The sequence below is a fragment of the Lygodium microphyllum genome, chromosome 3 (assembly GCF_053477565.2).
Source record: "Lygodium microphyllum isolate KBCC chromosome 3, Lygodium_microphyllum_v1.1.10, whole genome shotgun sequence".
In the NCBI taxonomy this organism is placed as follows: Eukaryota; Viridiplantae; Streptophyta; class Polypodiopsida; order Schizaeales; family Lygodiaceae; genus Lygodium; species Lygodium microphyllum.
Genome location: NC_141137.1, coordinates 78621417 through 78765595, shown reverse-complemented (window position 1 = coordinate 78765595; position 144179 = coordinate 78621417).

Below are 144179 nucleotides of genomic sequence, written 5' to 3'. Positions count from 1 at the left end.
TATATCCTAGCAGCTTCTTCTAGTGCTTCATTGATGGGACCTAAAATGGGCCGGCACAGGCTATAGCACTAGCCGGACCTCATGCTCATAACACACAAACACCCTTACGGCCTCGCGGACTAGGAGCGTCTATCAAAGGTGTACTAAATGTGTTTGTAGTTTATAGTCCAATGGTTTCCTACCCTTCTCCTCAGAGGGAGATCCCAAAGTACATAGGCATAACGCCTCGTCACACGTACATAAGAGGCACTCCACCGACTAATAGTCGGAGCCCCACTGTATCTCTCCTACATCGTAGGGATTGGCCCCTTGATGCACTGCTAGACATATAGAACATTTCCTCACATACTCCTCTCAAGGTACCAATATTTTACGTTCCAAGATGCACCATTCCTCACTACACTTTCCCCTTAGGACCCAACAACTAACCTGCAGCTTAGGACATCCTCTCATGCTCATCGTTGGTCACAACCTAAGGAAAACAGGTGCCATGCATTCAGGAGGTTTTTCTTCGATACCCTTTAATTATTATGCTTAATGCGAATCGTGTATGACTATGTGCTCACACAAAAGAAAGATCAGCATCATGAATGGTGCATAAAGCATTCTTTCCATGAATTTTACTAGTGCGTGCTGCATTGAAAGGAGGCACCGAGCCATATGCTCATGCTACCATCCTCTTTATTCAAACCATTTCCTATATGCCAAGTGCAATGCATAAATCAAATATTTTCTTTATCTTTCAATGCTTCAGCCCCTCTTCATCCAACTCTTAGCATTTTACATCATTGATCGGTTAGATAGGGTTTCTATGCATTTTTTCCCCTTTTAAAAGAACGATAAATACACACAAAACATAGAAACGGGGGACAAACCGAGGCCAAAATCGTGCTTTGCCATCGTTATACATTGCACAAACATAGATATAATTTTCTCATTTATATAGCAAAACCCCAATTTTACCCTTAAAACACGTGTTTTTAATGTATTTTGACACTAATTTCGGCCATGTAACCTTATATTTTCTAATTTTCAGGTTGCAAACAGTTGAAACTCATGGAAAACAATATCATAATGAACTTTCATCCCATATGAACAAGGTTTCATAAAGCAAATAACATTAAAAAACATTTTTCTTTATAAAAATAGCATTATCGCTTATTTTCGGGTTTTGATTTTTTGTTCTTGGTTATGGGACTGATTTTCAACAAGCAATTTGTGCTCACGACAACCCACAATCAGCAATCTTCATCCCTCCTTAACCACGGAGCAATCCAATCTTCGTCAGACAAGCATCTGCCATCAGTTCTTCTTCTTCTTTCTTCACGCGTGTATCCACCCTTAGAGAAGAGAGAGGGAGGAGAGAGAAATACTGATTTTCTCTCTGTATCTGTTACATATACACATCGCACCACTTTATCACAGCCGACAGTTGTTCCCCTATCACAGCCGACATTTATTCCCCTTTTGTAGCCATTATCTGGAGTACCAGAGCTACATACGCACATACACATACACGACACTTATCACACTCACATCACCGTATTTTCAGTTTCCAGTTTTTATCTTTTCATTCAGCACTTTTATTTTGGATAGCTGGACCTCATCAGTTGTATCACAGTTTGTCTCATAGGCCAGTTTTGACCTTTAGAAGACGTTAATATAACTTTCTTTCTTTTTTTTCTCTCTCTCTCTCTCTACAGTCAACCATTTGAGGAGTGAAGGACAGCGATACAGAGCGAAAAGATTGTGGATCAGCCCTGTATTATCATTGCCATGGCTTGTTTTCAAGCTGAAATCCTCATCGTGGGGAGGGGGGATCGTTTTGATCAGCACCGCCTGATAAAAAACAGCCCACGGGTTGTTTTTGTCAAAAAATGGGGGTGGGGGGTCCTAAGAGGCACCCCTCTTGGCCCCCTTCATATCCACCTTTTCATTTCTGGCCTTTTTTTCAGCCATTCCCGCGTCTCGTGTCCGAATTGCATTCCGAAAAATTTTGGGTGTCCGTCTCGGCATCCCGAACTGGCCGGCAGCTTTCTTGACTCGCACAGGTGCACGAAAAAATTAATGAAAATCCGAAAGTGTCGCGCGGGCACCTTCCCAACACTTGACACTTAAAATCGTCCTAGGTCGAGCTGCCGCCTTCGTCATTGAATATTTTTCCGCTAAAGTCCACATTTTTCCCCAATTTTTAGGCCCATTTTCTGCCCTAAAATCTAGCTTTCATTGGCGACCACGGGATAGGGTGACTCAACCCGTCGAATCCCACAACAGATCTGCACAAAACAACCAAAGGAAGCATCAAGCTGATACAAAATAGATACATACTTAAAACACAACATAGTGCTCACCCTACCCCCTGACAAAACCAAGGCATGATATCCACAAGGAGTAGGCCTAGCATAATCTAATAGAAGGTCGGAAGCTAGTCACTAACCAACTGCTCCAACACGGCCAAATGAAAAAGAACTATTAAAGAGGTTGCCCTAAGTGGTGGTCTTAACTACCTACCTAACTAAGGACAACACAACCAGGAGCTCCTACTAGGTGAGGACTCCTATAGCCTGATCAATAAGTATTTTCTTTCAGCACATTTCTTCTTTTAGGATTTTATGTTTCATACTTGGGCATGTAAAAAGGAGGGAGCTGAGCATAGTGACCCAAGGAGAACAGGGCATCGGCCTCAGGTCCTGTCTCGGTACCCAAGAACCTACCAAGCCCTCACAAGGTGACACTTAATCCTTTTCTAACACTCACTTTTATTTTTGCTCCAACATTCCTTAGCTTCTTCTTTTCCAGCGAGATGCCACCCCTAGGAAGACAAGGCATCGGCCCCGGGTCTGACTCGTCCCCAGAAACCTACTAGGCCCTCGCAAGGTGACGAACAACTGCTTGTAAATCTTTCCTTTCTTTTCTTTTCTATTTCTATAGGGGTCAGAACCCCTTTTTACACATCTTTGTATATATATTTTCTTTGAGATATTTAGGGTTTCTCTTTCTTTATCATCATTATTTTTCTTCTGGCAGGTTTCTCTATCTACCTCACAACTAACAAGAACTCCTAGAACGGTTGTCTAGCAGGCTAGCAGAACAGGGTCACTAGGATTCCCTTCTAAAATAGGTCTTTTAATGCTTGACAATGTCTTTACAGGAGGCAACAACTACTCAAACCCCCCTCAAACATACTGAACCTAAACCTGGGACTTCAGGCCTTGGTTGCCGGTCCCCAACAAGAAAAGAAAAATCCCCCAACAAGTACATAAACACATATAGCATAAAAACACCAGTACTCATAAAGGAGAGATATCACCTGGATAGGGCCACAAGAAGCTCCCACGTGACAAAGGCTCCTTCCAAGCTCTTCTTTCGAACCTCTCTAGCACAAGACTAAAACAAGAAACCATTAACCCTACTTGCACTAAACAGACAACTGGCCCTCTTGGCCTAATGAAATAAAGCATTTCACCAAAAAAATTGATCGGCCCTCTTGGCCTAACGAGACCAAACAAAATAGCACCTACACATCCCTCCCTGAAATAATACGGATATACAATAATAGACTCCTTTCCAAGGAGGAAAAACTAGGGCTCCCAGCCCTAAACTAAATACATAAGGTTATGACCCCATCCCTCTTGCATATATAGCAAGAGGCGTACGTATAACATGTCTAATCAGCCTATGGGTCCAAGATAATAATGGTAGATTAGTCTCGGCTACCTTTTGCATCACCCATATTAACCATCATCTACCATATATAGCATGCTTTGATAACATTTCCCACAAGCGACCGGGTCCTGTTTCATTTAACAATATCCAAACTAGGACCACAGTTAAAGAAAATGTCTTCTTCATAAGCAAGATTTGCCAGTGAATCCGCAAACTGATTCGAGTAATGTGGAATCAGCTGAAAAGACACTCTCTCAAACTCCTCAAGTAGGGTCATTATAGTTCGATGATACATACAAAGGATGGGATTCCGCTTTGTGTATGTCCCATCTACCTGATTCAGGATCAACTAGGAACCCCCTTTTACTAACAACCAACGAATACCACCTTGTTTGGCAATATGCAGTCCCATAATCAAGGCTTTATACTCTGCCATATTGTTAGTGAATCCTACCCCAAGATAAGCAGCTAGCTTCATCGTAACTCTACGTCGAGGATCTCAAATTACCACTCCAACACTCCCTTTTTTATTAGGGCCCCTGGACGCTCCATCAAAATATAATGTGTACGTCCACAATGGGTTTACACAGCCTGCCATCACGAACTCCTCTATTCATAATTATGATAATTAAAGTTCAACATGTTTAGAGAATGAACTGACGGCTCCATCCCACCTTCTTCATTGAATTCAACAGGGATACTTGTCAACAGTCGTAAGTAGTGGTGGTAGAAGAATTTGATCTCCCACACAAAGGTTCCGTCTTCTTGCTCAATCACTTTGTATCCTTTGCTCCACCAGATGAGTTTCCCCTGATGGTATCTCTACTCTAGATATGGGTGCTCCAAATAAGGGATTAACCGACCCATCCACTAGCTTCCAGCTCTTTTGCAAGTCTCAAATCATCCCCAGCATGGACCTGCAATGCATTGTCCATATTAGCATACTTAGAAATAATAAGATTTAATATTATTAAGATTAACCTTATTTTTAAACTCTACTCCTTGTAGATCAGCTAATAGAGCCGTAGACCTATTTTTCCCTAGCGTCACAATCTTGTAGGGGCCATCCTATTTAGGTTCCATCTTTCCTGGAAACAGCTCCCTACACGCATCGTAATATAGGACTAATTGCCCTTTTTTAAAGGTATACTTCTTCGCTCTAAGGTCATGCAACTGCTTCATCCGATGTTTGGCTACCTCCTGGTGTAATAAGCTCTGCAACTTCAGTTCATCCAAGTGGGCTATGGTCGTGAAACGTTCAAAGAGAGAATCCTCGTCTCCCAAAGAGTGGTTAATTGCGAACCGTATTCAGTTCATCCAAGTGGGCTATGGTCGTGAAACGTTCAAAGAGAGAATCCTCGTCTCCCAAAGAGTGGTTAATTGCAAACCGTATGGTTGGCAACTCAATCTCAAGGGGTAACACACACTCTTCCCCATAAACTAATTTAAATGAAGTATGGCCGATAGCTTGAACGTTATATTGTACGCCCATACTGCCACATACAACTTCCTGTCCCAGTCTTGTTTCTTCTCAGAGACTATTTTAGACAAGATCCCCACAAGCTGCTTATTAGTACTTTCAACTTGCCCATTTGCTTGCGGATTATAAGGGGTCTTTTTATTGTGCTTGATTTTCCAAGCTTCAGTCAAGCTCTTGATCACTTTGTTCAAAAAATGGGTTCCACGGTTCGACACTAATTCCTTCGGTGGACCGAAACGGCAGATAATCTGCTCTAAAAGGAAACTTGTAGTCTCTTTCACATTGTCATGTCTCGTTGCCCGCGCTTCTCAGCATTTTGTAAAATAATCAGTGGCTACTATAATATACCTCTTCTGAGTAGTAGATGATGACGTAATAGGACCCATTGAGCAAGCCTTCATAGAACATAGAAGTGGCATAGAGTGCTTGGCTGAGTTGGATGCTAAACTCAAAATATTCACACATGTCTATGTCCTTGCAAACATGGGCACATTCCCTAGGGAGTAGCTCGAGGGATACTTGCCTTGTCCTCTATCTTGGAAAGAGCAAGAATATCTAGATGAGCACTATGACAAGCTCGTACATAAGTGCATGCAACTCATCTTTGACAAGGAAGCTGATGACTTATGCTTAACTGCAACATTCAACGATGTGCTTTGCTAACCAAATCTCTTAGAGATAGAGCAACTAAAGTGACAATTAGAAGGTTGAAGTCAGTTTGAAAAGTGTTGGTTTGAAAACCATGCTACAATGGCCGAATTTGGAGCCCAAATGATGACAGCAGTCTTAGAGGAGCGATTGGCCAAATGGCGGTCTCAAAGAGACCCAACCTATGTGGCACCATGTGCAAACTTTTCGTATCTACTTTTAATATATTTCATGCCTTTAACAAAAATCAACCACATGTGATATGCATCTAAGTAAACACCATAGGATTCAGATAAGTGATGTCTCTTTGCATTGCACCTGTTCATTATGATTGAAACGTATGACTTGCATGCACCCTCACAAGTTGTCAAGTGGATACAGGAAAACAGAGGTCTCCATACGGAAGCGTTCAATGTCGAAGGTACCACAAGACCACCAACACCACAAAGAGCCATGTCGGAAGCCTCACTACCAAAAGTGAAAATCACCCTTACAGCCCGCCCGCATCGCATGGCCTGAAGCATAGTCATTGACTACTCTCTCTTTTTGGGTCAAACTCTACATTTGACTCACGACAATTGTTACCTCAATTGTACCAGCATCGCATGTTACAAAAAGGTTTTGCAAAATCTCAAGTGTATCTCCCATTCTCAACAACGGTTCCCCTAGCAATGAGGCCAGTAACACAATCATCGTTGTAATATCCATTTTTGCAGCCTTTGAATCTTGATATTTTCTAGTCCAAATGAAAGATTGATGATCTTGACGTATTGCAATGGTTGTATTCAAAAAAAAAGAAAAAAAAAGAAAGAAAAATAGAAAAAAGAAAAGAAAAGATAATAAAATAAAAGAAATAAATAAAAAATGAAAGAAAAACAAAAAAGCAGTCACAATCACAACACAACACCTAGGGGTCTTCAACTTAGTTGCATCTAGTGACCTTGGTCGACTGGCTCCGTCCCTAGTCCCCTAGTCCTTTTCACATCCCCCATAATTGTTCAGGGCACATCAAGGGCAAGACATACCTAGGGAGCTTGTCTCACCTATGGTTAGACCTGTCACCTTGACCCATTTGCATGATTCCTTTTTTGCACTCCACTTCAGTACCATTGCAATTGATTGTGGCAAGCAACGCATGAATGACCATGAAAAGTACACCGTACTCGTTAAGCAATCCAAGTAGCTACCAACTACCAAAAGTTAAGGTGTTGATGAGTTCAATTATGCTACATTATGTTGTCATAGCGCAAATGATGTCCCATCCACCTTCATGAGTACTTCTCCTCAACATTGACAACTTTTTCCACCCCACTGAACCTTTGTTTCATCCACATCTTGCTACGGGGCACCAGACCAATAGTCTTCTAACTACGTAATAAATAAATATGCACAGGCACTTACATATTATCTCAACCACACTCTATGTACAGTTTGGATCCTCAAGTGCAAGACATTACTCTCAGCTCACTTAGAGTCACTTAGAGTTTGACCTAGCTCCCAAACTAATCAAACTATGTCTTGTGCACGATAAGAAGACTAGCACTATCCCCAGGGAGAGACCACATTTACAAGGTTTCCATTTGTAGGTATTTAAGACTTCAATGAAAGTGTCGTCAACTCTTCATCAACACTAAAATCTGAACTCTTGTCCATTTTCATCACGTCCTGTGCAGAATCCCCACACACCACCACCTGTGCCAGACACCACTAGTGCAATTCCCAATATTGAATAGCCATATTCCCAACTCCAACAACCCTATCACCATCCATCCACACTAACAACGTGCCCCCACCGACCTTCATCCACACCAAGGTAACCACAATTGTCCCTTCCACCCACGTCTTCAGTGCATGCCAAAGCCTGCTACCTACAATGGTGAGTGCCATGGGACTGGCGCTCACGTCTCGGAGGGGGGTAATGTTAACTCTCAAACGAACAAGGTGGAAAATTGAGAAAATCTAAAGCAGAAGACAAGGTCAATTCAAAAATGAAACGGAAGATGAAGGCGTGCCAAGAAGAATCTGGAAACGCAAGAAGTGCAAAAAAGTCATAAATCAAGGAGAGAGGTGCACATGAAAAAGTGCATGTTAACACTTTTGTAAAAGAGTGTAAGGCACACCATGATTTCTTTTAAGAGTGCATGCAAATTGTAAAAGTAGAATATTTTTAATATTTATGGAAAAAATATTTTATGTTCTAAATATAACTAGTGTTATTTACTTATGTCGTGTCCTATATCAATGTGCGCTCTAATACGAATTGTAATGTACTTGCCCAAGCTTTCCTTGTTGGCGGTACATTCTTAGTAGTTCATCAAGAGATGTCCTAAGAAGTGCCATCCGAGATTTTTATGAAAATCCTGAGAGTTTGCTAACTAGGCTCTCTTGAGTCTTCCCCATAGTGGAAGTTTCATCCGTTCCCACGACGATTGACTTGAGTCTTTCTGGTCAAATCTATTATTAAATGTTGATTAGTATTAGCTATTCAAGATTTCATTCCTATAGGAATTGCTGCGACTGAAACGGACTTACGTTGTGCTAGGTTCAAAGAGAATGGGAGAAGTATGACACTTTAATTCCTTTTGCCCAGGGTTCTAAAGTGATGTGAGTGAGGCTCTTTGATCTCTAATGGTCCATCAAAAATGCAAATTTTATTCCTTCTTAGGAAAGCTCTCGGCTTACCAAGACCACCCAACCATAGGTCTGGATTAGTACCTAACCTACAATCACAAACATCTTATTTTGAATGCATTACTTTTAACAAATTTATTTCCAAGACAAATCTTTTCTTTCCAAAATTAATAACATCAAGGTAAAATTAGTGTAAGTGGAAAAATTAGCGTAAGAGGCAATACCTTCCAATTGTCTTCCCAGATTTTTCCTTCCTTAGAATCTATTTGAACTAAATATAAACAAGAATTTTATTATTAAGAATAACCCCTTTGGAGTTTTGTGGGTCCTTTCCCACAATAAAAGAAAATCTTGGTTAGCTTATTATGAACAATATTCTTTGGTGATTTCATCTCAAGGTCTCTTATATACCGAGGATTAGCATCCGCGATTACCCATCACAAATAAAAAATATTAAATCTTTTAGGGACACAATACCTTCCTTGTACTCGCTTAGGTTCCTCTTGTACAGACCCAAGTTACCTCTTGGAATTCGGAGTTAAGAATTCTTTTAAAAAGATTATATGCAAGTATTGAATAAAATCTGATTTTATGAATGTATCTTTTGTTACCTCTGTGGTGACAAATGGCTACAGTCCTTATCAATTCCTTAGCATCCCATCAGGAAGAGAGTCTAGAAAGCGCCGCCCGGCACTCCCAAAGAATGACACAAGGTTTGCAATCTTGGTCTTCCCGAGTCTGCCATGAAGCGGAAGCATTCTGGCCGTTCCCACTTAGGACCGACCTGAATCACGGTTTCCCTAATGGTCAAGTTCCTAGGAGGTAGCTAGCGTCAAGCCCCAGACAAACCACTTTGAGTGGAAACATCAGGGTCGAAGCAGATTTATGCTGCACTTGCCTCAAGGAGAATGGGAAACGAGAGGGATGTGAAGATCAACCTCTCTACCCGTAAGGCATAGTCCCATTCCATTCCCCTAAAACAACATAAATCGAGACTCTAGGTCTATAGATTCTAGGTCATTGTTACCTCGCTATCAAATCATTTGAGAAAAGTTCCCGACCAACTGGGACCACCCTTTCGTAGGATTGACCTAGAGTCATGTCCACTGCACTTTCCTTGGGTTGCTTTAGTTATCTAATTACCTACCACATTTAATTTGACAAGCAAAAAAAGCTTCCTTAATTAACCAAATTAATCACTGGTTCCTTCACGTAACTTAAGCACTGACATAGAAAAACAATGTCAAGAAAGTTCATTTTCAACATTTGATCTTTATTTATCAATCTTTGGAATACATCAAATAAGCCTACCCGAAGGCTATTCCAGCAATCCACAGGGATCGCTATTCCAAGTTCTATCTGTTGACTAGTATGCAGGCCTTGAGATTCCATCTCGAGTCACATTGGCCTCTTGTGCAGGATCCCGAGACATGGGATTTATGGCCAGAGCCTCCCCTGGCACCCAAGAGTCCTCCTGCTCTAAGTAGCACCTATGGAGAGACCTCTCATCGCAGGTTCGGTCCACGTACCCGGCGCGGCTAACAACCCCCTTGGATAGGGTCAGGCAGATAGTCGAAGGTAACTGATACTGCCTCTCCCTCTAGGCTTTTAACCTAAAGCATTAGATGTTTCTCCTGAATTAGTTCTTTGAGCAAATAAGTACAAACAGTGCACCTAAGTGTACAATCAAGAACATTCCAACGGTTGTTTGTATAGCCAATTGCTAAGGTGTGATTCCTTCTTCTTGAATGCTTCCAGTATTCGATCTTGGATCAATTGTGACTTGCCAAGATCCCAAGGGTTTCGTAAGCTAAGTTGCTTGATTACCCTTCTTTCCTTGGGTTAGGGTTTATACCCTATTGACTCAAATTGTCAATACCTTAGGTTTCCTTATATTAAGGTCAACAAATCCTGGGCAACCTCGTTGCCCTAACTTGGTTGGTCAACTACTTTCTTGGCAAATTCGTAACTCCCCTAGCTTGGTAGATAAGTCCAAGGAAGAGTGATGTAGCAGGATGACTACTCATCCTCTAAAAAAGTTTGACTTGTACTTAGAACTCACCAAACTTGGTCTAAGGAGTTGCAATACTATTTTGTGATTTAGACACAAGACCATACGACATTGCACGATATAGGTGTCAATACCAACTTGTGGGATTATTTTTCTCATCACACTGTATTCCTTGGTCAAGAATACCTTTGATCAAGTTGTAGGGTTTGGGAATCCTATTGACCCAATCCAAAACCTGACCCTCCTAGGCCGATAAACGTTTTGGCCCTAGGGTTCCTAGATTCGTGGAAGTCTAGCATTTGTTCAATTGATCCTTAGGGTGAGAACCCTAGACCGTTCTTACATGGGCCATAGACAATCCTAACATTTCGAGAATGTGGGTAGGACCTTTAAGATTGGAAGTATTAAACCGACATCCCAAGTGCGATACTAGGTAGAATTTTATCATAGCTTAACCCTACCTAGCACATTGAGGTGATCGTCATATGGTAACTAATCATGAATTTCATGTAGGCTACTCATTTACGCAAATTACTTAATTGATCTAACCAACCCACGACTAAAGATGATAATCTCTTTTAAAGATACAAATACTTTCTTCTAAATTTGCAAGTACTTTCCCTAAAAGATGTATGTAACTGCAAGATAGGTGAGATGCATCATTCCATGCAATTTCGAGACCATAGACCATTTTGCTTTTATGCAACTTCAGGGATCTATAGAGATCTTTCTTTCCCCTGCCCTATGATTCACATTCAGAGCTGACTCTTATGAATGCCACGTTGATGCAACGAAATCAAAGCTTTAATATTTTTAATAAAGATGCATTCAAACTTTGATAAAGAACTCCATGCATGAGCGAATGCCATGAGTCCATCATTGATTCCTTCCTTTAGCACTTAACCCGATCTAAAATGTAACTATCATTGCATGCAATTTGCAAAGTTCATAATTCTTTTCCATGCATTGCAACTATTCGGTCATCATTTAATGGGCATCTATGATTATCTTGTACACGAGTCACAACTAGGAAGTTATTACATAAGTGCATTATGTGTTATATGCCCTGTCCTTTTCGTGATGCAACAAAGATGTCTTTGCACAATTCCGTCTTTTTACTTATGCATCATACGTTCAGAATTTCAACTATCCTTAACCATGGAAGTGCAAGCAATTGCAAATACTTGACATGCAAGTAAATTTTTTAGATCGAATGAGTATATAAATTTTCCAATGCATTTAAATTTTCCTATGCGTATTAAAAACATGCTTAATGCATCCTTTCCATGCGGAATTAATTTTTGAAACCTGGGTATTCAAAGTCGGCCCATTCTTGTACTCAGGGTGGAAGCTCCCGCGCGTGCTCCTCTCAAATTTTTCTTAGGAGCCATTGACGCAGCAGATTTCAACTCAGCGAACTTCGCCTTGGCACCTCTTACAAGTTTCGGAGTTGCTAATTCTGAGACATCCTTGTCCGCGTAGGACATGGCCTTGCAAGACATCGTTTAAAAAAAAACCGAAGGCACGGGGTGAACAAGGTCTAGGGAAGCTTCAATAGAAGCTTCCAAGCTTTTGTACATAAGCAGATGATGTGGAAGGTGGGGATAATGATGGAGAAGATGACGACGACGCTGATGGTGAAGATGATAATGATGGTAATGATGATGATAATGACGATGATGGGGGCGGGTATAGCGTGGCGGCGTGGCTAGAACAGCGGGGGCAGTAGCAGGTCGTCGAGGGTAGCGGGTAGCTCCATAGGGGGCGACAGCAACACACGATCCTCCTCCTCCCCTCAAGCTTGGAGAGGGGGGTTCATATAGGCATGAAGGTGGGGGGGGGGGGGGGGCAGCCACACAAGTGGCAAGTTGCATGCCTCCTCCCCATGTCCCTCTACCACTTACTCATACTCCCTCTCCCCGCCATGCAACAATTGAAGGGGAGGGAGTTATTACATTAAAAAATTTGCAAAAATTATCCATTATCTCTTTTTCCCCTTGAAGGGGTGTTCCCGTGTGGGCTATAGTTTTTTAGCCACGGCTTCCTATACACGACGTGGGGCTGGTGTTTGTTGATGCACGCAGAGGGAGCACTTAGCCCAAAGTTTTTTTGTTGTAGGAGATCACTTGAAATTGGTCTTGTGCAGGATGTGCGGGGTCTAGGTTCGTTAATATTTCATAGCGGAAATATTACATTCTCTCTCCCTTAGAGGAATCGAGATGTCCTCATCTCGAAAAGATCTGGGGGTATTGTTGGTTGAGAGTACTTTCATCCATCCAAGTGGCATCCTCTTCGGGGTAATCTTTCCACTGGATGAGGTATTCTCTCAAGGTCCTAGATCTCAAAAGCCTCTCTCTAACATCTAAGATCCTGTGTCGTAGCTCAAGGACTCCTTGGCTAGGCATTACAACTTGTTGATCATCAAGCACGTGACTAGAGTTAGGCACATACTTTTTCAATAGACTGATATGGAATACATTATGAACTTTTAGGTTTTCAGGGAGTTGCAGTCTGTAAGCATTAGACCGTAGGCACTTGAGAATCTTGTAGGGTCCACAATACCTTGGACTTAGCTTTTTGCATTTTCCCAAGGATAGGGAACTCTTCTTTGGACGTTCGAATGAAGACCATATCACCTTCAACGAAGGATCTGTCTTGCTGTTTTAGCTCCGCGTAAGCCTTCTATCTATCCTTGGCAGCTTGGATGTCTTGTCTTATTGACTTGATTTGGTTATCCATGTCTTCCAGCATCTGCTTTGAAGCTTCAACCCTCAAGGTTGGATCTGAAAATCTCAAAGGACTACGACAATCGTGCCCATAAAATGCTTGAAAAGGGGTCATTTGAATGCTTTGTTGGTAAGAAGCATTGTAGAAAAACTCAACCAGTGGTAAATATTGAATCCAATTTTTGGGTTCACGAGAGCAGTGTGCCCTAAGCATGTCTTCAATGACTTGGTTGACTCGTTCTGTTTGACCATCCGTTTGGGGATGATAAGCTGTACTGAAACAGAGTTGAGTCCCGATGGCCTCAAAGATAGCCCTCCAGAAGTGTGAGGTGAAGAGAGAGTCACGATCACTAATGATTCTTCTGGGTAACTCATGCAGTTTGAATATTTCCTTGATGAAGAACCTTGCAATGTCTGAGGCTTTATAGTTTGTCTTAACAGGGATAAGATGTGCAAAAATTGGTGAGTATATCTACCACGACCATTCTCCCTGAACTTGGGGCAGGCCAACAGCAAAGTCCATACTAATGAATTCCCATTTCATTTGGGAAATATCAAGTGGTTGCAATTTCCCTGGCATTTTGACATGTTTGGCCTTAATGTGTTGACAAGACAAACATTTTGTGACATACTTGAGAATGTCACCTTTGAGTCTCTCCCAATAATAGCTCTTCCTAACTGCATTAAGGGTCTTGGCATAGCCAGGATGTCCTAAGAAAGGGGAGTCATGGGCTTCCCAAAGTATCTTCTGCTTGAGTGATTGGTTTGCTGGGATACATAATCTCGTCCTATAGTAGTCAAGTCCACTATTGATAGAGAATTCTTGATACTTCGTTTCTAGCTTCGGGTCTTGATCTTTGATGGGGATCTCCCTTAGCAATTTCTGATAGGTTGAGTCATGGCATGCCTCTTCTCTAGCTAGCTCAAGAATTGGGTTATTTGGCATGGATACCTTTATGGATAGAGAACTTGCTGTTGATGGATCTTGCAAAATTAGAGAATTCAAAAATGCCTTGCGAGACCGAGTGCCTGAGCAACTACATTCTCCTTTCCGGGCCGATATTTGATTTCAAAGTCATACTCTTCCAGTACTTCAATCCATCGGCGTTGCCTCATATTGAGCTCATTCTAGGTGAAAATCCATTTAAGACTCTTGTGGTCCATCACTAAGGTAAATTTGTTACCCAGTAAGTAGTGTCTCCAAAGTTTGAGAGCATGGATTATAGCCAATAGCTCCAAATCGTGGGTAGCATAGTTCCTTTCATGGCTCTTCAGTTTCCTTGAAGAGTATGCTACGGGATGACCTTCTTGCATGAGCACACATCCTAAGGTAAGTGCGCTAGCATCAATTATCACTTCAAACTTCTTACTAAGATCTGGAAGTTTCAGCATGGGTGCTGATACCAAGCTTTGCTTTAGTTTGTCAAAGCTAGTCTGTTCAGCAGGTGACCATACAATTGATACTTACTTCTTCAGTAGATCAATCAGAGGCGCTGCAATCAAAGCATAGTTTTTTATAAAGACCTTGTACCATCCTGTCAATCCAAGAAAACTACGTATTTCTTTGACAGAAGTTGGTGTTGGCCACTCCAGAACGTCTCTGACCTTGGCCGGATCTACTGAAATTCCTTCCGCTGATACAATGAATCCTAGATATTCAATCTGTTGCTTGAAAAATGCACAGTTCTTCTTCTTGGCATAAAGCTTGTGTTCCCTCATTGTTTCAAGGACAATGCAAAGCTGGGATTCATGATCTTTTTCCTATTTGGAGTAGACTAGGGTATCGTCAAAGAAGACAAGTACGAAGTAATCAAGATAGGGCCTAAAGATATCCTACATTAACCTATTGAAGGTAGCATGAGCATTTTCAGCCCGAATGACATGACTAGGAATTCAAAGTGTCCATAGCTTGTGCTGAATGTGGTCTTCAGGATATCTTCTTCCTTGATCCTTATCTGATAATATCCAAACCCGAGATCTATCTTAGAGAAGATCTTCGCACCTTGAAGATGGTCAAGAAGTTCGTCTACTCTTGGAATGCGATATTTGTTTTTAATGGTGGATTGATTCAATCCTCTGTAGTCAATGCATAGCCGAAGCGTTCCATCTTTCTTCTTCTGGAAAAGTGCTAGAGCTCCCCATGGTGAACTACTACTTGAGTTGCTCCCTCAGCTCAATCACTTCCGAGATGGACATCCTATTTGGTCTCTTTGCAATTGGTGCAGCTCCTGGCGCTAGCTTGATTTCGTGATCGACTTCCCTTTGGGGAGGAAATTCTGTCAGCTCTTCAGGAAATACGTCCGCTATAATATTTCCGCAACTGCGTACCGTAAATATTGACGTCCCGCACACGACGTAAACCTTGTGCAAAGGATATCTCTTGCATTGAAATTATTGGCAGTGTAATGTGTGACCCGCACGCGTGAAATGGGATCCTCCGCATTGGTAAATCAAATCCGGGAGTTCAAAACCGCAAGTCTCACAAAAACACCCTCTTGGGAGGGGCAATTTTAAATATTCAAGGCAAGTTTTTTTTAATTATTATCCCTTCCCCCAGCCGATGCATGGCTGGAGGAGAGGGAGTGTGGGGGAGGAATGGCCAATGAGGAGAAGGTCAGTTTGCATGAGGAGGTCCTCCACGTGTGTGGAGGCCCCCTTTCCCCACCCCTCCCAAGGCCTATATAAACACCCCCCTAGCTAGAGGGGGGGAGGCTAGAGGGTGTGCAGGACGGGCCGTAAGGTGAGGGAGCTCGCGGTGCCGCAGAGAGAGCTCGCGGTGCTGCAGAGGGAGCCCGCGGTGCTGCAGAAGAAGCTCGCCGTGCTGCCGCAGGAGGTAGCCGTGCTGACGAAACGCCGCCCCGCCTGATCACGACCCCCTCCCCCCTCCTCGACGTTGCCACAGTCAACCAGAAGCTTCTTAGAAGCTTCTTCAAGAAGCTTCTAAGGGGGGGGCTTCTTAAGCCCCCCTTCCCACGAGTCCATTCATACCCCCCCCCCCCCCCCCCCCCCCGAGACTTTGAAGGGAAAAAAAAAAAACTACGTGCCTTCTCACCGATCACCCAAGAAGTCCATCCGAGACTTTGAAGAAGAGGAGGCTACAAAGACCCCTTCCCACCAGTCATCTCTGGGCCGGGATTTTGAAGAATAAGAGAGGAGGCCGTAAAGGCCCCTCCCACTAATCACTTACAAGGCCGGTCCTTGGATTTTAGGGAAGGAGAAGAAGAACTCTAAAGTCTCCATTCTTGCAAGGCCCATTCGCAAGAGCCCTTTTCCGCGAACATCATCGACCTCATAAGAACCCTAAGGCCTTCCCAAGTCAAATTCCGCAAGTCGGAACTTCGGTCAAGGAAGCCATATCTCAAAGGAAATTGCGCATACAAGGGAGACGGACCAAGGTCATAAAAACTGCAAGCCAAGGCAAAAGTTGAAACCCACAAAGGCTAACTGGAGATCGAATTCGCGATGGCCTCTAAAAAGATCACAAGGTGCGATGCGGAAGGTTCACCCCGAGCATACGTGGACATTTCCCGGAATTCACAAGTCCAGGTTTGATCTATTTGGATTCCACACAAAGGTATTGAAATTATTTATGATAACTTCACGAATTAGGAAGCACTCATGCATGTTCGAATTCAACTAGTCAAGTTAAATGCAATTGGAAAATGAATTGGCTATTTGAACATTTATTAGAGATAGCATAAGATATGGAAATTGATCATTGGTACGTTCAATGGAGTTAATGAAAAGAGCATAAGGTGTCTATGCATTTGCAGGACCTTATTAGTAAGTTTCCTTTTGTGCATTCAAAAGTGACGGGCCTAGGACGACTGATACCTCATTACAAGGTTGAAATTATTGAGGTACACCTTTTTACTAGGCATGGAAAGATTAATGGCATGTCCCATTTTTAGATAGATCTTCCTTGTAATGATTCAGGAGGAAAAGTTAACACCCATAAGATGTTATTCGAAAAGGATTAGAAGGGCACGAAAATGATCTATGGACTTGCAAGTGGCATGATTATTTGATGTAAGTCCTAGTAGGACCTAGGAAAGTTAGTGTCCAGATTATCAGGCATTTTTACCTTACCAAGGAAGGATAGGGTTATTGTGAACCATGTGATGCGTAGAAGCAGTGAATCGCATGTTTACGCGTATTGGTGTAGTTGTAATTGTTGTTCTCCATTAAATCTAGTTTATTACCTTTGGGAAAGGTTCATCCTTGTCGCAAGACAAGTATATTGTGTTGTCTAAATCACATAAACCACAAGGGATTCATTTGGGCATGGTTCAGTCGATATGATAAGTATCCCAAGTGCTAACTAGGGTTTGGTGCGGCAAGAATTGACCTAGTTTGACATTTGTTGCCAAGTTAGAACTGCAAACCCTAAGATCTTACACACATTCGGAATGTCGAGTCAATTGGGTGCTTATGCATAAAATGATCTAAGGTTTTATCCTAAGGATCATTCGTTCAAAATGATGGAACCTTGACGGAGTTGCCTATCTTTAGTACCAGGGGCCACATAACTAGGAATGGTTTGGAGAATACCCTAAAACCCTGAAGGTAAATTCCGTGACCGGAAAACGCTAAGCAATGGGTGGAATGATCCCGTGAAATTAGATGCAATACATGTGCAAAAAGCTGCAACATTGTATAGACTTGAGATTTGTCCACAAGAGAGTTTTTGTCATCTCTCGAAATGAGGTTGGCAAGTTATTGAAGGAATTTAACTTACAAGAGGATGAGTAATCATCCTGTTACTCACTTTCCTTGGGAAATAATTGCCAGAGGAAAGGAAAGTTAGGTATTTGCAAATGACCAGACAATAAACTAAAGCGACATGGTCGCTGGAACCTACCACAACAAACCTAAAGTATGGGTAGGGTATGACCCTAACCCAAGAATGATAGGAATCTTGCCAAGTTGCAATTGATTCCAGATCGAATGCGGGTTGCATTCGGAGGAAAGGAAGTCACTCCTTAACAGTTTGCCAGCTAAACGACCATTGAAATTGATTGTGCTTGTAACAGTTTAGAAAGGACTGTTTGCATTGTTTGCTCAATGAACTAAAGGATGAAAAGATAACTAAATACTTCAGGTTGAAGCCTGAAGGGAGAGGCAGCTTCAGTTACCCCCGACTGCCTGCCTAACCCTAACCAAGGGGGTTGTTAGCCGCATCGGGAACGTGGACCGAACCCGCCGTGAGAGGTCTCTCCGTTGAGTTCTACTTGGAGCAGGACGACGCTTGGGTGCCAGGGGGGGCTCTGGCTGTAAATCCCTCGCCTTCCCGGCCCTGCACAAGAGACTAACGTGACTCGGGATTGGATCTCGAGGCCCGCATACTAGTCTACGGGCGGAAACTTGGATTAGTGATCCCTGGTGGATTACTGGATAGCCTTCGGGCGGATTATGAATACGCCTACAGGCGGGAACTCCTTGTATTTCAAAGATAAAAGGATAAAATGATAACAAAGAAGTTGTTTGACATTGTTTTCTTTATGTCCTGTGATAAGATTACGTGAAGGAACCAGTGTATAACAGGGTTAATCAAAGAAGCTGTTTGTATATGTCAAACTAATGTGGTAGGTAATTACATAACTAAAACAAACCGAGGAAAGTGCGGAGGATGGACCATGGGTCTGTCCTATGGAAGGGTGGTCCCGGTTGGCTGGGAACTTTTCTCAAGGTCTTCGACGAACAGCAGGTTGATCTTCAGCATCAAAGTGAATAACGAGGACGATGACCTAGTATTACATCCTACCCGATTTACGCTGTTTTAGGGGAACGGAATGGGACTATGCCTTATGGCAGAGAGGTCGAACCTTGCATCCCTCTCGTTTCCCATTCTCCTTGAACCAAGTGCAGCGTGAATCCGCTTCAGACCGGGCGCTTCTGCGTAAAGTAGTTCGCTCGGGTCTGACGCTAGTTGTTGCTAGCTAATGACCAAACAGGGAAACCCAAATTCAGGTCGATCCTAAGTGGGAACGGCCAGGATACTTCCGCTACGTGGCAGACTCGAGAAGACCTAGATTGCAAAACCCGTAACATTCCATGGGAGTGCCGGGCGGAGTTTTCTAGACATCCTTTCCGATGGACTGCTAAGACGTGTCCTGAATGGTTCTAGTGGACACGTTACATCCGCGTATTCCTTTAACCATGAAGGTTCTTCCCTAGATTCCTGATTTTGATCTAGCTTATTTAGTTTAATCAAATAAACAGGTAGCCCCTTTCTGACTCCTTTTATAATCCGTGTTGCTTTGGCTAGTTGAATTTTTGGCTTCCCAGCTTCTCCTTGAGTTGTGACTAGTTCCCCTTTAGAATTTCGAAAGGAAACTTGGCCCTTTAAACAATGAATGTGGGCATCATTAGGTATTAGCCAATCCATACCGAGCAAACATTCGTAGACACCTAGGTTCATTATCCTGAATCTAATAGAAGTCGACTTTCCACCCAGTAGGAATTTCACCTTAGCACTTTGCCTGGTACAAGAGACCTCACGACCATTTGCTAATTCCATAAGTAAGGTAGATGCATCTTTTGTGGCTATTCCTAATCTTCTTGCACAGACTGATGAAATGAAGGAATGTGTAGTGCCATAATCAATCAAGGTTTTGAAGCTTTTACCTTGGTAATCCGAAGGAGTTTGAATCACCGAGAATTGGCGATTTTGGGCCTTTCTTGTGAAGAGCGGCATGAACCGTTGCCCTCTCAATGTTAGCTTCCATGGATGGATCTTCTTCATCACCCAACTCCTTGTTAGCAACACTGGAGGTTCTCCCTCTAGCCATGACGGTGGTTCCTTGGCCATGGGCGACTCCTCAGGATGGCCCTTGACGTTGTCCTCTGCTAAGCTTGGGACATTGCCTTTTAAAGTGATCAGGCTCGTTGCAATGGAAGAAACGGAGATTGCAGCCATTACCTTGGGTAGGAACGATGTTATTGACAGTGTTGGCTCTAGCTTTCTTCCTTTGTCCATGATTTTGGCCCTTGCGCTCTCTTGGCTTGAGTCTTAAACATTCCCTTGTTCTGATCCCTATAAGACCAAGTCTTGTTATTCCTTGGCTTGGTTTGCACCTCCTGTATTATCGGTGCAGCTCGAATGAGAGCGTCTTGCAGATCCGTTGGACGCATTGACTCCAAGCGGGTGTTTATGGGTGGATTTAACCCAGCACAAAACTTTGACACCTGTTGTGTCATGTCTATTTGTGGCGTGTACTTTAAGAGAGAGATGAACTTTGAATAGTATGCATCTAGGGATAGTCCAAGCTACTTTAATTCATAGAATTCATTCATCTCCTGTGTGAGGTAGGCAGGTGGTAGATATCTCCCTTGCACAGCTCTTTTAAGCTTCTCCCAAGTAACTGACCCTTCCGAGATCCCTTGGTCTCTGCACCATTGCTTCCACCAAAGTCTTGCTTCGCCAATAAGCTTCAGTTTGGCGAGCATCGCTTGGTTAGCGGGTGCAGTCCTTGTTGCTTCAAAGTAATCCTCCATGGATTCGATCCAGACCTTGGGGTCAGTTTGGATGGTCCTTCCCTTACCATCGAATTCAGGTGGCTTGATTTGTTTGAGAAGGAACTTCTTCTCTTGAATTATAGCCGTATTTAGTGCAAGGATCGGACTAGGAATCTGCACTTGAGGTTGTGCCTGGGAAATAAGATTCTTTATGTTAAAAACTTGCTAAACGTTTCTCGCATTACATTAATATACCTAGTTCAGCTTTTAGACAGGTGACCTAATCTCTTAATTCCTTTACCAACACTTATAGCCAAGACAGATAGTGATAAAAATCTTAGCTCATTCATATGGGCATAGCCCTTTTGAGTACATTTATTTCAAGAAGGTAGAACAAGCTGATTGGCACATCAGTTTGGGGAGAATAAGATTGTGTTACATTTGGCTACGGGAATTGAGTAATAATATGGAGAGGGGTCATGGATTTTCAGGAATCGATAGGTCATAGGAAGCTTGGGGTATCCTGTCCTTTGATACCTGTTCTTCTCATAACGTCCTAGCACCTTGATTCTGTCGGCAGGGATTATTTGAGTCACTTCCTTGTACACGTACTTGTTCTACTTGACTTTTTGACAGCCAATATGTAGGGTTGCATTTGTGTGAGCTTCGACAAAGATGTACAGCTTCACAATCTTTAAATCCTCCATCCACTTGATTCTCTTCAAGTTGGTCCGAAGGTACACAAGTCGGTGGACCGCTATGTAATATATTCTTGATTCACCTGTCCATCTCCATTCCATATACAAGGGTGAAGGATTGTAGATACAATCTAGAATATTCATCATGCCTAGCCTCCATCGGTAATCCGAAGCACGCATTGCAGTCATAAACATAACTTGGAACACCAAGAATTGTTCTATGCTTCGCGACTCTACAGGCTCTCATCCATAAGTAAGTAAGGAAATGTTCTTAATGGCAACTATGCTTTACTTCCCCTCATTAAGTTTCCTTGTAAATATTAGATTCCGTTGGTTCGCTTTGATACTAATTGTAACGTGTCCCCCTGTCGACTTGTAGGACACGCCTTAGCAGCCGATTGGGAAGAGAGTCTAGAAAGCGCCGCCTGGCACTCCCAAAGAATGACACGGGGTTTGCGATCTAGGTCTTCCCGAGTCTGCCACGAAAAGCGGAAGCATTATGGCCGTTCCCACTTAGGACCGACCTGAATCAGGGTTTCCCTAATGGTCAAGTTCGTAGGAGGTAGCTAGCGTCGAACCATTTTGCGTGGAAACATGAGGGTTGAAGTAGATTTATGCTACACTTGGTTCAAGGAGAATGGAAAATGAGAGGGATGCGAAGCTTGACCTCTCTGCCTGTAAGGCATAGTCCCATTCTGTTCCCCTAAAATAACATAAATTGGGACTCTAGCTCTGTAGATTCTAGGTCATTTTTACCTCGATGTTAAATCATTTGAGAAAAGTTCCCAGCCAAGCGCGACCACCCTTCCGTAGGATGGACCCAGAGGTACATCCACCGCACTTTCCTCGGGCTACTTTAGTTATCTAATTACCTACCACATTTAGTTTGACAAGCAAAAATAGCTTCCTTAATTAACCAAATTAATCACTGGTTTCTTCACATAACTTAAGCACTGACATAGAAAAACAATGTTAAGCAAGTTCCTTTTCAACATTTGATCTTTATTTATCAATCTTTGGAATACATCAAATAAGCCTGCCCGAAGGCTATTCCAGCAATCCACAGGGATCGCTATTCCAAGTTCCGTCCGTTGACTAGTATGATGCGGGCCTCGAGATTCCATCTCGAGTCACATCAGCCTCTTGTACAGGATCTGGAGCCATAGGATTTACGACCAGAGCCCCCCTAGCACCCAAGCGTCCTCCTGCTCCAAGTAGCGTCCACAGAGAGACCTCTCGCTGAGCAGGTTCGGTCCACGTACCTGGCACGGCTAACAATCCCCTTGGATAGGATTAGGTAGACACTCAGAGGTAACTGATACTGCATCTCCCTCCAGGCTTTTAACATGAAGCATTAGATTTTTTTCTTGAATTAGTTCTTTGAGAAAAAAGTACAAACAGTGCACCTAAGTGTACAATCAAGAACATTTTAGTGGTCGTTTGTACGGCCAACTGCTAAGGTGTGATTCCTTCTCCTCGAATGCTTCCAGCATTCGATCGTGGATCAATTACGACTTGGCAAGATCCCAAGGGTTTTGTAAGATAAGTTGCTTGATTACCCTTCTTTCCTTGGGTTAGGGTTTATACCATATTGACCCAAATTGTCAATACCTTAGGTTTCCTTATATTAAGGTCAACAAATCCTAGGCAACCTTGTCGCCCTAACTTGGTTGGTCAACTGCTTTCTTGGCAAATTCGTAACCCCCCTAGCTTGACAGATAAGTTCAAGAAAGTTAGACTTGTACTTAGAACTCGCCAAACTTGGTCTAAGGAGTGGCAATACTATTTTGTGATTTAGACACAAGACCATACAATGTTGCACGATGCAAGTGTCAATACCAACTTGTGGGATTATTTTTCTCATCACACTGTATTCCTTGGTCAAGAATACCTTTGATCAAGTTTTAGGATTTGGGAATCCTATTGACCCAAACCAAAACCTAACCCTGCTAGGCCGATAAATGTTTTGGCCCTAGGGTTCCTAGATTCCTTGTGAAAGTCTAGCATTTGGTCAACTAATCCTTAGGGTAAGAACCCTAGATCCTTCTTGCACGGGCGATAGACAATCCTAACATTTTGAGAATGTGGGTAGGACCTTTAAGATTGGAAGTATTAAGTTCGCATCCCAAGTCTGATACTAGGTAGAATTTTATCATAGCTTAACCCTACCTAGCACATTGAGGTGATCGTCATATGCTAATTAATCATGAATTTCATGTAGGCTACTCATTTACGCAAATTACTTAATTGATCTAACCAACCCACGACTAAAGATGATCTTCTCTTTTAAAGATGCAAATACTTTCTTCTAAATTTGCAAGTACTTTCCCCTAAAAGATGTATGTAACTGCAAGATAGGTGAGATGCATCATTCCATGCAATTTTGAGACCATAGACCTTTTTGCCGTTATACAACTTAAGGGATCTACATAGATCTTTCCTTCCCCTACCCTATGATTGACATTTAGAGCTGAATCTTATGAACCTTATGTTGATGCAACGAAATCAAAGCTTTAATATTTTTAATAAAGATGCATTCAAACTTTGATAAAGAACTCCATGCATGAGCGAATGCCATGAGTCCATCATTGATTTAATCCTTCCTTTAGCACTTAACCCAATCTAAAATGTAACTATCATCGCATGCAATTTGCAAAGTTCATAATTCCTTTCCATGCATTGCATCTATTCGCTCATCATTTAATGGGCGTCTACAATTATCTTGTACATGAGTCACAGCTAGGAAGTTATTACATAAGCGCATTATGTATTATATGCCATGTCCTTTGCACGATGCAACAAAGATGCCTTTGTACAATTTCGTCTTTTTACTTATGCATCATACGTTCAGAATTTCAACTACCCTTAACCATGGAAGTGCAAGCAATTGCAAATACTTGACATGCAACTACATTTTTTAGATCGAATGAGTATATAAATTTTCCAATGCATTTAAATTTCCCTACGCGAATTAAAAACATGCTTAATGCATCCTTTCCATGCAAAATTAGTTTTCGAAACTTGGGTATTCAAAGTCAGGGCGTTGTCCACTCTTGTACTCGGGGTGGAAGCTCCCACATGTTCTCCTCTCGGACTTTTGCCTAGGAGCCATTGATGTAGAAGATTTCAACTCAACGAACTTCCCCTTGGCACCTCTTATGAGTTCCGGAGATGCTACTGTCGAGATCTCCTTCTGTGCGTAGGACATGGCCTTGCAAGATACAGTTTTAAAAAAAACCAGAGACACGGGGTGAACAAGGTCTAGGGAAGCTTCAATAGAAGCTTCCAAGCTTCTGTACATAGGCAGCTACCGTGGAAGGTGGGGATAATGATGGAGAAGATGACGACGACGCTGATGGTGAAGATGATGATGATGATGATGACGATGATGGGGGTAGGTACAGCTTGGCGGTGTGGCCAGAATGGTCGGGGCAACAGCAAGTCATCGACGACAGTGGGTAGCTCCATAGGGGGCGGCAGCAACACACGATCCTCCTCTTCCCCTCAAGCTTGAGAGGGGGGTTCATATAGGCATGAAGGTGGGGGGACAGCCACACAAGTGGCAAGTTGCATGCCTCCTCCCCATGCCCCTCTACCACTTACTCATACTCCCTCTCCCCACCATGCAATGGCTAAAGGGGAGGAAGCTATTAGATAAAAAAATTTGCAAAAATTATCCATTATCTCTTTTCCCCCTTGAAGGGGTGTTCCCACGTGGGCTAAGGTTTTTTAGCCATGGCTTCCTATACACGATGCGGGGCTGGTGTTTGTTGATGCACGCGAAGGGAGCACTTAGCCCAAAGTTTTTTTGTTGCAGGAGATCACTCATGTAACATGTCCACTTGTATCTTTAGGACACGTCGTAGCAGTCCATCGGAAAGGATGTCTAGAAGCTCCGCCCGGCACTCCCATGGAATGTTACGGGGTTTGCGATCTAGGACTTTCCGTGTGTGCCACGTAGTGGAAGTATTTCGGTCGTTCCCACTTAGGACCGCCCGACCTAAATTAGGGTTTTCCCTATTGGTCATTTCCTAACAACAACTAGCGTCGAACCCAAGCGAACTACTTTACGTAAAAACACCAGGTCCGAAGTGGATTCACGCTGCACTTGGTTCAAGGAGAATGGGAAACGAGAGGGATGTGAAGCTCAACCTCTCTGCCATAAGGCATAGTCCCATTCTATTCCCCTAAAACAGCATAAATCGGGATCAGTTATAACTCTAGGTCAACTATCTTGTTGTTCATGTTCCTTGAACAATCTTTCTGCTATCCATCTTGATTGAGAAAAGTTCCCAGCCAATAGGGACCACCCATCCGTAGGATGGACCTATGGCCACATCCACCGCACTTTCCTCAGGTTGTTTTAGTTATTTAATTGCCTAACACATTTAGTTGGACATGTATCAATTAGCTTCCTTAATTAACGTGTTAGGCACTGGTTCCTTCACGTAATCATATCACTTGACATAGAAAAGCAATGTCAAACAAGCTCCTTCTTAACACGTTATCATACTTATATTTGAAATACGTAAATTCCAGCCCGTAGGCTTATGCACAATCTGCCCAAAGGCTATCTAGCAATCCACAGGGATCACTAATCCAAGTTTTCGCCCATAGACTAGTATGCGGGCCTCGAGATCCAATCCAGAGTCACGTTAGCCTCTTGTGCAGGGCCCAGAATGTGAGGGATTTACGGCCAGAGCCACCCCTAGCACCCAAGCATCCTCATGCTCCAAGTAGCACTTAACGAAGAGACCTCTCGCGGCGGGTTCGGTCCACCTTCCCGGTGCAGTTAACAACCCCCTTGGTTAGGGTCAGGCAGGCAGTCGGGGGTAACTGAAGTTGCCTCTCCCTTCAAGCCTTCAACTTGAAGCATTAGAAATCCATTTATCCTTTAATTCATTGATCAAACAAAGAAAAACAGTGCTCTTAAATCTGTAACAAGCATAATCATTTCCATTGGTTATTATTGTTGGTTAACTGCTAAAGAGTGAATCCTTCTTTCTGAATGCATCCAACACTCGATCTGGGATTACTTGCGACTTGGAAAGATCCCCTATATCCTGGGTTAGGGTCGTACCCTATTAACCCGACTTGGTCAATACCTTAGGTTCATATGTTATTCCAATTTATTGGTTGGTATCTTGCTTTCAAGAAATTATATTTACCCAAGGAAAATACTATATTAGGACGATTATTCATCCTCTTACAAGATAACTTGCGTAAGAATCTGCCAACCTCATTCCAAGGAATTTGGCCATTTCCTTGTGATCAATTCACAAGATTTGTGCGACTCTACTACTTATCGCACAAGTGTTGCATCAAGCTCTGGGACTATTTACCCTTCGAGTGGAGTCACGAAACAATCTATTCATGATTACATTAGGCTGATGTTGTCAGTCCTAGGGTTCCAAGTTCCATCTTTTTTTTAGCGAGAGATACCTAGGAAAAAATCCTAGATCACTTCTCAAGTATGTTCCGCTATCCCTACATTCTGTGAATGTGGGCAAGTATTTAGGGTATAGGAGATTTAGTTTTAGCAATACGTGCAACTAGGTCACATATTAAATCTTAGTTAGTTCTTTGGAATTGAATTAACTCTTTCTAAAACGAGTACTTCGTGGGTTTAGGTGTTTAGTTTTATGCCAATTTAACCTATCTACTTTTGAAGATAATTATGCTATCATTTCCATAACCACGTGACTTATTATCTATGCGTAAGTTGATTTTCAAATCCTAACTTTCCAATTTAAGATCAAGCATAGGTTAGGTTATAGCCTAATTCCAATTAATCATCCTATAACTTACGAACAAGATTCATGCTAAAAAATGCATCATTTTCTAATAATTATGCAGTTAGAAAATGATATTTATACCAATTGACTAGAGTTGTTCAACTTAAGAATCATTTCATGCCTTGCACTTTCCTATGGATTCTTAGCACTTTCCATAATGACTTATTGCGAAGAAGATATGTCCTAATAATGCGACATGCAATTTATACTTCCATGCCTAAATGGAGTGCACTATCTTGATTCCGTTTTGTAAATATGGACATTAATCTAAGTTCAGTTCATTGAAATGCACAAAAAACTACTTGCTAGAAATGCATATCAATTTTTTGCTCACTTTATTTTTGTTCGTTTTATTGAAAAATACTAATGACCGAACTTGTCCGTCGTAAGCTAATTCTTTTAAATCAACCAAAATTTTTAAGACAAAAAATGCATCCTATCTCCAAAAATCATCCACGCATGTAAAATTATAACAACATAAAAATAAAAATTAGGAAGGAAAACCTTGACTTGGGGTGAGATGTCCACGTGGATGTTAGGAGACAATCCTCTTGGACTTTCTTAGGAGCCATTGCGAATGTAGCCTTTTTGTCTTGGACGCAGCTTTGCAAACTCCTTTTTGAAATTCCACTGTTCTTTATGAGTTTTCTTTTCCTTCCTTTAGTAGAAGCTCTTTGAAGGGATACTTCTGTGGAGGAGGGGAGAAACCCACGGGAAGGGTTTAAATCCCGGGAAGGGGTGTTTTAAAATCCTCCGCGACAAGTAAGGCCCATTAAAGCCACAGGAAAGGGCTTAATGGCCTTTTAAAGACTCACAAGAAAAGAAGAAAATAAAAGGTGTAAAAGACCCCTTAACAGTGGATTTTTTTTGTGTGTGGGGGGAAAAGGGGCTAAAAGAGCCCTTAGGAGGGGATCTCGCTTTGGGGGGGGAGAAAGTATGGAAGAGGCACATGAAGGGGCTTTGGATTCCCGGGGTAGGGAGGGGTGTTTTTAGCGAGCCCACATGAATAGGGCTAGGAGGGAATTTTTCATGGGGGGGGGGGGGGAGGGCCTAAGAACCACTTGAAGGCCCTTCAATGGCAAATCAAGGGGGAAAGGGGACTTATAGAGCCCCCCCTTAGAAGCTTTAGAAGCTTCTAGAAAGAGACACGTGGGGGTGGAGGCAGTCGACAGAAGCTGTTCGGTGGCAATTGGCGGATGGATGGTGGTAGGGCGGACTACACCGCCGACTTCGTCAATCCCTCCTCTCTCTCACCGCATAGCGTAGCGGCTCTTCCTCCAGCTCTCGACAGCAGCACAATGTCCTCTCTCTCTCACAGTGGCACCCACCTCGCTTCACGACAGCAACAGTGTATCTGTCTCTTGTTCTATGGCGGCCACCCTCTCTCCTGGCTATGCCCCATAGCCTTTAAATAAGTGAGGGGAGGGGGATCCTCCCTCCCCCATGCATCAATGCGCATGAGCCTCCCCTCTTCAAGCTCCAGCAACAAGCAGCTTGGTGGCGTTGCTAAACCCTTCTCCTCCAGCACGACAGTCGGTTGGAGGAGAAAGGGATTATTTTTTTAAAAATTGCTATTATCCAACCTAAGAGGGAATTCATATGCAAAATGCGTATTTTTATTTCGGAGTTGTTACATTCTCTCCCCCTTGGAGGAATCGAGATATTCTCATCTCCAGATAAACTGGGAATATTGATGGTTGAGAGTGCCTGTCAAGATTGTGGGAGAGAAGGAAGGAGTCTCACTTGTAGATTTCTTGCTTGCACAATGGGGGAATACACACATAGGTGGAGGCTGAAAATAGTTTTTCTCTTCTTAGTTGTGTAAGCCAAAAGAACTCTAGTACAGAGAAATAGAAGAACCCTATATATGGGTCTCAATCCAAACTCAACTAACTAAGGTAGCATACTAACTGAGCCACGAACTAGAGTAGATAAGGATAGCTATCATCTAGCTATTATTCATGGGTGGTGTATCAACCGCATATGTAGCTAACAAGTCAGTGACATAAATGCACAACGGTCACCCTGGCATATCACGAGTGGAGCTCGATATCTCAACACTCCCCCTTGAGCTCAACCCCAATTCCTGCACACCAAGTAGGTCTCTGAACTTGCGCAGCTTCTCTGCGCCCAATGCTTTCGTGAATATGTCAGCTACTTGATCCTCTGTGCTGACATAAACTAGATCAATAAGACCTAGTAAAACCCTCTCCCGCACATAGTGATAATGCACCTCAATGTGCTTTGTTCTAGCATGATAGACTGGGTTATTTGCCAAGTGTATACTGCTCATATTGTCACAATAAATGACAACTAGCCCATCTATAGGCTGATGCATATCATAAAGTAGCTTATGCAACCAAGCTACCTTACATGCAGCCATTGCTACATCCCTGTACTCAACCTCTGTGCTTGACAAGGCAACTATAGGCTATTTCTTGCTGCTCCAAGTGACTACAACACTCCCAAAAGAGAACACATATCCAATGGTAGATCGTCTATCAGAAATACTACCAGCCCAATCAGCATCAGTGTATCCATGCAACTGTATCTGAACCCCAGTCTCATAAAATAGTCCATACTGCAATGTGGACTTTACATACCTAAGTATGCGTCTAGCCACATCCAAATGCGGTTTCCTTAGAGCCTGCATAAACTGACTTACCAATCCAACAGCATAGCTCAAATCTAGCCTGGTAATAGTCATATAAATCAAACTTCCTACTATGTGTTTGTACATAGTAGGGTCTTCTAGAAGCTCACCTGCATCTACACTCAGCTTCACATTCTGCTCCAAAGGAGCTGAAATAGGCTTACAGCCTGTCATCCCATATTTGGATAGCATGTCCAATCCATACTACCTCTGCAAGAGCCATATCCCACTTGGTGATCTAATCACCTCAATGCCCAAGAAATAACGTAGCTCTCCCAAATCCTTCATCTCAAACTTCTGCTTAAATAGCATTTTCACATGAAGGATATCTTCATGAAGGATATCAAATCAACATAAATAACAAGTAGCATAATACCCTTCTCTGTTTTTCTCACATAAAGTGAGAAATCTGCCTTGGAAATCTGAAAGCCAATAGTGACAAGATACTATCCTATCTCGTCAGACCATGCTTTAGGTGCTTGCTTCAAGCCATACAAGGCTTTCTTCAACCTACAAACAAACTTAGGATGAACAGCATGCACATAACCTGGTGGCTGCTCTGTGTAGACCTCTTCTTGCAAATCACCATGCAAGAAGGCATTCTTTACATCCATCGAATGTAAAGACCATCCCTTTGATGCAGACATAGCAATGACTGCTCTTACGGTTGCCATCCTTACAACCGGACTGAATGTTTCTTCATAATCAATGCCATATGTTTGTGCATACCCCTTGACTACTAATCTTGCCTTGTATCTGTTCACAGAACCATTTGCATTGTGCTTCACCTTATAAACCCACTTACAACCAATTGCATTCTTATCTTTAGGCAAAGGTACCAATTCCCATGTAGAATTTGCTTCCAAGGCATCCATTTCTTCATCCATGGCTTTCTCCCATTTTTATTTTCCCATGGCTTGCTCAAAAGAAGTGGGCTTTGGTTCCTGTATCACTTTGACCATATAGGCATAGTGAATGGCTATAAATCCATCATATTTCAGCCTATCCACAGGATACCTAGCTCTGGTGGACCTGCGCAAAGTAGGTTTACTCCCAGGTGCTCTCCCAAGTGCTCTCAAAACATCCCTGGTCTTCCTTACTCCAGGTGTAACAATAGAAGGAATACCCAACTCATCATCAATGCTCTGTTCTGAGCCACTGGATTCACCATCCACTGCATTCACATCAAACATGGGCTGATCTACCTTCTCTTTTCCTTTTTGTGAAAGCTGCATACCACTATCTGCATTGCTTTGAGGAGATTCTCCTGATCTCAATCTACCTGTCCATGGCAAAGAATGTGAACCATTGCTAGAGGATACTCCAGGTCCACTAATATTTTGTGACTGCTGCTGTGAATTCTGTGCAGCATTACCATTTTGTGCATCTACATCATCAATCACATTTACAGGTTTATACCAGATACTCATCTCATAAAAAATAACATCTCTGCTCACTGTAAACTTACGAGTAGAAGGGTTATAGCATCTATACCCTTTCTGCTGTAGAGAGTAACCAATAAAGATGCACCTCTCAACTTTTGGATCCAACTTGGATCTCAACTCATCTGGCACATGGACATAGGCAATGCAACCAAAAATTTTCAAATGAGAAATATCTAGTTTCCTACCAGTATACCTCTCCTCTGGAGTCATCCCATGTATTGCTACAGTGGGAGTCCTGTTCATTATGTAGACTGTTGTAGCAACTATTTTAGCCCAGTAAAAATCTGGCAAGTCTTTTTCGTTGAGCACGGCACGAGATGCATCTCCAATATGCCTATTTTTCATTTCTGCAATTCCATTTTGTTGCGGGGTATGACTGCATGAATATTGCTGCTTTATGCCATGCTCCTGCAGGAACCTTGCAAATTCATTTGAGAGGTACTCTTCCCCTCCATTTGACCTTAGGCATTTTATTTACAGGCCAGTTTCTTTTTCAACCATAGCTTTAAGAGTCGTGAAATGCCCAAAAACTTCACTTTTCTTTTTCATAAAATACATCCAAAATTTTCTGCTATAGTCATCAATAAAAGTGACAAAATAATGACAGCTTCCAATAGATGCAACTTTAATAGTCCAGACATTAGAGTGGATTAATTCCAATGGCTTCTTACTCTCTTGAACATGTCTAGGAAATGGTTTCCTTGCCTGTTTTCTAAATTGACAGGCTTCACATACCTTATGCATTTCTCCAACCTTGAATTTAGGCAATCCTGCAACAATATTTTGGGCTTGCATTGATTTAAGTCACTGTACATTAACATGACCAATTCGTTTATGCCAGATATCAATATCTGCAACTACACCAGTCCCATGTGCAAACATTGCTGCACTCAATTCAGGCATGTCTACATCCAACGTAAACATTCTGCCTTTCTTCTTTCCTTTTGCTATCAAGCGACCTTTATTTTTCATATCCTCAACAAAGCATCCATGAGAATTAAATCTGACCTGCAAGCCCTGCTCAACCATTTGACCAACAGAAACCAGGTTCTTGGTGATATTCGGGACATGAAATACATCCGACAAGCATTTATTTTTCCCATCCTACATAGACAAAGGAATTTTTCCAATCTGCACAATAGGATGTGCAGTATCATCACCAGTCTCCACAAATCTTGGTTTTTCCATTTTCCTTGCATCCTGCATCCATTCTGCATGACCTGTCATGTGGTTTGATGCACCTGAGTCAACATACCACACATTGTTGCTTTCTTCTGCACTTGTCATGTGCTGCACCATAAACAAATGCTCATTTCTGTCATCACCCTATCTACTGAAAGATGCATAATTCCCTTATTGCAATTTTCCATTCATGATGTCATTCTGTTTTTTATAGCATTCTTTAGCCATATGACCCATTTTACCACAGTAGTAGCATTCAACATCGTTGTTTTCATTTTGGCCTCTTTGCCATCCACCACAACCTCTTTGGCTCCCCCTACCTCTAGAGTTACCACGTCCTCCTCCATAGGATTGGTTTTCTTGAGTTTGCTGCATATTTTGATTTCTACCACGGCCTCCAGATCGGCCTCCTCTACCTCTGCCTCTACCTCTTCCAGCATTTGAGTAGAAGACAACTTCTTTTGAAGTTCCTCCTGAAGAAGATGCACCACCATTTCTCTGCTCCTCAGAAATTAGAAGAGCAATCAACTCCTCAAAATTAGAAAATCTTTCACGGATAGAAATGGATGTTCCAAACTGTGCATAATCCTTTCCTAGACCATTCAAGGTCACAGAAACTAAATCATCATCTTCCACTGGCGACCCAATAAAAGCAAGTGCATCTGCAATCTTCTTCACCTTCATGTGGTAGTCATTGATGCTCATACTTTCTCTTTGCACATTGTGCAACTCTTTCTTGAGCTACATTTTCTTGGCTTGCATATTTGTGCTATATATTTTTGACAGAGTATCCCATGCCTCCTTTGGCATACTTGCATCCTAAATATGCACAATCATAGAGTCTTAAATACTGATAGATAGCCCCAGTACATAGCTTTTCTGGCTCTCTCATGCCATCCTTTAAATGCTTGCATTTGCTGTTGATTGGGAACATCAGGAAGAACTGGTTCTTCTTCATTTCCTGCAACGAATTTCCAATATCATTTTTCCATAAGGAAATTCGTCATTCTAAACTTCCATGCTTGGAAGTTGTTATTGTCAAGCTTTTCAGTGACAATCTATGAAAGAGAATCAGACGCCATTACAGAACACTGCAAAAAATTTTGTCACTGCAAAAAACACAGCTTCAGCCTCACAAGGGAAAATCTGCAAAAGTGACGAAAGTGGTATTTGACCACATAGTCACTTCCTAGTGACGATTTTGCATATTCAACAGGCAACAAGATGATTCTATAACTCCCAATGTCTCTGCGCACACGCATACGATGCAATTTCTACGGTAACTTTTCATCGACCTGTAGAACAGTGGTCGCATAGCAAAAATAGGGCCTTTTATTGAGTGCGTGCGAAAAACTTCCGCCTCCAAAACAGGCCCCGAAATGGCCTCGAATCAAAAAAACAGGGCAACTAAGGCCTAAAGCCCTCTCCCACAATATTTACTACCCTCTTTCTACACCGTGAAGGGCGTCTCAATCTGAGACACTGCACTCTTGCACTTTTTGGCTATGCTACCTACAGAGACTTGCTCCCAAACTCAAAAAATGAAAGAAACACTGGTCCTCTTACCAGAACACCGCGAACTTGTTTTGCTTTCTTGAGCTCCTTACCACGAACTAGGCTCTCATACCATGTCAAGATTGTGGGAGAGAAGGAAGGAGTCTCACTTGTAGATTTCTTGCTTGCACAATGGGGGAATACACACATAGATGGAGGCTGAAAACAGTTTTCCTCTTCTTAGTTGTGTAAGCCAAAAGAACTCTAGTACAGAGAAATAGAAGAACCCTATATATAGGTCTCAAACCAAACTCAACTAACTAAGGTGGCATACTAACTGAGCCACGAACTAGAGTAGATAAGGATAGATGTCATCTAGCTATTATTCACGGGTGGTGTACCAACCGCATTTGCAACTAACAAATCGGTGACATAAATGCACAACGGTCACCCTGGCATATCACGAGTGGAGCTTGATATCTCAACAGTGCCTTCATCTATCCAACTGGCATCCTCTTTGGGATAATCTTTCCACTGGACGAGGCATTCTTTCAAGGTTCTCGATCTCAGTTGTCTCTCCCTAACATCTAAGATCCTGTCAGGCCTTAGTTCAAGGACTCCTTGACTAGGCATTACAACTTGTTGGTCATCAAGTACATGATTAGGATTAGATACATACTTCTTCAATAGGCTGATATGGAATACATTATAAACCTTTAGGTTCTCAAGGAGTTGCAGTTTATAAGCATTAGGTCCTAGGCACTTGAGGATTTTGTATGGTCCACAATACCTTGGACTTAGCTTTGTGCAATTTCCTAAGGATAGAGAACTCTTCTTTGGACGTACACGAATAAAGACCATATCCCCTTCCTTGAAGATTCTATCTTGATGCTTCAAGTTCGCATATGCCTTTTGTCTATCCTTGGTGGCTTGGATGTCCTGTCTTATTGACTTCATTTGGTCATCCATCACTTCCAACATCTGCCTTGAAGCTTCAACCCTCAAGATTGGATTTGAGAAGTTTAGGGGACTTCAACAGTCATGGCCATACAATGCTTGGAAAGGGGTCATCTGAATGCTTTGTTGGTAAGAAGCATTGTAGGCAAATTCAACCAAAGATAAGTATTGAATCCACCTTTTTAGTTCACGACAGTAGTATGCCCTAAGCATATCCTCAATGAGTTGATTGACTCACTCCGTTTGGCCATCCGTTTGGGGATGGTAGGTGGTGCTAAAACAGAGTTGAGTCCTAATGGCTTCAAAGATAGCTCTCCATAACTATGATGTGAAGAGAGAATCACGATCACTAATGATTCTTATGGGTAGCCCATGTAGCTTGAATATCTCCTTGATAAACAATCTTGCAATGTCTGAGGCTTTATAGTCTGTCTTCACTAGAAATAGGTGTGCAACCTTAGTAAGCTTGTCAACCACAACCATGATGGAGTTGTATCCCCCCTGAACTTGGGGTAGGCCAACAACAAAATCCATACTGATGAATTCCCATTTCATTTGGGAAATGTCAAGTGGTTGTAACTTCCCTCGCATTTTGACATGTTCGGCTTTGATACGTTGACAAGACAAACCCTCAGTGACATATTTGAGAACGTCACCTTTAAGCCTCTCCCAATAGTAGCTCTTCCTAACTGCATTGAGGGTCTTGGCATAGCCAGGATGTCCTGAGAAAGGGGAATCATGAGCTTCCCACAATATCTTCTGCTTAAGTGACTGGCTTGCCGGTATGCATAGCCTCGTTCTATAGTAGACAATTCCACTATTGACAGAGAATTCATGATACTTAGCCTACAGCTTTTGATCCTAATCCTTGATAAAGATCTCCCTTAGCATCGTTTGGTAGACTAGATCATGGCATGCTTCCTCTCTATCTAACTCAAGTATTGGATTGTTTGGCATAGATACCTTTGTGGCTAGAGATCTAGCTGTTGATGGATTTTGCAAGATTAGAGAATTAAGGAATGCCTTGTGACTAAGTGCATCGGCAACTACATTCTCTTTTCCTAGTCGGTACTTGATTTCAAAGTCATACTCTTTTAGCACTTCAATCCACCGACGTTGCCTCATGTTGAGCTCGTTCTAGGTAAAGATCCACTTAAGACTCTTATGATCAGTCACTAGAGTAAACTTGTTACCCAGTAGGTAGTGTCTCCAAAGCTTTAGAGCATGGATGATGGCTAACAATTCTAGATCATGGGTAGCATAATTCTTCTCATGACTCTTCAGTTTCCTTGAAGAGTATGCTATAGGATGGCCTTCCTGCATGAGCACACAACCTAAGGCAAGCGTGCTAGCATTGGTTACTACCTCAAACTCCTTACTGAGGTCTGAAAGCTTTAGGATAGGTGCTGATACCAAACTTTGCTTCAATCTGTCGAAGCTAGTTTGTTCGGGAGTTGACCATGCAATGGATGTTTTCTTCTTCAATAAGTCCGTCAGAGGTGCTGCAATCAAAGCATAGTTTTTAATGAAAACCCTATACCATCCTGTCAATCCAAGAAAGCTGCGTATTTCTTTGAAAGATGTTGGTATTGGCCATTCTAGCACATCCCTGACCTTGGCTGGGTCCACTAATATTTCTTTCACTGATACGATAAATCCCAAATATTCAATCTGACATTTGAAGAATGCACACTTCATCTTAGCATACAGCTTATGTGACCTCATTATCTCAAGGACAATCCGAAGTTGGGGTTCATGATCTTCTTCCTGTTTAGAATAGACTAGAGTGTCGTCGAAGAAGACGAGCACAAAGTCATCAAGATATGGCCTAAAAATATCCTGCATTAACTTGTTGAAGGTGGCAGGTGCATTCATAAGCCTGAATGACATAACTAGGAACTCAAAGTGCCCATATCTTATGTTGAAGGCCATCTTTGGGATATCTTCTTCCTTGATCCTTATCTGATAGTAACCCGCCAACCTGAGATCAATCTTGGAGAAGATCTTTGCACCTTGAAGATGATCAAGAAGCTCATCTATTCTAGGAATAGGGTACTTGTTCTTGACAGTTGATTGATTCAACCCTCTGTAATCAATACATAGTCGAAGTATTCCATCTTTCTTTTTCTAGAACAGTACTGGAGCTCCCCATGGTGAACTACTAGGACGGATGTAGCCCTGATCTAGTAGTTGCTTGAGTTGTTCCTTCAGCTCAATTGCTTCCGGTATAGACATCCTATAAGGTCTCTCTGCAATTGGCGCAGCTCCAGGTATTAGCTTAATCTCATGATCCACTTCTCTTTGAGGCGGGAGTTTTGTCAACTCTTCAGGAAATACATCCGCGTATTCCTTTAGCCATGAAGGTCCTTCACTAGATTCATGCTTCTGATCTAACTTGTTGAGCTTAGTTAAGTAGACCTGTAGTCCTTTTCTGACTCCCTTTATAATTCGAGATGCTTTGGCCAATTGAATTTTTGGCTTCCCTGCTTCTCCTTGAGTTGTGACCAATTCCCCTTCAAAGTTTCGAAAGGAAATTTGGCCCTTTCCAAAATGAATGTGGGAATCATTAGGATTAAGCCAATCCATTCTGAGTAGACACTCATGGATACCTAAATTCATGACTCTGAATTTGACCGAAGTCGTCTTTCCTCCCAGAAAGAATTTCACCTTAGCAGTTTGCCTGGTACAAGTAACCTCACGACCATTTGCCAATTCCACAAGCAAGGTAGGTGCTTCTACTGTGGCTATTCCTAATCTTTTTGCACAAATTGGTGAGATAAAGGAATGTGTACTGCCACAATCAATCAAGGTCTTGAAACTTTTACATTGATAGTCCGACGGTGTCTGGATCACCGAGAACTAGCGATTCGGCCCTTTCTTGTGAAGAGCGGCATGGACTGTTGCCCTTTCAAACTTTGCTTCCATGGTCGGATCTTCTTCTTCTTCGCACAATTGTCTATTAGCAACGCAGGTGGTTCTTCCTCTGCCTCGATTAGCGGCTCCCTAACCAAGGCCCATTCCTTGGAAAGGTGCTTGGCAATGTCCTCCTCCAAGTTTGGGACATTGCCTCTTGAAATGACCGGGCTCATTGCAATGGAAACAATGGAGGTTTTGGCCATTGCTTTAAGTAGGGATAGAGTTGTTGACGTTATTAGTTCTTGCCTTCTTTCTTTGTCCCTAATTCTATCCTTGAACTCTCTTCATTTGAGGCCTGAATGCTCCTCTGTTCGGGTCATTATCAGACCAAGTTTTGTTACCCCTTGGTCTAGCCTGCACCTCCTCAATTATAGGAGCAACTCAAATGAGAGCGTCCTGAAGATCTAATGGACGCATAGATTCGAGACGAGTATTTATTGGTGGATTTAAACCAGCAAAAAAATTTGACACCTGCTATGTCATGTCCATCTGTGGTGCATACTTAAGAAGTGAGACAAATTTAGAGTAGTATGCGTCAAGAGTGAGTCCCAGCTATTTTAGCTCGTAGAACTCATTCATTTTCTACGTGCGATATGCAAGTGGTAAGTATCTTCCCTACACGGCTTTCTTCAGTTTCTCCCAGGTAACGGATCCTTCCACGATCCCTTGATCTCTGCACCATTGTTTCCACCAAAGCTTGGCTTCGCCGGTGAGCTTTAGCTTGGCGAGCATAGCCTGGTTGACGGGTGCAGTACTAGCTACTTCAAAGTAATCCTCCATGGATTCAATCCAAATTTTAGCATCTGCTTGGATGGACCTGCCTCTCCCGTCAAATTCAGGCGGCTTAATCTGCTTGAGAAGAAACTTCTTCTCCTGGATTACAACAGTACTTGATGTAGGAGGCGAACTGGGATTCTGTACCTAGGGTTGTGCCTGAATAAAAATTTCTTAACATTATTACTCGTTAAATGCTGTGATTTATATTTCGTTTCCATTTCAGCTATCAAGAGCAAGTAATCTAACCACTTAACTTCTTATCAATTCTCATGCACAAACAGACATTTGATAAGAAGAAGTCTTATTGTATTTATATGGGCATAGCCCTTTTCGGAATACAACATTTCTTGCAATGATAAGCCAATTGTTTACATTTAGTTTGGGAAGAATAATGTTGTATTACATTTATCTACAGGAACTGGATAATAGTATGGTTTCGGGTCATGGATCTTCAGGAGTTGATAAGTCATTGGAAGTTCAGGGTATCCTTTCCTTTGGAACCCATTCTTCTCATGGCGCCCCAATACTTTAATCCTATCGGTGGGGATTACACCAGTCACTTCCTCATATACTCTTACTTCCTCCCTAACACCGTACTTGATCATGTCTCTTATGTATTCAATAGCTACTACCAGATATATGCCAAAGGTGCCGCTACATGCGATTTGAAAGATATTTGAATTCGAACAAAAAGTGTTATTGAAAGGAAGAAGCTTGAATTGCTTTAGCTACTTGCACTGTGGCTCAAGTGGCAACAACTGAACTGGATAAGCAGAGTGCTGGATATTCTAGCTGGCTCATCAACAGACATTTACAGCAAAACTCATGTATCAAATGAGCCAACTTGCTGTGAATTGACTTTTTGTGATCAATGCAGTGAGAAAACTTCCAAGCAGATGTTTGAACCTTTGGTTTCAGTGCCAATGAGATTTCTGATACAATTAAAGCAGAGCATCAGGAACAGATAGAGGTATTTAGAACAGAAAGCACTGCACAGAGAGTTGATAATATCTGTGAAACTTCTCAGTCTAAAAAATATATTCGTGTGTATATGCCAAACTGCTATTCTTTGGATAAACATAACAATTCTTCTAATTGTGAGAGTGTAAACTCGAGCATATCGAATGCAGTTGAATTATCCACTACAGAAAATCAGTATGGGGTTTCCAATTGCAACATATCTAGATCTTCTCAAGCTTCAAAATTGATTATCTATTCAACTGTGTGGATCAGTAACTTCATGTATTATGGGATCTTTTCTTCTCTATAAGACATCAACAAAGATAATGCTTTGAATAATAATGTGGAATGCGTATACTGGAAATGCTCATCCTCTTCGCATATTTGCTGATCTTCTATCCAGAAATTAGTCAAGGTCTTCTGTAGACATGACTTTGCTTTGCTTTGACAAATCCTTTGACACCATGCCTGGCGGAGCTTTCTAGAACCTCTTTCCGATGGGCTGCTAAGACATATCCTACGAGCAAACAGGTGGACACGTTACAAAAATGCACATGAATAGGCAAGATTTTGTATAGTTCATTGGTTTAATTCTTGGCTTCATTTTCTTTTTTATCATGCAACACATTTCATGGAGTTTTGTTATAGATTAGAATTAATTGACATGTTAAAAGGAAAAAGAAGGGATGGACATTATTGCAAATGGATAGGGAACAAAAACAATAGCACTTTGCATTTCATTCTTTACATTTTTACCAAGGCATATTTTCATGTGTAAATGGGAGTTTTTCTTTTACAAGTTTCTCTTAGGATACCCTACAAGAGCATGAAAGGGGATTACATCATGGATTGAGAAGAAAGACATGGGATTGATGCACCCCTAAGTGCAAACGACTACACAAGGGGGAACACGTGCGAGAGAGAAAATTGGAAGATAGAGAGAGAGAGGGACCTCTTTGTGTGCACAAGGGTTTACCCCCTTTTGCTATTGATATTTAAGTATTTTCATATTGTTTTAATAAAATAGAAAATCAGCATTGCTTCCTTTAGCAACCTTCTCTACCTCTCCCTCTTTAGTATCTTCTTCTTTTCCTATCATGTTTTCTTACATTTTTCCTCATTACCATCATCATCCTTGTGAGCAACAACGTTGGAAGCACATTTATCTTCATCATTATCATCTCCCTCACCTCACCTTGCAATTGTGCCTCCACCTACATCACCATCTTCATCACCTTCATTAGCAACACCACCCCCAAGATTCATAGCAATGGTGGGAAGCATCTTGTCATCATTGCCATCGTCATAACTAGCAACACGACCTACACACATGATGCCATCCATCTCCGTCATCTCATGATTGTCTACATCTTTACCTTGTTTGCATATTCACACACCTCTTCATCATCACAATCATTGGCTGCATTGTCATCTCCCACAGGTGTCATAGTAATTAGCTTATCCTTAGAAGGCAACCATTGCCATTAGCATGTGCCTATAGCAATCAATGACGGTGGCATCAAGGCCAATTTGTCATCATCATCATTGTCATCATTGTTGTTTCCTTCATCCCTTTTTTCATTATCATCTCCCACTGTACCGTCATCTTCATCTTATTTGAATCTCCACCTTCCTCCACATATCAACAACATTATCATCATCTTCCACATTAGGCGCCACACCTTCTTCATCACCACCATCATCAAATTCCCTATCACGATAGTCATCATCATCATCATCATCTTCTTCTCCTCTATTTGTAGCTATGAAGGAGGAGATGCCTTAATGAGCCAAGAACCATTGTAGAGGAGAAAGTGCCACTGTTGAGAAGAAGAGAAGCCACTATCAAAGCACATTATGGCCATTCAACATGTATGCTCTTAAAACCCACACACCTCATGCTTTGAATTTATTGGATAGGGGAGAGTAGTACCTATGACTAGGTAGAGACCTGCCCCATAATCCCACAAGTGAATATTTTCCCTCTTGGTGGGGTGAGAGTGCACTAAGGAAAGAGCAAGAGGGGGCTTGGTAGTCTTACACTAAAAAGGCATTTGCATTGTATTAAGGGATACTCATGAGTTTGCACATGTTCTTTTAATTATTGGTTGAGCATCAAAAAGTAGAATGGTAATTAATGAATGAAGGAAATTGGAGATTGGATAGTGCATTAAAGGTTCAATATATCAATATATGTACTTCCACCTCTATTGTGTGGTGTGTTAACTCTCTTGTGAGGTCTCTACGTTAGACATAGGGGAAAAAAATAAGTAATTAAAAAAAAGAAAAATGGTCTCCTTCTTTCTGTGTGCACCCTTCTACTTTTTGTGTGCACTCTCTTAGTTATGCTCATGTGCTACATATGCACTTAGGCATGGCCGTGAGTGTAGACTCCACCTACTTGCATACTCAATGATCCAACCTATTGGACGAGGATTGGTAGGAGGGGCAAGGTAGAAAGAGGTGTCTAATCTACTAGTACCAGACATTAGTGCACATATATCACAGTAACACTCATGATTCACATAATGGCACATATATACACACTCACAACTCCTTTGTGTACACACACATGTACCCATTGTAAGCACATTGTACCACACACACATGCACAAATGGTTGCATTACACCAGCCTCTTGCATACACACAAGCATATCAACACACAAATAGACATATCATTTACAAAAGTACATCAACACACATGTAGACATATCATCACAAGAGCATACCATGACCCTCCTTTTCCTATCCTTAATGAATGTTCTCCCTATTGGGCAAGGAGAATGTTCTTCATCATAGCCAACATTATCCCTATTGGGTAGAGAGGATAGTAGGGAAGTGAGAGAGGCAACAAGTGCCTTGGGTTGCACTCTTCTAACACACACCCATACAACATGCATCCAATTACACATACACTATGAGCCCATCCATAACCCACTATGCATCCATTACCGTACTCCGCATCCATCCACAATCCATAGTGTACTCACTCATACACACACAAAGTGCATCCACTTGCTTATTCATATAGCATTCTGTATCAAGAAATTCACATACTACATGAACACCCCATAATGCATCCATCGACACATAGCATATCTATCTACTCACACACATCTCCACATATTTTATCCACCAATACACCTAGCACATTTAAAATATGCTACACCAAAAGACCCCCTTTTTTTCTCTCAACTAACATGAGTCCACCCTACTAAGAGAATTTACCAAAGAGCAAAGTGATAGGGAAGTGGTTCCTTCACTACTGCGAACATTGTGCATCTTCCTATACACATTCACTCACACATTTGGCAATGTAAAGCACTACAACCACAAGTGCACACATGCACAATCAAACTACATCTTAATTCACATAGACATAGTGCACATAGGCATAGTGCATGTAGACACAATGCACATGGATATGGTGTAGCCTCTTACAGGAAATCCTTCTCTCTTAAGCTCTGGGACTCCCACCCATGTGGAAGGAGGGAACTCATATGGCATGTCATGAGCATTTAAGTCCAATGGTATGAAAGTGGAAGGAAAGTCATATCTTGATGAGTTTAATAGAATTCATACAAGACATGTTGAGATGGGAATTCCAAGTTGATTTATTCACTATAGTGACTTCATTGTGGGTGCAATGATGTGTTGATAATGACTAGAAGAGAACAAAGTGACAAATCAATTTGGTATTTCAGTAAAAGTAGAGGTTTACATGTGGCTTGAGTTAGGTATGAAAGAGGGACTTTAATGACTAGCTTTGGGTAGCTTTGGTAGAATTAAAGGGAATCTTATACTAGGGGAGGCTATTGATGTGGGGAATTTGGCACAACAAAATACACAGATAGGGAATGCATGATCCGAAGAAGAAGGGGGGGCCTTATGGCTCTTGTGTATTGAAGCTTCTTGGTGAAATCTTAGGTCTGAACCTCCTTCACACCTTCATGCATGGTATATGGACTGAAGAGAGGAGATTTAGGATTGTTATGAAGAGTTTTCAAGTAGCCAAGAATAGGCCATGAGTATTTAGATATTTTTCATTCAATATTCATAGGAAATTCCTTGCTTTATCACTCAAGAATAGGGCTAAATTTTTCCTATCATTTAGGGATGAGTTTTTTATGTCACACAAGGCATTCCAAGTTTTTTTTTGTTATAAATAACAGGGTACAATACTACAAAGAACATGGCAACTTGCTATCCATAGAGTTTTTTAGCTCTAATAGTGATGCTAGGGTGGATGGATATCACTCCCTATCATTGGAAAATTGTTTGTACTTATATGAGACTAAGTTTTAGGAGGATTTTGAGCAACATATGAGTTATTATATGGTGCTATAACACTATATTAGGGAATTTGGGAATTTCCATGCACTTTGGGAACCCCCAATACCTTTATTATTTGACCATATGGTCAAATCTTGTTGTCTTACTTAAAAGTGGAGTCTACCCTAAATACTATATAAGCTACCTTTCCAAATCCCAATTTCAAATATGGATTAAGATTTAGCCATGTTGGTAGGTGAACTGGGTAGCCGGCCTTTAACAACCCCCAAGACAACACGACAAGATAAAGACTGAAGATCTTCCCTCAACAAAACCCACGAAACAACACTACTGAACACATGATCCAAAATTCTTGATCACTTACTTCTCATTGAGACTTCAACTCAACAATTAAGTAGTTCAAACCTTTAAGCTTAGATTTTGCCACTTCTAGAGAAGATCTAATGTTGAAACAACCATGGCATAGACTCCTATTTTTTACACAACTCCTATTTTTTAGGGATGGCAACCGCACGCAGCAAACTATCCCACAAAGCGTGATTGCTTCAAGTAGTACAAAATCAGTTGTAGAGTGTCTCTGTTATTCTTTCATCACAGCACAAATAAATACAAACCAAATACACATGTAATCAAAGCTTTATATGGCAAATTTTCATGCCCATTCAACGCTACAAGCATTTCACTGCTATAGACATTCCATTAGGGGAGTTTTGAGGTCTCGAAAATGCCTTGTAAGCGATCTTAGAGAGAGAAAATATTTTAGGAAATAAAATCATTTTTTATTTTAAAAACTTTTATATTTTGGTAATTAAATATATCAAAAAAATTTAATAAATCATTGTCGTGATATTCTCGTGGTCACATCAAACCTAGAAATCTAGGCCGCCATAAATGTGACAAAGATATTCATAATCAAGATCTTACTCATCCTCATTAAAGTGAAAACTAATATTCAATTTGAATTTTGTTTGACGTTTGATTACTTCCCTCCATTCTCACTCTCTTGTTTCTTTCCCATCCTTACTAGTTTCTTCTTCATTTTCCTTCTTGTTTCTAATTCACATACTTTTTCAATCTAATCTTCTAATCACATCCTTAGCTATGGATCCATCATCCAATTATCTTTGTATCTCTAGTAAAAGGCCTCTTTATCATATTCATATTGTAATATTTCCGAAACGAAATATTGAAGATCCTAAATCTCGTGCAAGTGGTTCAAACTAATCTCCCGCAATGAAGATACCCTGGGCTAAGTGCTCCACCCTCGTGCAATAACAAACTCCATCTCCATATCACGTATAGGAAGCCGTCGCTTAAAAACCGCGAGCCACCATAGGCCTACGCGGGAACACCCCTTCAAGGGGAAAAGGGATAATGGATAAATTTTTGGCAATTTTTTTATATTAAAACTCCCCTCCCCTTCAGTCGTTGCATGGCAGGGGAGAGGGAGTGTGAGAGGAGCTTGAGTAGGTGTTGGAGAAGCGTGAGGGAGGGGAGCATGCAAATTGCCACTTGTGTGGCTATCCCCCCCCCCTCAAGCTTGAGAGAGGAAGAGAAGGACTAATCGTGCTGCCGTTGTAGTTGCCCGCCATCACCAGGACTCCTGCCGCCTACTGCTACTACGCCATGCTGCCTACATCACCATCATCATCATCATTATCATCATCGTCGTCGTCCTCATCGTCATCTCCACCTCCATCCTTATCATCTTCCCAATCATTTCCTCTCTCCTCGTCATCTGAGACAAAAGCTTAGAAGCTTCTAATTAGAAGCTTCTATTAAGGCTTCCATAAGCCTTGTTCTCTCGTGCCTTCCCTAGTTTTTAAAACTGAGTTTGTAAGCCGATTCCTGCGAAGAGGAGTAAATTCGCAGACAGTAGGGAATTCAAAAATCGGATAAAGGGCAAGGAGAGTTTGCTGAGTCGAGATCTACGTCATCGATGGCTCCTAAGCAAAAGTCACGAAGCACGCACGCGGGAGCCTCCACCCCGAGTATGCGAGTGGACAACACCCCGAATCTTAACGCCCAGGTTTCGATAAATTTCCTGCATGAAAAGGATGCATTTAAGCATGTCTTTAATTCACGTAGGCAAGTTTGAATACATTGGAAAATTTATATGCTCACATAGAATTACCAAGTAAGTTGTATGATGAGTACTTGCATGGTCATGGTAGTTGCATTCTTGAACGCATATTGCGTAAGTTAAAAGCTAGATTTGTTTAAAGGCATCCTTGTTGCCTCGCAAAAAGAACAGTGCATAATGCACTTAGATAATAATTTCCTAGTTGTGACTCGTGTGTGAGATAATCTTAGACGCCCATTGAATGATGTCCAAATAGTCACAATGCATGGAAAGGAAATTATGAACTTTGCAAATTGCACGTGAAGTTGGCTACATTTTAGGTCGGGTTAAGTACTAAAAGGAAGGATTAAATCAAGGATGGACTCATGGCCTTTGCTCATACATAGAGTTCCTTTATCAAAGTTTGAATGCATCTTTATTAAAAATATTAAAACTTTGATTTCGTTGCATCAATGTAGGGTTTATACGAGTTAGCTCTGAATGTCAATCATTATAGTACAGAGCAAGGAAAAGAATGATCTCTAAGTTGCATAAAAGTAGGAGGTCTATGGTTTGAAGTTGCATACTCGCATGGAATGATGCATCTCACCTATCTTCCAGTTACTTACATCTTTTAGAGAAAAGTACTCGCAAACTTAGAAGAATGTATTTGCATCTTTAAAGTGAAGATCATCTTAAATCATGGGTTGGTTGGATGAACTATGTAATCCACATAAAGTTGAGTAGCTTACATGAAAATCATAAAGGTACGATTAGATTACATATGACGATCACCTCAAAGTGCTAGGTAGGGTTAAGTTACGTTAAAATTCTGCCTAGTATCACACTTGGGATGCCGATTTAATACTTTCGATCCCAAAGATCCTACCCACATTCTTGAAAATGTTAGGGTTATCTAAATGCCCATGCAAGAATGGTCTAGGGTTCTCACCGTAAGGATCAATTGACCAAATACTAAACCTCCGTATGAATTTAGGATCCCTAGGGCCAAAGCATTATCGGCCTAGTAGGGTTAGGGTTGGATTGGGTCAATAGGACTCTCAAACCCTACATCTTGACCAAAGGTATTCTTGAGCAAGGAATACCATGTGATGGGAGAAATAATCCCACAAGTTAGGTGCGACACCTATCTCGTGCAACAAGTTGCAACGTCGCATGGTTTTGTGTCCAAATCACAAAATAGTATTGCCACTCCTTAGAACAAGTTTGGCGAGTTTTGAGTACAAGTCTAATTTTCTAGAGGATGAGTAGTCATCCTGCTACATCACCCTTCCTTGGGGCTAATTTCCCAAGTTAGGAAAATGATGAATTTCCTAGCAAGCAATTGACCAATCAAGTGAGGACAAGAGGGTTGTCGAGGATTTATTAACCATAATATATGGAAGCCTAAAGTATTGACAATTTGGGTGGGTATAAACCCTCACCCAAGGAAAGAGGGTAAACAAGCAACTCAACTTAGTCACGATTGATCCCAGATCGAATGCTCGATGTATTTGGAGAGAAGGATTCACACCTTAGCAATTGGCCGTATAAACGACCACTGGAGTACTTGTGTTTATACACTCAGGAGCAATGTTTGTTCTTCTTTGCTCAAGAAACTAATGCTCAAAAATAACTAATGCTTTAGATTGAAAGCTTGGAGGGAGAGGCAGCATCAGTTACCCTCGACTGTCTACCTAACCCTATCTAAGGGGGTTGTTAGCCGCATTGGGTACGTGGACTGAACCCGCCGCGAGAGCTCTCTCCGTGGATGCTACTTGGAGCAGGAGGACGCTTGGGTGCCAAGGGGGCTCTAGCCGTAAATCCCTTGCCTCTGGATCCTGCAAAAGAGGCCGACGTGACTTGAGATGGGATCTCGAGGCCTGCATACTAATCTATGGGCAGAACTTGAAATAGCGATCCTTGAGGATTTCTGGAATAGCCTTCGAGCAGAATAGCCTTCGGGCGGATTATTTGATGTATTCCAAAGACTGATAAATAAAGATCAAATGTTGAAAAGGAACTTGTTTAACATTGTTTTTCTATGTCAGTGCCTAAGTTACGTGAAGGAACCAGTGATTAAATGGTTAATTAAGGAGGCTGTTTTTTCTTGTCAAACTAAACGTGGTAGGTAATTAGATAACTAAAGCAACCCAAGGAAAGTGCGGTGGATGTGACCCTGGGTCCATCCTACAGAAGGGTGGTCACGGTTGGCCGAAAACTTTTCTCAAAGGAATTGACAGCAAGATGACAATGACCTAGAATCTATAGAGCTAGAGTCCTGATTTATGATGTTTTAGGGGAATGGAATGGGACTATGCCTTACAGGCACGGAGGTCGAGCTTCGCATCCCTCTTGTTTCCCATTCTCCTTGAACCAAGTGCAGTGTAAATCCGACTCGACCCTAACGTTTCTGCACAAGTAGTTTGTCTAGGGCCCGATGCTAGTTACTTTCTAAGAACTTGACCATTAGAAAAACCCTGATTTAGGTCGGTCCTAAGTGGGAACGGCCGGAATGCTTCCACTTCGTGGCAGACTCGGGAAGACCTAGATCACAAACCTTGTGACATTCCTTGGGAGTGCTGGGCGGCGCTTTCTAGACTCTCTTCCCGATGGGCTACTAAGATGTGTCCTACAAGTAAACATGGGGACACGTTACAGTTGTTGGTATCAGAGCGAACTAACGAGATCTAATATTTACAAGGAAACTTAACTAGGGGAAGTAGAGCAATGTTGTCAATAAGAACATTTCCTTACTTACTTATGGATGATGGCCTACAGAATCATGATGCATGTAACAAATTCTTGGTGTTCCAGGTTATTTTTATGACTGCCATGTGTGCCTCGAATTATCGATGGAAGCTAAGTATGATGAATATCCTAGACCGCTTCTATAATCCTTCACCCCTGTACGTGGAACGGAGATGGATTGGTGAATCAAGAATTTATTATATAGCTGCCCACCGACTTGCGTACCTTCGGACCAACTTGAAGAGAATCAAGTGGATAGAGGATTTAAAGATCGTGAAGCTGTTCATCCTTGTCAAGGCTCACACAAACACAACCCTACATGTCGGCAATTGAAAGGTCAATCAGAACAAGTATGTGTACGATGAAGTGACTCAAATAATCCCTGTCGACAAAATCAAGGTGTTAGGACGTTATGAGAAGAACAAGTATCAAAGGAAGGGATACCCCAAGCTTCCTATGACCTATCGATTCCTGAAAATCCATGATCCCAATCCATATTATTACTCAGTTCCCATAGCTAAATGTAACACAATCTTATTCTCCCCAAACTGATGTGCCAATCAGCTTATTCTATCTTTCCAAAATAAATGTACTCGAAAGGGCTATGCCGACATGAATGAATAAGATTTTTATCACTATCTGTCTTGGCTGTAAGTGTTGATAAAGGAGTTATATGATTAGGTCACTTGGCTAAAAGCTGAACTGGGCATGTTAATGTAATGTAAGAAATTCTTAGCAAATTTTTAACATAAAGAATCTTAATGCCCAAGCACAACCTCAAGTGCAGATTCCTAGTCCAACCCTTACACCAAATACATCCATAATTCAGGAGAAGAAGTTTCTTCTCAAACAGATCAAGCCACCAGAATTCGATGATAAGGGAAGGACCGTCCAAACCGATGCTGAGATCTGGATCGAATCTATGGAGGATTACTTCAAGGCAGCTGGTATTGCACCTGCTAACCAAGCGATACTCGCCAAACTGAAGCTTACTGGTGAAGCAAGGCTTTGGTGGAAACAATGGTGCAGAGACCAAGGGATCTCGGAAGGGTCAGTTACATGGGAGAAGCTTAAAAAAGCTGTGTGAGGGAGATATTTACCACCTGCCTACTGCACACAGAAGATAAACAAATTCTATGAATTAAAGTAGCTTGGACTATCCCTAGATGCATACTATTCAAAGTTCGTCTCTCTTTTGAAGTATGTGCCACAAATGGATATGACACAACAGGTGTCAAAGTTTTATGCTGAATTAAATCTGCCTATAAGCACCCGCCTGGAATCAATGTATCCAACTGATCTACAAGACGACGTGCTCATTCAAGCTGCACCCATAATACAGGAAGTGCAGACCAAGCCAAGAAATAACAAGACTTGGTCTTACAAGAATCAGAACAAGGGAGTGCATAGGTCTCAGGCTAAGAGAGCGCAGGGTCAAAACTAGAAACAAAGGAAGAAAGCTAGAGCGAACGCTGCTAACAATTTTGTTCCTACCCAAGGTAATGGCCGCAATCTCTGTTGCTTCCATTACAACGAGCCTGGTCACTTTAAAAGACAGTGCCCCAAGCTTAGTAGAGGACAACGTCAAGGGCCATTCCAAGGAGCCGTCCATGGCCAAGGAGCCACTGTTAGGGCCAGAGGGAGAATCTCTAGTGTTGCCAACAAGGAGCTGTGTGATGAAGAAGATCCAACCATGGAAGCTAACTTTGAGAGGGCAACAGTTCATGCCGCTCTTCACAAGAAAGGCCCGAATCACCAATTCTCGGTGATTCAAACCCCCTCGGATTACCAAGGTAAAAGCTTCAAAACCTTGATTGATTGTGATAGTACACATTTCTTCATTTCGCCAGTCTGTGCAAAAAGATTAGGAATAGCCACAATAGATGCACCTACCTTACTTGTGGAATTAGCAAATGATCGTGAGGTCACTTGTACCAGGCAAACTACTAAGGTGAAATTCCTATTGGGTGGAGAGTTGACTTTGATCAGATTCAAGGTAATGAACCTAGGTGTCCACGAATGTTTGCTCGGTATGGATTGGCTAATACCCAATGATGTCCACATTCATTATGGAAAGGGCCAAGTTTCCTTTCGAAATTCTGAAGGGGAACTAGTCACAACTCAAGGAGAGAAGCCAAAAATTCAATTGGCCAAAGCAACATGGATGATAAAAGGAGTTAGAAAGGGGCTACCTGTCTATTTGATTAAGCTAAATAAGCTAGATTAGAATCAGGAGTCTAGGGAAGAATCTTCATGGTTAAAGGAATACGCAAATGTATTTTCTGAAGAGCTAACGGAACTTCCTCCTCAAAGGGAAGTCGATCATGAAATCAAGCTAGCGCTAGGAGCTGCACCAATCGCAAAGAGAGCACATAGGATGTCCATCCCTGAAGCGATTGAGCTGAAGAAGCAACTCAAGCAACTGTTAGACCAAGGTTACATCCATCCTAGCAATTTTCCATAGGGAGCTCTAGTGATGTTCCAGAAGAAGAAAGATGGAACGCTTCGGTTATGCATTGATTACAGAGGGTTGAATCAATCGACCATTAAAAAAAATATCCCATCCCAAGAATAGATGAACTTCTTGACCGTCTTCAAGGTGCAAAGATCTTCTCTAAGATAGATCTCAGGTCTGGATATTATCAGATAAGGATCAAGGAAGAAGATATCCCAAAGATAGCATTCAGGTGAAGGTATGGACACTTTGAATTCCTAGTCATGTCATTCGAGCTGATAAATACACCTGCTACCTTCAACAGGTTAATGCAAGATATCTTTAGGCCCTATCTTGATGGCTTTGTACTTGTCTTCTTTGACGATACTCTAGTTTACTCCAAACATGAAGAAGATCATGAACCCTAGCTTCACATCATCCTTGAGACAATGAGGGCACACTAGCTTTATGCCAAGAAGAAGAAGTGTGCATTTTTTAAGCAACAGATTGAATATCTGGGATTCATTGTATCAGCGGAAGGAATTTCAGTAGATCTGGCCAAGGTCAGAGATGTTCTGGAATGGCTAACACCAACTTCTGTCAAAGAGATACATAGCTTTCTTGGATTGACAAGATGGTACAGGGTCTTTATGAAAAACTATGCTTTGATTGCAGTGCCTCTGACTGATCTACTAAAGAAGCAAGTATCAATTGTATGGTGAATAGACAAACTTTGACAAACTAAAGCAAAGCTTGGTATCATCACCCATCCTGAAACTTCCGGATCTTAGTAAGATGTTTGAAGTGATAATTGATGCTAGCACACTTGCCTTAGGATGTGTGGTTATGCAAGAAGATCATCCCATAGCATACTCCTCAAGGAAACTGAAGACCCATGAAAGGAACTATGCTACCCATGACCTAGAACTGTTGGCTGTCATCCATGCTCTCAAACTTTGGAGGCACTACTTGTTGGGTAATAAATTTACCCTAGTGACGGACCATAAAACTCTTAAATGGATTTTTACCTAGAATGAGCTCAATATGAGGCAACGTCGATGGATTGAAGTGTTGGAAGAATATGACTTTGAAATCAAATATTTCCCTAGGAAGGATAATGTAGTTGCAAATGCATTCAGTCGCAAGGCATTTCTAAATTCTCTAATTTTGCAGGATCCATCAATAGCGAGATCTCTAGCCACAAGGGTATCCATGCCAAACAACCCAATTCTTGAGCTAGCTAGAGAAGAGGCACGTCATGACCCAACCTATTAGAAATTTCTAAGGGAGATCCCCATCAAGGATCAAGACCTGAAGCTACAAACAAAGTATCAAGAATTCTCTATCAATAGTGGACTTGTCTACTATAGAACAAGACTATGTATACCGGCAAGCCAATCACTCAAGTAGAAGATACTTAGGGAAGCCCATGACTCCCCTTTCTTAGGACATCCTGTCTATGCCAAGATCCTCAATGCGGTCAGAAAGAGCTATTACTAGGATATGATCAAATTTGACGCTCTTAAATATGTCATAGAATGTTTGTCTTGTCAACGCATTAAGGCCGAACATATCAAAATGCCAGGGAAATTGCAACCACTTGACATTCCCCAAATGAAATGGGAATTCATTAGTATGGACTTTGTTGTTGGCCTGCCCCAAGTTCAAGGAGGATACAACTCCATTATGTGTTGAGATATCGAGCTCCACTCGTGATACGCCAGGGTGACCATTGTGTATTTATGTCACTGACTTGTCAGTTGCAGACGCGGTTGGTACACCGCCCATGAATAATAGCTAAATGATAGCTATCCTTATCTACTCTAGTTCGTGGCTCAGTTAGTATGCCACCTTAGTTAGTTGAGTTTGGTTTGAGACCCATATATAGGGTTCTTCTATTTCTTTGTACTAGAGTTCTTTTGGCTTACACAACTAAGAAGAGGAAAACTGTTTTTAGCCTCCACCCTTGTGTATCTTCCCCCATTGTGCAAGCAAGAAAGCTTCAAGCGAGACTCCTTCCTTCTCTCCCACAATCTTGACATGGTATCAGAGCCTTGTTCGTGGTAAGGAGCTCAAGAAAGCAAGCCAAGCTCGCGGTGTTCTGGTAAGAGGAGTAGTGTTGCTTTCATTTTCTGTTTTGGGAGCAGATCTCTGCAGGTAGCACAGCCGAAAAGTGCAGGAGTGCATTGTCTCAGGTTGAGACGCCCTTCGCGGTGAAGCAAGAGGGAAGTATATGCTGCGGGCGAGGCCTTTAGCCCTCGGCGACCTTGTTTTTTTTATTTGAGGCCATTTCGGGGCCTGTTTTGGAGGCGGAAGTTTTCTGCACGCACTCAGGAAAAGGCCCAGTTTTATGCTGTGCAACCACTGTTCTACAGGTCGGTGAATAGTTACTGTAAAAATTGCATTGTATGCTTGTGCGCAGAGACATTGGGAGTTACAGAATCATCCATGTTGCCTGTTGATGCAAAATCCTCACTAGGAAGTGACTGTGTGGTCAAATACCACTTTCGCCAGTTTTGCAGATTTTTCCTTGTGAGGGTGAAGCTGTGGTTTTTGCAGTGACAGAATTTTTTGCAGTCTTCTGTAATGGCATCTGATTCTCTTTCACAGATTGTCACTGAAAAGCTTAACAAGAACAACTTCCAAGCATGGAAGTTTAGAATGACAAATTTCCTTATGGGAAAAGGATATTGGGAATTTGTTGCAGGAAATGAAGAAGAACCAGTTCTTCCTGATGTTCCCAATCAACAGCAAATGCAGGCATTCAAAACATGGCATGAGAGAGCCAGGAAAGTTATGTATTGGCTGTCTATCAGTATTTCAGACTCTATGATTGTGCATATTTAGGATGCAAGTACGCCAAAGGAGGCATGGGATACTTTGTCAAAAATGTATAGCACAAATACGCAAGCCAGGAAAATGCAGTTCAGCAAGAGTTGCATAATGTGCAAAGAGAAAGTATGAGCATCAACGACTACCACATGAAGGTGAAGAAGATTGCAGATGCACTTGCTTCCATTGGGTCGCTAGTGGAAGATGATGATTTAGTTTCCGTGACCTTGAATGGTCTAGGAAAGGATTATGCACAGTTCCGAATATCCATTTCCGTCCGTGAAAGATTTCCTGATTTTGAGGAGTTGATTGCTCTTCTAATTTCTGAGGAGCAGAGAAATGGTAGTGCATCTTCTTCAGGAGGAACTTCAAAAGAAGCTGTCTTCTACTCAAATGCTGGAAGAGGTAGAGGCAGAGGTAGAGGAGGCCGATTTGGAGGCCGTGGCAGAAATCAGAATATGCAACAAACTCAAGAAAACCAGTCCTATGGAGGAGAACGTGGTAACTCTAGAGGCAGGGGGAGCCAAAGAGGTCGTGGTGGATGGCAAAGAGGCCAAAATGCAAACAGTAATGTTGAATGCTACTACTATGGTAAAATGGGTCATATGGCTAAAGACTGCTATAAAAAGCAGAATGACATCATGAATGGAAAACTGCAACAAGGGAATTATGCATCTTCTAGTAGACAGGGTGATGACAGAAATGAGCACTTGTTTATGGTGCAGCACATGAACAATTCTGTGACAAGTGCAGAAGAAAGCAATGATGTATGGTATGTTGACTCAGGTGCATCAAACCACATGACAGGTCATGCAGAATGGATGGAGGATGCAAGGAAAATGGAAAAACCACGATTTTTGGAGACTGGTGATGGTACTGCACATCCTATTGTGCAGATTGGAAAATTTCCTTTGTCTATGCAGGATGGGAAAAAGAAATACCTGTCGAATGTATTTCATGTCCCGAATATCACCAAGAACCTGGTTTATATTGGTCAAATGGTTGAGCAAGGCTTGCAGGTCAGATTTAATCCTCATGGATGCTTTGTTGAGGATATGAAAAATAAAGGTCGCTTGATAGCAAAAGGAAAGAAGAAGGGCAGAATGTTTACATTGGATGCAGACATGTCTGAATGGAGTGCAGCAATGTTTGCACATGGGACCGGTGTAGTTGCAGATATTGATATCTGGCATAAACGCATTGGTCATGTTAATGTACAGCGACTTAAATCAATGCAGGCCCAAAATATTGTTGCAGGTTTGCCAAAATTCAAGGTTGCAGAAATGCATAAGGTATGTGAAGCCTGTCAGTTTGAAAAATAGGCAAGGAAACCATTTCCTAGACATGTTCAAGAGAGTAAGAAGCCATTGGAATTAATCCACTCTGATGTGTGGACAACTAAAGATGCATCTCTTGGAGGCTGTTATTATTTTGTCAGTTTTATTGATGACTATAGCAGAAAAGTTTGGGTGTATTTTATGAAAAAGAAAAGTGAAGTTTTTGGGCATTTCAAAACTCTTAAAGCGATGGTTGAAAAAGAAACAGGCCTACAGATAAAATGCCTAAGGTTAGATGGAGGGGGAGAGTACCTCTCAAATGAGTTTGCAAGGTTCCTACAGGAGCATGGCATAAAGCAGCAATATTCGTGCAGTCATACACCACAACAAAATGGAATTGCAGAAAGGAAAAACAGGCATATTGGAGAGGTATCTCGTGCCATGCTCAATGAAAAAGACTTGCCAGATTTTTATTGGGCTGAAGCAGTTGCTACAGCAGTCTACATAATGAACAGGACTCCCACTGCAGCAATACATGGAATGACTCCAGAGGAGAGGTATACTGGTAGGAAACCAGATATTTCTCATTTGAAAATTTTTGGTTGCATTGCCTATGTACATGTGCCAGATGAGTTGAGATCCAAGTTGGATCCAAAAGCTGAGAAATGCATCTTTATTGGTTACTCTCTGCAGCAAAAAGAGTATAGATGCTATAACCCTTCTACTCGTAAGTTTGCAGTGAGCAGAGATGTTGTTTTTGATGAGATGAGTAGCTGGTATAAACCAGTAAATGTGATTGATGATATAGATGCACAAAATGGTAATGTTGCACAGAATTCACAGCAGCAGTCACAAAATATTAGTGGACCTGGAGCATCCTCTAGCAGTGGTTCACATTCTTCGCCATGGACAGGCAGATTGAGATCAGGAGAATCTTCTCAAAGTAATGCAAATAATGGTATGCAGGGATATCACGAAAAGGAAAAGAGAAGGTTGATCAGCCCATGTTTGATGTGAATGCAAGTCACTCTTATGTGGATGGTGAATCCAGTGGCTCAGAACAGAGCATTGATGATGAGTTGGGTATTCCTTCTATTATTACACCTGGAGTAAGGAAGACCAGGGATGTTTTGAGAGCACCTGGGAGTGAACCTAGTTTGCGCAGGTCTACGAGAGCTAGGTATCCTGTGGATAGGCTGAAATATGATGGGTTTACAGCCATTCACTATGCATATATGGTCAAAGTGATACAGGAACCAGAACCCACTTCTTTTGAGCAAGCCATGGGAAAAGAAAAATGGGAGAAAGCCATGGATGAAGAAATGGATGCCTTGGAAGCAAATGCTACATGGGAATTGGTACCTTTGCCTAAAGGTAAAAATGCAATTGGCTGTAAGTGGGTTTATAAGGTGAAGCACAATGCAGATGGTTCTGTGAACAAATACAAGGCAAGATTAGTAGTCAAGGGGTATGCACAAACATATGGCATTGACTATGAAGAAACATTCAGTCCGGTTGCAAGGATGGCAACCGTAAGAGCAGTCATTGCTATGGCTGTATCAAAGGGATGGTCTTTATATCAGATGGATGTAAAGAATGCCTTCTTGCATGGTGATTTGCAAGAAGAGATCTATATGGAGCAGCCACCACGTTATGTGCATGCTGTTCATCCTGAGTTTGTTTGCAGGTTGAAGAAAGCCTTGTATGGCTTGAAGCAAGCACCTAGAGCATGGTCTGACAAGATAGGACAGTATCTTGTCACTATTGGCTTTCAAATTTCCAAGGCAGATTTCTCACTTTATGTGAGAAAAACAGAGAAAGGTATTATGCTACTTGTCATTTATATTGATGATTTGATTATGACAAGTGACAGTGATGAAGATATCCTTCATGTGAAAATGCTATTGAAGCAGAAGTTTGAGATGAAGGATTTGGGAGAGCTGCGTTATTTCTTGGGCATTGAGGTGATTAGATCACCAAGTGGGATACAGCTCTTGCAGAGGCAGTATGGATTGGACATGCTGTCCAAATATGGGATGACAGGCTGTAAGCCTATTTCAATTCCTTTGGAGCAGAATGTGAAGCTGAGCACAGATGCAGGTGAGCTTCTAGAAGACCCTACTATGTACAGACGCATAGTAGGAAGTTTGATTTATATGACTATTACCAGGCCAGATTTGAGCTATGCTGTTGGATTGGTAAGTCAGTTTATGCAGGCTCCAAGGAAACCACATTTAGATGCGGCTAGACGCATACTCAGGTATGTGAAGTCCACATTGCAGTATGGACTATTTTATGAGACTGGGGTTCAGATACAGTTGCATGGATACACTGATGCTGATTGGGCTGGAAGTATCTATGATAGACGATCTACCAGTGGATATGTGTTCTCTTTTGGTAGTGCTGCAGTCACTTGGAGCAGCAAGAAACAGCCTACAGTTGCCTTGTCGAGCACAGAGGCTGAGTACAAGGGTGCAGCAATGGCTGCATGTGAGGTAGCTTGGTTGCATAAGCTACTTTATGATATGCATCAGTCTACAGATGGGCCAGTTGTCATTTATTGTGACAACATGAGTAGTATATACTTGGCAAATAACCCAATCTATCATGCTAGAACAAAGCACATTGAGGTGCATTATCACTATGTGCGAGAGAGGGTTTTACTAGGTCTTATTGATCTAGTTTATGTTAGCACAGAGGATCAGGTAGCTGACATATTCACGAAGGCATTGGGCGCAGAGAAGCTGCGCAAGTTTAGAGACCTGCTTGGTGTGCAGGAATTGGGATTGAGCTCGAGGGGGAGTGTTGAGATATCGAGCTCCACTCGTGATACGCCAGGGTGACCGTTGTGTATTTATGTCACTGACTTGTCAGTTGCAGATGCGGTTGGTACACCGCCCATGAATAATAGCTACATGATAGCTATCCTTATCTACTCTATTTTGTGGCTCAGTTAAGTTAGTTGAGTTTGGTTTGAAACCCATATATAGGGTTCTTCTATTTCTTTATACTAGAGTTTTTTTGGCTTACACAACTAAGAAGAGGAAAACTGTTTTCAGCCTCCACCCTTGTGTGTCTTCCCCCATTGTGCAAGCAAGAAAGCTTCAAGCGAGACTCCTTCCTTCTCTCCCACAATCTTGACATTATGGTCGTAGTGGATATGCTCACCAAGGTTGCACATCTTATTCCTGTTAAGACAAACTATAAAGCCTCAGACATTGCAAGGTTATTCATCAAGGAGATATTCAAACTACATGGGTTACCTAGAAGAATCATTAGTGATCGTGACTCTCTCTTCACATCACACTTTTGGAGGGCTATCTTTGAGGCCATTGGGACTCAACTCTATTTCAGTACAGCTTACTATCCCCAAACTAATGGTCAAACAGATCGAATCAACCAAGTCATTGAAGATATGCTTAGGGCACACTGTTGTCGCGAACCCAAAAAGTGGATTCAATATTTGCCACTGGTTGAATTTTCCTACAATGCTTCTTACCAACAAAGCATTCAGATCACCCCTTTTCAAGCATTGTATGGGCACAATTGTTGTAGTCCTTTAAGCTTCTCGGATCCAACCTTGAGGGTTGAAGCTTCAAAGCAGATGCTGGAAGACATGGACGACCAAATCAAGTCAATAAGACAGAACATCCAAGCCGCCAAGGATAGACAGAAGGCTTACGCGGACATGAAATGGCAAGACAGATCCTTCGTTGAAGGTGATATGGTCTTCATTCGTGTACGTCCAAAGAAGAGTTGCCTATCCTTGGGTGAATGCAAAAAGATAAGTCCAAGGTATTGTGGACCCTACAAGATTCTCAAGTGCCTAGGGCCTAATGCTTACAGACTTCAACTCCCCGAAGACCTAAAAGTTCATAATGTATTCCATATCAGTCTATTGAAAAGGTATGTGCCTAACCCTAGTCACGTGCTTGATGATCAACAAGTTGTAATGCCTAGCCAAGGAGTCCTTGAGCTACGGCCTGACAAGATCTTAGATGTTACTAGGGAGAGGCATTTGAGATCCAGGACCTTGAGAGAATGCCTCGTCCAGTGGAAAGATTACCCCGAAGAGAATACCACTTGGATGGATGAAAATACTCTCAACAAACAATACCCCCAATTCTTTTCAAGATGAGGGCATCTCGATTCCTCTAAGGGGAGAGAATGTAATATTTATGCAATGAAATATTGAAGATCCTAAATCTCGCGCAAAAGCGGTTCAAAGTAATCTCCCGCAATGAAGATACCCTGGGCTAAGTGCTCCACCCTCGGGCAATAGCAAACTCCAGCTCCGTATCACGTATAGGAATCCATGGCTTGAAAACCGCGAGCCACCATAGGCCTACGCGGGAACACCCCTTCAAGGGGAAAAGGGATAATGGATAAATTTTTGGTAATTTTTTTAAATTAAAACTCCCCTCCCCTTCAGCCATTGCATGGCGCGGGAGAGGGAGTGTGAGAGGAGCTTGAGTAGGTATTGGAGAAGCATGAGGGAGGGGAGGATGCAAATTTCCACTTGTGTGGCTATCCCCCCCCCCCTTTCCACCTATAAGACCTCCCCCTCTCAAGCTTGAGAGAGGAAGAGAAGGACTGATCATGCTGCTGCCGTAGCTGCCCGCCGTCACCAGGACTGTCGTCGCCTGCTCTGCTACGCCACGCCGCCTGCATCACCATCGTCATCATCATTATCATCATCATCGTCGTCGTCATCGTCATCTCCACATCCATCCTTATCATCTTCCCAATCATTTCCTCTCTCCACATCATCTGAGACAGAAGCTTAGAAGCTTCTAATTAGAAGCTTCTATTAAGGCTTCCATAAGCCTTGTTCTCCCATGCCTTCCCCGGTTCTTAAAACCGAGTTTGTAAGGATTATTCTTACGAAGAGGAGTAAATTTGCGGACAGTAAGAAATTCAAAAATCTGATAAAGGGCAAGGAGAGTTTGTTGAGTCGAGATCTACGTCATCGATGGCTCCTAAGCAAAAGTCGCGAAGCGCGCACGCGGGAGCCTCCACCCCGAGTACGTGAGTGGACAACACCCCGAATCTTAACGCCCAGGTTCCGATAAATTTCGTGCATGAAAAGGATGCATTTAAGCATGTCTTTAATTCACGTAGGCAAGTTTGAATACATTGGAAAATTTATATGCTCGCATGGAATTACCAAGTAAGTTGCATGACGAGTACTTGCATGGTCATGGTAGTTGCATTCTTGAACACATATTGCATAAGTTAAAAGCTAGATTTGTTTAAAAGCATCCTTATTGCCTCGCAAAAAGAACAGTGCATAATGCACTTAGGTAATAATTTCCTAGTTGTGACTCGTGTACGAGATAATCTTAGATGCCCATTGAATGATGTCCAAATAGTCACAATGCATGGAAAGGAAATTATGAACTTTGCGAATTGCACGTGAAGATGGTTACATTTTAGGTCGGGTTAAGTAATAAAAGGAAGGATTAAATCAAGGATGGACTCATGGCCTTCGCTCATGCATAGAGTTCCTTTATCAAAGTTTGAATGCATCTTTATTAAAAATATTAAAACTTTGATTTCATTGCATCAATGTAGGGTTTATACGGGTTAGCTCCGAATGTCAATCATTATAGTATAGGGCAAGGAAAATAATGATCTCTAAGTTTCATAAAAGCAAGAGGTCTATGGTTTGAAGTTGCATACTCGCATGGAATGATGCATCTCACCTATCTTCCAGTTACTTACATCTTTTAGAGAAAAGTACTCGCAAACTTAGAAGAATGTATTTGCGTCTTTAAAGTGAAGATCATCTTAAATCGTGGGTTGGTTGGATCAACTAAGTAATCTGCATAAAGTTGAGTAGCTTACATCAAAATCATAAAGGTACAATTAGATTACATATGACGATCACCTCAAAGTGCTAGGTAGGGTTAAGTTACGTTAAAATTTTGCCTAGTATCGCACTTGGGATGCCAATTTAAGACTTTCGATCCCAAAGATCCTACCCACATTCTCGAAAATGTTAGGGTTATCTAAACGCCCATGCAAGAATAATCTAGGGTTCTCACCCTAAGGATCAATTGACCAAATACTAAACCTCCATATGAATTTAGGATCTGTAGGGCCAAAGCGTTATCGGCCTAGTAGGGTTAGGGTTGGATTGGGTCAATAGACTCCCAAACTCTACATCTTGACCAAAGGTATTCTTGACCAAGGAATACTGTGTGATGGGAGAAATAATCCCACAAGTTAGGTGTGACACCTATCTCGTGCAACAAGTTGCAATGTCACATGGTTTTGTGTCCAAACCACAAAATAGTATTGCCACTCCTTAGAACAAGTTTGGCATGTTCTGAGTATAAGTCTAATTTTCTTGAGGATGGATAGTCATCTTGCTACATCACCCTTCCTTGGGCTAATTTTCCAAGCTAGGGAAATTATGAATTTCCTAGCAAGCAATCGACCAATCAAGTGAGGACAACGGGGTTGTCCAGGATTTATTGGCCATAATATATGGAAGCCTAAAGTTTTGACAATTTGGGTTAACAGGGTATAAACCCTAACCCAAGGAAAGAAGGTAAATAAGAAACTCAGCTTACGAAACCCTTGGGATCTTGCCAAGTCGCGATTGATCCCGGATTGAATGCTGGATGTATTCGGAGAGAAGGATTCGCACCTTAGTAGTTGGCCGTATAAACAACCACTGGAGTACTTGTGTTTGTACACTTAGGAGCATTGTTTGTTTTTCTTTGCTCAAGGAACTAATGCTGGAAAATAACTAATTCTTTAGGTTGAAAGCTTGGAGGGAGAGCCAGCATCAGTTATCCCCAACTGCCTGCCTGGCCCTATCCAAGGGGGTTGTTAGCCGTGCCGGGTACATGGACCAAACCCGCCGCGAGAGGTCTCTCCGTGGGTGCTACTTGGAGCAGGAGGACGCTTGGGTACCAGGGGGACTCTGGCCGTAGATCCCTTGCCTTCCAATCCTGCACAAGAGGCCGACATGACTCAAGATGGGATCTCAAGGCCCGCATACTAGTCTATGGGCGGAACTTGGAATAGCAATCCCTGAGGATTACTGAAATGGCCTTCGGGCGGAATAGCCTTCAGGTGGATTATTTGATGTATTCCAAAGACTGATAAATAAAGATCAAATGTTGAAACGGAACTTGTTTGACATTGTTTTTCTATGTCAATGCCTAAGTTATGTGAAGGAACGAGTGATTAAATGGTTAATTAAGGAAGTTGTTTTTGCTTGTCAAACTAAACGTGGTAGGTAATTAGATAACTAAAGTAACCCGAGAAAAGTGTGATGGATGTGACTCTAGGTCCGTCCTACGGAAGGGTGGTCCCAGTTGGTCGGGAACTTTTCTCAAAGGAATTGATAGGGAGATAACAATGACCTAGAATCTATAGAGCTAGAGTCCTGATTTTTATTGTTTTAGGGAAACGAAATGGGACTATGCCTTACAGGCAGAGAGGTCAAGCTTCACATCCCTCTCGTTTCCCATTCTCCTTGAACCAAGTACACTATAAATCCACTTTGACCTTGACATTTTTGCACAAATAGTTCGACGCTAGTTACTTTCTAGGAACTTGACCATTAGGAAAACCCTGATTCAGGTCAGTCTTAAGTGGGAACGGTCGGAATGATTTCGCTTCGTGGTGGCAGACTCGGAAAGACCTAGATCGCAAACCCTGTGACATTTCTTGGGAATGCCGGGCGACGCTTTCTAGACTCTCTTCCCAATGGGCTGCTAAGACATGTCCTACAAGGAAACAGGGGGACATGTTACACATATTGAGTTGGATAGTGAGTATGAACCAATAAGGAAGAGAACAAAACCCATTACCATTACAAAGTGTACAAAACATATACTCATGTTTGAAGGAAAGAAGAATCTTGATCTTTGGTTAGATGGCAGGCTATATCCCAAAGATCCTAGCAAAAATAGCACTCCAGATTTCTATAATAGCTCTTCATTGTTGAGGTTCATTGGTGATGATTATAATGGGTTTCTAGGCTATACACTTAACTTGGTTGCAGAAAAGAATGTCCTCAAATTGGAGAACCATCTTTTATCAAAACATAACAACGAGTTACTGCAGATGCTAGAAGGCTATCAACAAAGGATTCATTTGTTGGAGAAACACATCAAATCTTATCAATGAAAGCAAACTATTTTAGGACTTTGAAATCGGCAAAAGGCTCTTAGAAATATTGAGAGTCTCAGACCAGGAGGAGGTGGTTGTAGTAAAAGAATCCAAGCAGCAAGGTACATTTTTGTTCCATCTTAAAAATACAAAATATAATTTTTTAAATAATTAATTATATTGATTTGTGATGTTAATTTTGTTTAGGTCTCTTCTTCAACCGAATGCAAGTGAAAGAGATTCTTTCAAAGCATCTCAGTTTTATTATCATATTATTCCTTCAATAGTTTCAAATGATATTTTGGAGAATAATAAATTTAAAAAGGAAAAGAAACAATGCTTTGAGTCATTTATAAAGGATCTCTCTTTGGATACTAAGTTAGTGCAGAAGACACTAGATAATATTGGTATCAGTCAAGATACTTATATACATTTTTTCCAACTTTTATAGTCAAATATGAAGCAAGGACAAGTACGTAATTGCATATTTCCAAGGCCATCTGTGATTAGAACTATTAGACAAAGAGTGAATAACAAGGTAACTGAGATTTTGGGTGAGCCTTTCCATATCAAGGCTAGCTTCAAGGGCAAGAAAAAGGAAGTTGTATTCAATGACTTTAACAATATTTTCCTTGACTTGCCCACCTTGCAATGTTTAATGATTAGATTCTATGACTTGTCATTAGAAGAGGCACAAGGAGTGGCTAGATTTGTGGTTAAACTTGATGAAAGTGAGATTCTAAAATGTACAAAACTAGAGAGAGTCTCTATTACCTTGATAAATAGAGCACTTTCATCATATCATTACAATCACTCAATGTCATTCAGTGTTTTATCAGAACACAACATCTGGTGGCTAGGAGCATTCAAAGTAGATACATAGAATTTTGATATATTGTATTGGGTTTTTCATCAAACACCAATACCTGATGTTATTAAGAGACAGCAGGAGAAGAGATATTTGTTGAAGGATTTTGAAACTATAAGATTGAGTGGCACATAGTTGGTGACTTAAAGACACTTAAATATATGTACAATGTATCAAAGAGAGCCAACTCTAGATCTCCTTGCCTATATTGCATGTCCCCAGCCAGAGAGTTGAACTCAAGCAATTGGAATAGAGCTCCCTCTAGGCACAACAAGGATCCACAGTTTAAGCCAGTCCTAGATATACCTTTAGTGAATGCCCATATCTGTACACTTCATGCACTTTGTAGGTTAATTGAAAAGCTTGTTCATCTTTATATAGGATTTGCATGGAAGCTGAAGCCATTATCAGCTAAAACAGATGCTATAACAAAGATTGAAAAAGTCTTATCAGCAATTGGTTTGCATGGTGTTAATGTTGTTATTGAACCAGATCTTCAAAAGTCTAAGGATAGGAATTGTGTCCTCAAAAATCTATCTATTGGTGGAGTGAAGGCTAGAGGATTCCTAGACTTTCATGGGAGACTTGGTAAGATAAACTCTAGGAATGGTGGCTCAACTATTAGATACAATCAATGGAAGTGCCTACATAATGCAGTTAAGGATCATGCTGATAATGGATAAGCTCAGAATAGAAAAGCCAATGTTTGGGAAACACTAGACAAAATATTCTTTTATTGTGATAAAACAAAGTGGAATGATGATGATCTCAAAGACTTCAAAAACCAATTGAACCTTTTTAAAAAGGCAATGACAGAAGCTTGGGGTAATCAACACTTCACTCACTATATGGTAAGAAGTTTGCATATGTATGTCTCTTTATTGTATGACTGATATAGGATTTTCTAATTGAATTTCTTTATTTTTTAACTTTGCAGCATATTTTATACAACCATGCTCCGTATTTATCAAGAAATATGGATCTCTATCTATTTGGTCAACCCAAGGTATGGAAAAATCACATTATCAAGCAAGAATAAAATATTTTATACACACAAGAAATGGAGGTAGAAGATACAAAGCAAACAGTTTATTAGAGGTCTTTCAATGGTTCTACAGAAAAATTTGGCACAAATTCAAGCTCAAAGACACAATCGCATCATGTAATACATCATCTTTGGCAAGGACTATATCCATTATTACCCAAAGAAGAAAATATGGATATTTAAACTCTTGTTTAAAGCAAATATATTTAAGCTCTTGTTCAAAGCAAAGATATTATGAATGGTTACAAACTAGACAAAGAGATGAAAAAATATGGGTTTCAAGAAACCCTTAACATCTTTTAATCTGACTCTTTTGCAAAAGAGTCTTTAGTTTAAGGGAATTCACTGGGTCCTCTAAGGTAATCTTTTGTTTCATCCCACTCGATGAGATCTCTACATTTCAGGAACTCTTGTTTCCTATAGCCTAGAAGGAGCTTAAAATTCTTGGCATCTACTACATGGGAGAGAAAATAAGAGGCAATCCACCAAAATTATCTTGTTTGAACCTCTATTGAAAGCTTGGGATCCAATCACCTTGGAGATAGGTTTCAAAGCTATTATTGGTAAGCTTGGAGAGCTTAACAACCTGCCATGATAAATTGCAACTGTTTGATTATTTAAGCTTCCAATATAATGACCAAGGCCTTTTGACTTTTGCCAAGCTTCAATATCAGATTGTCAAGCTCTCCAATCCTACCAATGATGGCTTTGAAAGCTATCTCCAAGGTGATTGGATCCCAAGTTTTCAATAGAGGATCATATAAGATAATTTCAATGGAGAAGAAAGAAGTTGTAAGGGTTTTTGGTTTCATGCTTGGATATAGTGGATCTAGGGCGGTTCTTAGCTCTTATTTGCTTTCCCATATATGAGATGTTAATAATTTAAAGCTCCTTCCACGTTATAGAAAACTAGAGTTCTTGAAATGTAGAGGTCTCATTGAGTGGGATGAAACAAATGATTCCTCTAGAGGACCTAGTGAATTGCATGCAACTAGAGACTCTTCTACAAAAGAGTCAGTCTAAAAGATGTCAAGGGTTTTTTGAAACTCATCTTTTTTCATCTCTTTGTCTAGTTTGTAACCATTCTGAAAAATCTTTGCTTTGCATAAGAGTTTAAATATCCCTATTTTCTTCTTTAGGTGATAGTTTGTATAGTCCTTGCCAAAGATAATATATTACATTATGTGATTGTATCTTTGAGCTTCAATTTGTACCAAATTTATTTGTAAAACCATTGGAAGACCTCTAATAAACTATTTGCTTTATATATTCTACCTCCATGTCTTTTGTATTTAAAGCATTTTGTTCTTACTTAATAATGTGATTTTTCAATATCTTAGGTTGACCAGATAGATAGAGATCCATATTTCTTGATAAAATATGAAGTATGTTTGTATAAAATATATTGCATAGTTAGCAAATAAAGAAAGTTAATAAAAAAAACTTATGTAAGTCAAAAAATAAAGAGAGATACATGCAAAATTCTTATCATATAGTGAGTGAAGCATTGATTACCCCAAGCTTCTGGTATTGTCTTTTTCAAAAGGTTCAATTGGTTTTTGAAGTCTTTGAGATCATCATCAGTCTAGTCAGTTTTATCACAATAAAAGAATACTTTGTCTAGGGTTTCCCAAACACTGGCTTTTCTATTCCGAGCTTCTCCATTATCAATATGATTATTAGCTATATTATATAGGGACCTCCACTAATAGTATCTAATAGTTGAGTCACCATTCCTAGAGTTTATCTTACCAAGTCTCCCATGAAAGCCTAGAAACCTTCTAGCCTTGATTCCATCAATAGATGACTTTTTGGGGACACAATTGCTATCCTTAGACTTTTGAAGATCTGGATCAATAACAACATTACCACCATGTAAACCAATTGTAGATAGGATTTTTTCAATCTTTGTTATAGAATCTGTTCTAGGTGATATGGCTTCAGCTTCCATGCAAATCCTATATAAAGATGAACAAGATTTTCAATTATCTTGCAAAGTGCATGAAGTGCACAGATATGAGCATTCACTAAGGAATATCTAGGATGGATCCTTGTTGTGCCTAGAGGGAGCTCTATTCCAATTTATTAAGTTCAACTCTATGGCTGGGGATATGCAATATAGGCAAGGAGATCTAGAGTTGACTCCCTTTGACACATTGTACATACATTTGAGTGTCTTTAAGTTACTAGCTATGTGCCACTCAATCTTATAGTTCCCAAATCCTTCAACAAATAGCTCTTTTCCTACATGTTATCTCTTAATAACATCAAGTATTGGTATTTGATGAAAAATCCAATACAATATATCAAAATTCTATGTATCTACTTGGAATGCTCCTAGCCACCACCAGATGTTGTGTTTAGATTGAACACTATGTATCTACTTGGAATGCTATGTATCAAAATTCTATGTATCTACTTGGAATGCTCCTAGCCACCACCAGATGTTGTGTTTAGATTGAACACTAAATGACATTGAGTGATTGCAATAACCTGCTAAAAGTACTCTATTGATCAAGATCATAGAGACCCTCTCTAGTTTGTGCATTTTAGAATCTCACTTTTATCAATTTTAACCACAAATTTAGCCACTTCTTCTACCTCTTCTAGTGACAAGCAATAGAATCCGATCATTGAACATTGTAGGGGGAGCAAGTCAAGGAAAATATCATTAAATTCATTGAATATAACTTTCTTTTTCTTCTCCTTGAAGCTAGCCTTGACATGGAAAAATCCCACCTAGAATCTCTATCACTTTGTTATATACTCTCTGTCTGATAGTTCTAACCACAAATGGCCTTGAAAGTATGCAATTGCATATCTATCCTTGCTTCATATTTGATTGTGAAAGCTGAAAAAGTTACATATAAGCTTCTCGACTGATACCATCTCGTATCTTCTACACTAACTCAATATCCAAAGAATGATCCTTTATAAATGACCCCAAGCATTATTTCTTTGCCTTTTTAAATTTCTTCTTCTCCAAAATATCTTTTGAAACTACTGAAGGAAAAATATAATAATAAAACTGAGATGCTTTTAAAGAATCTCTTTCACTTACATTCAATTGAAGACGAGATCTAAACAAAAGTAACATCACAAATCAATATAATTAATTATAAACACAACCATATTTAATAATTTTAAAGTAAAAATATATATATTGTTGCTTGGATTATTTTAGTACAACCACCTTCTCCTTGTGTGAGACTCTCAATATTTTTAAGAACCTTTTTTCGATTTCAATGGCCTAAAATAGTTTGCTTCATTGTTGATAAGATTTGATGCATTATTCCCAATGGATGAATCCTTTCTTGATAGCCCTGTAGCTTATGCAACAACTCATTGTTATGTTTTGATAAAAGATGGTTCTACAATCTAAGGACATCCTTTTCTACAACCAACTTAAGTGTATAACCTAGAAACCCATTATAACCATCACCAATGAACCTCATCAATAAAACGTTATTATAAAAAGATGTAATGCTATTCTTGCTAGGATCTTTGGAATATAGCATGCCATCTAATAAAAGGTCAAGATTCTTCTTTCCTTCAAACCTAAGTACATGTTTTGTAGACTCTATAATAGTAATGGATTTTATTATCTTCCTTATTGGTTCATATTCACTATCCAACTCAATATGAAGATGATAGATATATCTTTTACTAGAGCTATAGAGATCATTGGATTACTAATCCATAGCTATAGATGTTTTTAGAATATTAGATTGAAAAACTATGTGAATTAGAAACAAAAAGGAAAATGAATAAGAAACTAGTAAGGAGGGGAAAGAAAGAAAAGAGTGAGAATGGAGTGAAGTAATCAAACATTTAAAAAAAATAAAATTAAATATTAGTTTTCACTTTAATGGGGATGACTAAGATCTTCATTACGAAAATCTTTGCTACCTTTATGGTAGCCTAGATTTCTAGATTTGATGTGACAACGAGAATATCATGACAATGACATTAATAAAATTTTATATATTTAGTAACCAAAATATAATTTTTTAAATTTAAAAAATAATTTTATTTTATAAAATATTTTCTCTCTCTAAGATCGCTTACAGGGCATTTTCGAGACCTCAAGTCTCCCCTAATGAACCTCTTACAATGACTAGTCTGGCTCTGCTCAAGGTACGACTGTTCTGATGACCTCGAGGATTAGGGAAGGATTTGTCTCTTTCCTATTCTGGGGAATCCTTTCTAGTAGCTTGCTAGCTCTTTTTCCATGTTGATATTCTAAAGCTTTTACAGAAAAAAACCAAAGAATTATTGGATGCCAAACAAGTCATCACTACATCTAGAATTTGTCTCCATGATATTTGATTCTTTTTGGAATAGTTGTGTTGGTTCCTTTAGGACAGGTTTATACCTACCAAGGCTTTGTCCAATTACATATCCAAGGAATTATGCACTGCTTCCAGAATTATTCTCAAGGGCATAACCATTGACTGGAGTTCCTATCTCTTGGCTGAAATGGATCAATACTTTATTAGGGTGACTAGGGGTAATGTGACTAATGTTACATATGGCTTTTATTTGTATGTTTTCCTAACATAATTTGCTCGTGCAAAATAAATTCCACCATCTTCTAAAAACCCTCTTCTGGTTCCCCCTCCTTCTATTAAGAATTGTGAACCTATCTCTGAAGATCATGACTCCCCTCCTCCTTTGGTTGTTTAAAGGAAGTGCTTAAAGCAAGTAGCAAAAACAGTTCCTGCTTCTAACCCCCCTAGTGCCAATCCCTGCTACATCGAGTAATATCCTTCCTCCATGCCTCATAGCTTCAAATTTATTCAGGGCACACTTTGATGGTATTTTGGACATACCAATTCCTTCTCTATATCTCCTAGTTTTAGGTAACGCCATTCCTTTCCTCTATAAGGATATTCAGAGTTCATATAGATCTCAGCTACAGCTTGTGTTCAGCAGTTGTACTCTTCCTTCCATGAGGAGAGGCAACACTCCAAGGAGGATTTATATAAGACTAACACTAAGCTTGCTTCAACTAAGGACACTCTTTCCAATCTTTTCAAACAAATGGAGTCACATACTAAGTTGCTAGAATCCCAAAAAGTGAAAATCTCCTCTTTGTAGGCTTAGTTGACTAAAGCAAAGGCTCAAGTAGCTACTGCCAATGAGAATAAGGAATATCTTTTTTAGGAGACCCAAGAGCTTAAGTCTTTAATTGCTGCCCAAACAGTGGAGTTAAAATCACCAAATTGTGCAATTGAACATTAGAATACCAAGTTTGAGGAATTAAAAGAACACTTGGCTCAGCTACGCTCCATTTCTCCAAGTCTTAATGTACCATTAGTACCATCTTTATCAGCTACAAACTTGGTTGCTCTTCAACGTAGTGCAACTTTGTATCCTTTGTTCCAAGCTAAAGTGGAAAGACTTCAATCTATATTGGATCTTTTGTGGTCTTATTTTGAGCAATTAATGGAATACATCGTGTCATATCATTCCCTCTTTGTCCACTATCAGCAGCAAAACATGGCCTTTTACATGAGGTTGTCCACTATGGATTTGCATCCTCCAAAGGATGGATGAATGGTGCTTGGTCCTCAGATCTTTTAGCAGAAGTTTTCCAAATGGTTTTTGTGGATACAATTATACCAAACACCATGTTGATGTGTTATATATATCTTAGAGGAGATCTTCTAATTCTTGATGATGAGGATATGTCTTGGTGTGCAGATGATGTCATCTTGCAAGCTGTTCTTTATGTCAGACACTTAGAGTTGTAGATGGATGAAAATTGTCAAGCGTATCCTTTCAAAGTAGATGCATGTCTTTAGGTGTCTTGGCATTCCATGATTGATTATGTAGAATTGAATAAGAGATAATTGAAAGCTCTTACACGATTAGAAACTACTAAGGGAGAATCTTTTAGCTCATATTTCTACTCAATTTTCTTTTAATACCTCGTTATTTGAAGCTTATAGTCGCCTCTATGTTCTAGGTCCATCAGTGCATTCCCTTACCTATTATTAGTAGATGGCCCATGGAGTGGATTCTTATCTATCCATACTTAAAATGACTCCCCACGTTATTTCTCCTCTTCTTTTTCAACTACAAGGTACTCCTCAAATTCCTATCTTCACGCATTGCCAATTTATTGTCGATTGTATTTTTGCTCCTACTCTTCCTTATCCTACACCATCTATCACACTCCTTTCCACTTTTCTAGCCTATTTCCTAAACCCTTTCCTATTAAATCTCCATCTTAATCTCTTTCTTCTTTTATGATTTTTCATATCCATCCCTTCATCCCTTGATACTTGTTCCACTTCCTTCATCCACCTCTTTTATTCCTAGCCCCCCGCGCTTGGTTAGTAGCCACTTTGCTTTTGATCTTTAGATATAAAGACAATGAGGGTGGAGACACACTGATTCATTGATAGGACCTCAAATTAATGAGCCTATAATTCTAGGGGATTGATAGATTCCTATCCAAGATTATCAAAATTATTTGTAGTTTTCCCAAATCCATCATCAATCTACTAATCTTTCAATTCAATTAACTGCTCATTCTACTTGTTACCTAGTGTACATGCATCAACACTCTCATAATAATCAAAAGTAAGTCCCAAAGTTATGCTTGGCTACCAATGTGGATATTGATCCCCATCAATGAGATATCTTGTACTTTCATGTTCTTTATCTTCCAAGCAGATATCTTATCCTTATGGAGAGGATGTGTTGTTTGCAATTCTTTCAAAATCCTCCCAAGATATTTGTAGATGAATCCCTTTCTATGGATAGGTTCTGAAATCATCAAGCCTTTAGACAAGAATATCTTTATTGATGATTTCTTTATGGATGTAATTGGTGGATGGAGCTTTAATGGAATCTCTCTTTTTCGTTCTCCCTTATTGGGATGTCATTCGGATTTTTCTGTGTTATGTGTTAGTGTGTGGGTGTGTTTGATTTGTGTTTATCTTGAGATATGGTTTGAGAAAGTGAAAAAGAATTGAAGATGTTGATTTATGGATCTGGCTAAAGTGTTGAAGACTTACAAAGGAATGGAAGAACTTCTTATATCCTTTACTAATTTGTTTTTTTCTATTTTGCAAACTAAGAATTGGTTATGCTTTAAGATGTTTTCCTTTCATCAATCTGTTTGATAGACCTAGGTTAGTTTGGAGATTAATGGGATCAAGGTTTGTTTGTGGATGCTAGTTGACTGATGTTTGATAAAGCAATGTTGAGCTCATTTTTTAGCTTAGTATTCTTCCTTGTTTCAAGATTGCAAGGACACTCCCTGATTCAGTATGGAGATATGTTAAGGGTTGAAATGACTTGTTTTTTGGAGTGAATTTTGTTGTTTTTGTGAGCTAAATGGTTGATTCTGAGGGTTTGTTGATTGATTTTTGTTAAGTTGGAAGTGTTTTGGGATGGGTTGAGTATGTTTGAAACGCTCATGATGGTTTTGGATTGAGATATGATGTTTTGATAGGTTTTGTAATGTGTTTATTTGGTTTTGATGGGGTCTATTTTACCTCTTTTTTTTAATATTTTATTTCTATTTGTGAGGTTGGAATTGTGAATAAGTATTTTAAGGAATGATTGAGAGTGTGTTGAATGGTTTCGGATGGTTTGAAGTGGTTTTTATTAAGGATATATGGTTTTATAACCTTCTATTGACTCTCTATAGTACTCTGTAGAGCTTATGTCTCTATTGTATAGGCCTTTGTTTGCTTTTGTATCTATTATGATGGATAGATATGTATCTTGGGGAATGTTTTGCAATCTTATAAGAGGAAGAATACAATCTTGAAATAGCTCGAAGAAGTAGGAGAGGTAGCTAAAGAAGACTTGAAGTGAAGACTATAGTGGCAGTGACAATAGTGAGCTCTCAAGGGACATTGTAGTGGCTATGGTGACTCTTCATATATTAGGCATATCTCTTGGGAGGGGCATCAACGGCCAAGATAGGATTATTGAGATTGGTTTATTATTATTTCAATGTACTATTGAGAGAGAGCATATGTGAGAGAGATAGAGTATGAGAGATGGCTAATTATCTATGAGAAACATTATATCTACATGAGAGAGAGACTATGAAGATGATAAAAGATGAATATTATATGATGAATTCCATTCTAATTTTATATTTCCTTTGTATCATTGTGGTTCTTTTATTTTTTCTATAATTAATATGTTGAATATTTTTTGTGATAAATCAGTGGAAGAATTGCTATATGATTATGTGAGAGGATTTGTGAAGATTGGTGTTGTTTTCCTACTTGTGGTTGGTTAAAATGTGAAGAACATGCTTTTTGGTGTGACAAGTTAGACTTTCTTGTAGTAATTTCTACGTTTTTCTTACTATTCCTCTTGGGGCTCCACCATGTGATGAGCACATAACAATTTATGTGTGTGATGTCTCTCTCTTTGCTACCTCAACTTTTCAAGAATTTTTTAATATAATTCTTGATCTTCTTTTACTAGTCATGATCAGGTCACCTAGGCCTTCTCAACTCATATTGTAGGCATCATGTGCCTCTAAATAAATATACAAGTCTGGGTATTTCTAGTAATGTAGCTACATATAATCATTGGAAAACCTATCAATAGTAGCAAAGGATTATGAAAACTCATTGTGGCTAGTGCAGATGATATAATTCAAGTTCATGGCATCCTAATCTCTCCATTTCTCTGTGATGCTATACCTCTACACCTATGCAACAATTTTATGTAGCCTGGAGATGGATTTCTTCCCCTCATCATTCATGATCAAATAATCTATACTATTGATGATCAAGTATAATATGTTGCGAGGAGTCATGAGGGACCGAACCTTGATTGGCATAGTAGTCTTGGATTGAGAGGGGGGTGATCACTATCAGTTGAGCTTTGCATGTCACTGGGTCTAGCTTCCATATTGGGGCTATCCTAGTGAGGCATAGTGAAGATGGGGAGGTGAGATTAGCTTTGGTAGAGGATGGGAGAATAAGACCTCAATCTAATGTAGTAGGTGGCAAACCCTAGAGCCAAGTTATCAATACCAAAACCCATAATGCCATGCTCTTGTAGGTTTGCTATCATTTCACTTAGTGCAGAAGTAAGTGAAGATGAATGAGAGGTCATGGTTGAAGGTGGAATTGATCTCTTGAACCCAATATTAGTGAGTTTGGAAATTCCCATTCTTGAATACTAAAAAGGTGGCACCCAGATAACATGCCCATAAGTTTCTCAAAACCATATGATGTGACCTATCATTGGAAACCACTTGAAAAATGGAATCTATTGAGCTATAAAGCACTTGTCAATTTGGATTTATACTATTCAAGTTATGAAAAATCCAAAGATTTGACCATGTGTCCCAAACTTATGGGAAATTCCCATATTCCCCAATATGGTGTTCTTGAGGGACAAAGAGAAAAAATAGGAGAATTTCACATTTCTACCAAGGAGGTGGAGGGGTAGACTATATTAAGATTAGCACCACCAAAATGGAGAGATAATATCATCACCTCTATAAAATTTAGGGCTACCATTATTGCAAGAACTTGAGTACCAACCACGAGTGCATCAGCTCTATATACTATGATCCAAGGACTCTCACTTTGCATGTGATATAGAGTGTGACAACAACTATTGCACCATTGCATTGAATCATTGTTACAAGTTGGGGTCCATACAAGACATGAAGCTCCTCATCTATGTAGAATCAACTCCTCATGCTGATAAGTATATTACAAAACTATAAAGATTAAAAAATCAATATGTAATGTCCTTTTCCTCTCTCTCTCTCTCTCTCTCTCTCTCTCTCTCTCTCTCTCTCTCTCTCTCTCTCTCTCTCTCTCTCTCTCTCTCTCTCTCTCTCTCTCTCTCTCTCACTCTTGATCATCATTCAAGATATGCCATTGCAATGAAGAATTGTAGAACTAACTCACATGTTACTTGAAAAGCTCAAAGAATCATTCAATTCACATCATTGTATGATCTTATAACTCTAGAAAGTAACTTACATACATCACTTGCTCAAGATTCTATTGTATAGAAGGCTTTAGGGAGATTCTCCTCCACTTCATCTTAGCATAGATGTTTGAAAATGTCTATATGTAGCTTTCCTCTAGGAGAAAGTTTCAATACCTCTACATTGAGGTTCTCACCCTCGTCCATGCAAGCAAGGGTTTTCTCACCATTGCCTCTGTGAATACTTAGTTAAATAGATTCTAGCCCTTATTTAAGAGAAAGCTCCAACTCCTAAACGTCAAGGTTCTCATCCTTATCCATGTAAGCAAGTGCTTGCTCACTCTTGCCTCCATAAACACTTTGTTAAATATACTCTAGCTTGGACTTATTTGTAGCATCCACCCCTTCATTTTCATCGAAGTTTGATCCATCATTTGAATATACTCATTATTAGCTTCAATATCTTATTCTCTTAATACAACCTATGATAGCATGGAGCTACTTGTATCACATAGTGCCACCTATCGTCTAATGGATGAAGGAAAAAAATAATTGTAAACAAAGTAGTTCATATTAGAAAGATGCTCAAACTAAATATGGCTTAGATGAGTGGAAGAATAAAGTCAATGGATCTTCACACAGTTTTTAGGTATAACAAAGGCCTCACATAGGTTAGTCCATTATTTTATGGATTCCGCCTCGACAAATCCTAAAGGTCCCCTTTGAATAGTCACACTTGGTTCCTTTGTCACCTCTCTATATTAATAGATGTCCAAGATGAAGATGTTGAAGTTTTGGTAATCAATCTCAAAGAAACTTGTGAATGTTCCTAAAGTACTCCATTTCTACCATCATAATGTTTGCATCCACATCCTTGCAATGGCTCTTTTATTTGAAATTTCCCTTACATTGCAAACATGTGTCATCAATGGTCTATGTGATCCACCCAAAAAGTGTTGTTCATAGGACTACAAGATGGACCAACTTGTGGTAAAAAACACAAACAAAGATAGACCCTGAGTAAGTATTTGTTTCTCATATAATCATGCATAAAAAAGTAGAACATTTTGGTAGTTCTTTAGTTTTGTGTGAAATCCCTAGATAAATTGCATTCCTATGCATACATTGACTACACTCTCTTGAGTAGCTATTCTTACCTTGTTATGCAACCATTTTAGTATCATGAAGGTGGGTAATGTCTTTAGGCCCTGTTTACATGCCATCATCTATGAGATTCCTTGAAAGCTTGTCTTATTAACTTTTGTTGGTCCTTGGTAACCTCATATCAAATTATCTACTTCTTCATGACCAAATTATAATGTAGCATACAAAATATATGTATTTTATCTACAAGTGAATCATCCATCCATTATCCATACCTTGACCTTATATGACCTCTCCAACTACCCAAGTGTCTTTTTGGAAATGTCATAGGGACTGCATATCATTATGTTAATCTTCTATCACAAAAATCCCTTCAAATCCTTCATGAAACATTCAAGAAAGAACATCCAACTATTGTTTACCATGCCAACTACCACTACCTCATCCACTTAGGTATACTAGCGAATGCACTTGGATGTTGAGCATATAGGTGGGAAAGAACTTCTACAATAGCACTCTCACTTCAGTGTAGTTTCCTTTGGTAGCACATTTGGACATCATATGGATTTCCTTTTGCTTTATCCATTGTACTACCTAGCGAATGTTGTAGATTATAGAATAGTATGCCTTTGGCGTCAACAATCAAAAATAAATGTAAGTATAAGAATAAAATGCTAAGCACTTTTCAAAGAATATTAAGGCACAAAAACATTACACACATAATTATGAATATGTGCCTAGAACATCTTGTATGATCATGAGACTTTAACCTACTTAGCCACTTGTCCCAAGTGAAAGCTCCATGTAGATTATGCTTAAGATCAATTAGCCTACAAATCATCGAGATGGTACCCTTTCTCTTATGTTCCTTGTTCCTTAGCATAATCCATGGGTCCTTTGAGAAATATATGCAACCATCCTTACAATCCTATGGCCAATATGGTTGCATGCCATTTTCCTCCGTAAGGTCTTCATGATTAGCTATTGACTCCCTTAACTTTCCCTTGACTTTAAATGAGATACTCTCACAAGAGGCTTCCAACATTCTTGAAAATGTACATTGGATTGAAAAGGTGGTCAATTAGTAAGGCATGAAATGACATAGAATATGAAGAACTTTATCATTGCATTTTGCAATATTTCACCACCTTGCACCCATAAGGTCTTCTAGCTTGGCCATCATGTGCTTGGGTGGTCTTCCAAGAAAGATGGGTCAAAACTCATCATCCTCATAAGAAACACTCAATGACCTTCATAAATGATATTCTTCAAAGAATGTACCTTTGTGCATTTACGATTGGCCCACACATAGGGCAACCATGGTAACTGCTTATAATGATTTCTACATGGTTTGAAGTTAGTACACAATTTTTAGAACAAGCATTCCATTCATAATTAACAATAATTATTTTCAAGAAACTATAGAGCATGTGATGTATACATTAGCATTCTCCATACCCAATAAAGGTGTGCATGGGCCACATTAAGATCCCTCATAATCATTATATTCCTTTGTCAATCAGCACACTTACTGATATGAGTTACTAGAATACCCAACTGTAACACTTGGAGCTTCTCAACTAAGGTTCAAGATATGCATCCATATCCTTCATGTTATACTAGTCAATAATTAGTAGACTAATAATGAGACAACTCTTCTTGGTTGCAAATCATGGAGGAATATTATAATTCACTAAAACCCATGGTCAAAACACTATACATGGCCACTTACTATCCAAAATTGTTTACCTATCAATTGCAAAGCACAATCTCAAGTGTCAAGACTCCTTCTAAAAGTAGACCACTAGTCTCAATAAGTTTCCATGTCTTATAATCTAGAAGAAAATGTACCATTCCATTAGAGGATCAACTTTTGGAGTTCCATGACATAACAACTCCCTAGCTTCTTTGACTAGAATGTGTGCTAGATCTATGTGACAAAGCACTTCTAGTAGTACTATTTTGCCTTACAAGTTAGCATGATATCAATCAGCACTACATTTTAGACTTACATTTAGCTCTGCATATTTTTTCCTAAAGATAATGCAGTCATTATGCCACATATGGATGCTGTTGTAGTAAACACTTAGTGACTGTAAGGTCCTTTTCTCCTCATCACAAGTGTTAGACATTACAATTTGTACTATTAAAACATGATTTTTAAATAATCTATAATCTAAATTAATAAAGTCATGACTTTGAACGATGCACCATTATGGAACTTGCCGTAAACCTTGAATTGTATACTTCAATAAAGTTTTCACACTCATATTGCTCCATCCATAAAGAGATTGCAAACTTATGATCAATAATGATGCCTTTAGCCTACATATTCTTGACCCCTAGTAGAGTGGTGTATTGGCCTTTTTCTTCAAGACATAAACACAAACTATTTTTTAATTTAGGATATTGTCTATCATTTGACCCATCTCTACCTCAATTGGATCCATCTTTACTCATTCTTAGACCCTCCATTAGATTCCTCATCTTATAATTGTCCTATTCAAGCATTTGTGAGTGGTTCATCACCTCCACTTGTCATAACATGCTACCTAATATGGATAGAGTATAGAGTTTCACTAAAGATGAGTTATCCTCTCACATGAGTTGATGTAACCCAAAAGCATAAAATATCCCATAATATTTCACATGCTCTAAGGTGGTGGGATGTTGTCATCTAACATCCGTCTCACACCAGTTGCATGGGAAAGATGTTTTATGATTTCCAAACATTGGCTTGAGCCTCACCTAAACTGGATGTTGATATACTTGTGCAAGAGTGGTAAATACTTAGTCTAACCTAAACTTGTTAGCCCAAGCCTTTGAGCTTATGAATCCTTTAAGCCTAAGTTTTCTATAACCTATGCTTAGACTAGATATTTCTTTCCTTTTAAGTTTATCTACACTTAGTTTCACTTGATCATAAGCATAGCCTAGAATTATGTTCACTTGATTGTAGCCTAAGCCTTTGCCTATAACCCAACTTAGCCTATCACAAGCATAGTCTATACTTTGTTACACTTTTCTTACACCCATGATAAGTGTAGAATCTTACACTTACTTTCACTTGAGCTTAATCTAAACCGTTGCCTAGCATATGCTTAGGGTATTCAAATATCTAAAAAGAACTTAAATTAATCCTAATTCTCAAATATCAATAAATATTTACTTTTTTTAAAAATATTTTTATTCTAGTTAATATTTAAAAAGCTATAATTGTAGACTAATTAATATCTCACAATATGCATTGACCACAAAACTTAAGCGTGCACCATGAAGGCTTAATGAAACCATTGGTGTCAAAGGTCTGTTGCTTTGGTGGTCTCACACCCAAGGCCTCCCTCACTAGTATGCATCATATGAGTAAGCTTGTGTTTAATCCTAAACCTCTTCCTCCCCCCCCCCCCCCCTTTCTATCTCCTTCTCTCTCTTTATCTCATGCACAAAGAAAGCAAACGAATCAAAACCTCTCTCTCTCTCTCTCTCTCTCTCTCTCTCTCTCTCTCTCTCTCTCTCTCTCTCTCTCTCTCTCTCTCTCTCTCTCTCTCTCTCTCTCTCTCTCTCTCTTTGTGTGTGTGTGTTTACACTAAAAATCAAGCTAAAAATTGTACAAACTAAAATTTCCACACACACACATCTATCATCACTACAATGCATGAAAATGGAGGGAAGTAAGATTCTTTTACTTGGGATGGTTTTATTGTGTGTTCATGTTTGGTCTCAATACAGTTTTGGCCATAGCTACTTTTCTACAATGTCAAATAATCATCAATATGCATGTCGCTATGTACAGGCATACATTCCATGAAAGTACCAATGATATAATTCTTTTCCCATTTTGAGTTAGAACTTACCATAAGTAAACCCTTTATTTGTTTTAATGTTAAGGTTTACATTATGTACTTTGCATCTAAATTGTATACAAGCGAATTGCTCCATTGTGTAATTTGCATATAAATTGAGTATGAGCTAATTACTTGATTATTTACTTTGTATCTAAATTGTGTATAGCTAATTTCTCCACCATGTACTTTATGTCTCAATCATGTACAATTTAATTTTGCAATCATGTACTTTGCATCTCAATTGTGTACAAGTTAGTTACTCTATCATATTGTTTGCTTCTCAATATTGTATGAGTTATTGCACAATTGCATGTTTGTGCTTCAATTATGCATGCACCAATTGTGCAATCTTATACTTTCAATCTCAATTGTTGCTGAGTTAATTTGCTCAATTGTGCACTTTGTAAGTTATGATATATATATCCTTATCAATCCAAGTTAATTGCACAATCATTTGATTAGTGTTTCAATTTTGTACACTAAAGGGTCAATGTGAAGCTATTTGGCAAGTTTTGATCAATCCATAAGGATGCTTCACATCCATAAGTTAATAATTACAAGCATGTGAAAATAGTAAATAAACTTTTCTTTCACTTTTAGTAAAATCATTTATATCTACTTTAACAATAAATTCATCAAATAGATCTACTATTTTCTCAATCCTAAACAGATCTATTTGAAAAGAGTGAATTTATCACACTAGAGCTATTACTATGTCCCCTTTTTTATATTATTTTTTTCATTGTCAATCTATCTAGAATTTTAACTTATATCAAAATAAAATCAATTTTTTTTAAAACTCAACTAGATATTTAATTTAAATCAATAGTTATTATTATTTTAGCTAATTCAAAATAACTTAGCCAAACTTCTATCTTAAGTAACCTCAACTGTACATTACTTAATTGGTTTAATCTTTAACTTTATATTTTTTGATTATCTTTTTAAATTTAAAAAATGTTGTTATAGTCCCTCAACTTAGAGACTGATTGGACATAGCAAACAACCTTGAGGGGTTCCGTATATGTGTATCCTCTATATCACACACACTCAATGTCTATTTATAAATACTCATATTTGTGAATTTTCTTTAATTCAAACATAACTCTTTTCTATTCAATTTATAAATAACCCCTTTATATGGCATCCTTAGTAAAAAATATTTAAAAATAGTATTTAAAATTTTTCTTTATGTTGAACTCATGTGATATACACATATGTTTATGAGTAATACCTCCCCCCCACCCCCCCCCCCCCCCCCAAAAAAAAAGAAAAAGAAAACCACCACACATTTCTAAAATTTATAAGGAAATTTTCTCTCGTACCAAAAAATATTTCTTTTATATGTAATATTTCTATCATAAGAAATTAATCTTACATATAAAATGAGATTTATTTAAAATAAATTTTTATTAATATATTGCTTAATCAATCATGGAAATAGATATTTTTGATGATGTATTAATGTATCATACCTCATATTTTAAAATTTATTTTATAAAATATTCATATTTTTGTATTATACAAAATCCACATTTGTATTAATGCAACCTAGTATTAAATGACTCATTTGTAAAAGAATGTGTATAAATGCAATCGATTTAGTTAGATCATATTTTACATAAATCTCAATCAATCATGTATGGAGCACATTAAAAAGTTGACATGGGTTGATTAATCAAATGATTGGAGATTGTAATATCTTGGTTAATCTAATCAACAAATGAATTTAAGGCTATAACATGAAATCTCACCCATATACTAACTAATGTACATGAATACAAATAAATTTCTTTTTGGAACACCTCCAATATAGAAAAAGTATATTATGGAATTGCAAGAAAGTACATTGACTACAAATACACAATTCTAGTATGTATAGCTTAGCTATTTTCTTATGTAGGTTTAAAGCTGAGTATCCATTAGCATATCATTATACATATGGCTTCCACAATTATACCTCAAAGGGATATTAAGGCCAAGAGATAAATTTTCTTGGCAAATGATGTCATGATATACACAATGATCCTAGCCACCATGCCTAGGCTATGTTATAGCCGCCTAATATGGTAGACTCCCTAGGTAAAAAATAAGGGACCACTACAATTTTTAGTTTGTAGATAAGTGGGTGAATGTTTGGTTGATCAATAGTAAAGAGCTTAGAAAATTGGGTGAATGTTTAGAGAAAAATCTATTTTAAAGCTATTTTTGGGCAAATTTTTGGCCAAAATATGTAAATTTATTCTCTACGTGGTTATTTTTTGAGTTTTCAAGCCTAAAAAGTTAGGCTAGTGGCCAAGAAAGCCTTTGAAAAATAGCATATAGGCTAAAATTGGCCCAAATTTTTACATTGTGGCATACCCAACATCCTTAGATCTAAAAGTTAAGCTTTTATTAATTATGAGTAATGAACTAGAAGATGATAGCAAAACCATACTTCTATGAACACAATAAATGGAATGCCAATAAATCTTAGTCATTTTAAACTACTATTCAATATAAAATAGTAATGGTAGTCTTATAGCTACATATTCAGGTTGCTCATGTACTGAAGCTATTGAAAATGGTGGACCTTTGTGGCACATTGTAGGAGGTACTGATTGGTAAGGATTAACCATACAATGCCTTTGAAAGTGATATTATGTCAAGGCTCATCATTTCTAAGTATGTTTGGTTTTTCATTACCCTGTTTTCCTTGATTTCCTTAATTTAAGTTTCGCTTTAGCATTGCTTTGTATTATTTTGTTACAATTTAGTCTAATACACTACTTTAAATTCATTCAATTATAGGTATGTTTGGTTTTTCTACCTTGCTTTCCTGGATTTCCTTGATTATTTGTTACTTTAGCATTTCTTTGTATTGTTTCATTATGAGTTTAGTCTAATGAACTACTCTACCTTCAATCAAAGATAATTGAATGAATTTATCTAATTTTTTTCACTTGCTTGTTTATAGATTGCAACTTAGATCTATCATGTGATTGTTGATTACATTTATACTACTAGGTTTTCCAATCTTAGTATTATGTGATTTCTTGCCCTAAGTAATTCACTATATGTTACCCTCTATATCATGTGTATTCAAGGCCTATTTATAAATATCCTTAGCTGTGAATTTTCCCTTAATAAATTGTAACCCTTTTCTATTCAATCTATAAGTAATCCCTTTATATGGGACCTTTTTGTATGAAAAAATTGTGTAAAAAGTGATTTTAAAAATCCATTATGTTGAACCCATGTGATACATACATATATTTATTACTAACCTCTGCGGGTTTCTTGCTAAGTCTACAATATCTAGTGTTAAGTGATTGCTTGTTGGATCACTGACTATAAGTGTGCTACTATATGAATGTATTATTAATTCTATGTTCAATCAAATATTAATTGATGGATTTACACTAACCCAAGTTTGTAATAAGGTTTAGTAAATATGCATGTGTACTTGAAGTAAATCCCACCCTTAACAGATCTCTTTGAAGAATGAAAATGAAGTAACACACTATAGAAGTTTAGAACTCATGGTCAAAACTTTCTCTTTGCTATTATAACTCTCATACAATTGCTCCAAATTTATTGTTCAATAGCTCAACAGATTTCATTTTTCATAAGATTTTTAATTATGTGTCACATGGTAGCTTTGGAAAACTTAAAATATGTCTTTTTGGAGTCTCAATATTCTAAATAATGAAGAATGGGGCTTGCAAGATTCCCAAATTCACTAAATTTATGTTAATTTGCTAAAACCCCCAACATTTTATTAAATACCTAGCTTTTTAAATTTAACTTCTATGATTCTTTGAAGACTTAAGTATTGTTTTGAAAAAAAACATGTTTGCTCCTCTTTGCATATTAAAACCTAAAAATATATTTACAAAAGTTATCTTAAAGCTCTAACATCAAGAGCATTATCTTTACCTTCAAGAAGTCCATTTGAAGAATGAAAATAAAATTTCTAAAATCACATAACACTTTATCAAAGATCTAACCCCTTTGATGTTTTGAATGCTTGTATTGTCATTTTTCTCTACATGATTGTTCCTTATTATCATATTACAACCTAGGAGTATATCTACATCTATAAACTTAAAGTTCTAACCAATAAATTTACCTATTTTTTAAAAGAATATAATTCTTCTCTAACTCAATATATTATGTAACTTTAGTTAAGAAGCTAGTTAGGAAAGTGGTCTAGAGAATATTTTTTAGGCACTCAATAATATCACATTGTATTTGGCCATGAACTCTACTTCAAAGCATATGTTCTTAAGGTTATAATACATTGACTTTTTACCACTACTTTGATAACATGGCATAAAACTATCTTTGATGCTTTGATGCCATATTAAGGTTATAATACATTAACTTTTTACCACTAGTTTGGTAACATGGCATAAAACTACCTTTGATGCTTTGATGCCATATTAACCAACGAACTTTCTATAATTGTTTCAGAACATTGGTATAGTAAATTTATGAATTAATTGTTGTCATAGTCTTCTAGTATGCTTGAACTTTTGAAATTTTATTGAAACATAATGTAAACATTTGAGTTTCATTTCATTTAGGTTCAAAATCTCACCATATTTTCAAACCATTTTCTTATAATTAGGGAGAAATAATGACTAGAACTCTTACTTGTAATTCTATTCTCTCAATTTCAAAGGTTTGAGAGCATTTTCTTCATATAACATGTGAATTGTCTTGCTTTGCGATTCACTTTTCAAGAAATACTATCAATTGAAGGTCAAGTTGTGTTTTTTGAAACTCTATATTATAAGGGTTAATCTATGTTTTTGAGAAAATGTAATTTACATTCATGATTAATGTTTGGTATATATATTCTATAGAGAGGTTATGAGTTAAACATGAGTTTTATGCTAGCTAATGTGTGTAAAACTCTAGTTTGAACCCCTTTTCTTGCTACACAATTGACAAAATTCATGTTGAGAAGAAAATTTGAACTATTGTATTAGTCATCTTGGATATTTTATTAAGAGTCGGGTTCTTCCCATGGAAATTGCTTACAAACTTTAAGTGCCACCATAAGGTTAGAATGTGCACAGCTTAGTTTTCACATTTAGAGTAAGGTCTAGCTACATGCAAATGAGGAAAGTCTAGTCATATTGCCAAAAAAGTGGGCTAGATGCCCCCAAGGGGAAGGTGGAAAACCTAACCCTAGAAGACTTGTATATAAAGGATGAAAAAGAATAAACAAGCCTTTTGATGCGCATGCAAAATTTGCTCCTTATCTTATTACTACTCCACTATCAATGTGTGAGAGTCAAGAAAAGGGAGTGTGAGAAAGTGTGTGAAGTGATGTATATGATGTTGTGAAGCTTTTTATATTCTTCGCTTCTTCTCCATCCCATTTTCTTGTTGAGTTGAATTTGTAAGTGTGAGTGTGTGAACTAGAGAGTATGAGAGAGTGAGGGACATAGAAATCTAAAGTTCTCTACTTTTCTTCATCTCTTCAAGCTCATTAGAAGTAACTCCTTCCTTTGTAGGCAATAACAAAGTAAGATTGTAATGGATCATGGAACAATACTTACCAACACATTGTGACTATAACATGGTAAGTATTGATAAGTGCAGTCAATGCATTTTCCTTGAATTGAGCTACTTAGGTAGCTTAGTTCATGTCCTTCCACTATGAGTACACTAGATAAGAGATAAGGGTAGGCTTCGTGTGTTGAGCCCTTAGGGTGTGCCCAACAATTCCCAACATTGAGCTACTAGAGCACAACATTTTGGTTATGTTGTCATGACTAAGGATATATTGGCCTTAGAGTCACTTACATGTGAATTGGCAATTGTACCAAATCCAAGACATGTGTGAACAATTAGGTCTTAATCATCATTTTCATGTTGAAATAATGTGGATTGTGTGATTCAGAATGAAGCATAAGTATTAAGATGTAGAAGGACTATTTAATCACTTGTGTTGGGAACATTACAAAGAACAAGATGGACATGTTTGGATATTTGTTTGTAAATCATAAAGGAGAATAGGAAATGTACTAAAAGTGTCTTGAGTTACAATGCACAACTACAACGTTATTACAATTTAAGCTTTCACATGTGAGCAAGGGGCATGAAACCACGGATCCTTGGGGGGTTCACTATATATATATATATATACTCTATATGACGTGCATTCATGGCCTATTTATAAATATCCTAATTTGTGAAATTTTCTTGAATAAAACACAACCCTTTTTTATTCAATCTATAAGTAACCCATTTATATGACACCATTCGGTATGTATTAAATATATAAAAATGGGGTTTTAAAAACCCCTTATTTTGAACTCACGTTATATATACATATATTTATGAGTGAACCCCCATCTGCCCCCCTCCTCCGCCCCCTCCCTCGAGCAGCATGGATCAGAGCTAGAAAATGAGAATTCTTGAGTATGTTAAGAGAAAGAGAGAGTGAGAGTTCATAATACATGTAGGCTTAATCCCTACATCATTGCAAAGAGATTAAATGGTTAAATTCAATATTTAAGATAAGAGAATTAGGTTGACATGTGCAATTAGTCTTAGATTTTGGAGTTTTTTTAATTAGATAATTTGAGGTAGATATTTGTAATTTCATCCACCTTTTTCAAGGTCCTTGCCAAAGGGAAGGGGGGGAATTAGACAAGGAAAGGGGACTCCAAAATTATAACCTCAATGTTGTATTTACTGATCTTTTGCTAATACTTTTCATAGGCATATAAGCCACTATATGGTTCTTCTTTAAATTCTCTCGATGAACATTCATGATGACATCTAGGCACCTTCTCCATTTATCTAACCAAAAGTACACGATGATATACATTATGCAGAAAGGCAATGTATACCTTAGCCCTTGGGCAAAGAATAGCTATGCAACAGTTCGACCTATGGCTACTAAGATACTTTCTTGGGTGTAACCATACATCTTTGGCTTGCATCACCTATGGGTCTTCACATATTCTGACCAGTTCTTAAAGATCTTGTGAATAATGCCTAGAGTAGGGGCTATGCATGCCCTATAAACATGCCAAAGAACTTATTTGCATAATTTTTTTTTAGCTAATTCATGGGGATACCTTCTTTGATAATCCCAACCTAGGATACATTTATAATCTCGCTAATAGGAGGCACTCTATAGGTTTGATCAATAGTACTGTTAGCTCATAAAACATTCTTTTCATAGGGGTTTTCCTTATTTGGGAGGATGGGGGGGCCAAAAATGCACTTTGTGATGAAGTGACAATTGGATATAAAAAGGATCATCCTTCCATTTTATGCTTTTTCCAACAAACATAGTAAGAATATGGCCTTCACCTAACTTGTCTAGATGAGGATCTCGGGGGGGGGGGGGGGGGTCAGTCACAACAATATGTACCTCTAGCACATGAGTTCAAAATAAGGGTATTTAATATCCCTAGAATCTACATATTTACAAATACAAAAGGGTGAAAATTAAGGCCTAAAAGTTAACCTAAAAAAGGGGTTTTTAAATTAATAATTTTCTAGAAGTTCCTATTGCAACTTGGGCATGTGGGTATCATGGTTTACTTGGAACAAGGGAGTTTTTGCATATTGTTAAAGTTTCAATTCCCAAAGATGGCATTCTATAATTTTTTAAGCATGTGAGAGTTTTAGTTTATTAGCATTGTTTGTTAGGGTATATGCTTATAGAATGGTGTAATGGCAAGGTAGTTCAAGCCCCAAAAAAAAATACCCAAGGTTAATTGGAGTTAGGTGTCCCATTTTTTTGAGTTAAGATTTGTGGATTTGGTAGTTGAAAATATGCTACTTTTTTTATAGCACCTTCCCACAATCCCTTTCTCCAACTCACAACACGCAATTATGGTGAACGCCAGGCTCTTTGTGTGAGTTTTGTAACTTCACTGATCGTTTCAAACGTTAACAACCAATAGACTGTTAACGAAGCCATAGTAGTGTGTAACAGCGGCAACAAAATCAGATATGACCTTCAACACCCTGTCAATTGATTGCATGAGAAAGTGAAGTTGAAAATCATAACGTTCATTATCTTATTCTGAGAAGAGGCCGTCGAAAGGTGCTCTTAGAGACTCTTCCCACCCAATTTTAGTGGGCCCCACTATTACCACTATTCAAGTGTCCCACCATAGTGATATTAGGGGCCCTAAAAAATAGGGTCGCTAAAAATTTTCCAATGATGGAAAGAGTAGGTGCAAACACAATGGAGCTATTCACGCAGGGGTTTTTTTTTGGGGGGGGGGGGGGGGGGGGGTTTCCAACGGTTTTTAGATAAAACTAAAAACCACTCCAGGCCACATGGGGGGGGGGGGGGGGGGGGGTGTTTCAAAATCGGGGGTTCCCCCTAGAAACACTCCCACACCGGTGACCCTCCCAAAAACCCTTTCCAAGTTTAGACTTGACCACATGTAAACTATTCCTATCGAATGAATTTTTTTGCTTTTAATTATTATAATATGTGTAGGGCACTATTCGCGTTGAAGGAAGTTATTATTATTATTATTATATGTGCACCTTGCGTTGCTTGGATCAATCGACAGGCTAACCGATTAATCCATTTTGAGAGAGAGAGAGAGAGAGAGAGAGAGAGAGAGAGAGAGAGGATTACTTGGTGGCGCTTGCAAGGTACCTAGGTTTTGAAGGTACGCTGTTACCATTCCTGGCCTATTAAGAAGGAGGAGAGATCAACAAGGAAGGGGATCAGAAACGGAGAGGATTGAGCTGATGCAGTCGGCGCAAATGAAGATCGGAGAGACGAGCTAATGCAGTCGGCATAAGGATGATTACTCCACGAGGTGCCTCTTCCAACTCGATGCCTCTTTCTATCTTGTCTATGCATGCACGGCAGCATTTTTTGCCAGGTGTTTTCCTTCTTCCCCAAGTCTCCTTTTTGTTCTTTGTCCTCACCTCTCTCATATTATCGTGCCTTCATATCCTTGATCCATACCCATGGAAGCAGAAGGTTTTCCCGATGGCTTGTAACCTATGTACAAACGTGCCTTCATTTCCTTGGCATCACACCTTCATTTCCTTGGCATCGTGCAGGAACAATGATAGAAGGCTAAAGTTTTGAATGGTTTTACATCATCCTTGTTAGGAGCTCACCAATGTCTTGTGACTCGCCATTCAAGTTGTAACTTATTGGCCTTTGGGATTTTCCATATAAGAAGTGGTGCATAAGACATCCCTATGGTTGTAGCTGTAATCTAGCCATTCTAGGGGATATAGTGTTTTTTCCCTTGATGACTTGGGACATGCAAGCTATCCTTGCATTGATTTGGCTTGTAAGCAGTTTTTTCATCCAGTCCTTAGAAAGGAAAGAATTACTATGCTCATAAGCATTTTACTTATGTAATTGACTTTTAGTTCAAATGCCTTCTGGCACCATATTACTTTTATGTACATACAGGTTCAACCTTGGAGTGGCCTGAACATCCAATGCTCTATAAGGTATCCAATATTATATAAAATGTACAGGTTACTGATTGATTCGAATAACAAAAGTACTACCTATTTTACTGGTCATTTGCTCCTAATGTATTGGGCTTCAATAACATCACATTGTAACCTACCTTCATTTATCATTGGGCTTAAATATGTCTACAAACCGCTTCTCAAACTAAACAGTTAGTTTGTTGGCAATCTCATACAATCATGGAATGTTACTGTAATTTTGCATTTGTTCTCTAAGTTATTATTGTAATGCGCATATGTATTTGTAGGTAGGTAGGTGTAAATTTATATATACACATTTGTGTGATGTACACTATTGTGTTATATGTAGTCAACATTGAATAGCATCACGACAAGAGTTGCCATGCACTACCCTTGCCTTGACAGGTATAGTAGCTTGTCCAAGAATCGACTAACAAAATAATTTGGTAAGTCTCTCTCTCTCTCTCTCACACACACACACACACACACACACACACACACACACACACACACACACACACACACACACACACACACACACACACACACACACACACACACACACACACACACACACACACACACACACACACACACACACACACACACACACACACACACACACATTTATGGATATTTTGTTTCTATGCAAGTAGATTGTACAAGTTTATTTTGTGGTTTTTTGTTACAGAGGAGTCTTGGCACCATGGCATCCTTTTTTAGGATTTCAAGTGCTCGATGGTGAGAGCAAGGAGGAAATAGGCCTTGTTAGAGTTAGAAGAGACATAGGCCAACCCACATTCTCTCATGTTCAAGGACAAATTGAAGGGGATGATCTTCTCTTGGAGCCGTTTGGGTTTAATGGACCCTCTTTATCAACAACAAAGAGAGGGCAAAGACATGCCACTTGATTTGTACCAGACATACACCAATACATTTTTTATGCAATTGTTGAAATCTATCAAGAGGAGAAAGAGAAGCATGGCATCATGTCGAAGGTTCCTTTCATTTTAGTGGAAGACGAAACTGCCATAAAGAAGTGGGTCAGGTAACAATATCATGGTCTTTCCAATAAAAATGGATCCATACCTTGTTTGAATTAAGAAAGTATTGTAAAAGAGTTTGTGCTTTTTTCATCGATGCTTGCAGGTGGAACCCAAAGGATGATACGCTTGTGGGGTTTGATGGATATAAATTAGACGATCATGAGTGCTTGACAGCATGCATGATCAAAGTGGGAAAAGGACAAGAAGGGTATGAGAAGATTGTCGGTGCATTTCAGAATTGTGTTATTGGTGGGCATGCAAGAGTTTTCCATGATGCTCTCCCTTGCTTGGTCCTAGTTCTTCATTGTACTTGCAATCGGTTTGATGCAAGCTTTGTTTGCAAGCAATGGGCAGTCATTTTAAGTTTGTGGGATGAGAAGCTAGGGCCCACAGTTGGCCCAATCATTGGACATGCATCTGATGGTGATAGTCGGCAACGAAAGTTGATGCTTACAGATTATGCTGACAAGTTTGGCAGTAGATTTAGACTCAAGTGGGATGGATGGCCACTCTTAGCAAAACTTTCAAAAAATGAAGTTTATGGGCTTCATGACCAAGACTATGTACACAATGGAAAAAGTTAGTCAATGTTCTTGACAAGCCCAAGCGTCAGTTGGCTATTGGTGATGTTTGGATCACCCTAAATCATGTTCTCATCATGTATGATGCTTTCTCTGCTGACAAGCATATGCTAAGAGAGGGAGACATTAGGTGAGATGATCGTCAAAACTGGGTAGGAGCTCAAAGAATATGTAGTAGGCAAGTGCAATGGTGTTTGGGAGAACTAGGAAATAATGGAGTACACAGAACAGAGAGGGGTATGTTTGGAATGCAAGCATATCTTGAAATTGATGGAGACTACATTGACATATTTTTGTCTCCACACTTGAGCTTGGTGGATCGAGTCTATCTTGCCGGAAAAGACTCTTTCTTTTTTCAGATTTGGAGGTTGTGGATTATGCATCATACCACTTATATGCTGAGTGTAAGCATCTTAAGCAAGAAGGCATTTTTGGATGTGCAGCTCTCATGCCATTTTGTTGTCTTGTTAATCAAGTATTTCAGAGACTACTTTCCGAGTCTCAAATGTCATTTACATCTTACAGGATCAGATGCAATTGAAATCTTCTTTAGCAAGATTGGGAGCATGGTGGGTCAAGAATGCTCGTATGATATGATGGATATGTTGCATACTGCTGGGAGTTTGAATAGGCTTGCCTACTTAGAGTGTAAAGAGAATGGTCCTTTGTTTGCAAGAGCACACAAGAATCAAGAGCATGTTTGGAGGGAGTTGAATCTCAAAGACAACATGCCGGAAGCTAATCTAGGAGACTATGATTGCGTATCAAGTGATGATAAAATTATTGATGCTTTGAAGAAGGGGTTGAAAAGTGCTCATGAAATGTGTGAACGATTACATGTAAAACCGAAGGGCAATAATGAAATGAAATGGTGGCTTGAGCCTTAGTCAATTAGCTTTACAAATGCATACGTGTAAGAATCTGACTTAGAAGAAGAAAATCAACTAGCTAGTCAGGAGTCAATAAATAGTGAGGATAGTGACAATGATGCATGCTTAAGTGAGATTAGACATGTAGTGGATTCTCTGCTAGACGAACAAGAAGCTCTAAACCCAATTGTTTCTACTGAGGGTAAACCTTTCTTCAAGTCTACATTAGTGAGTTAGCTCAATGGAAATTCCACACTAAAAAGATAGACTTACTAGGGTTCACCAAGGAGTATACTATAACAAGGAAGAGAAGGCTTTTGTTATGTCAAATGAGAATCTGTTTGGGATAGGATCAGATTGTGCTGTATACTTTCAAGAGGACACAACAAGGAAGAGCATAAGAAAATGCAAACTAAGCTCTTTGCAAAGTAAGAAAAGGACACACACTGTATGGTATCTTGGAAGAGTGCAAAAGATGAGGAGAAAGGTTGGAGGGGGTTATGTGGAGTATAGGAGAGGGTTCAACCTTTCATATAGGCCTTCAGGAGTGGAAGTCCAACTTCAATGGTACCAAAAGACAAAAGGCTCACGATGCTTTACATATGACCTTACGAATCTTGCTATGATAGACATTGATAGTATCATTGCCTTGGCAAATCTGACCTATGATTGCAATACAAACAAGTACAAACTAGATGAGAATGATTTGAATGTTTTCAATGACTTTGTGAAGGGGCATTAAAAACATTTGGTAGGTTTTTCTTCTTTGTACTTTTATTAATCTTTTATTATGTGTTATTTCTTCTTTTTTCTCATATAAGAAGCACAACTTTGTGGTTTTTCTTGGAATAGAGTTGGCATGATGGAGTTCTTTGTTTTATCACTTCTGTAGGACCTTGAATCAAACAAGTTTTTGGATACACATTTTTGAGATGGGATTTAGACTTGATGTGATAGTGCAAATCTCACATGATTACTATATCTTTGCATGCGGCAAATAAACCATCGAGTACTATACCTCTAGGGTTATTATAGCAAAGATTTGCACCAAGGTGGAGAAAGGGGATTTAAATTAAAATTTAAGGTATGTTTTAGTGTGCATTATCGTAAGCTTTTGAACGCAAGCGAGAAAATGGATTCTAACTCTATTCTTTGTCATGTGCTGCAACAAGGTTTTCCAAGAATATCTGGCCATGTTGTATATTCTTGTGTTGTTTTGGCAGATTTTGGACTCATTCTTGTGTTACTTAACGGAAGACCCATTTTCCATGCTGGCTTTCTTTTGCTGTTAAATGCATGTTACCTCCCATAATTTTAATATCAAGAACATCATCAAGTAATTTCTCCAGCCGTTTGTACATGTGTATGTTGTCAATGTCAGTGGCTCATAGAAATAGATGCAATGTAGCAAAATTCTAAACTGCATTGTACTTATTTTCATATGGGATTTTTGAGATGGGATTTAAACTTGATGTGATAGTGCATGCTCTCTCACGATTACTATATCTTAGCATGCTGCAAATAAAGCATCAAGTATTATACCTCCAGAGTTATTACAACAAGGTTTTGCACCAAGGTGGAGAAAATGGGTTTAAATTAGTAGTTTAGGTATGTTTTAGTGTGCTTTATCGTAAGATTTTGAATGCAAGTGAGAAAGTGGGTTCTAACTCTATTATTTGTCATGTATTGCAGTAAGGTTTTACAAAAATATCTAGCCATGTTGTATATTCTTGTCTTGTTTTGGTAGATTTTTGGACTCATTCTTGTATTATCAGGAACATCGCCAGGTAAGTATAATAATCGTCTTGTGCATGTGCATGTTGTCAATGTCAATGGCTAAGAGAAAGGGATATTGTTGTCAATGTTAGTGGCTCATAGAAAAAGAAATGATGGAGTCCTTTGTTTTGTTGTTTTTGCAGCATCTTGAATCAAGGATACACATTTTTGAGATGGGGAGGGGCCCTTCTAGAGTTGGTACAATTTCAGCAAGGCCACGATTCTATCAATATGGTGGAAGGCAGTACAATGGAGATTCTTATATTTTAGTTTTATAGCTAAAGTATGCTTGGTCTTAGGTGCTTGGGCAATGCCCATACTTCCCATGGGTTTCTCTTAACACACTATGGTGCTTGGGCAATTGTCATTGTTGATATTTATTAGCTTTATTGAGATAGGCTATCAGAGTAACTTGAATTCTTGTGTATCCAGGAACCTCGTAATGATCTTTGCAAGAAGGCTCTAGAGATGTGAGGAAATGTGTTTAGCATGGATATCTGAATACAGTATTATGGTTTATTTGTACTTGAGAGGTAATAAAGTACATGACAGCTGGTATGCTCTTGAGAGAGGTACTTGAGATAGCTGGCATGTTCTTGAGACAGTAATAAAGTACATGACAGTAATAAAGTACATGGATTTCTCTTAACAGAGTCTAAGAAGGCCAATGAACTATTCAAAAAGGCCTCCAAATGCTTTTAGCAAGCTTTAGATGAGGTATTGCCTTGTAATGGTCATCTAAAGCTTCTTCATCAAGCCTTGAAAGTTTAGAGTAGTAGTAGCAGGAACATCTAAGAATTGAAGGGAATATCCTGAAGTAGCAACTAAAAGCTTACAGAAGTTGTTCTTGCATGAGAGAGTTGTGGAGAACTATGATAATATTCAGAAAGGTGGGAATGATGTTCCTAGCACTACTTATGCAGAGAGCAGAAAATGTGTTCTGTGACATCATTCTCAGGTTCCATATCACAATATTACAGGGCACGGGGACATGTTATGCATGCATCTAATACTACTCAATCAGTTAGTGATCTGCATACATCCAGCGTTGCCATAGAATTGATTTCATTGCTAGTGGTGCAGACCACTAACATTTCAACTAAATCTTATTCAGGGGTGTCATCACTGATGCAAGAATTAGACACAAGGGCTACATCCTTTTTAGCTATAGAACTGATTCCAACTTCAAATATCTACCATAGAAGCCATGGAAAAAGTTCAGGTGATGTTATCATTTCAATGGCTGGAAGGAGGAGAGTTGGAAGCCCTTTGTCCTTGGAGACATAAGGCATAGATAGTTTATCTGTTCCAATAAGATATAAGGAAGATTTGAAAGGACACATTGCACATGTGGTGAAGAACTTTCATATGACAGACTTGATCATTAGAGATTTTACTCATTGCTATTGTGGCTTATTTGGATTCTTCAAATTTGATGAGTGTACTTACAACAGAGACTTCAACCTTGTGACGTTGTGAAGTTGGCAAGAGGGTCATCTATGCTCTTTGACAGGAGGGGTTTTATAGAATGTAGCATAAGCATTTATGTCTGAGAGAGAGATGTCATGATCATGCTAAACAATCTCCATGCTAGAAAATTAATGCAACAGCCCAAATAAATCCTCCCAAAAGTACTCCTAATTGATGCATGGACTCCAACATTACAGCCACAGATTGCTAAATCATTACAGTAGTTAAACCCCTATTGTATAGCAGACCTTTTTTATGTATGACAGTTAGACTACTGCAGAGCAAAAATTGGGAGTATTATGGGCTTATTTACAGAGATTATGCTTGGATTATCAATGTACTTACTGATCTAAAGCATTTCTCAACTTCTTATGGGTGGAAGACATTATTCACGAGGTAAAACAGTGCCAAAACAAAGCATTTCTCAACTTCTTATGGGTGGAAGACATTGTTCATGAGGTAAAACAGGGCCAAAACAAAGTAAAAACAGGGTGTAGTCCACTGTGGATAGATCTGGAAATCCTTTTACAAAGAGGGGTATTTCTACTCCTAAATTGAAAGCAGCACTCTCATTTGAAGCTAGACATCACAGGCTTCAAATAGAGCTATTATTTGTTCCATTTGGACTTGTATTTATCAAGTTATGGCCAAAACTGTGTCTATGGATATTTGGGGCAACATGCATGCAGAGAACAGTCTGGCAAGTGTGGCAAGTGATATTAGGGAGATGAAGATGGGCATTGACTATTATTTTATGATAAAACTAGTATTTTGTATTTATTACATAAGGGTCTCTTAAATTCTTGTATTAAAAAAATAAACTTACAAAAAGGGATTTATAAATTATGGTAAAAAACACAAAAGGGTCAAACAAATATCACAGAAAAGGTCACATAGGGATATATAAAACATGCCATGAACGCACGTGATATATAGGATTTGTATAGAGTGACCCCCCTGAGATGAGGATTCACTATTGGCTATGCAAATTGAGTGATAGAAGAGAATAAGACTTCCTTCCCTTGCCATTTTATCTACCTCTTTGCTTCTCTTTCCATTAATGATTAGTTTGAATGGTTGATTGTTTCTTTATTATTCATAGGGAACCATCGTCTACAATATATGCTAAATAGTTTCTACTCTGGGATAGCATCTTCTTGCATTCACAAGAGAAGGAGCATCCCTCAAGAATGGAATGTGACTTTCTTTATGTGTGATATTAATCTTGATAAATTAATTTTTTGAAAAATCCATAACTAAGGTAAAACAAAAGTATGTTTTAATGTATGAATCAAATAAACAACACTCACAAATTCTTGAAGGTAACCAAATTTGGTAATTGATATGTCATATTAAGGAGATTACCTTGCAAAAAATAAAAACAAAAACCAAAAGTTGCTTGGTCAAAGTTTGAGACGTAGTATTCTTCACATTTTACAATATAATTAACTTAATACTTCTTGAAAGCACAGCAACAACATTAAAAAACACATAAATATGCTATACAAGTAGCATGTTAAAGAGCTAACACATGTCATATGGGAAGGTCCCATTCCTCTATCTTTCAAGAAGATTTGCATATTTCTTTACTTTTATTTACTCTCCTTTATTGTTGATTATGACAAAAAGGAAAAAATGTACATTCTAACCTTGTAAAAGATTGCACATATTAAGATCAAAGTTGTCTTTGCTAAATTGGACATTACAATGATTACATAGAACTACATGTGCAAAGTACATTAATTCTAAGGAAAAATATAGTTACAAATTAGTTATACTAATAAATACCAGCATATTCATGAGCATGGAGTCATATTGACTCCACATTTTCAAGCTTTGTATCAGAGCAAAGGAATCTTCAGCTCAATCTTGCTATGGATGGGATGAATCTATTTGATCTCTACTCAACTTCTTACAATGTGTGGCTATAGTCCTTGTAAACTAGAATATCTTGCCATGGCTTTCTACGAAGAAGGAACATCTAATCCTTAGCTTTCTCATTATTTGGAGGTATAAGTCAAAAACATGGATGTCTATCTCCATCCATTAGTTAATGAGAGGAGGGAATTGTTACGGAAAACATGAGCAAGCATGTTAATCGGCATTCCATTAATATACATGCCATTATTATGTACCATGTATGACTTTTCAGGATTCAGAGAGTGCTTAGGAAATTGAGCTTTTATTCTCATTGCTAATATCTAATATAGCTCATTTATGTTTGTGTTGACTAGATAGAGATATTGTGATAGGTCTTGTTACCTCAAGTTATCATGTATGTCCATTGTGTGGACCACAGTTAGCTTTGATGTTCATATGCAACGACCTCATGCTCCTTGGGTCCTGTCCACTAAAGAAGAGTGCATGGTGAAGCAAACTATTAGGTTTGGATATGATGCATTCTCTTAGGTTTTCTAAAGATAACCAACTAATAAGACTAAAATCCTATGATTGGCACAAGATATACTAGGTTTGTCCCGGCCTCTTGATAGTAAGTATAATCAATATTTCATTATTTTATGTCGATTCAATGTTTATAATGCTTTAAATTTTTGATAGTACATACTACCAATTGCAATTTTGAGTTGTCTCACTCCAAAGATACATTTGCAATTTATAAAATATAAAATTTAGTGTAATAGATCTCACAAAAGAAGATTAAGACATCCTTTATTGAATTCGCAAGGCACGGGGAGTGGTGGAGACCATCTATCTCTTTGAAAAGCACCTGGCCATGAGTATGCTCACAATACAAACTCACCTCATTGTACATCTCTTGGATGAAGTGGAGATTGCAAGACCCATCCATACCCGTTGATGGATGTTTATCTTAGAGCAGTTCATGAAAACCCTAAAGGGCTTTGTGCAACAACAAGCTTGTCTAGAGGACTGTATGGCTAAAGATTGGTTATTAGTGTTAGAGGCACTAATGCATATTTTGAAGTGGCTGCCAATAGTGGATTTAGATAACAGTATGCCGTGGATGCTAAAAGACAATGGTACACTGATAAGAGATGTGGTGGTCAAAAATGGGATAGAAAAGAGAATGGATGGTGCCATGGAGGAGAAAATGAATCTCTTTTGTATATTGCACCATGCGTCCATGAAGAAGTGACTTGATAAGTATAAGTAGGTCACCAGAAAGGAGTGAGAGAGAGCATAATCAAAATTTCAGCATAGTACATACCATTGATCGGTTTGATATCTTGAGGGCATGGAGGAGATGATGTGGTTCATGCCTACGAGGTGGCTGTATGATGCCTTCACCATAGCTTCATGCAAAGGATAGAAGTATCTAGGGAGAAGTGGGAATTATCGAGGGGATGTAGTCCATCGAAGTTGACCCCATGCTTTCTTTAAAATTCTATCTAGATTTTATATTAGACTATTAACCTAGTCATTTCAATGTATAGTAAAAAATCTATAGCACAACATGTTCAGGTGGGTGTCATTTTTGAGTTGAGCACATCGATAAAATGTGTTCCACAACAAACTATGGTGTCATGGCAAAGTTTGAGTAAGAGATTTGATGATAAACCATAGATCCAAATACTATACTAGATGAGATAGAGTATCTTGACAACTAGCAAAGTTTTATTTTAGTAGATTACCATAGCTTTTCCATGATCATATTTGATGTACAATGATTTAAAGTGGTATTAGAAGGGGTTGGGTCAATCATTCGACAAGGTCCCTCTAGATTCTTGGAGGTAAATTTCAAGAAAAATGGAATGATTTACACAATACACTTATTTTAATAGGCCATTGTGAATAGGTGCATGACCTTGTTTGTTAATTTTTTCATAGCACAAAACAATAAAAAATATTGGTTCATTCTTTGTGACACACTTATATGTGATATTGGACAAGTAATCTTCTATCCAAAACCCCGACAACCTTATTGGTGGCATGTTGTGCCATCAATATCTCTGAACACTCGAGTGTGTGATGAAAGCAATGTCCCCAACATGGATGAGGAGAGTATGTAGGTAGAGAAATCAATATTACAAGGGATGGAGAACAAGGAGGGCTTGGAACATGTGGAGGAGACACACATAGGTAATGTAGACAAAGAGATAGGAGTACAAGAATTTTTCAAGAATGAAGAAGACTCCTTTTGTGAAGACCTATGAATAGACCTTCTAGTGTACCCCGAGCTATGTCAAGAGCTTGACATGGAGCCATAGGACTAATTGTAGTTACGTCCGCTTGTCAAATTCATTGATAATTCGTATTCACTAGTACTTGTATATAAATATTTTAACTAACATCCTTTTTTGCAAAGTTATGTTATCATGTTTTACCTAAACTTGATAACATCCTTTTTTGCAAAGTTATGTTATCATGTTTTACCTAAACTTGTATATTGATTATGTTAACATCATTTCTTGATTGTGCAAGTTACTATTGATGATACCTAAAGAGTAGGATGAGCTGAGGCATTACAAATGATGAGCTACAAGAGATCTTCATGCATATGTCTCTGAATTAGATGGCACTCTTCAGAGATATAATAGACCAAGAGCTATCTCAGTCATCTTTGAGCATTCTATGTATTCTACCTTAGTATGCATTGATGCTTTGATCTCCAATAGATGGAGTTGATGCTCTAGACTCATCACAAGGGGAGGCTTAAGGATGCCTCACCACTGGAGGGGGTGGTTGTGGTGTTTTTGGAGGGTGCTTTAGATATGCAAATGTTGTGACCCCATCCTCGCTCTCGCACCAATTCTGGAGAGGCTGTCTTAGGTGGATATTGTGGAGGCACCGATGTAGTGTCCCCATCTCGTCAATCAAGTGGACACCTATTACCTCTAGGGTTTGTTACATCTGTAGGGACTACTACTCTCGTGACTCCTAGTTTTACTCAATCATTCATAGGTGGCATTCCTATGGGTACTACTGTGAGAGGTCCCATCCCCCCACAAAGGTACTCCAGATGGATAGGGGTCTCCCGGTTATGTCCAAGATCATGGTCATATGTGGGAAAGCCCACATCTTAGATGTATCCCACTAGGGTATGGATACCTAGTGGATGAGAAAACAAGTGTCGTGATCATGAATAATGAGGGAAGGAGAGTGATGGCTCGCATGAGAGAGTTGTGCCAATAAGTATTTAGGCACATCATTTTAGATCACTAAAAAAATATGCCAAAGGGGAGCAAAGGACTATCTAGTAGCATCCTTGCACGAGGAGTTTTTGGTATCTATGATGACAGGAGAGAGGTTTTCATAGGATGGATGATGGATTATATGCACTATCATACTGCTACACACACACAGTGAAAAACCTCAAATGCATCATCATCCAGCTTTCTTATTAATCTAGAGAGTCAATGTTATATTAGTAATTAGTACTAGTATCCATAGTATAAAGGGTTCAAAATTATGTGATTTTTGGATATTTTGGACATTATTTTTAATAGATATTTTAAAAAGATGTATTTTTTAAAAAATAAGGTGGTAGGAATAAAGCAAGTTTCTTTTTAGCTAAGTTTGGAGATCCCATGTAAAAAGAAGGGCTCTTGAATTCGCCCTATGCACGATCGCAACCTTTTGGTATCAAAGAGCACTCTACAGGGTTAGGAGGGAGAAGGAGTGATCTAGGAAAGTTTTGACTAGGTGTCTTGGAGTTTTACCCCCCTTTCAAAACCAATGGAACCATCAAATTTGTCATCTAAGCAACAAGGTAGAAGGTAGTGTTTGGTGTGAATTTTTGGATATAATAGGGTGAAACAGGACATGGTGAAGGGGAGACTCATCGTAAACATGTTTTCTTAATCCAGGATTAGTTTTGAGATACTTTGAGCCTTTGATCCCTTTCATGTGTGTTGTTTCATCTCTCATTGGTCTCTACTATATTTAATCTCTATCATCATCTCTACTCTCATATAAAAATCTTCCTAATCTCTTACTATCATTAATCATCACTTAAGAATCTCTCTAACATCATATATATTGATCTATCCCTTACTACTCATATTGATCCCACATCTAGAGAATCACTGTCTTCCTGACATACATGCAAATTATCTTGACATGGTGTATACATATCACATAGACGATCAGATGCACATAAGGCAATCAAGAGTTTCCCTTCAAAGCTTGAGTGGTTGGATACAAAGGATTGATAGAGACTCGGGGAGGAGGCCATAGACTCTCCAAGATGATGGTGGAAATGGCGGGAGGTAGCGAGGGCACGACTTGATGCAAGGGTGATCAAGCTAGCAGTCATGATGTCCTAAAGCTTGAACTTGCCACTAAAGGAACATTTACTTATAACAAAGAAACACTATCTATAACATTTTGCTACGTAGGATGGACAACACATGAGAAAATATGATCATCCTAGTGATCAGAATGCCCTTTGACTATACAATTCAAGTCTTGTTGAAAAATGCTACATTTTTAGTGGCTTACTCATGGGAGATCTTGAAAGTAGTCATTTGTAAGTGTGACTGATATTGTTTAGAAGAAGGTAAAGTTATTGGGGAGTGGCAAACATAGAACATATTTGGAGGATTTTCTAAGTTTTGTTTTGGTTGTGTTCACTTTCTTATTTGGAATACTACTTATACTAATAGCCTTATTTTTAACTATGCTACTTTATTTTCCTTGTAACACTCAATCACAAACCATGATCCTACAAGTTTGGAGACTTGGTATGTAGAGAGACATGGTCTCATTGCACTCATCGATATATTGTATGTGTGGGTGGCCTAGTAAGTCATGCCTCTTTCTTATTTTCATTGTTAGTTTTTTTATGATGCATTAAATATTGTGGATTAATCTCTGGTTGTTTATATTGTAGAGTTCGTTTGATGCTCCATTGTGTCACGATGAGCTCTCTGATAGTGAGGAGCTATAGTAGTCGCTTGGATTCGTGGAGCACATATCCTTTCCTTTTTTTGCCCTATGATTCATGCAAGCTCTTTCTATTTAGCTTTTCTTGGATATATTTATTATCCTTTGTATGGACCAACATTTTGCGATATTAATAAATACACGTTCATGTTTGTTTTGGACTCTCCTCTCTATGATTCCATGTAATTCTATGAGTTGTTATCATCGATATTATACTTATTTGAATATTGAATCAACGACTCTTTTTCTAGCATCTCATGATGCACTTTTTTTGAAAATGATTATGTACTCAAATTTTAATTGCTTTATGGAACATTGTTTAGTACATGGGGCTAGAAGAGTGGCAGGGCAACATGCCCAACCACCTTTTTTTCTCTCTATAACCTTGACTATTAGTATCGCAAATTACATGGATAAATGTGTCAAAAAGTGTCATGGCATACTTGTAGAGGCATATATACTAGCATTTTTAGCAACGATGGGAGTAAAATTTTTAATGAATATTTTCATCGCTTAAAATATTGATATATGGCCTATATCTTGTAGTGCTTCTTATTATAGATGAGTGTGAATATATAACCTATAAAACCTGAAAGGCTTTGAGATCTAAGTTTGAAATGATAGACTTGAGATTTTTGCACTATTGTTTGGAGATTGGAGTCTAGCAAGGCTGGCAAAATCTTCATCTCTCAAAAGAACTATGCATGGGAGATCTTGAAAGCATTTGCATGACTGAGTATAAGAAGATAGTTACACCTATGGAGGTCAATGTGAAGTTATCCATTAAGAATACATCAATACTAGAAGACATTGGGGGGCACATGAGGTTAGTTGATAGTCTCATCTACTTGTGTTACACCATGCTAGATATCAATTTTGTTGTTGGTGTTTTGAGCAAGTTCTCAAACAAACCATGAGAAAGTCATTGGAATGTGGATGCTCAAATACTTAAAAGAACCCTTGTGATTCTAGGAATTAGTTTTTGAATGTTATTTCTATTTGGATTCAAGAATCTTCTCTTGGATCAATAAGAAGCAACTAACTATGGCACAGTCTTCTATCGAAGAAAAGTACAAAAGGCAACTTATGTCACTACATGTATAGTATGGTTAAGGAGAATCCTATGGAATATGAAAGCATAGGGTGAAAATCCTACAATGCTAAGATATGAAAATCAAAGTTGCATTACTATTGCCAAAATCCAATTTTTCATACATGCACCAAACACATTGACATCTAGTATCACTATATGTGTGACTTGATCGAGGATGGGATAGTGGAGGTTGTCTATTGTCCAATAGAGAAGAATGCAGCAAATATCTTCCCCAAAGCTCTTTTGCAAGCTTTTTTAGAGTTCATATTCAAAGACTTCGTATTGGGCTGAGGATGTAGTTCACCTATGGTGGGTGGACATTGAGGGGGGATGTTGGTTATCCTTAATGCTTCACTCTCATAAGGTGCCACCAATGATCCATGGTGTCCTAAGTTATAGGACCACCACTATGAGGAGAAGTTATGTGTGAGCCCAAGGTCCTAACTTGTACATTAGATGAGATCTATGTGATTAAATGGCAATAAAGGTGACCTTTGTGGATCTAGCTTTTGGGTTAAATAGAGTAGTTATGCTAGTAGCAACTTGAATCGCAACGCATCGAGTTTTAGGGTATGGGAGTTATCATGGACCCCTATTATGGGATCTAAGGGCCACAAAAGTGACCCCTAACTGTGGGTCTCAAGGGGAGCAATAGTCCCCCTTGATGGTGGTTCAAGGATAACACTCTAGGAGCGATGATAAAAGAAATACTTTCTAGAATATTTCCTCACCAATTATAGAAGGTTTATTATAATATAGTTAGATAGGCCAACTAGACTACCTTCCTAGGCTATAAAAGGAAGGCCCCTCCAAACCTATCATTAATCTATATTGGAGAGAGAAGAGGATTATTTTACTATTCTTCTCTTCTCTTTTCCTTATTTTAAGGAGGAGAGAGGGGGGCTAAAAGTCCCATTTGTAAGTTTATGTTTTTTCTTTTGTGGAAGTAGTGGAGAACATAATTTAAATGGCCAACAACATGGTGAATCGATGGATCGAGGAGCGGAGCATAGTTAGCACTTGATGGAGGTGGGAGGTCCCAGACTATTGGCAGTAAGACAAGGTGTGCCAGTTTCCCAAGACGGTCCAAGGCTATGAAGCACAGTCCAAGTGGCGAAGAAGAATCTTAGATACAAACCTTGATGCATGGCTGGCATTCTGTGGCACACTCCCTAAAGAATGGAATGATCCTATCTACATGCCCTACCCTGGAAAGGCATGAAGTGGATTACAATAGGGAGGAGCATGGTAGGTATGACTTTCCCAAGATCTATAATGCCAATGCAGAGAATCCTGAGGAGTGCCTAACCTTCAAGGCAGGAGACATCCATCCGTCAATCATGTGCTTCCTCGAGGATTTCTCATCTTGCCCAGAACACCCTGCTTTCATCACAACTTGTAATTATGTTAGGAATATTAGGTTTCTACTAAAGCACAAGCCAGTCGGCCAAGGAGGCCCACCTCCCTCCACTTTTTTTTAATCTCAACCTAGGAATAGATAGTTGCACCATGGCCTGACTACTAATGATGAGAGCTATGTTGTTACCCTCTTTTTGTATGAAGGTATTCGAAGACATGAACGATAGTCGGTTTACGAGGTGTGGACATCCCTTTTTGTCAACTATACCTCTAAAAATCAGGGCTAATCTCGAGAGCTAGATGCAAAGCTATGCCTTTTTAAGCAAATCCCTTACGCCACCCTGTAATGCATCATTAGAAGAGGACCAGGGGTGTAGGCTAAGAGCACCCATGCATCTATGATGTCGATTGCGTTTATCTATCAATGAGTCCCTGAAATCATTTGAGTGCCACAATCACTACACCTAGGATTTTTTACCTAGCCCTATCCCCCACTTCATGCTTAGGGCACCTCAAGGGCAGGACTTCCAAGCTTGTCTCTCTAAGTCGCACACCGCACCTACAACAATGCACAAATAGGATTCTCAAGTGTGGGACAACACCACAAACTTGATCCAACTCCTAATTCCATTGGCACTTGCACCATGCACTACACGAAGAGGTAGATACACCCCTTAGAAAGTGCACAACTTTGTCTTACAGGTTAAGATCCATCCAACACCATCATCAATTTCAAGAACAAATCTATCCATTCAGCATTCTCCAAGAAGGATCTCTCCAACACCACCTTCAATTTCAAAGGACAGATCCACCCACCATCAGCATCAAGGAGGGAGCCACCCCAACACTATCTTCAATTTCAAAGGATAGATCCACCCACCATCACTGTCAGCATCAGGGAGGGGCCCATCCCAATACCATCTTCAATTTCAAAGGACACATCTACCCACTATCAGCGTCAGGGGGGATCCGCCCCAACACCATCTTGAATTTCAAGGGCAGATCTATCCAACACCATCCTCAACAAGGGCTTGTGTACAAATTCAAAAAGCCATTTTGCTATACTCGCCCCATCTTCCAACTACTACCCATCAGTGCCATGGGATCGATACTTAGCTAGGAGGGGGTAATGTTAACCTCAGCATGAGAAAAAGTAGAAAAAAATAGAAAAGCGCAAGTCGAGAGCTGAAGAGGTATCCTAGAAGAAAATGAGACTTGGAATAGCCCAAAAGCATAGGCATGGCCAAAAGGCACAACCACTGGAGCCCAAAAAGTGCTAAAAAAGAGAAGGCATACCTTTCAATGTAAATGTGCAATCAAAATCCTTGTAAAAGAGAGCCAAGCTTTGCTTGTGCAAATTGTAAGGGTAGATGGGCGGTAGAAAGGAAGCTAGGAAGATAGGAGGACATGAATAAGAAAGAGCCATGTGAAAAAGGAGATGACCGTCCAAAAGGGATAAGGGTTTTGTATATAAACTCAAAAAGTAAATGAGAAGCCCATTCTTTGGTGTGTGGCTAAAGTAGACTCTTCTTCTTTCCTTCTTCTCTCCTTCTTGCTTGCTTGTGTGTGCTTGAGAGAGGGAGTGTGAGAGTGTGAGGGAGTGAGTGTGTGAGGGTGAGGGATCTTGGAGAAGAAGCTCTCCATCATCTCCTCTCTTCTTCTTCTTCTTCTTCTTCTTCTTCTTCCTCTTCTCTTCTCTTCTCTTCTCTTCTCTTCTCTTGCATGTGGCTATGGAGGATAGATCTTGGAGGTGAAGGCTTAAGGATGCTTGAGCTCACATCACGAATTGTGAAGTTACCAGAGTGCACAAGGGAGGAGGGTACTCAATCAGGCATCAAGGTAAGCTCATTACACTCGTAGAGAGGGATAGCACATTGGATATGTGAGAGGTAGCCATTAGTGCTACTCATCTTGTAAGAATAAGCAGTCTGTGAATCTTGGTGGTCAAGCATGAGCTCCTAACAAACACCTTGTAGAATCTTACCTAGGCAAACAAGATGACAAAGGTGTTTGGGAAAGTGGTTCATATGATTCAAATAAATCCATGCTCTTGGCTAGCACAAGTTCAATTCTTGTTAGTAGAGGGCTCCCACTTATATTTTTCGTTCAATTCCCCATTTCCACCTTATAAAAGTGGAGCCACTTGTATTTAGAGTTCAATGAGCCATTGTATCCCATTGAATTTATGGTTCGGTGCCCCATTGTCACCTCATAAGAGTCTTATTTTGTTACTTGTGATTTTATATTTTGTCATTATCTTTGCATGTAGAAGCATAGCAGCATAAATTTCTTTTTGCTAAGGAGGAGCAATGTATCAATGATTATTATGAGTTAAAGAAGTTGCTAAATTTCCATAAATTGAAAAAGAGAGATACTCCTAAAGTAAGGTGTTATTTTAGAGCTCTCTACCCTACTTGCTTTGAGTAATTCATTTAATATGTAAATTGGATCAGTGCTCAATCTATCCTATCTACCATATACAAGCTTACATTGCACCAGTATCTCTAATTGAGAGACATTGCTTGCATAGAGATTATGAAGCACGAAACATCTATGTAATTGCAACACCTGTACTTACACACATGATGGTTCAACTATGGTATATTGCAACCATTAAATACGATTCGTGCATGGTTTGAAACAATAATACTAACATATTGTTCCTGATTGTTTCTGTATCATCTCTAAAAATGTAGGTTGTGAATTTGACATTCATGGATCAATAAGACTAACAAATGTTTCATTAATATTGGTACGTGGTAAGGTGGCTTTTCTAGTTGAGTCGTTTCCTTGTGTACACTGTAAATATTTAATATTTTAAGTATGACATAGTAATTGAACCACTATATAACATGTGCCAAGATTCGACTACTTATATCTAGGTACCACATAAGTATCAATCATGGTTGTACAATGGGAGAATCATAGCCCAAAAATCTCGTTCTCCTTGTAGTTACATTCTTGATCGATGACAAATGAGTATTGAGACGCTAGTTAACCATTCTGATAAGGATTAATAAACATTAGGGGCTTCAAGGGCGATACATTTGGATGTGGATATAAGAGATGCCTCCATTATTAATTACACGCAGCATGTTGAGCCTCAAAAATAGACCCAATTTGAATAGAATCATGGGAGATTCTTGTAAGCATAATATAAGGAGAAAAGCAACAGTGCCAACCCTTTCCTTCATAATCTAGCTTTAGATACATTATGAGTAATTTGAAGGTGAACAAAACTTATTACATAAGGAGACTAAACACTTGCAACATATGGTGAAAAAAAGGGGATTCTGGGTACATGGTGTGAGAGTTTGTGAATAGGTTTCACTTTATAAAGGAACTAAATTCATGTGTTTTGTTATAGTAATGTGAATGTTTGTGTCTATGTTTATAAGATCTAGATAGTGTGGTAAATAGGAGATGTATGCAAATCAAAAGCTAAAGAGCATACAAGATATAGTTTGTAAGTGGATGTAAGTGTATGTATATAGACATGTGTCAGGAATCATGTAAATATAAAAGAGAGGATCAATGGCAAATGTGTGTGTGTGTGTGTGAGTACATGAAAATGGGGATGAAGGGCCTATATATATATATATATAGAGAGAGAGAGAGAGAGAGATTAGAAGAGTAAATAAGAGGTATAGTAGTAAGTTTCTTTTTTGTGTATGTATACATGAGTGGGGCAAGGGATATATGAACATATATAGGTGTATATTAAAAAGGCATGTCACATTGTAACTATGTATGTATGCATGTGCGCATGTATTATATGGATTTAAAATTTTAAAAACTTTAAATCTCACTCCACGTATCATATGCAAAGTGATGTAATGTAAAATTTACAGAGCATAACAAATAGAATCGAAGCAAAGAGTAAAGAATACATGTAAATATGATAAGAACATAAACTCCTTTAATTTCAAATGGACTGATACAAAGATGGCTCTATCCACCCATACACTTCCATTGTGAAGCTAAGATGGTGATTCGAAATAATGATGGCAAAGAGCTTCAAGCTAGCAAACTCTAACTTGATAACTTGTAATCTTGTTTTACCTTTTTTATATTATCTACAAAGATATGCTTAGATTCCTTCTCTCCTCATTCAAGAAGTCTTTTTCAACCAAATTTTATATTCAAAAAAGAGTTAGATATGAGAGTGTGGTGCTTCATTTTCAATGCAAAATGATTAGTAGATACGATGTAATTTATTTTTTTATCGAGGACAAGAAAAATGAAAATTTGAAAGTTCCTTTTAAGATATTTTGGGGATTTTTTATATTTTAGCTTTTGGTCAAAAAACAAACCAACTGGTTAAATTTCGTGTTTTTTGGAAATGTTTTTGGAGGTAAAATATAAATATCTAAAATATGAAAAGTCTTGGACATCCCTACCCTCTGAGCTATTTCCCCCCATATCTATACTCTCTCATGGCTCTATTGTGACCTCTTCTCTTTGTTTATGCAACCTTCATTAATAGAGTGAATTACTTACACCCTCCTTTCCCTTGGCGCCTTTGTGTGCCTCTCTGTGCATCTCCACTCTACCTCTTGTGACAACCAAGTAGGCCCTGTAACGACACTATAATTTAACAAAATAGTCAAATTACTTCAATGCAGGACACTATCCATGACATTGGTATCTCATATTAGGAGGTAAAGGCACAATTGGACGACCTGAGAAAGATCTACAACAAGCTAACACATGAGTGTAAACAAAAGAAGAAGCTAATCAATGAGTTAATTGTGAATAACAGCCAGTGGAAGCAATGTATCAAAGCATATAAGGTAGCTCAAAATGAGAACCTAGGTGAGGATGAGGTTGGATAATATATTAGCATATCACTGAAGGCAAGTACATTGGAAAAAGTTTTCAGTAATCCTAAGTTTAAGGCTATAAAAGAAAAGGTGATTGAGTGTACATTAAAAGATGTGTCAAATGTGTTCTCAACTATGGATGCATGATCCATTTGTGACAGGACCAGTATTAGCACAACAACTTACTCAAAGATATTCAAAGGTGTGAAGGTTGGGTTTGGTCATGTGCTAAAGAAAAATAGAATAGTGCCTCTTTCTCAATCTTCAAAGTTAATAGAGGCCCGACGGCAACTTAATACAAAGGTTTTGGAGCTGATAAGAGATCCCATGCATGTTCAATGAGTGGAAAAACTAAAGGTTGGGACAAAAAATGTGGAAAATCAGAGTTTGTAGCAAGAAAAATGTGCACAAGAGGGAGATGAGAGCTCAAAATACAAGAACAGAATATTGCTTACTAAGTTGCTTAGAGTACAACTTGGGTACAATCTCTCACTCCTTGATAATGACCCATAGGCTGTTTATATAGCCTGTGCCAAGCTAGGGTTAGGGTTTCCCTACCCCTTAAGTCCATTCACATACATCTACCCTCATAGACCCTTACTTAGGGTGGATTCCCATGCCTATATTCTAACACCCCCCCTCAATGCTAGGGTGCCATTGCATCACAAGACATGTTAAAGTTCCCTCCCTCAATCAAATGGGATGCCTTTATAAATTAGGCTACAAGGATATTCATAAGTAGAGGATGTTACAAGACTCAAAAGAGTCAGTCATCTGTGGATTGGGAGACAAAGTTGGCCTCCGATTCCTTAGGTACTTCTAAAACATTGGGACACTTACTGGTGATATGCCTGGTCTTTTTGCATTTATTGCACTTCATTTTGTCAAGATATTTCTTCCAGCAATTGCTTACAATATGCCCTTTTTTGTGACAGAAGGAGCATGTAGTAGAAGTGGTATGGACTAATACTTGCTCATGAGAAGTAAATGTTGAAGTTCTTCAATATGGTTTCTCTTCTCTTCATCCAGGCAAGACTAGATGGTACTTGCCAAGGTTGGGTTTAGGATATTAGTTAGGGTAGTCACAAGGGTTGGAAAAACCTTCTTCACAGACTTCAGAAGGATGGCAATGACAACTTCATAATGAATGGGTGCTTCAACAGAGGCAAGCTATGCCATAAGCCCCTTCATATGTGAATAAACTTGCTTAGATCTTCTCCATGTTTGTATTCCAAGCTGAAAAGCTCAATCTTTAAAAAGATCTTGGAGTTCTTTCTTGTTGTGCCGTAGAGCCTTTCAAGTTCATCCCACTTCTCCTTGGCAGTGGAGAGTTGCTCAACATGATGAATTAAAGATTCATCTAAATGAAGCATGATGATGGCCTGAGCCCTTTCATCATCTTCGACATCAAGGGGATTGGATGGGTCAATAACTTTGGTCCCTTTTATGAAGGGCTAGTAGCCTCTTTCCATCATTTTGTATTTTACCAGGACTTGCCAAGGATGGAAACCTTTTCCATTGAGCTTGCAAATTTGAGGCCTTACATCTGCATAGGCCATGGCCATTATAGGAAGGTCTTACCTATTGCCTTTACATCCAAATTTTAAAGTTGTAGAGTTGAAAATGGTTGGAAATCATACATATGCAATATCTCAAGATAGGATTTAGGAGGTCCTGTTCTTCGAACAACTATTGATTTAAGCTTTAGTATTTTCCTAGGTTTCAACGAGTTGAGCTTTGATTGGACTTTAGGCTCTTCTTGATAATGTGGCCTATTAGAGGAGTTCTTGGTGGAGCATGGCTTATCAATCAACTCTATGCTCTGGGATGAATCTGAGGAGAGTACAATAACACTCATATCTCTGATGTACCAATAGCAAACTAATATTGGGATATGGTCTATGTGTTTATAGTTGTACATATAGTCTTACAACCAAGCAAGAAGAGGTTAATGACATAAAGCACTTGATGGATTTAATTTTCTGATAAAAACACCAGATTGAGTCAATATCCAGCTAGCAACATGATTGTAAAATGCAACATTAGTGCTTACAGGTAGCACTGATTTCAAGTTCATGTGCTACTATGATGGTACTCATTATATCTAATCTTGTGCCATCATATCTTCCAATCTCTACCATCGTCGGATGCACATCCATGTAATCATAATCAATCAGGTCTTCCATCGAATTTCTGATTAAGATGGAAAACAAATCTTCTTCCTTCATTTCCAAGTATTGCAATACATCTTATAGAAGCAAGTATTGTACACCATCTACTTCAATGGGCATCAAGGAGGCAAGGTTGGGTTTGTCAACTTGTGGCTATTCTGAAAAAGATGGCACCATGAGAGCCAACCCTTGCTCTGCCACCACCCAATGTTCCTCTTCAACATTTATGAGCTCTTCAATCAGTTCTTCTCCCATGTAAGTGATAGCAACAACCTTTTGGAGTTGTATCTTCATCGCTATCCTCCTCTAGGGGTGTACCCAATGCAAGGAGGCAAATTACCAATGTGCATTCACACTCCACGAGATCCAAAGGTGTTGTACCTAGTGCATTGCCCATGGGAAAAGTGCATACTCTGTGAGAAGGATCCACTTAGGCCATACACCTATTCACCACTTTTTTGTGATTCTTCCTTGCCTGAAATACAATGAGCTATTCCAGAGGCACCCAACTCATGTTGGATCCCTTGATGGAGTATATGCAAGTAGAAATGGTGCTCACAAAGTCTTCAAAAACCTAAAGGGGGGGATCCAGCGATGAGAGCATGCTTTCAAGGTTGAAGTTCTTAGAGAAACCTAAAATATCTCGTCACCCTGGCTAGCAAAGATCCCGGGGGGTCCACTAGGGTTTACCGTATGGTACCACGTGAGTGTAAAGGAGGGGGTTATTTAAGGGAAGGAAGGTACATTCTATAAGGTAAGGTCCCATAAATAGGGGGTAGATAAGGGGTATTTTCATATATTTATTGCATGCAGGTAACATCTCCTTATTACTACTAGTGAATCCCCCGTGGCAAAGATAGTATCGTGGATCCACTCGTCAAAGTGTGTGCGAGCATCCATCGTAGCAAGTAGAAGGGATGTGGTGGATATAAAGAGATGAAGATAGAAAGTGTGAAATGAAACAATGAAACAAGAATTAAATGAGTTCTACCTTAAAAACCTTAAGTTTTAAACCATTAAGGGCTATTCACATAGGATATTTAGTTATGGATTTACTTACGTCTGTGTAAAGTTTACATGCATATGTAAATGTGTTGATGTGGAAAGTGTATAGCAAGTGTATGATTTTGCATGAATACTATAATTTTTAAATATTGCAAGTTTGCAAGTGACAATATTCTATTGGCCAAAAAAATCCAAAAATTTATAAGTGTTGGATATTACAACTTGTGCTATTGGGATTTCTAGGGAGACTCTACAATTTCTAAAATATGTGGAGCCATACACTTTCCACTAGTTACAGTATCCTCAGCTCGGCTTCAAAATTTCCTACCATCTAGTTTAAAATAGAAGCTAACAGATGGATTCTACATTGACATTGTAATTTCCTGGTGCATTATACTCAAGGGCCAATCATCCTCCATTTGCAACACTTAATGGGGCTCACAGTCCTCACAAATGATAGTAACATCCACAGCTGCACTTTCATGCATGTCTTGATCAAGGCACAACCAATTACCCTTGAGCATCCTCCATCTACGATACTTGAACACTATGCATAAAGTCTGTCGTGTGACAAAGTACCTGTAATTGGAAAGGAAAGTTAGCTGATCCATCCCAAAGTAAGATAATAGTCAACTAAGAGAGGAAATTTTTACCTAAAAGCAATGTCCCTTGTTGTGACTTGACACTCCATTGTGTCAAGACTGTGAGTCATTTTTAATGTCCAAGTTTTACCTAGAATCCTTGTTACATAATCCTTTGATGCACTTTTTATGAATTACGTGCTTTTGGTATGTCTCAAACTCTTACATTCCTTGAACATATGTGCAAAAATTGCAATCGGTATGAACCATCTTAGATGTACATTCTTTGAGCCGGTGCTTGGCTTCATAGAGTTCAATATGTGTGTTGAAATTTTTGTGCTACACGTGCAAAATGTCGATACTACATAATGGCCATTCTATGCTATTGAGATTCGATATGTACATAGACTCGAGGGTTCCATATTCTCGACCCCCCTTGCACAATATGTACTTGGAGTAACAAGGTCCTCTGCGAGCTGCTTAGCTATATGCTCCTCAAAGAGCAATCTACCAATTTCAAGGTGGTGACACTTAAAAGAACCTATGAAACTCTCAACATTTTGCCACTCATAGCAATTGAAAGGGTATACTTCTGTAAATATGAGGCAAGTAGTTACATCGATATCGTGAAATTTCTCCTTCTCAATGAGTTGCAAATACTTACTATTTGCAATGTGTCATTGAAAGGGCACAGTGGGCGCAATATGTATTTGTTTTTGCATGAATACATGATGTACAAACACCTCTGTTACAAGGTGAGAATCAACATTCCTTTGTCTGAGAGCTAAAATTTTACCCTTCCAGTGCTTTGATACATCTGGAATTGCAGATGCTTTCACTCTAAAAGCTCCCTTTATACTTGGATGCATATGTACCCAAGACAAGAAATGATATGTATTAGTGATCGAATTCCATTCTTCATCTTTTCTATAACGTACTTCTATCGAGAGAATTCTTGTTCTTCTCTCAGGCATTATAACCTAGTAGGCATTAGATGTAAAGAAGTATGTATTAACCCCTAAATAATAAGCATTTTAAGTTTGTCTAGTAATCACTAATATACCATACAAATCAACATGGCATTAAGATATGTTTATACTTTTGTAAATAGACATAAACTTCGATATTGAAATGCATGTGGATATGTACATCGACACAAAGTATAGATTCAATTTCAAGGCATCACTTTATTCTTACCATTTACATGAAATATAATAAAAAGAATAGCACAAGAAAACTTAGAGAATTTTACCAAAATAAATTTTATTATAATGAATAGGAGTCTGATTTGACTCAATACATTGTATGAAACGTGGGTATTATAGAGTAGTTGTTACAAGGATAGCAACCACATGGCATGTAAATCTTAATAGGCACATTGGATTGACGCCTCAAATATTCTATGACTCAACACATTGTGCGTTATATGGATGATATGATACAAGAGTTTCATGGATCGTTGCCAATTGGCATGGAGATCCAAATGGACAGACATGACCAATAAAGCAGAGGATTTTTGAACCATTGACTTCTAGTAGATCCATATCATCTAGCACAAAGGAATCACTCATCACATCAAAATAGTCGATCAAGAATTATGTGCTTCACCTAAACCTTGTACAATACCTAGTGCATTTACAAAAAAATACATGCATGAATTCCTTTTAACAAAAATACTTGCATGAATCCCTTTTAACAAAAAATATCTAGATAACTGCATGAATAGAAGCAACACAAAATAGGGCCAATTTACTTATAAGCTGATCTACTGAAGATAAGTTTGAATCGTTGTTGATCAAAACCCATTGCAAATGATAGACAAAAGAAAACATCAATTCCATCAAACATAAAAGTCACTAAATAAATGAATAAATTTTTGCATCGCAAAATATGGCAGATTTACTCGTAAATTGCACTATAGAATCTCTGCTCCACCTTGTGCTGCAAAAACAATTGATCCTTAAGTTAAAACTAGCATCAAACCCTATTGTAAAGATAGTAGAAAATGAAAAATGTAGAGAGAAAGAAAGAGAGAGTTTGTGAGTACACGGGAGAGAGAAAGAAATGAGTACCTATCCAATCTTGCTCAAATTGATCTATGCAAAAGACAATAGTAAGAGCTAGTATTTACATAAAGATATACTGAAAAAATAGTAGAAAAGAGGAAACATATAGAGATAAAGAGAGAGAGAGAGAGAGAGATGAGCACTTATGCAATGTCACTCTGCAATAAAACAACAACAAGGGTTAGAACTAACATTATGTTGTATTGAAAAGATAGCAGCAAAAAAAAAAACAAATATAGAGAGAGATTAACACCTTTGTCTCTTGCTCCAAATAAACTTTGCAAGAAAACAACAATTAGAATTAACATCAAATTCTATTGAAAACACAACATAAAAGAGAAACAACACATAGAGAGAGGGGGAAAGAAAGAAGAGAGAGAGAGAGAGAGAGAGAGAGAGAGAGAGAGAGAGAGAGAGAGAGAGAGAGAGAGAGAGAGAGATGTACACCTCTGCCTCCTGCCCCCAAAACAACCTCTGCAATAAAACAACAATAGCAGTAAGAAAGAACATCAAACCCTATTGAAAAAATAGCAAACAAGAGAAAATACAAAGAGAGATGGGCACCTGTGTTTTGCCCAAAATCTAGAGGTGCATGGAGAAGAAAGTGCAAAGGTAAGCAGAATGCTCAAAACCCTATTTACTCTCACAAGGAGCTTCAATGGAGACAAAAATTCAATAGTATAGAGAAGAGAGGGAAAGTGGTATGTTGCTTAACTTTTGGGTCAAACTGATTTTGTGAGAGGGAAAAAAACCAAAATTGAAAATTCTCAAAAAAAGGGGAAAAAATATGAGGTGAGAGAAACTCAAAATTTTTGTACTATTCATTCTCCCTTTTTTTAAATCCCCTAGTACCCCTTTCTTTAATTAAAAACCCAACTTGATTTGGAGAGAAAAGATTCACCCTCCATGGATGTCAACATCTAGCCTTCCTATTGGACAATCCAAAAGGCCCACAGCTTAAACTAAATTATTTTTAAGGGACCATTTATGAGTTCATTTTTTTCCTAATCCTGGTAGGACTCGGTCTAGGGCTCATGGGTAGAGGAATGATAGCTCAAAGGGCCAAGTTTGGAGTTCTGCTTGTTCCCAAATACTTAGTTCCTAGGGCCAGTTGATGGGATAGCAATCCTCACATTTTGGCACGATCTCTCTAGGAAACTGTTCGGGTTGCGCTCTAGCTCTTTGTTGTGCTTTCTCCATCAATTACCATCTTCTTCTCTTAGCTGCAATGATGTGTTGCTCAAGGACTTCGCTGCCTTCTGGATCTTCCTGAGGCACATTTGACAGTAGTGGGCTAAGCTTTCAGGTCTGTTGCTCTTCTTCTAGCTCTTGCTTGGGCCCTTCCTTTGGCGGTTGCTCTTGTGGGGTCAAAGAGCGAGGGGTGGATGCGGCTGCTTCTACTCTTCAAAACCTAGCTCCTTTAGCTCATCAATGGAGAGGCCAGCTTGCCTCAAATACTGGCATTGTTCTTTTCTCATTATGCCAGTGCCGGTTGGAACAACACACTCTTGCTAACCATACTTTAGGGCTCTAGTGGTCATCTCTAACTATCTAGTTGTGTTACATGGAGCTCTGTGCTTAAGAAGGCTTATCGTTGCGCATATGAACTTGCTTTTGTGGCTTTGGTTCTGCCCTCTGCCAACACCCACTTGCATTCTCCTATGGCCAAGTACTTGGCAAGTCCTCGCATCCATTCGAAGTTGTACTCTTCCCACTATTTGGCTCTCTCTTCCAATTCCTCCTTGCCCTTGTCCATGCTTTGAGACAACATCATTACCACCTATTCTTCATTCCATACTTCCAACATGTGTGTGTTTTCCTTGTTCTGGTGGTTTAGTTGCTTATTATCTATATTCTAGGCTTGTTGTGCCATGGAGAGTTGCATGGAAGTTTCTGACAGCCTTTTAGACAAAAAATCGTTCTTTTATGCATGGGCTTCTTACCTTCCTTCATACCCTTGTCTTTCAGATTTAGCCATGGTTTTTATCTCTTCCACTTCCTGCTCTAGGTTCTCTAGCTCTTCCTACTCTAGGTTCTCTAGTTCTTCCTGCTCTAAGTTCTCTAGCTCTTCCTATAGCCCTTGAGTTACTTCTTTGATGGATTCTTCTTTCTCTTTCTCCAAGCATTCGATTTCCTTTCTAGTCTCTTCTATTCCACCAACTCTAAGGCAACCCTCTTCTTCAAGTTTTATATTTCTTATTGATATCTTCGTGCCCTCTCTTCTCTTGTTGCCTCTAGCTCCTCGATGGCATCCAAGACGTTTTTCATATCTCCTTGCAACTCTTTGTACAATAGCTTTGCTAGCTCCTCAATGTGTTGTTGCATCCTCACACAATCTTATGTCTCTTCACCTAGTTTTGTTGGCTAACTTGCTTCTACCTCTTCTTTAGCTTTGATCTGCACTTTTAGCTCTCAAATTTCTCATTGTGATGCTTTGTTTCCTGGTGGGTTGCTTCCAACTTGAGTGCTACCGAGGCTTCTCTTTCAATCTCCAGCTCTTAGCTATTGCCACTCTCTTCTCTTCCTTGGCATTTTCTAGCTGAACTAGAAGCTCTTTGACATACTCATCATATGTTGTGGGCATGGATGTTGTGGGAGGTGTTGTAGTCATAGAAACTTCTAACTTCTACCTCTTGGGATCCTACCTTGACTCGGTGTTGGCTGCGCGGCCGGTCTTTTAGCTCCTGCAGTGGGGATCCCTGTTTCTGAATCTGAAGCTATCTCCTACATCTTCGTTACCAAAAACTACATCATGGACATTAACTTGCTAGTGTCCATGGTAGCTACAATGTCTTGGGTAGTTGAGGTGGTCGTGGCATGGGACGTGAGATTGATAAGAGAGGGTGCATTGGGGCCTTGCCCTTGCTTGATACTATCAGGACCGCTTCAACCTCTGAGGCCTGTGTATTTTTTCTTGGCTCTCCTTTCCTCAAGGGCTCATGGTGGCTAGCTCTTTTGTGCCAAAAGTCTCCTCCACTAACCTATGCATGGCCTTGGCCATGTCTTCATCTTCCTTTCTCCTCAACTCTTTAGCCTCTTCCTCTACTTTTCTTTTTCTCTCTTCTTCAACCGTTCTCGATGCCTCTTCCACTCTCTTCAGCTTAGCTGCTTCCTTCTCCCTTCTCTCCTCTTCAACCCTCTTGGACTCTCTTTGGGTCCTCTTCAGCTCGGCCTGTTCCTCCTTGGTCATTCTTTATTTTGTTTCCTTCGCTGGCTTTGATGGGGTTTTCTTCTTTGGTGCCTTGGGGCTCTCTCTAGCTAGCAGATTGTTTCTCTTTCTCTTCCCTATCGCTTATAGTCCTTTAACTAGACTACTCCTACTTAGGGTGTGGCAATCGGTCAGGGGTCTCCCCTACTTCCTCTTCACCTCCTTTTGTGTCCTTCATGGCCTCTTGATGATGACCATTCAATATTGCACCGAACTTGATGGTGGATGCCTTGGAGGAGGACTTTTTCCTAGCTGACCTCGTTGTGGAGGCCAAGGACTCCCCACCTACTATGTTGCTATACCTATGGCCAAGGATTTTGCTCAGTTTTTGATGGACTTGCACATGAAGGCATTCCAATCCACCTCATCTTGGGATCCAAGTGCAATGCTTTCTAAGTACCCTGGTTTTGCTCATAAGGGTGTTGTATCTTTAACTGGAGAAGAGGGCATGAACCATCTTTACCTGCATTTTAATTTTAGGGTTTGGGATATCTGCCAATATTATCCCATCAACTATGTGCACGGCAGCATTGCTCACCTCCATCATGTTATACACATCCCTCCTTGGGTGTTTCTCAGTCTTGTTGACTAAACCTAGGGCCTTCTCCACCATCATAGGGCTCAACTCCACCTCTACTTGGTGGGCTTCTTCTCCTCTTTTTATCATCACTGTGCCGCAGTTTCTTTCAGCATTGAAGCTCCTCAGAAATTCTATGCACTTATTGCAATCGACAACATTTCTGACCTTCTCTACATACTTTTGTAGACTGCACTCGTCCACCATGAGTTATTTTATGGCTAGCTCCTCCATGATGGCATCGTCTAAGTTTAGGGATATGCTTGAACTTAAATTGGCTGAAACCCCTCATTTCTACCATCAATCCGTACTTTGCTTGCTCTTTTCCCATGAATGGGAGCTTGGCACCTTTATCTTGCCATGCCATTTTAGGTTTCTGTCATATATATTAGCTCACTATTAGTTTTCTTGAGTCAACTTCCACAATGAGGTAGATAAACATACACAAAAGCTCTTAAGAATGTGAAATGCTTAAGTATAGAGTAAAATTTCTGCTTCAGGCAATTCACATGATTCAAAAATATCCTTAATAAAATTTTCAACATTGTGAGTCTTGTCATTTAAACATTGATTGATGTTTAAGGTAGGTTTGTTGTCTTCTTTTCTAGTTTTCTTTTTTTGCTTGTCTCCTTTCCACCTTACCCCCTCCCTTGCTCGGGAATGATTTTAATCCTTCCTAGGATTGGAGAGCGCAGGGTTAAGGGTGTTTAAGCACAGGTGGGGCAAGACATCACCTCGGGGAATTCAGGCGTAGAACTGTGGGTTATATTCTAGCTGAGCATGGCGATCCATATCGTGAGGTCTTATGGCTACACATGTGATATAGGTGAGGACATTAGTGATAAAATCACCAGAGTTGATCTTGTTGGCAATGTGTAGCTCTTTTTCAATAAGGACTTGATCTAGGTAAGGGTGGCTCATGACATGATCTTCCAATGATCAATTGCAAGTGATAGCCAATACCCTAAAAGAGGTAGGAGCTACATAAGTGGGTCAAAGGTCTTAATGGCGCATCGCTGTTGCTCAGTGTTGGTCATGATTTGGTAGCCTTCTTATTCCCACTGGAGTCGGAGAGCATACCAATTGTGTAAAAAGGATGAGTCATTATCGGCTAGCTTGCAAAATTTGTCTAACTCTTGGCTCATAGTAGTGACTCTACTCTTGCTATAAGAGGTGATCAACCTTTGTTAAGGACTTGTCTTGAGATATCTCAGCATTGGCGATCAATTCCTCCATGACCATGGGGGTTTTTACAGTTAGGAATCCGTATTCCTCCTAAGTGCATGGCAAGGAGTGGACATTCGACTCTACAGATGCATCAAGTAGACCTAGGTTTAAGCGCTCATAGCTCTTAACAAGTAGGGTGAAAGTGGCATATAAGCACTTGATGTTGGTGATCAAGTCATCTCCTGTGTTTTCAACTAGGTCTTTAGCCAATGTGAGGATCGATCGTTGTCCATAGGATGGCTTAAGAATTGCTAGCGGATAGGGTCAAGATGAGCTAGACAAGGGAGCTTCCAATGGTCGATCCTCAAGTGGGTCCTTAGGAGTAATGGAATCTTTCGGGACCATGGTTGGGCTTGTAGCTCAAAGGATGTGCTCCACTCAGCTTAAGAAGTACTAGGTCACTAGGCTCCTTGGGGGTGGTCAAGTCAATGGGAGTCAGCTACAGCTTTTGTCAATGGACTGGTTGTAGTGCCAGAAGGTTAGTGATCTTGGGATTTATGGGTTTAGTGGCTTTAAGCTCTATAGGCTTGGGTATGAGGGTCTCTTGGGGCCTTGCTTCCTTAACTACTGTTTGATCTTGCATAGATGGGTTTGAGGGTGGCATTGAGTAGTGCCCTTGGCATTTTTGGCCTTAGGCACCCATATCTAGGCATTGCCCTAATAATAGCCCTATGCTTGCAACAAGTTTTTGGGAACCCATCACGGCTTGACCATTTGTATTCACATACTTCGCCTATTCTATGGTCTCCTAGCTCTTGGGTGTGAGTTTCTAGCATTATGAGATTGTGTGTGCTTGCTTCTAGGAGGTGGGCCTTTGTGCTTAGGCATCCATTTAACATGTGGTTCCTAGGCCTTAGCTTTGATTTCATCGGTTTGTTGGCTTTGAGGTTTGGTGGGTTGTGACAAGTTATGACCCCCCTACTTAGGCTTTATTGTGGGTTTCTCTACCATTGGCTTGGCAGACTTTGATGGAGTCACATTGCCCTTGCTGAAAGTTGTGACTATATGTATATTGCGAATGGCTAGATGAATGTGCTGTGACTAGTAGTCGACATTACAGTGTATGTTTTTTAAACGTACATTCTAACAACAGAGATTTCATACCTACATCATTTACATTTGCGACATGTAAAATATCATTGGTAGGCTTTCAAACTCGATAGAAACTGCAACCTTGCACTTATCCAAAAGTTATATGGTCGACCCCCAAATGGGCTGAGTTTGACGTTAGTGGGCTGCAATTGTGGTCTGCCAATTTGAATTCAATGATCGTGAGTCAAGATATTAAAATCAACACCCTCATTGATCAATGCATCAAATGTATGTGTTTGCTTGGCAGTGAGAGTCATGCGTAGGTATGCCAGAGCAACAACTTTCTCATCTTCATCTCCAATTTCCGTGATAGTGGCCACTCATACATTGACAGGGTTGGGTTATCTATGTGAGCTCCTAGCCATCATGCAAACTAGTACTGAGGGCATGTCACTAGGCTTACCAATTTCCTTAGTAGGTTGCTCGTACTGCTCATTATCCAAGAATGACAGATCGATCATGGCTAGCACATGCATCCAATCTCGCTCATCCTCAGGACAAGGGATATACTTGGTGAGCGGCCCGTACAATTTTCTAACTTGCATATCACCCTTCACCATGGCTGAGATGGCATCTAAGTCAACTACTGTAGTCTTTCAAGTATCCATCTCTACCCTTACCACTTCCATTTGATTGCCTAGGAAGATCAGACCGTTGCCCTAGTCTTCTATGACTCGTGCATTTTGCATCTAGGGTCGGCCTAATAGGATGTCATAGTCCACTCCTTTCATGACTATGAATTTCATCGAAAATTGAACACCTACGATCTTCAATGGCCAATTCTTCAACACTCTGAATGGCCTAACCTTCTTTCCAGTGGCCCCAGTGTAACATTAAACCTAGCATTCTTGACAAGCGAGTTACTACAAGTTTGGAGCACTCTGTGGCTAAGCACACTGACTTTAGCTCCCATATCTATGATCCTTTTTCATGTGGCATCTCCTAATGCTAGGACCGGTAGAACTACATGCATCTCTGTGCCCTCCCAAAAATCATTCACATCTAATGACTTGGGCACTAAGTGTAGCATTAGATTGGGTATCCAAGTTACCGCATCATGATCGTATAGGTCAGTTGCCCCTTGCTCCATTGGTCCTTCAACCCATTGCTTCAACCCTTGCCATAGTGTTGGGTGTTGTTTAAGTAGATCTCCTAAAGGCAAAGTCATAGGGGTTGTCACTCACATAGCGATGAGGTTATCAGCTGCCTGCGTCTCTCCTAATTTAGCACTCCTTGGCCATTGGCCTTGGCTAGTTCATTGGCCTATAGCATCTAAGCTCCATCTCTATGGTACCACCTATGGTGCCAATATATATCTTGATTTTACGCTTGCAAGTGAAATCAATGTGCTCATGCTAGAGACCTCATTAATTTCATCCTCTAGGATGGACTCAGTGTCTTTCAAGTGTTCTTGGGCCTCTTTCACCCACTCCTTGACCTTCTCTATGGCTTCAAGCTGGTGTTTTGGGTTGGGGTACTCCCCTACCTTGCCACTCCCTTTCTCTATTGTCTTTGGAGTGGATGTCGCTGCCTCTGTGTCTTGGTGACTTTCTTTCCTATGGACAATGTTATAGCACTCTCCATTTTAATCGTGACCTTGGTCTCCGTTCTCTTCTTCCTTCACCTACAACTATGTTTCCCTATCGAGGCTACGTCCAAATTAATAGGCCCAGGTAATGATATGCTGACCTGTTTTGTCTATGCACGGGTCATGATGTGTAATGGGATAGGTGTGTCCTCTCTGTCAAATGTCTCAACTCCAAACAACACCAATGGTATTGATGGCTTGTTTGTTGGACTAGAGGGTTTCTTTATTCTAGGGATTTCCAGAAACAAGTGAGTGATTCCATACTCTGGGCACCTAAGATTGGCCTTTTCTCAAGTAGCTTGCTCCCGTTTGGGGTAACGTGAGGAGATATGCCTGGGGTGACCACAAGTCCATCAACTCTTGGGTCTACCCTCTTAAGCCTCTGCCTCTACCTCTACCTAGTGCCATCATCAATATTGGTCAATAATCCATGAGGATTGGATTTCCCTCTTCGTCATACGAGAGTAAGGGTTCACATAGGGCTCATTTTCATTCGGCTCCTCCACATAATGGACTAGAGTGTCTTTGGATGGGTGGGTTATGAAAGGTCCAACTGGCTCAGGTATGCCTGTGGGATTTATCTCCATCCTAGGAATGTTCAATTTAGCATTATTAGGTGCTAAAAGAGCCACTGGGGCTCCCATCCCAAAGAAATTTGGCGGCCGATTCCCTAAGTAAGGTTGGTTGTAAGGTTGAGAGTATGGGAGTCCTCTCAGTAGTCTACAATGCATGGCATTGTGACCAAACCTACCGCAATCGGTGCAAGGTCAAGACCTAGGGTCCTAACACTCAGCTGGTAGGTGGTTTCCACCACAATACACATAGTGGACATGTGGGTGCATCGGTTTCCTCACCATTTCTTGTGGCCTTGCTATCTTCATCTTCATCTCAGTTAACTCTTGGCTTTGGTCTATGCTCTTTCCCTAGCCTCTTGGGCCTTAGGGGCTAATTTCTCAGTAGATGTAGTAGCTCTTCTAAGCATCTAGAACTAGCGCTATCTTGAGTTAAGCTCATGGAGTTCCTCTCCTTGAGTTGGTCATCCACTCTTACGGCTTCATAAAAAACCCTAACTAGGACATCTCTCTGTAGGCTAGAGTTTCTCTCTAAGGCCTTGTAAAGCTCTTTGCTTGCAGATCCCATTGATGAACACCATGGAGACTGCTCATTTTTTGGGTCATTTGTTAGATGGGATTCTCTTAAAGAGACTCCACATGTGGATAACATAGTCCCTTATGTCCTCTTTTTCCTTTTGACATTAGTTGTGGACTATGAGGTTGTCTGAGTACCCTGCCTTAGATAATCTCTTGATAAGGATATCCTTGAGGAATTTGAAATTGTTCAACTTTGTTGCATCTAAGCTAGTGTACCAGGTTCTACCCTTGTTTCCTAAGCAAAGCCCAAATGCTTGGGAGCATTGGGCAAGGTCTGTGAGATTGTTGGCCTTGCAAACCTACTCGAACTGCTCTTCAAAACTATATAGGTCATTGCTAGGTTGGTACTTGTCCAACTTCTTGGCTACTACAGGTATCTTGGATTGGCTCTTACAGCCCTAGCTGACTCCTAGCCCTGTAAGCAATGAGTTCACTAGTTCTACTGCGCTTTGCTCAGTTACTATATTGTCTATAAGTCACTTGGTAGCAAGCTTGCTCATTGTTAGGTTAACTTCTAGCTCTCACTCCCTCTTTGTGTTAGGTCATGTTCTATTTCTACTGGCTAGAGCAAGGATGCGCTGGACTTCTTGCACTTTTATGTCTTGATGCAACTTCCTAGCTCTCTACTCATGGTTATAGGTCACTATGCTCTATAGCGCCTTCATAAATAATCTTCTCTCCTCCTCCAGGTCTGTGATGATCTCCTCTGTTGGTCTACTATGGTGCATTGTACTAGCTAACACATTGTATTGTCCTACCATCTGTTGGATTTCGACCGGGAATTCCCCAAGTTCCAACTAGTCCTCTCCTTGATTTACACTAGCTCTTGACATAATGGCAACTTCAAGCTCCACAAGACTGCCAATTAGCCCGATCAAATCTGATAGCTTTGTGTCTTCAATGGTGCTAGCCTATGGTCCCTTCTATTGTCTTTGAAGTTCCTAGAATTGGGGCTCTCTGGCACTTGTCTATGTATTGGGTCTTATCCTACTCATGGGTTCCTTCGGCATATTAAGTATGGGTGTCTTTCTTCTTATTGCAACCAATTCTCAAATTATTTACATTCACTATGTGGTGCTCTTTAGTGCATGGTATTAAATCAGGCTTTCTACTTTTCAGTGCACTTCAAGTGATAAAATCGATGTTAGTGGTGCGAATGCATAATGGAAAATGTAGCTCATGCTATTCCCCTTTTGTTCGTAGCCTAATGTGGCTCTAAGCACGTTCTTTGGCTATTTTTAAGAATTTTCTAGGGTCTTTATTGATCTACACTGCTCGGTTAAGGTGGAATTGGGGTCTATGAGTTGGTTTCAGGCTCTAAGTGGGGTTGGACTCTCGACTAGTCTACTAGAGGTTGCCTCTAGGCCATAGGTCACAATATCTCGTGTTCTCACCTTCTGTAAGCCAATTCATTTATCTAGGGGGGTTCGTAGGTCTAGTTCAGCTGGTTCTAGTCAAAGGCTGGGAGATTTGTCACCGTTTTTATGTTTTGCCATGTTGGTCTGATTCCCAAATTTGATTCTGGTGGTTTGACTCCAGAAGTTGGATAGTTTGAGTCCAACTGGGTGTGTCCAATTAGACCAAGGTCGTCCGATTTCTAAGTTTGGTCTGATTGGGGGTTGTCCAACTTGACAAAAAAGTGGACCGAATAATGGGGTGTTCAATTGGACAAAAATTCGTTAGACTGTTGGCACTGGTTTGATTGGACAATGGTTCATTGATTGGGCTGGTCCCACTGACCATCCAAACCATCCGATTCTACCAGTCAAGTTGTCTGACTAGTCCAACTCTGGGAGTCAGACACTAACAGGGTGATCCGATTGCAGTGGCTATGAATATAAATGCTGACGCAATCGATGCCAGGAAAATAGAGCATAAGGAAGGCCTACAGGTATCTAGAATGAAAGATGGACCCAAAATCAACACGCTCAATTTGTTCTATACTTGCAACTCTCTCTCTCTGTCTCTCTCAAGCTCTCTCTCTCACATTGAAGTGCAGAAATGAGATCTCCCTTATTGGTTTTGGGCTATTAGGGTCCTGTCTAGCCATCTTTAACCTTCCAAATCCATATCTTACATGCATTAAACCCAAAAACTCATTTTTTCCCTTTTCTTCTCCTTGTTCTGCTTGTTTCACAACAGCAAAACCCTATAGTTTCCTTGCAAGTTCTTGGTTCTAATCTACCTAAATGCAACAAAAAATCATAAAGTAATACATGGGGTGAAGTAATCTACTTGTCTACTCATCAAAAAAATCCAAATACTTGTTTCAAATATCAAAGCACCTAAATCTCCTACCTATATCAAGCACGGTTCGGGGGTGAAACCCTACTTCAATGTTCGATTCGAAGCGCACAAGTGGTCAAGGCTCAAATCCATTTTTCCTAGCAATGGAACCAAAATGCTAGCAGCTCACACTGGACTTCCAAGGCCCAGGGACCACTTATTCTTTCAAGATTTTCAAGCCAAGCACTAATGGCAACCTCTCACATAGCCATCGTGCTATCCCTCTCTACAAGTGTAGTGAGCTTACCTTGATGCCCGATTGAGTACCCTCCTCCCTCATGCACTTTGGTAGCTCCATGATTCGTGATGTGAGATCAAGCATCCTCAAGCCTTCACCTCCAAGCTCCATCCTTGCAAGCCACGCACGAGATTAGAGAAGAGAAGAGAGGAGATGATGGAGAGTTTCTTCTCCAAGATCCCTCACCCTTGCACATTCACTCCCTCACACTCTCACACTCCCTCTCTCAAGCACACACAAGAAAGCAAGAATGAGAGAAGACGAAAAGAAGAAGAGTCCACTTTAGCCACACACCAAAGAATGAGCTTCTCATTCACTTTTTGAGTTTATATACAAAACCTTTATCCATTTTGGGCAGTCATCCCCTTTTTTACAAGGCCGGTTGTGGCCTAGGTCATCTTTCCTATTGTCCTCCCATCTTCCTAGCTTCCTTTCTACCACTCGTTTACCCTTACAATTTGCATAAGAGGGAGCCTTTTTCTCTTTTACAAGGATTTGTGCCTTGGACTTCTTGTGGCCATGCCTATGCTTTTGGGCTCTTCTAGGTCCAATTTCCTTCTAGGCCGCCTCTTCAAATCCTGAGTTACGCTTTTCAACTTTTTCTACTTTTTCTTATGCTGAGGTTAACAATGTTATCTAGTTGGTACCCATTTTTTATTTGGCATCTCTACCCTAGTTGTTTTTTGGGTAAAGGTAAGCATGCAAAAAAATGTCCCTATGTGCAAAACCATCTCTAGATTCAAAGGGTCCTAGTACTTCATTTGTTGAGTTATTATAATATGGTCGATGGTTTGCATGAAGATATTAATTTTGAATATATTTTGTTGATAGTTTTTTGCCTTGCTACTTCTCTATGCTATAGAAGGAATATGCATGGTGGGGCAAATATGACTAGATATAGCGTAAGAGGCATGTTTTTAATGCAAATATTGAGCTGCCTTTCACATCATGCTTCTGGCCATGTTTATTGATTTCACATGCACTTTGTTGTTTGAGAAAGTTATAAACATCTCTAATGATCTTTTGTTTATCATAGGCTTATACGATGACTGAAACATTCATATTTGTAGCCCACCATGCATTCACTTACATACTTACTCTACTGATTGCGATGCATACATGGGATGCCAGCTTTACCAGATCTTCCTATGTTATTAATTCTAGTTATTCGAATCGTAAAGCCAATGGGATTAGTTTCAAGCATTAGTTGAGTAAGCATTGATAAGTAGAATAACATTGCTATCAGAATAGACACTCCTTGAGATTGCCATTAGGCAAGTAGTTATGATGGCCATGTCAAGCATAGAAAGAGATTTGCACTCCACAAAAACATACACACATACCCCTTAACCATCTACACTTACACACGAATGGGATCCAATCTCAAATACCGTTGTAAGCTAAAACCTTTATAACAGAGGCTACTTCTTTGTTTTTCCCATTGATAGAAGAAAACTAACACTAGAAGGATTGTGGAAAACTATGAAAAGAAAGTATGTTACCATACCTCTTTACCTTACCTAAAATATTATAGAAACACATATTGTGATTAGTGAATATTGTGTTTGAGAGTGACAATAGCATATTTCAATGCACATGAGGGGAGATGCCATAATAGATTGTTATAGGAGTGGATTTTGAAATGATACTATAGGCTTAGCCTTTTAAATCATATGAAGCAAGTAACAAATAAATGTATTTTATGGTACCATGGGTTGAATGCTAACGGCATGAAAAAAAAGGTAAACATGTCCTTCCCAAGTTATTCTCCCTAAACTACACATCTCCTAGAAATTCAAATGTTATTATAGGTTTCCCTAAGTCGTTATGGTACAAAATTCTTATGTACAATTTTCTCTAACTTTTTGTTGTTTAGATGATTAGGAACTTTAGCAAGAACTCTTAGAAATTTACATTATTATAGATTCATTTCTCTTTGAATTACAATTCTCAAATTGACTATAAGCTCAATGAGTTATTTGTATTTTGAAGTTCTTGGGTTTTCTTTTCTAACATCTTTGCATGTGCGGTGGGGATGACAAGTAGGATCCATTCTGATACCTATAATATGCATTAGAAGGAAACTTAGAATCTCACCCTCTTCTTTTGCATGGATATAGATAACAACTAGACCATTCCCTTATACTGAGCCTATAAAAACTATTCCTAAGGACTCTCTTTGACAAAATCTACTTTCTATCCACTATTTCGATTATTTATTGAAAGTCATATGTTCAACTTAATTGTGAGTCTTTTTTTTGTTTGATATTTTTTATGAAACTTTAAATGTACTTTTATTTTATTTTACATTTTTCTTTGAAATATTTATTGATTTTTATGTGATTTCTTAAATAAATTTTTGAGTTTAACATAATTGTTACATTAACTTCAATAATCTATATGGTTTAAATTTAGTTGAAGGAGAATGTCACCTAAGCATACATACAGAGACACACACACATAGTCTCTCTTTTCTTTTTTACTCTCATGGATGTCTTTGAAGTCAAAAGCACTTCTTAGAAGATTGAAGATAATAGTAACATTAGCAAATTCATTATAACAAGAATGGTGCACATAAGCATGAAACATGTTAAACATATGCTTATCAAGCTAGAAAAGGAGCTTGTGTGGGGGTTTTTTATTCCATATACAACATAAATATAAATCCATGGTAAAAGCAACATGGCTATTATAAGAAAAACTAATAGACAGATGCAATCTGTGTGTGTGCATGTGCGTGTACGTGTGCGTGTGCATGTATGCGCGCATGTGTGTGCGTGTGTGCATATGTGTGTGTGTGTGTGCGCGCACGCATGCGTGCATGCATGCGTGCGTCTGTATGTGTGTAACGTGTCCCCTAGTATCATCCAGGAAACGTCTTAGCAGTCCATTAGAAAGGATGTCTAGAAAGCTCCACCCGGCACTCCCATGGAATGTTATGGTTTTTCCGATCTAGTTCTTCCCGCGTCTGCCACGTAGTGGAAGTATCCTGGCCGTTCCTACTTAGGATCGACCGGAATTAGGGTTTTCCTAATGGGTCATTAGCTAACAGCAACTAGTGTCAGACCCGAGTGAACTACTTTACGCAGAAACGCCAGGTCCGAAGCGGATTCACGCTACACTTGGTTCAAGAAGAATGGGAAACGAGAGGGATGCAAAGCTCAACCTCTCTGCCATAAGGCATAGTCCCATTCCGTTCCCCTAAAACATCGTAAATTGGGTAAGACATAACTCAAGGTCATCGTTCTCGTTATTCTTTTTGATGATGATGATTATTCCGCTGTTCTTGGAGATTTTTGAGAAAAGTTCCCCGCTAACCGGGACCACCCAACCGTAGGACGGACCCATGGCCCATCCTCCGCACTTTCCTCAGTTTGTTTTAGTTATGTAATTATCTAATACATTAATTTGACATATAACAATCAGCTTCTTTAATTAACCTTATTAAGCACTGGTTCCTTCACGTAATCTTATCACGTGACATAGAAAAACAATATCAAGCAAGTTCTTTTAACATTTCATCATTTTATCTTTGAAATACAAGGAGTTGCACCCGTAGGCTTGTCCATAATCTGCTCGAAGGCTAACCAGTAATCTCCAAGGATCACTATTCCAAGCTTCCGCCCATCAACTAGTATGCGGGCCTCGAGATCCAATCCCGAGTCACGTTAGCCTCTTGTGCAGGACCCGAAAGGCGAGGGATTTACGGCCAGAGTCCCCCTTGGCACCCAAGCGTCCTCCTACTCCAAGTAGAGCTTAACGGAAAGACCTCTCACAGCGGGTTCGGTCCACATTCCCAGCACGGTCAACAACCCCCTTGGTTAGGGTCAGGCAGGCAGTCGGGGGTAACTGAAGCTGCCTCTCCCTTCAGGCCTTTAACCTGAAGTATAGGTACTGATTTAATTTTTAATTCATAATTCAAACAGAGCCATAAAATCTCTAGCAAGCACAAACATTTCCATTAATCAACCCAATTGTATGGCAAACTGCTAAGGAAGTGTTCTTTCCTTTTTGAGTGTATCAGCACTCGTTCCCAAGGTGTCTTGTAACTTGGCAAGATCTCTTATATTCTGGTGTAGGGCATACCCAACTTGGTTAACCGTAAGGTACCTTAGATATGCTAGTTTCTATTTTACAACTTTCCTTATTTAGAAGGATATCCAAAAATACGTCTTTTTGCAAGATAACTTGCGTAAGGATCTGCCGTCCTTGATGAGGGTTTTTCCCCTTTTTCTCCTTGTGAATCAATCACAAAATGATTTCATACATGTTGCGCAAGTCCTGCGATGGAATAATCTGTTTAGATTCTTTAAGTTGACGTATGTCAGGCCTAGGGTTTCTTCATTTAAGAAGCTTAGGGACAAACCCTAGTTTCTTATCTTTATGAATTTATTGTCCCTACGGTAAGTAAAGTAGTCAAGTGTTTATGGTATGAATGTTTCTATGTTTAGATTGGTTGGGTTATCTTTTGGAAGGTAATCTTAATCATTTTGTCACGATTTTACAATCCTTGTGACAATTAACTTTCCCAATCAATATAGTTTAATTTGGCATGTAGCATAATGCCAAGGTGATACAAAGAGCGACAATACTCCTTGGGACAAAAAGGCCTAGTTGAGAAATTGGTGTATACACACTTTATTAGTCCCAAGTCCTCGAATAGCAGGGGAAAAGTGTTAATAGAGTGTCATCCAGCAGTCCCCTTTTTCATTTTCTTTCCAAATGAGTTCGTATATCTAATTTTTATACTTGTTAATTTCTAACATTTAACTTCCGTTTTCTTTAAAGATGAATTCATGACAAATAACAACAATTTCCTTGCTAAGATGTGCAACTAGCAAAGATAACTCCCTAGTAAATTGAGCATCGAAAGAAACCTTTCATGAAATTAGCCATTTATCATGATTCGTTGCGAAAGGAATAAGACTAATGGTGCAAGATATAATTTCTACACCTTAGGATTTAACTAAAATATACTACTATAGTAAATGGTTAATCTTGCTCGTAATTTATAATGCTTGATGCAATTTGAAGATAGCTAAGTTGTATACATTGTCATTCATAAGCTAACTCCTTCGTTAAAAATAACTCGAACAAATATATCCTATGCTTAACAATTTTTCTTTGCATGATCGACGTAAAACCAAATTAACACCAAGAAGAAAAAAAACCTGGCTTTGAGGTGAGATATCCACATGGATACCGGGAGATGACCCTCCCGCAGCTACACCTTGGACTTTCTTCGGCGGCATTGTAGTTCGAATGTGAGATAGCCTTTTCCTTTTTCTTCTTGGAATTCCACCGTCTTCTCCTTCCTTTTCTTTTACCTTTTTCCCACTCTTCCTCCTTCACTCACTCTACTTCCCTCCCTATCTTTTATCTCACGGCTATTTCTTCCTTACGGGATACCATACGAGGCCATGATGATGAATTGGATTTTTAGGACATGGGAGTGTGTGGACACCGGCTTGTTTGATAAGATTAAGAACACAAAGCTCAACTAAGAGAGCACTTGCACAAAAATATTTAAAAAGTGAGTGAAGGAATTAATGCAAGAGAATGGAAGTCCGCAAGGTAGCCTAAGGACAAAGTAGGCCTATGGGTGTGACTTGAATAGTCTAAAGAGCTAAGAGGGGGGAAAAAGAACAAGGGCCTAGGGGAAAATTAAAACCCAGGAGGGGAAACAAGGGCTTAAGGGAAAGGGGGAATTTGAAATCCTAGGGGGGGGTGTGGTTCCAAAAACCATGGGAAGGCTAAGGGGCTTTTTGAAACCCCGGGGGCGGGGGGGGGGGGGGGGGGGACAAGGGCTTAGGAAGCCCACCTTGGAACCTTCCAAGGAGCTTTCTGGAAGGGCCACGTGGGGGGGAAAAGCTTCTGACGGTGTGATGGGTAGGTGGCAGGGCCTGCGACTGCAAGCGGCGTGCTGGGAGGCGGCTGCTGACTGGCGTAGCAGCTCATGGTTTCCCAAGGCGGACTGGCGGCGACCTCCCTAACTTCTCCCTAACTCACGATTCTGACGGCGTTGGCCGTAGGCTCTATGGCAGTGCTTCCTCCTCTCAGGCTCTATATCAGCGGCCCCACAATCAGGATGGCATCCCTTCCCCCCCCCTTTTTTTTTTTTGCTCAAACTGACGGCCTCCCTTATTTAAATAGTGGAGGGGAGGGGGATCCTCCCTCCCTACCTGTCGACTCGCATGGCGACCAGTAATGAGGAAGCTCCAGCAAGCTTATTCATCCCTTCTATTCCCCTCCCCCTCCAGCTCGTCAGTCGACTGAGGGGGGAAATAAGGGGAATTAAATAAAAATTTCATTATCCAATTTCGTTTTTATGGAGACAGTTCATGCGGAATATTACATTCTCTCCCCCCTTGGAGGAATCGAGATGTCCTCATCTCAAAATAAACTGGGGATATTGATGGTTGAGAGAGTTTTCATCTATCCAAGTGGCATCCTCTTCGGGATAATCTTTCCACTGGACGAGGCATTCTCTTAGGGTTCTAGATCTTAACTGTCTCTCCCTAACATCTAAGATCCTATCTGGCCTTAGTTCAAGGACTCCTTGACTAGGCATTACAATTTGTTGGTCATCAAGTACATGATTAGGGTTGGGTACATATTTTTTCAATAGGCTGATATGGAATACATTGTGAACCTTTAGGTTCTCAGGGAGTTGCAATTTATAAGCATTGGGTCCTAGGCATTTGAGGATTTTGTACGGCCCACAATACCTTGGACTTAGCTTCTTGCATTCTCCTAGGGATAGAGAACTCTTTTTAGGGCGTACACGAATGAAGACCATGTCTCCTTCTTCGAAGACTCTATCTTGACGTTTCAAATCTGCGTATGCCTTTTGCCTATCCTTGGCCGCTTGTATGTCTTGTCTTATTGACCTTATTTGATCATCCATATCCTCCAACATTTGTCTTGAAGCTTCAACTCTTAGGGTTGGATCAGAAAAGTTTAGGGGACTTCGACAATGATGACCATACAATGCCTGGAAAGGGGTCATTTGAATGCTATGCTGGTAAGAAGCATTGCAGGCAAATTCAACTAATGGCAAGTATTGAATCCACCTCTTCGGCTCTCGACAGTAGTTTGCCCTAAGCATATCCTCAATGATTTGATTTACTCGCTCTGTTTGGCCATCTGTTTAGGGACGGTAGGTGGTGCTAAAACAGAGTTGAGTCCCAATAGCTTCAAAGATAGCTCTCCAGAAGTGTGATGTGAAGAGAGAATCTCGATCGCTAATGATTCTTCTAGGTAACCCATGTAGCTTGAATATCTCCTTGATAAACAATCTTGCAATGTCGGAGGCTTTATAGTTTGTCTTTACTGGAAGCAGGTGTGCAACCTTGGTAAGCATGTCAACCACAACCATAATGGAATTGTATCCTTCTTGGATTTGGGGTAAGCCCACAACAAAATCCATACTAATGAATTCCCATTTCATTTGGGGAATGTCAAGCAGTTGTAGTTTCCCTAGCATCATGACATGTTCGGCCTTGATACGTTGGCAAGACAAACATTCAGTGACATATTTGAGAACGTCACCTTTAAGCCTCTCCCAATGGTAGCTCTTCCTAACTGCATTAAGAGTTTTTGCATAGCCAGGATGTCCTGCGAAAGGGGAATCATGAGCTTCCCATAATATTTTATGCTTAAGTGACTGGCTTGCTGGTATACACAGCCTTGTTCTGTAGTAGACAAGTCCATTATCAATGGAAAATTCCTGATACTTAGCTTGCAACTTCTGATTCTGCTCCTTGGTAGATATTTCCTTTATTATTGTTTGGTAGGCCAAATCATGGTATGCTTCCTCTCTAGCTAGTTCAAGTATAGGGTTGTTTGGCATAGATACCTTTGTAGCCAGAGATCTAGCCGTTGATGGATTCTGCAGGATTAGGAAATTTAGGAATGCCTTGCGACGACTGAGTGCATCGGCAACTACATTCTCCTTCCTTGGTCGGTATTTGATTTCAAAATCATATTCCTCCAATACTTCAATCCACCGACGTTGCCTCATGTTGAGCTCGTTCTGGGTAAAAATCCATTTGAGACTCTTATGATCGGTTACTAGAGTAAACCTGTTACCCAACAGGTAGTGTCTCCAAAGCTTTAGAGGATGGATGACAGCTAATAATTCCAAATCATGCGTGGCATAATTCTTTTCATGACTCTTCAATTTCCTTGAAGAGTATGCTACTGGATGACCTTCCTGCATAAGTACACATCCCAAGGCAAGAATGCTAGCATCAGTTACTACCTCGAACTCCTTATTGAGGTCAGGAAGTTTTAGAATAGGTGCTGATACCAAACTTTGCTTCAATTTGTCGAAGCTATTTTGTTCAGAAGTTGACCATGTAATAGAAGCCTGCTTCTTTAGTAAGTTTGTAAGAGGTGCTACAATCAAGGCATAGTTTTTTATGAAGACCCTATACCATCCTGTCAATCCAAGAAAGCTACGTATTTCTTTGACGGATACTGGTATTGGCCATTCAAGCACATCTCTGACTTTGGCTGGTTCTACTGATATTCCCTCTGATGATACTATGAATCCCAGATATTCAATCTGACGCTTGAAGAATGCACACTTCTTCATTTTTGCATGCAGCTTATGAGACCTCATTGTCTCAAGGACAATCCGAAGTTGAGGTTCATGATCTTCTTCCTATTTAGAATAGATTAAAGTGTCATCAAAGAAGACAAGTACGAAATCATCAAGATATGGTCTAAAAATATTCTGCATTAATCTATTGAAGGTGGCAGGTGCATTTGTAAGCCCGAATGACATAATCAAGAACTCAAAATGCCCATATCTTGTATTGAAGGCCATTTTTGGAATATCTTCTTCCTTGATCCTTATCTGATAATAACTTGACCTGAGATCAATCTTGGAGAAGATCTTTGCACCTTGAAGACGATCGAGAAGCTCATCAATTCTAGAAATAGGATACTTGTTCTTGACTGTTGATTGATTCAACCCTCGGTAATCAATACATAGTCGAAGTGTCCCATCTTTCTTTTTCTGGAATAGTACTGGAGCTCCCCACGGTGAGTTGCTAGGCCGGATGTAACCCTGATCCAACAGTTGCTTGAGCTGTTCCTTCAACTCAAGTGCTTCTGGTATGGACATTCTATAAGGTCTCTTTGCAATTGGTGTAGCTCTAGGTACTAGCCTAATCTCATGATCTACTTCTCTTGGAGGTGGAAGTTCAATCAATTCCTCAGGGAATACGTCAGCATATTCCTTTAGCCAAGAAGGTCCTTCATGAGACTCTTGCTTTTGATCTAACTTGTTGAGTTTGATCAGGTAAACGGGTAATCCTTTTCTGACCCCTTTTATGATCCGAGATACTTTGGCTAATTGGATTCTTGGCACTCCTGCCTCACCTTGAGTTGTGACAAACTCCCTTTCAGAGTTTCGAAAGGAAACTTGACCCTTTCCACAGTGGATGTGGGCATCATTAGGCTTAAGCCAATTCATCCCGAGTAGACACCCATGGATACCTAAATTCATGACTCTAAATTTAACTGAGGTTTTCTTTCCTCCCAGAAAGAATTCCACCTTAGCAGTTTGCCTGGTACAAGTTACCTCACGACCGTTTGCCAATTCCACAAGCAGGGTAGGTGCTTCTACTGTGGCTATTCCTAATCTTTTTGCACATGCTGGTGAGATAAAGGAATGTGTACTGCAACAATCAATCAAGGTTTTGAAACCTTTACCTTGATAGTCTGACGGTGTCTGAATCACCGAGAACTGGCGATTCGGCCCTTTCTTTTGTAAAGCGGCATGAACTATCGCTCTTTCGAATTCAGCTTCCATAGTCGGATCTTCCTCATCTTCTTCTTCGCATCTTTGCCTATTAGCAATGCAGGCAGTTCTTCCTCTTCCACGGGTGGCGGCTCCTTGACCGCGGCCTGCACCTTGGAAAGGCGTTTGACGATGTCCCCCGCTGAGCTTGGGACATTGCCTCTTGAAGTGACCGGGTTCGTTGCAGTGGAAACAACGGAGGTTTCGGCCATTATTTTGAGTAGGAACAAAGTTGTTGACGTTATTTGTCCTTGCTTTCTTCCTTTGTCCCTGATTGTGACCTTGAAGCCTCTTCACTTGAGGTCTAAATGCTCCTTTGTTCGGGTCACTATAGGACCAAGTTTTATTACCCCTTGGTCTAGCTTGCACCTCCTGAATTATAGGTGCCGCTCGAATGAGTGCATCCTGAAGATCTGATGGATGCATAGATTTGAGACGGGTATTTACGGGTGGATTTAAGCCCGTGCAAAATTTGGACACCTGCTGCGTCATGTCCATCTATGGCGCATACTTTAAAAGTGAGACGAATTTAGAGTAGTATGCATCGAGAGTGAGTCCTAGCTGTTTTAGCTCGTAGAACTCATTCATTTTGTGCGTACGATATGCAAGTGGCAAATATCTCCCTTGCACGGCTTTCTTTAACTTCTCCCAGGTAATGGATCCCTTTGAAGTCCCTTGATCCCTGCACCATTGTTTCCACCAAAGTCTGGCTTCGCCGATGAGTTTTAACTTGGCGAGCATGGCCTGATTGGTAGGTGCAGTACCAGCTGCTTCAAAGTAATCCTCCATAGATTCAATCCAAATTTTAGCATCAGACTGGACAAATCTCCCTCTCCCGTCAAACTCGGGTGGCTTTATCTGCTTGAGGAGGAACTTCTTCTCCTGCGTCACAGCAGTATTTGATGTAGGGGGCGAATTTGGAACCTGTACCTGGGGTTATGCCTGGATAAAAGTTTTCTTAACATTATTATATGATAATTGACGTTAGCTTATCTTTAGTTCAGCTATCTCGTAAATCATGAAGCTACTTAACTTTTTAACAACTCGGATGCACAGCCAGATATTGATAAAAGAAGTCTTTATTTATATTTACATGGGCGTAGCCTTATACAACGTCTCGTGTGATGATAATCCAATCATTACATTCAGTTTGGGGAGAACAACGTTGTATTGTATTTGTCTATAGGAACTGTGTAATAGTAGGGTTTTGGGTCATGGATCTTTAGGAATCGATAATTCATTGGAAGTTCAGGATACCCTTTTCATTGGAATCCATACTTCTCATGGCGACACAACACTTTAATCCTGTCGGCTGGGATTACACGGGTTACTTCCTCATATACATATGAGTTCATTTCAACCCTCCAACCTTGAATATGTAAAATCGAATTTACGTGAGCTTCCACAAAAATGAACAGCTTCACGACTTTCAAGTCTTCCAACCACTTGATCCTCTTTAGGTTGGTCTGTAGATAAGCGAACCGATGGGCAGCTATGTAGTAGATTCCTGAAGATCTCGTCCATCTTCGTTCAATGTATAAAGGTGATAGATTATAAATCTACTCCAGGATGTTCATCATCCCAATTCTTTGTCTATAAAGCGGAGAATGCATTGCAGTCATAAACATGACCCAAAACACCAAAAACTTGTTCCACGCTTCATAGTTCTACAAGACAACATTGAAGATGAGGAAATGTTTGGACAGCAACAATTTCTTTACTTCATTTTATTGAGATCTCATAAAAACAATTCCGTTGTTGGTCGGCTCTGATACCAACTCTAACATGTCCCCTAGTATCATCCAGGACACGTCTTAGCAGTCCATCGGAAAGGATGTCTAGAAAGCTCCGCCCGGCACTCCCATGGAATGTTACGGTTTTCCCGATCTAGTTCTTCCCGCGTCTGCCACGTAGTGGAAGTATCCTGGCCGTTCCTACTTAGGATCGACCGGAATTAGGGTTTTCCTAATGGGTCATTAGCTAACAGCAACTAGCGTCAGACCCGAGCGAACTACTTTGCGCAGAAACGCCAGGTCCGAAGCGGATTCACGCTGCACTTGGTTCAAGGAGAATGGGAAACGAGAGGGATGCAAAGCTCAACCTCTTTGCCATAAGGCATAGTCCCATTCCGTTCCCCTAAAACAGCGTAAATTGGGTAAGACGTAACTCAAGGTCATCGTTCTCGTTATTCTTTTTGATGATGATGATTATTCCGCTGTTCTTGGAGATTTTTGAGAAAAGTTCCCCGCTAACCGGGACCACCCAACCGTAGGACGGACCCATAGCCCATCCTCCACACTTTCCTCGGTTTGTTTTAGTTATGTAATTATCTAATACATTAATTTGACATATAACAATCAGCTTCTTTAATTAACCTTATTAAGCACTGGTTCCTTCACGTAATCTTATCACGTGACATAGAAAAACAATATCAAGCAAGTTCTTTTAACATTTCATCATTTTATCTTTGAAATACAAGGAGTTGCACCCGTAGGCTTGTCCATAATCTGCTCGAAGGCTAACCAGTAATCTCCAAGGATCACTATTCCAAGCTTCCGCCCGTCAACTAGTATGCGGCCCTCGAGATCCAATCCCGAGTCACGTTAGCCTCTTGTGCAGGACCCGGAAGGCGAGGGATTTACGGCCAGAGCCCCCCTTGGCACCCAAGCGTCCTCCTACTCCAAGTAGAGCTTAACGGAAAGACCTCTCGCGGCGGGTTCGGTCCACGTTCCCAGTGCGGTCAACAACCCCCTTGGTTAGGGTCAGGCAGGTAGTCGGGGGCAACTGAAGCTGCCTCTCCCTTCAGTTCTTTAACCTGAAGTATAGGTACTGATTTAATTTTTAATTCATAATTCAAACAGAGCCCTAAAATCTCTAGCAAGCACAAACATTTCCATTAATCAACCCAGTTGTATGGCAAACTGCTAAGGAAGTGTTCTTTCCTTTTTGAGTGTATCAGCACTCGTTCCCAAGGTGTCTTGTAACTTGGCAAGATCTCTTATATTCCGGTGTAGGGCATACCCAACTTGGTTAACCGTAAGGTACCTTAGATATGCTAGTTTCCATTTTACAACTTTCCTTATTTAGAAGGATATCCAAAAATACGTCTTTTTGCAAGATAACTTGCGTAAGGATCTGCCGTCCTTGATGAGGGTTTTTCCCCTTTTTCTCCTTGTGAATCAATCACAAAATGATTTCATACATGTTGCACAAGTCCTGCGATGGAATAATCTGTTTAGATTCTTTAAGTTGACGTATGTCAGGCCTAGGGTTTCTTCATTTAAGAAGCTTAGGGACAAACCCTAGTTTCTTATCTTTATGAATTTATTGTCCCTACGGTAAGGAAAGTAGTCAAGTGTTTATGGTATGAATGTTTCTATGTTTAGATTGGTTCAGTTATCTTTTGGAAGGTAATCTTAATCGTCTTGTCACGGTTTTACAATCCTTGTGACAATTAACTTTCCCAATCAATATAGTTTAATTTGGCATGTAGCATAATGCCAAGGTGATACAATGAGCGACAATACTCCTTGGGACAAAAAGGCCTAGCTAAGAAATTGGTGTATACACACTTTATTAGTCCCAAGTCCTCAAATAGCAGGGGAAAAGTGTTAATAGAGTGTCATCCAGCAGTCCCCTTTTTCATTTTCTTTCCAAATGAGTTCGTATATCTAATTTTTATACTTGTTAACTCCTAACATTTAACTTCCATTTTCTTTAAAGATGAATTCATGCCAAATAACAACAATTTCCTTGCTAAGATGTGCAACTAGCAAAGATAACTCCCTAGTAAATTGAGCATCGAAAGAAACCTTTCATGAAATTAGCCATTTACCATGATTCGTTGCGAAAGGAATAAGACTAATGGTGCAAGATATAATTTCTACACCTTAGGATTTAACTAAAATATACTACTATAGTAAATGGTTAATCTTGCTCGTAATTTATAATGCTTGATGCAATTTGAAGATAGCTAAGTTGTATACGTTGTCATTCATAAGCTAACTCCTTCATTAAAAATAACTCGAACAAATATATCCTATCCTTAACAATTTTTCTTTGCATGATCGACGTAAAACCGAATTAACACCAAGAAGAAAAAAAACCTGGCTTTGAGGTGAGATATCCACATGGATACTGGGAGATGACCCTCCCGCAGCTACACCTTGGACTTTCTTCGACGGCATCGTAGTTCGAATGTGAGATAGCCTTTTCCTTTTTGTTCTTGGAATTCCACCGTCTTCTCCTTCCTTTTCTTTTACCTTTTTCCCACTCTTCCTCCTTCACTCCCTCTTTTCACTCCCTCTACTTCCCTCCCTATCTTTTATCTCACGGCTATTTCTTCCTTACGGGATACCATACGAGGCCATGATGATGAATTGGATTTTTAGGACATGGGAGTGTGTGGACACTGGCTTGTTTGCTAAGATTAAGAACACAAAGCTCAACTAAGAGAGCAGTTGCACAAAAATATTTAAAAAGTGAGTGAAGGAATTAATACAAGAGAATGGAAGTCCGCAAGGTAGCCTAAGGACAAAGTAGGCCTATGGGTGTGACTTGAATAGTCTAAAGAGCTAAGAGGGGGGAAAAAGAACAAGGGCCTAGGGGAAAATTAAAACCCAGGAGGGGAAACAAGGGCTTAAGGGAAAGGGGGAATTTGAAATCCTAGGGGGGGGTGTGGTTCCAGAAACCATGGGAAGGCTAAGGGGCTTTTTGAAACCCCGGGGGCGGGGGGGGGGGGGGGGGGGGGGGGGGCGCGGAACAAGGGCTTAGGAAGCCCACCTTGGAACCTTCCAAGGAGCTTTCTGGAAGGGCCACGTGGGGGGGAAAAGCTTCTGACGGTGTGATGGGCAGGTGGCAGGGCCTGCGACTGCAAGCGGCATGCTGGGAGGCGGCTGCTGACTGGCGTAGCAGCTCATGGTTTCCCAAGCCGGACTGGCGGCGACCTCCCTAACTTCTCCCTCTCTCACGATTCTGACGGCGTTGGCCGTAGGCTCTATGGCAGTGCTTCCTCCTCTCAGGCTCTATATCAGCGGCCCCACAATCATGATGGCATCCCTTCCCCCCTTTTTTTCCTTTTTTTTTTTGCTCAGACTGACGACCTCCCTTATTTAAATAGTGGAGGGGAGGGGGATCCTCCCTCCCTACCTGTCGACTCACATGGTGACCAGTGATGAGGAAGCTCCAGCAAGGAGCTTACTCATCCCTTCTATTCCCCTCTCCCTCCACCTCGTCAGTCGGCTAGGGGGGGGGAAATAAGGGGAATTAAATAAAAATTTCATTATCCAATTTCGTTTTTATGGAGACAGTTCACACTAAATATTACAATGTGTGTGTGTGTGTAAAAATATAGGAAGTCCTTTGTACCAAACTTGTTCTCTTGAATGTACTCAAGTATCTACAATTTTGAGGTGGTATTATAATCCATGACACTCCCCGAGTTCATCCATGGGGCCAACATAATGCAAGTTTGCACTGTCCATCTCCATGAGCAAAGAGAGAAGGGACTTAAGGAGAGCCAAGCACACCCAAATGTTGCACTGCTAAAGAGCCTACTCACAAAAATGTAAAAGAACAAAAACAAATATGTAATTCATCCTTATTAAAAAATAAAAATACAATATTTAAGCTATTCATCTTAGAAAGAAGCTGTTTTGGAGATTTCTCTCACTACAACAAGGATGTTCTACAAGCTATCTTGAAGTTAGAGATTGTCCATCTATTCTCTCTAGTTCCTCCTCAAAACCTCTTACTCATTGTACTTAACACTTCCCCCCACTCTGGGAAATTCTTGTGGTCCCAAACTAGATCATCTCATGAAGCTGATCATTGTAATGAAGCTATATGTTCATTTTTTGGAGCGGATAATTTTGTAGGTATCTATATGTAGAATTTGTTTCTTGTAAAGGTGGTAGTCTTGTGCGTGTTTGGATATTATGTGGGTATTTATGTGGATATGCATGCATATAACTACTAGATCAATTTCAATCATAACTAAGAAACTACCCATAGCACATGCAACCAATTCCCTTATATACATCCTAATCTCAAAAGTCTTTTCCTTAATATCCAACCTACATTTCAATATATTCAATAGAGTTATATACTCTACATAATACCCTAATTAACATGTAATCAAATATATTATTCGAAAGAATGTTTCATACAAATGATATACTCCCCCATACGAAAAAGAGTTCACAATTTAAAATTCATTTGTACGAGAGAGCTAATCCTATCTTACACTCTATAACCTAGCAACTTCTATATACTCTCAAGACTTTACAATCAAATTGTATTAGGCAAACATTAATTTACAAATTATTTTTTATTTTATGCACCTTGGTATATCTTCTATTTGGCTTTATATATATATATATATATAATTATATATAATATTATTAAATATTGTTAGCTCATTGGTGTAGCATGTTTGCATCCTATAGCACATGTTTAGGATAAGGAAAAATACATGTTACAAAATAGTAACACTTTAGTTTAACATGATGATATCTTGCACCGAAGTGTTTGAGATAAATAATATATAATATAAATAAGGAAACAAATAACACATTCCTGTGACATGCTAGCATCTTTCACACCAATAAGTTTAAAAAATAATAGAAATAGAAATGAACCTTGATGTAGCATGCTTGTTTCATAAGTTAGCATGCTTAGAATTGGAAAAAAATATAACCTAGAGATGAACCTCAATGCAATATGCTTACATCTTGTAGCAATGTATTTATGATTAGGAAACAATAAACACGAGAAAATAGTAATATCGTAGTAGCATGCTTGCATTGTATAGTAATGTGATTACGAATAAACATTGTGCATCTAATATATGTAGGGTACAAATTCAATATCCATTATCATATCATCAATTATATAGAAACCCATATATAGTGGTCATTGATAAACGAATAGCACATGAAAATCATTTAAATTATTGTTGTGGTGTGCCCCATGCATCTTAGGATAGCTATGATTTGTTTCTTTCAAGATAAAAAAGTTAGTCATTGAAATTTGATTATTTTCTATATTAGTCATTTAAATTATTGTTGTGGTAAATCGTATGTCATGGAGGATGGCTCTGCTAAATTTCTTATTTAGAGCTCTTTGATTAATTCATTAGGGATAGCCATAAAAGTGGTAGGTTCTACCTTGTCTCCTCAAGATAATTATTTTTAGAAACTTGATGATTTTCTCTAGGCTATAGAAGTTGAAGTTTGTAGCATTTAAAGGCCAAGTCCTTGGTAGAGATCTTTCAATAAATCTAGGAGATATGTGTAGTTGACAGACTATGCAAAATGGAGTTATGACCAACAAACATTAGAAATTTTTTATCAAACACATGCCAAAGTCCCTTGAAAACTTAATTGCTAGAGATCATTAAGTGTGATACAAACTAAAAAAGTCTTGTATCAAACTCATCCCAAAGTCCCTTAAAACTTTAATTGTTGTAAAAACCATTAATTACAATTAAAAATCATGGAAAAATCTATGGTAAGCATGATAAACTTTATCCTAGGCCAAATCATTCACCGACAAGAATATTGATTTGTTCATGGGAGAAGGATTAATGATGTTTGGATCAGGCTAGTTGACTTGATAGTGTAGATGGGCACCATCAAGGGCCATTAGTGAGGAACATTGAAACTTTTTTAGTTGCCTTTTGAACTAATCTTATGCTTTATCACAACCTACAGCCTAAAATTCATGAGACTCTCTAGCTTCTTCAAGTCTTGCAAAGATTTTGTCTATTGTATCACCATGTGATAGCT